Genomic DNA, 128,115 nt, shown 5'->3' with positions numbered 1-128,115 from the left:
GCAAATGCAGTAGCTTGAAAATGAAAATGAAATAAAGCAGTTAGAATTATGATTGAAAACAGTAGAAAAGCAGAAATAGAGAATGGCTGTAGCAGAGGAGAAGGAAAAGGAATGAATAGCCCTGGCAGAACAAAAAGGAAGACCCTAGGAGAAGAAAGGGAGAAAGACAGAGTATTTGAACTTTCAAAGTTGGAACTGAAAACTTAAAATAGAGGAGCCTAATTGCTGAAAACCTTACTGCAAAGCCTCTTCCAAGGATGCCCACCTTGAAGAAGTTCTCCTCCTCCCTCCATAAGGATCTCAGTGACTGTATCTCCCACTGCAACCCCTGTCCCAGGTCATCTCCTCTGCTCTGAAGTTCTTCAACCACATCCTGAAGCAGACCTGCTACTACCTGTCCATCTTCCCACCTATCTGCTGCACCCTCCCATCAACCTAATACTATTACCCTCCATCTGCACCTACCTATTGCCTTCCCAGCTATCTTTGCCCCCCAGCCCAACCTCACCTTTCTGTTTATCTCTCAGCCCGCTTCCCACCCCACATTCCTGATGAAGGGCTTATGCCCGAAACGTTGTCTGTCCTGCTCCTCAGACGCTGCCTAACCTGCTGGGCTTTTCCAGTGCCACACTTTTCAACTCTGACTCTGTAGCATCTGCAGTCCTCATTTTCTCCTAAAAAGGGAGAGGTAGAGGTGACAGGTCAGAGTAGTAATGAGGACAATAATAGAGAGCAATCTTATCCTTCCATATGCCTGGTGGGGATCCATTTAAATATGTCCAAGCATTGTCTAAGTTCAAAGAAAAAGATGTAGAAGCCTTTTTCATTTCATTTGAAAAAGTAGCTAAACAAATAAATGGCCAGTGACCATGTGGATATTGTTGATCCAAATGAAGTTGGTAGGTAGTGTTAGTGAGGTATTTGCCTCACTGTCAGAGGAGGAATCTGGGAGTATGATGAGGTGAAAAAAGCCATCTTAAGGACATATGAGCTAGTACCAGAAGCCTCCTGGCAGCATTTGAGGAATCTAAGAAGGGACACTGGTCAAACGTGCATAGAATTTAAAAGGATCAAACAAAGTAATTTTGATAGGTGGATAAGGGCATTGAAAATACATCAAATAAATGATGCTCTGACAGAGATGATTACTTTGGAGGAATTCAAAAATTTACTTTCTGAAGTAGTGAAAACTCCTGTGGGAGAGCAGAGAGTTAAGATTGCAAGATTACCAATGAAAATGGCAGATGATTATGAGTTGGTTCATAAATCAAAATTTGGTTTCCAACATCAATTTCAATCTGAGGAATAGAAATTAGGGAAAAGAGAAATCCTCAGGTGGTAAGGGAAAAGGAGATCTCGCTGCAGATAGTAAAAATAGTTTACCACAGAGTAAAACGGAAACCCATGAGGGGAAAAGAGATATAAAAAAGGCCTGGGTGTTTTCACCATAACGAAGTGGGTCACATGAAGTCACTGTGTTGATGGTTTAGAAAAAGCACTAGAGAAGATGGATGTGAGAAAGCTGGAGTGAGTTTTGCTGAAGTGGTTACAGAAAAAAAGCACAATGGAAATAAAAATCTGCAAAAGAATGTGCAACCTGATCAGGGATTGATTGAGAAGAAATGCCAGATCTCTTCAAAGAATTTACTTGCATGGGTATGGTTTAGTCAGGAGAAGTGAGAAAAGAAATTAAGATTTTAAGAGCTATGGCAACAAGTCAACCTTTGGTGACTGATGAGGAGATATGTAATTCAGAAGAAGTTTTGGCCGCAAAGGTGATAATATGTGGAATTCATGGTGAGAAGAGCAGTGTTCCGTGATATAAAGTGAGTTGGAGAGTCTGATGAGAAGTGATGAAGTGGTGGTAGGAGTAATAGAAAAATTCTCAGTTCTGGAAATACAGTTTATCCTTGATAATGACACAGCTGGATCAAAAGTAGGAGTGGTGCCTATTGTGGCTGAAAGGCCAGTGGAAAATCAGACAACTGAGGTCTTACAGGGATTTTTCCTTACTGTGTGGCAACAAGGTCACAAAACCACAAGTGGAAACAGGAGCAGAAATCAAAGAAATTGAAGTTCAATTATCAGAAACTATATTTGATCAAATGGTTGAGAAAAAAAGAACAAAGGTAAGTGGAGGACAAAGTGGATATTTTTAGTTCAGGAAAATTAACTTAATTGCATCAGGAAGATGAAAAATTAAAGTAGTTGTATCAAAGAGCATACACAGAAGAATCTGTGTGTATCCCAGAATGGCATTATCTTAAATAATGGAGACCATCAGACGAGGAAATGGAGACCATCACATGCTCAGGCAGATGAGAAATGGGCAGAAATTCATCAGGTTGTATTACAGGATGACTATAGAAATGAGGTGTTGTGGGTAGCACATGAATTACGAGTAGGAGGTCTTGGGGAATAAGGAAAACTCAAATTAAAAAAAAGATAATTTTTATTGGTCTAAATTGCATAAGGATGTAGTTAATTTTGCCAGACGTGTCATGCGTGTCAGTTAATTTTGATAGGTGGATAAGGGTAGTGATAAAGCCAGCACTCTTAATACCCATTCTTGCATTTGAGGAACCATTTACAAGAGTCTTCATTGGTTATGTAGGACCCCCACCGAAAGCACAAAGTGGGAATCAGTATTTATTGACCATAATGTATGTGTCCACTAGATTACCAGAGGCCATTCCACTATGCAGTATCACAGCTAAAAGGATTGTAAACGAGTTAATCCTTTTTTTTAATAGATACGGACTACCGACAGAAATACAATCAGATGATGGGTCAAATTTTACATCAAAATTATTAATGTAAGTTGTGGATATCTTAGGAATAAAACAATTCAAATATATTGTGTACCATCCAGACTTGCAGGGACCATTAGAATGGTGGCATCAAACTTTAAAGACTATGTTGAGGGCTTATAGTCAAGACTATCTAGAGGGTTGTGACAAAGGAACTCCGTATGTACGTTTTGCAATTAATCAACTAAATTCAGTCTATTTGAATTAGTTTTTGGGTATGAGGTGAGAGGACCACTGAAATTAATTAAGGAGAAGTTGATGAATCAGAGTTCAGAGACCACATATTTAGAATATGTGTCAAATTTTAGAGAAAGGTTATTTAGAATGGATGAGTTGACCAGATAGCATTTGAAGGTAGCACAGCATATAATGAAACAGGAACCAGATGAGAAATCAAAAATGTGTAATTTTGCTAGTGGAGTTAAAGTTCAGTGTTACTCCCAGTGGTAGGTAAACTTTTAAAGGCAAGCTTTAGTGGGCCTTATCAAATTGAAAAGAAAGTGAGTGAGGTCAATTATTTGATAAGAACACCAGATAGAAAGAAACCTCACAGAGATTTCTAAATATGCTGAAAAGGTATTTTGATAGGGAAGGAAGGCAGAAGGATAATGTATTAGTGGTTTCAAAGCAGAGTGAAGAACCAAGTTTAGATTATACTGAATTGAACATTTCTCAAATTAAATTGGACAATGAGGAAGTTCTCAAAAATTGGGATAAAATATTGAATTACCTTGTAGAAGAAAATCAAAATGACCCAAAAAGGTTATTATAATCACATGAGATATGTGGGAATAAGTTGGGAATTCCTAGTCTGCTTATACATGATGTAGATATAGGAAATGCTGTTCCAATTAAGCAACATCAGTATAGACTTAATCTCTAAAGTTGGTACAGGTTCACACAGAAATTGAACACATGTTCAAAAATAATATAATCAAAGTGAGTTGCAGCGAATGGAGCTCACCCATTGTAATGATGACAAAACCAGATGGTACCCAATAATTATTTGTGGACTATTGCAGAGCCAATCCAGTTGCAAAACCTGATTCATATCCTGCTCCACATTAGGAAAACTGTATTGAGAAGGTGGGACAAGCAACTTTCAAAGTTGGACTTACTCAGAGGATACTGGCAGGTACCTTTATCCAAACGAATGAAGACAATTTCAGCTTTTGTACCACTGAGTGGACTGTACCAGTTTAAAACCACGCCATTCAGTACAAAAAGTGCACATTTCAAAGACCACCCAAAAAGTCATTTCATGATTGCCAAATTGTGTGTGTACATCTGGTGAATTTTAGTCATGCATGGGAGAAACATTTGGAGCGACTATCAGAATTGTTCAATCGCCTTTGGAAGGTGGTCTTAGGATAACCCTGGCTAAGAGAGAGTTTGCAAAATCCCAAGTCACATTCCTGGGCCATGTGATCAGTCCTGGACAAATGGCTCCACAGGATGTGACCACAAAGGTCATTGGGGAGTTTCCCAAACCATTGACAAAGAGCGAGTTGCTCCATCAATGGACTTGTACGAGTATAGAAAATTTCAGTGGATGCTGGGCTGTCAAGGTATTTGTCAGCCTGAAAGCTGTGTTAACTACTACCCTAGTGTTAGCTAAACCTAATTACGTAAAACCATTTGAGGTGTATTGATGCAAGTAGCATGGGTGTCAATGCTGTACTCTTGCAAGAAGATGAAAATAAAAAGACCTATTGGGTACTTTTCCAGAAAATTGAATAATTACCACCAGAAGGATTAAGAAGGAGACCTTAAGTTTAGCATTGGTGTTGCAACATTCCAACACTTATGTTGCAAGTAATGTGTTTGAGACAATTTTATATTCTGACCATAGCCCCTTCCAAGTTTTTGAGAACATTTAAGGATAAAAATTCCAGACTGTTCAGGTGGAGCTTTTTATTTTAGCCAGTCAACTTGAAGATGATACACTTGGGAGGACAAGAGAATGCAATTGCCGATGCGTTGTTGCAACTTTGATAAAGAAAGACGGAGCTGTTAGGTGGAGAGTAAAAAACCAAACTAAAATGGACTGTTGAAAATGTGTTGCTGGAAAAGAGCAACAGGTCAGGCAGCATCCAAGGAGCAGGAGAATCGACGTTTTGGACATGAGCCCTTCTTCAGGACCTGCTGCGCTTTTCCAGCAACACATTTTCAGCTCTGATTTCCAGCATCTGCAGTCCTCACTTTCTCCTAAAATGGACTGTTGTAGTGAATGCTTGCATGCCTAGAATCATGTTGATATAGTGTACTAATAGCATTAGGCTAAAGGTTTTAAAAAATGAAGCCATCTTTCTACATTGATGGTTCATGTTTTTAAGCATGGAGGTGTGACAATACTATAGTATTTTGTCCTGGGTTTTTGTAATGAAGAAAGGTTGAGACAGAGGTGTCGAGCAGTCTGCTCAAAGCGAATAAAGTAAACAGCTTTTGAGGCCTTGGGTTACGTTTTTTATGACTAGGGGAAAGTGAGGACAATAGATGCTGGAAATCAGAGTTGAAATGTGTGGTGCAGGAAACGCATAGCAGGTCAGGCAGCATCCAAGAAACAGGAGAATCAACATTTCAGGCATAAGCCCTTCATCAGGAATGTGGGGGTGGGAAGGGGCCTGAGAGATAAATGGGAGGGGGTGGGCTTAGGGGAAGGTAGTTTGGGGGAAGGCGATCCAAGCTTAACCTAACTCGATGGAATAAGAAATATAAAAAAGTAGGGTCCAGTTAGGCCTTCCAAGCTACCTTGCCCCACCTCCTCCCTCCTCCCCCACCCCCAGCATCAGACCTCTCTCTCAGCCCCAACACATTCCTGAAGGGCTTATGCCTGAAATGTTGACTCTCCTGCTCCTCAGATGCTGCCTGACCTACTGTGCTTTTCCAGCGCCACACTTTTCAACTTTTTTTTACATTGGAACAATAGAAGCAGCCTGAATGTGTCAATCAAGCTCCCGTAGAATGAGGATTTTTTAGTTTTAACTTTCAGCAGTTGCTGGGACCTTGAAACTGGATATAGAAGCTCTTATTCCCCTCTCTGTTACAGCTAAAAGTTGAGATTCTCTTCCTGCTGTTAGAATTGCTTCTGAACCAATCTATTTTACTGAATATGCCTTTGCCAAAGCTGCATTTATACGATGTTACGATATTGTTAAGTGCTTCGATAGAATTACAGTTAAGCCAATTTTTTTCTTTTTTTTAAATTTTGTATTTTAACTGTAGAAATAAAGTGTGTTTTGCTTAAAGTCAAGTAGTTTGACCAATCAAATTGTATCTGGAATGCAACGCCTTGCACTTACCTTTAAAATAAGAAAATGTTAGGGTCTAGACTATCTTCTTAATATTAGTGAGTTTTGAGAAGATTTGTAGCTCAGATTGAGGTCCTGGATGTAAGTTTGCTCGCAGAGCTAGAAGGTTCGTTTTCAGATATTTTGTCACCGTACTAAGTAACATCATCAGCGAGCCTCCAGTGAAGCTCAGTGAGCAAACTTACATCCAGATCTTCTTAATTTATTTTAAGGGAGTTTGATCTGGTCCATAACACAACAGAAAGTATAACTTACTTCAGATTCAGAGTTCACTTCTATTTTACTCCAATGGTCTCAACTTCTAATGATGTGGAGGTGCCGGTGTTGGACTGGGGTGGGCAAAGTTAAAAATCGCACAACACCAGGTTATAGTCCAACAGGTGTATTTGGAAGAACTGGCTTTCAGAGCACTGCTCCTTCATCAGGTAACTACTGGGACAGAATCATAAGACACAGAATTTCTCGTAAAAGGTCACAGTATCATGCAATTAAAACAATTACATTCAATTTATCATTTTAATTGCATGACACTGTGATCTTTTGGCAGAAATTCTGTGCCTTATGATCCTGCCCCACTAGTTACCTGAGTGCTCTGAAAGCTCGTACTTCCAAATAAATCTTTTGGATTATACCCTGGTGTTGTGTGAGTTTTAACTTTGTCAACTTCTAATGTCACCCTTGACTAACATTGACTGTCTTCAAAACATAAAATCATTGCTTTCTGTTTGAATTATCATGGAGCGCTTATCAAAATGAGGTGCTTTATCTCACAGGGAGGGTCAAAAACATCTTTATGCAGAGCTATCCAATCTCCTTAATGTGAAGCTTCCTTTTAGTGCAATGCAGCAATTTTCGCTGATTAAATGGAGTTAGTGCATTTGTAAAATTAGCACTTAAGTCATGTCAATTTATATTCTTTATCGCAAATTTAATGCAAAATGAAGTGCGGTAAAAGGACATTATGATATTCGTCCTGTTTGCTGATTTTCACAAAAAGTAAGTTGATGCAAGTACAAAGTTATTAAGAGTGAAAAGGTAGCTTGAATGCATGGATATGAGGGTAGTCACGTGTTGACTCACCAAAGTAGAAATGACAAATGCTGAAGAATGGATGGCCAAATCTACATGTAAGAGTCAAAGGAACAACTGATGAGGAATTATTCACAACAGAGTGTCATGCAAAACTTGTATTATAATTTCCTTAGTGCAAGGAACTTTGATAATTTTAGTATTCTTGCAGTTGTTGCTTACATAGTGTTGTTTACATTTCAATCTTTCAGCTGTCACATCTGCTTATGTCCAGCTGTTAATCAATTTTCTTTTTCCTCATTAGTTAAGTACCAAAAATCCATTTTCTCCTTACCAGTTGATTACTTTAAAATTTCATTATGTACCTGCCCTTATCACAGTCATCTTTTTTATTAACCCATAGCTAACATTTGAGAACACAAAGTGAGGTTCAGCCACAAAAGTCCCTCCAAACTGAAATTCATCACAGACTGCAGGATTTTTTTTATAAGCTAGTACAGAAACTTTAAAATGAAACATGTCTGTTTCCCACAACTATAAACAGTTCACTACCTGGACTCAGATTATACCATGCCCCATTTTTACACACTCTTTCTGGTTTTAGAATTCTATCAGGCTTTATCCACACTTTTAGAGGCCTGATGTAAACAAAATTCCTTTGGTGTAAAATCCTGCAGTTTCTAGAATCATTGCATGATCAAGATATTGTCAAAGGGTTGTGGAGCTCACTATTTTCTGATGGCCAAACTTTGATCCAGCAGAGCTGATAAGATTTTTAAGAAAGGAATGATTTTTCATGCCAGAATTAGTTTTACTTCAGGAAATGTTTTGAAACAGCGAGTTAAATATTAAAAGGATGCACTTTAATGTGATTTTCCTTGAAGAGGAGAAGGCTAAGGGGCATGGTCTGATTCCTTGTTGCTGAGGATGGTCATTGCCTGGCACTTACGTAGCGTGAATATTACTTACCACTTTGCAGCTGAGGCATGGATATTGACTAGAAATGCACATGTGCAGATGAACTGCTTCAGTATCTGAGGAGTTGTGAATAGTGGGGAACATTGTGCAATCATTATTGAATGCTTTGAAGAAATACCTCTACAGTGTACATGACATTATGATAGAGATTAAATCATTGATAAAGCAACTGAACATAGGTGGACCAGGCACTACCCAAGAAACATCAGCAATGGAAGTCTCCTGGGACTGAGGTCATTGACCTCCAACACCACAACCAGCTTCCTTTCTAAGAGGTATGATACAATGCACAAAGAGTCTTCTGCCTTATTCTGATTAACTTTGGCTTTGGAATGTCTTCTTGATGCTATTCATGGTCACATGATATAAAATGAAGTTATTCCCTTCTCACCTCTGGAGTTCAGAGCTTTTGTCCATATTTTTACCAAGGTTACAATGAGATCAGGAGTTGAGTAGCGTTCCAGAACTCAAACTGAGTGTCAGTGAGCAGTTTATTCTGATCAAACGCAGTTGAATAGCATATGAACAGGAGTAAGCTATTCAGCCTATTAAGACTGCTCTGTCATTCAATATAATCATAGCTGATCAAACACTTCAATGCCTTTTGCCCACATTATCACCATAACTATCTACACCATTGGTAATCATAAAAAATAACTGTAATATTAAATATAATCTCAGACTGAACTTCTATTGTCTTCTGGGATAAAAAGTTCACAGCCTTCTGAGTCAAAGATTTTTCTTCAACTTGGTGCTTGAAGCTATCACCCTTATTTTTAAATTGTGTGCTCTGGTTCTAGACTCCCCAGCTGGGGAAACACTTTGCCTGTAGATAATCTGTGTCCAAATATTTTGTAGGTTTCAGTGCGATCACCTCTCATTTTCAATACTCCTGAGAATAAAGACCCAGTTTGTCTGATTTCTCTTAATAGGACAGTCCCAGCATCCAGAGAACAAACCTGGCAAACGTTCATTACACTCACTGTACAGCAGTGATATTGTTCCTGGAAAGGATGCACACTGTATTCTCAGTGCAGTATTGCCAAGCTGTGATTCACTGTCAGGTCACAATCCCATTCCTTCCACAGGCAACACACATTCCAATTCATCCTGGATTCTTTCTGACCTAATCTGATTCTGTTGCAATTTGTTTTTCCCTGGCCAATGAAGTTCACTGAGCAACACTTAGTATTGTCTACCTATTTGAACATGGTTAAAAATCACACAACACCAGGTTATAGTCCAGCAGGTTTAATTGGAAGCGCGAGCTTTCGGAGCACCACTCCTTCATCAGGTCATTTGAACATGTGCCTCATTGAAATATTTACTTATGTATTTACACTTGCCTGAGCCTTATTTTGTAATATTTCTCCTAATATGTCTACTTGTAAGATACTTAAGCTGTATCTTATTTATGTTGAATGTATAAAGAGTCTTAACTTTAGTCCACTTGAATATTTTATTAAAAAGAGCTTGAAGGCCTGCAGTGGAATGACACATTTCCCATTCAAAAAAGACCTTTGCAGATGAAAGGTAAATGATCTATTAAGCTAGTCTTTTGTGCAAAGTCCTAACACTTCAGTCAATAGCTTAGCACTCCAGGGCTCACAAATCAGCAGTGATGTTTCTAAGTGGTTTGATATCTGAGTTCAATTTTACTGTTACGGATGAATCAAAGCAGCAAAAAGGAAAGTCTGAAATTGATGTGTCTGTCAAATTTGCACTGAGCTTAACTTTTCTTATTTGGATACTTCTGCTGCAGACTAGAAACTCTTCTTTGTAGTACCCTCCTTTGTCTAATTATCAGGGTGCGAGTTGAAGAAAATAAAGGCATACGTGTCAAACAATTGAGCCCCAGCACGGAAGCTAAAATGCCAGAGTGAAGTCTATTTCAGATCAGTAAATGACCATTTTTTAATGTTTTTAGAATCATTATGTTATGTCTGCTGCACCTTCCTAATGGTCATTAGCCAAGTTAATCAACAAATGAATTCAGAAATAAATGTTTTATAACTCTACTCTGAAATATTGCAGCACTCAAATGAAACAATCCCTTCAAAGCCAGACAATGAAATAATTGGAGTTGAATTTACATACATTTTGAACTTTTATTTAAAGACACACTTTATCTATAATGTACTCCCAAAACAACAGCCACTAATTCAGTTTTAATACTTTAAATATCAACAAACCATACTCTAATGCAGATGGACTTGAACCATGACTTTCCAGCTGAGATCTAGGGACACTGACATAGTGCCACAAGTACATTTGCCTTTATATATGAGCAAAGATGAACTTCCAACTAATGTCTACCAGTTGAATACAACTAAATGCCTAAACATTAGCAAGTGGTATGACAAAATTTTTCAACTAAACAAACAAGCAATCTGTCAAATCCACTAATAGTTCGGTCGAGTAAAAGAAAAATAGCCATTATGAAACTTGAAAGTCAAGCAACAATATCACACAACATTATGTAAAAATATGTGTAAATATACAAATGTTATAAAGAGAATTTATAGTCAATTGCTTCGAAGGGCTTAAGTTTTGAAAGTTTTTGTAAAAAGGAATTTACTTCAAGTTTTATGGACATAACTGGAATGTTTTCTTCAAAAGATATCATTGGAAGTTCACAGTGAAAATTAGAATTTTTATTAACAAGTCTTCCTAGAAATGGCAGACTGTCATTCACAGCTTGCTCTGCTGCTGAGATTGTTTTTGAACAGTGGCCTGCCTTGGTTCATCTGCTTCAATTGGATGAAAATCTGCTAAGAACAAGCTGAGTTGGAGGAAAGCCTGCTTAGAACAAGCTGCCCAGTTGATCTGCCTCTCTGTACCAGTTCAGGGTAAGACCTCCTTGTTGTTTTGGAAGAATGATTGGAAGAACATCTGAAGACTATTTTCCCTGAGCAGATTTTGGCTACAAGAGTTCAGAGATTGCTATGCATGGTTAGTGATGTAAACACGTATGCCACAACAAAGCAACAGACTCCAGAATATCCCATGCTTTATCCTTCTATCATTAAAAAATAGCCTGTTGGCCCAAATTTGTTTTTCAGACTTTGCATAGAATTTTAAAGAAGTTCCTGAATACTGTCTTTGTTTTTTGATAATAGTTGGAAGGATAAGCATTTAGGCTTCTATGTTACTGACTGTGTTTGTCAACCAATTGTTGCATCATTATTGAATAAGTTTTGTTTTGATAATAAACCCATAATTGTATTTATATAGAAATATGGTTGATAGATCTTATTACTTACTACCCCCCGGACATAGATAAAGCATTTTGTTGGTCATCTTAGTAACTAGAAACTTTTTTTATTTTTTCTGTTGCAACTTTTGGAACAGTAAGTCTGAGTGATTGTGCACTCTTCCAGCCTCGGTTGTCATCCAAATTAATGAGTGTTTTCTTTTTCAAGATCTTAAGGTACATCCATTCGGATATGATTTTGTTACATGAGGAAAGAATCTCCATTGTAACTGGGTTAACACACAATATCATATGTAGCATTTTGTAATAACATTAAATTTTGTCAGAAGTTAGTTTTATATTTTATTCACCTTTGAGGAGTTTTATTTATATATGACAAGGCCTTTTTAGTGTTATGTGCTCCTGGGCCCTTAAGTATTATTTCTTTATTGTGATTTATATATATTCATAGTTCTTCAAGAATTCATCAGTCATAGTTATCTAGATACATACGTGTGTAAATGTTGCAACTGTAGACTTGCATCTTAAACAATTGTAAATACATCTCATTTTTTACATAACCTCATTATTTGTTGCTTCTTCCATTCCTGTGCTATAAGCCATCTCTACATGACATCAAAGTAAATAAATATTCACATGAACACACATCAGACATTGTGTGACCAATGTGACCAATGGATCTGTATCTATTCAAATGACAATAATGGTGTCCAAATAAAGAAGAAGGGGCCAGCGCCCAAATTTGGTTGTTGAACCTAGATTAAATATTAGAATAATTGAGGTTTAACAGTTGCAACAGAGTTGCTAACAAGGTGGTGAATTACTACTTTGGAATTTGAGTTTTTGAAGAAGTAACAAAGAGGATTAGTGAGGGCAGAGCAGTAGATGTGATCTATATGGACTTCAATAAGGTATTCGACAAGGTTCCCCATGGGAGACTGGTTAGCAAGGTTAGATCTCACGGAATAAAGGGAGAACTAACCATTTGGATACAGAACTGGCTCAAAGGTAGAAGACAGAGGGTGGTGGAGGGTTGTTTTTCAGACTGGAGGCCTGTGACCAGTGGAGTGCCACAAGGATCAGTGCTGGATCCTCTACGTTTTGTCATTTACATAAATGATTTGGATGTGAGCATAAGAGGTACAGTTAGTAAGTTTGCAGATGACACCAAAATTGGAGGTGTAGTGGACAGTGAAGGAGGTTACCACAGATTACAACAGAATCTTGATCAGATAGGCCAATGGGCTGGGAAGTGGCAGATGGAGTTTAATTCAGATAAATGTGAGATGCTGCATTTTGGGAAAGCAAATCTTAGCAGGACTTATACACTTAATGGTAAGGTCCTAGGGAGTGTTGCTGAACAAAAGAGACCTTGGAGTGCAGTTCATAGCTCCTTGAAAGTGGAGTCACAAGTAGATAGGATAGTGAAGAAGGCATTTGGTATGCTTTCTTTTGTTGGTCAGAGTATTGAGTACAGGAGTTGGGAGGTCATGTTGCGGCTGTACAGGACATCGGTTAGGCCACTGTTGGAATATTGCATGCATTTCTGGTTTCCTTCCTATTGGAAAGATGTTGTGAAACTTGAAAGGGTTCAGAAAAGCTTTACAAAGATGTTGCCAGGGTTGGAGGATTTGAGCTATGGGGAGAGGCTGAACAGGTTGGGGCTGTTTTCCCTGGAGCATCAGAGGCTGAGGGGTGATCTTATGTAGGTTTACAAAATATGAGGGGCATGGATAGGATAAATAGACAAAGTCTTTTCCCTAGGGTAGGGGAGTCCAGAACTAGAGGGCATAGGTTTAGGGTGAGAGGGGAAAGATATAAAAAGGACCTAATGGGAAACTTTTTCACACAGAGGGTGGTATGTGTATGGAATGAGCTGCCAGAGGATGTGGTGGAGGCTAGTACAATTGCAACATTTAAAAGGCATTTGGATGAGTATATAAATAAGAAGGGTTTGGAGGGATATGGGCTCAGTGCTGGCAGGTGGTACTAGATTAGGTTGGGACATCTGGTCGGCATGGACGAGTTGGACCGAAGGGTCTGTTTCCATGCTGTACCTCTCTTTGACTCCATGACTCTAATTGCCAAACCTAATGTTAATAAAGCACAGAATTATTGACAGTAGGTGAAGATGTTCAAGCACAAGAACTTGAATGATTTAAAATGAATGAGTATTTATAGAGTCCATTTAGAGTTCTAAACTCTAACAGAATCATAGAATTGTTATAGTGCAGAAGGAGGCCATTCAGCCCATTGTGTCTGCCCCAGTTCTATGACCTAGTGCCAACTTCCTACCTTTTCCCATATTCCTGTACATCATTTCTTTCCAAATAATCATCCAATGCCCTTTTGAATACCTTGATTGAACCTGCCTTCACCACATTTACAAGCAGTGCATTCCAAACCTAACTATTCACCGTGTGAAAAAGTTTATTTCTCATGTCACCCTTGTTTTGTGTGCATATCACTTTAAATCGAGGTACAAGTTAATGAAAATATTGCATGACTGGAAAAATGGTTGACAATTTACTGAGTGAAGATAATCCAATGAAACCAAAGAGTTGGAAATGTTCAGTAGATCAACATTTTCTGTTTACCTTCTGCCTAAAGTGGAAATCCTGTTGTTTTTCAGGATGGTGTTTGTTTATATTTAAGTTATAGCAAAGAAATGGTATAAACTTCAAGTAAACCTGTGAAAATCTCACTGCATCGAGTAAAGTTCAATACCTTGGACCTCAGTCCTATTTTACTACAAAGAATGTGAATGAGATATTATCACTGCACTTCAGTTATCCAGTTAAGTAATAACAAGCATTCTTCAACTAATGAGATTGCATACGTACACTAATCTACATTGAGTTGTCAAGTTTATTTGCAAGTTTTTCAAGTTGAATTGGCGAAACATTCTTTTAAGAACTGTCTTGGTCAGCTTTGAGGTGTGGGAGAAAGTAAGGACTGCAGATGCTGGAGATCAGAGTCAAGAGTTGTTGCTGGAAAAGCACAGCAGGCCAGGCAGCATCCGAGGAGCAGAAGAATTGATGTTTCGGGCATAAGCCCTTCATGAGGAAAGAGTTGATTCTCCTGCTCCTCGGATGCTGCCTGATCTGCTGTGCCTTTCCAGCAACACACTCTCAACTTCGTTTTGAGATGTGCATGAAATGTAATTCTGTTGAAGGAAGAACTTAACGAGCCTAAATGTGATTTTGGGCAGTACGTTCCCAGTTGTGATCTGGGATGCTAAATATGAAAATGTGAATAAGGATAAAAAGCAAGCAATTTAGCCTGCTCTGCCATTCAGTAAGGTCATGTCTGCTCTGAGTCCAGTTTCCAGCCGAACCCAATCACTTTTGACTCCTTTTTTAGTCAAGAATCTATCCAGCTCTGCTTTAAAAATATAAAGTTTCTTTGCCACCACCACTCTCTGGGATCCACTGAGAAAAAAAATTCCTTCTGATCTCCATCTTAGACTGTGCCCCCTGATTCTAATTTTTCCCACACAAGGAGATGTACCTCCAGCATCCACACTGACAGGATCCCTCAGGATGTCACATGTTTCAAAAGGATCACCTCACATTCCTTTGTACTTCTGATGAATGCATGTCCAATTTGTCCAACCTTCCCTCAAAAGATAACATCCTGAGAATAAGGCAAATGAACCTTTGAATTGCTTCTAATGTATTTACCTGTTTTTTAAATTAAGGAGCTCAAAACTGTGGACAGCATTACAGATATAGCCTCATCAAACTCCACACAACTATGGCAAACCTTCCCTACTATTTATTTTCCAATTCCCTTGGGAAAGGTGTTCAAAAATGGCTATCTTGATGCCAAAGTTCATTGATGAAGAAATTCAATTGCTTGCATCTTTCTAGTTGGAGGATGACTGGGTAGTAATAATCAGTGAGAAGAATAGAAGAGACTGCTAGTTGTCACTGACTCTATACGTCTTGTAAGGTTTGACAGCTGTGTCTAGACAGTCACTTTCACAGATCCAGTTTAATGACTTGCATAGTGGTCATGTGGTCAAATGGTATTAGATTGAATTCATTCAGCAGGAATTTCGGATTTTACTGCCTCTAAAATATTAATCCAAGTCACCACACTTCAATCTTAGTGTATCCCTGTTGACTTCAATGTTGTTTTTATTGTAAATTACAATAGCATTCAGTAATTATTGTTTTAAAATGTGATTGATGTAATCTGTTGAACATGTAAAGAGAATGTGGATCAAGTCTTTGTATAATGCATAGGAGAGTAAAACCGAGAATGATAATTTTAGTGCAACACTTTCTATTAATTCAGTTAAAACCTATCATTATCCTAACATCATTATCCTAGTCAATAATAAATACCTTTCCTTGCTGTGTGACATGAGCCAAGCAAAAAAATTATCATAAACACTGACATTAAAAATTAAGGTATGAGGGGAGAGAAATATCGCATTTACTTGCATAAAAACAAAAGCTGCGAGTTCAACTGATGCAATAAACACTGATTCAAATGAGAGTAAACTATTCTAGTTTTGTTGCCCTTTTTAATGTCATTATATATCCCCAAAAGCATGCAACAACCTTGTAATAAACTCCTAACCATCTGTCATTCTCCATGTATTAAATATATCATGTTGCAATTAAACGGATGAAGATTAAATATTCAAGATCCATTTTTTGTTGAAAAGAGCCATGAAAGAGAATGGATAATTTAATGAATAAATCTGTTACCTCTTTGCCCTTGTAGAAAAACAATACACTATATCAGTGGAAAAGTTATTCTATATTCCAATCACCTAGGGGAAAGAAAGAGGTTATGCACCAGTGTTCTGAATGCTAATATCTGAGGATAGTTGAAATTGAGGACACAATAGTTGTTTGAATTTTTAAGAATAAGTTGTGTTCATCAAAACCTTTATGAATTTGAAGAAAAATATTACTTGTTGCCATGGAGTTTGACATACTGACAGTGTATTTGTTAACCTTTAATGTTGAGCATTTAAGATTGATGGTGGTTATTAAAGTATAACATAAAGTGATGCTGAAGAAATACGATTAACTTTAATCGTCTATTGGTCCTTGAACCCAAGACAAAGATAAACTTGAATATCAGTCTAATGTTTTGGTCAGGTTTTGGAAGTGTGTTTCACTTTGCAAATGGCCACTAGTAGGGACATAGGAACTAGATTAGGCCATTCAGTCTCTCAAGCCTGCTTCACCATTGAATAAGATCCTGGCTGATCTGTGGTCTAACTCCACCTTAGACACATACCCATTGATACTTTTGCATAATAAAAAATGTCTTAGATTTAAATTTAACAATTTAATTAGCATGGACTGCCAGTTGAGGAAAAGTGTTCCAAACCTCCATTACTCTTTGTGTGCAGAAGTGCTATCCAACATTTCTCCTGAATGGCCTGGCCCTAATTCCTAGACAAAACCCCTCATTCTAGAATCTTCAACCAATGGAAATGCTTTATCTTTATCTACTCAGTATTTCCCTATTAATATCCTGAAGATCTTGATTAGATCAACCTTTACCTTCTATATTCCACAGAATAAAGGCCTAATTTGTCTAATATCTCCTCATAACTTAACCCCTGAAATCCAGGTATCATCTTTGTAAATCTTCATTGAACTCCCTCCAGGGCCAAAGCATCCTTCCAAAGTTGTAGTGCCCAGATCTGCTGTTAGTACTCTGAGGGTCTAAGTAGGCTTTATGTTTACAGCTCTATACTCCAGCCCTTTAGAAATGAAGGTCAGCATTCCATTAACTTTCTTGACTATTTTCTGCACCTTTTTGTGGCGTTTTAAAGGGCTATCCACCTGAAACCCCAAACTTTGTTGGACAGCCACTATATTTAACTTTGTCCGTTCGAAAAGAATACCCTGTCTATCCTTTATCAGTCAAAGACTGATATTTTCACACTTGTTTATATTAAAATACATGTTCCATAGCTTTGCCCACTCACCTTATTTATCAATAATCTGTTGTAATTTTATACTGCCAATACTGTCCACCATACTGCCCAGTTTTGCATCATTAGCAAATTTGGATATTTGACTTTTTAATGCCATTATCCAAGTCATTAATGAATATTATGAATAATTGAGGCCCTAACACAGATCCCTGTGGAAAACCACTATACACATTCAGCTTAAAATCATAGAATCCCTACAGTGCAGAAAGAGGCCATTCAGCCCATTGAATCTGCACCAGTGCATCAAAGGGCATTCCACCCAGAATCAACCCCCACCCTAACTACGTTAATCCACATTTACCATGACCAACCCACCTTACCTGTACATCATTGGAAAATTTGGCATGACCATTTCACTTAACCTGTATATCTTTGCACTGTGAGAGGAAACCAGAGTACCAATGGAAACCCACGCAGACACAGGGAGAATGTGGAATTTCCACACGGACACATGAATAATGTGCATACTCACCACATACTGGAATTGAAGCAGAGAATCTGGTGCTGAGGCAGTACTGAGTCACTGTGCTGCCCACAGTTTCTGGAGGGAAATTTGATATTGATACAAATGCAGTGCTCACATGCCATGTAAGTGATAAAAGAGATGAGTGAACTCTCAAGTTTTGCTTTGACATCTAGTTAATCTAGTAACTATAGAATATTAATTTAATGGATCTTTGAATCTCAAATTTCACAACTAGCAGAGGGAACTGGCGTGCTTCTGTGGATATATTCTACTTTTTTTTGTAAGTTATAAGAGAGATAAATTTATGACTTGTTCATTATTTAACCTTTAAATTACAATTTTGATTCTGAAAAATGTATGAGATTAGCACAAATTTCAATTAGTAACTGAAAATATAAAGAATTTACCTTCACACAAGGGAATAATATTGAGCTGATATTATCTCATATTGACAACTCAGTAAAGGATTTTGCGCTACTGTTATGGAGTCATAGAGATGTACAGCACGGAGACAGATCCTTTAGTCCAACTCGTCCATACCAACCAGATATCCTAACCTAATCAATCCCATTTGCCAGCACTTGGCCCATATCCCTGTAAACCTTTCCTATTCATATACCCATCCAGATACCTTTTAAATGTTGTAACTGTGCCTTTCTCCACCACTTCCTCAGGCAGCTCATTCCATACATGCATCACCCTCTGCGTGAATGTGTTGCCCCTTAGGTCCCTTTTAATTTTTTTCCCTCTCACTCTAAACCTATGCCTTCTAGTTCTGGACTCCCTCACCCCAGGGAAAAGACCTTGTCTACTTACCCTATCCATGCCCCTCATGATTTTATATATCTCTATAAGGTCACCCTTCAGCATCTGACGCTTCAGGGAAAACAGCTCCAGCCTGTTCAGCCTCTCCCTGTTGCTCAAATCCTCCAATTCTGGCAACATCCTTGTGAATCTTTTCTGAACCCTTTCAAGTTTCTCAACATCCTTCCAATAGAAGGGAGATCAGAATTGCACGCAATATTCCAAAAGTGGCCTAACCAATGTCCTGTACAGCCACAACATGACCTCCTAACTCCTATACTCAATGTTCTGTCCAATAAAGGAAAGCATATCAAGCGCCTTCTTCACTATCCTATCTACCTGCGACTCCACTTTTAAGGAACCATGAACATGCACTCCAAGGTCTCTTTGTTCAGCAACACTCCCCAGGACCTTCCCATTAAGTGTATAAGTCCTACCTTGATTTGTCTTTCCAAAATGCAGCAACTCACATTTATCTAAATGAAACTCTATCTGCCCATCCTCAGCCCATTGGCCTATAGGATCAACATCCCATTATACTCTGAGATAATCTTTTCTTCACTGTCCACTACACCTCCAATTTTGGTGTCATCTGCAAACTTACTAAATATACCTCCCATGTTCACATCCAAATTGTTTATATAAATTACTATATTAGAACATTTAATGTTTTTCAAATGTAGTAATAATAATCAGTAGAACAGTAAGGTACACAACACCTCTTAACAGCTGATGGAACAATGCAAATGTTTTCATGTCAATTCATAATCATTTCTATGATGTCTAAATATTATAGCAGACAGAATCATAGAATCTCTACAGTATGGAAACAGGCCTTTAGGCCATCGAGTCCATACCAACTCTCTGAAGAGCATTCCACTCAGATCCACCCCCTACTATATTCCATGGCTAATCTACCCATCTTACAAATCCCTGGACACTGGGCAATTTAGAATGGCCAATCCACCTAAACTGCACATTTTGGACTGTGGGAGGAAAGCAAAGCACCGAGAGGAATCCCACACAGATGCAGGGGGAACGTGCAAACTTCACAGAGACAGTTGCCTGAGGGTGGAATTGAACCTAGGTCTCTGGCATTGTGAAGAAGCAGTCCTAACCACTAAGCCACCTTTACAAATCATCCTTACTTGTTTGCAAGTTTGTCCAGCCCCTTGTGTGTGTCACAAAACTTTCCAATAGACTGCCATCTGCAAAATCCAATATCCATATTAGTTATAGGCACGTGCACTTAAGTTCCTGCCAGTGTGTTAGATCTTATCATAGCTTACCTGCATAGTTGGCCCTGATATCTAGTTACATGTATTGCCATTTGAATTTCTGCTGTATTCTCAGGGGCTGTGTCAATTTAATTTCAGTGGTTTATTCTTGATGTTGGAATGACTGATTCTATAAAATCAAAGTAGCAGAAGTGGGTATCAGTGACAAGGGAAATCGATGAAGGCCTTTCAGGGTGGGTTAATGACCATCTGCACTGCTTGAACTTATGGTACCACAGATCCTGAGCCAAGTTAAGTCTCCAATGTAATCACAGCTCAGATTAACATCTGCTACTTCCATTAGTAGATTACAACGAATGAATATCTGGTAATTCCAGAGAAGAACAAGTATATTCCAAAATTGTGCTACATATTCTGTGTAAATCAAAGGAGCATAGAAACAGGAGTGTCCATTTTGCCCCTCAAGCTTATCCCATCATAACTAGGAAAAACAAACAAATAAATAATCTGAATTATTGTGAGAAGTCACTCTTCAAAGTAGAACTACTCAGCAGAATAACTGATAGGGTGAAAGAGATATTGGATGTATTTAATTGTATTCTAGTGTTTTCACCTTCTGTATTTTGTATTTAAAATGGAATTCTCATAATGACTGGCATTTTGTAAACATTGAAAACTGTTATATTCTCACCCCTTCAAATTTCGAGTTCTCTGATTAATTTTCAATAATTTTTGGCTGAGGCTGAAACTCAGCCACTCAATGAACCAGGTCTTGTCACACGGTGAGCAACTTGACAACATATGCCTCCTTCAAACTCCATCGCAGTACAGAAGGAACCTAGTGGGATTCTGTTTGTTTATGAACCGCAATGCTTCAGCTCTTCCCTTTCCCTGCAGTAGAAGCAGATTATCTCACTCACTATGCAGATGTTTAATAATACAGGTAGCCACAGGAGGTTTCAGATCTACAACTGGTACACACCATGTCCCTAGCCTTTCAAAATTTTTGAACTGAAAGAATATCTTCCCAACAGAAAGTTAGGAACACTTTGCACTACTGCAATGGTTATGCTTTCCATTTCATTGAAACTTCCTTCATGTTTTCTCGCCACTGTATAATCCAAGGTGGCTGGTTCTAAAACTTGGAATTCTCTCATTAAAACAGTTGTGTGTCTCTCTCTCTCTCTCTGGGTTGTGAAGAAGAGTCATTGGAGTTCTTTTATTCTTATTTGGGATACTTTTTCACTGCAAGATTGGTATTAGTTACCCATCCCTAGTTTTCTTGCGACTGAGGAGCTTCAGAGGGCGCTTACTCATTACTGACGGTCTGGAGTCACATGTAGGGCTAGACCAGGTAAGGATGGCAGATTTCCTGCCCTAAGGGACATTTATGAAACAGATGGATTTCAATGATAGTCTGCAATGGTTGGGCTTTTAATTCCAGGTTTTGTGGAATTCACATTTCACCATCTGTGTTGGAGGGTTTTGAGCCCATTATCCCCAGAACTGCCACCCCCACCGAATCCCAGAGTTCTGGATTACCAGTCCAGTGACATTACCACTACTTCAAGAATTTCCCTCTCTCTACAGATGCTACCAGATCTGTGGAGTTTCTCTGGTACTTTCTGTTTTTATTTTACATTTCTGTCTCTCTGTCCTCCTATAAGATATTCCTTAAAACCTAACTTTGACCAAGGTTATCTGCCGTAATTTATCCTTATGTGAATTGGTGTCAAAACCTATTTGAAAATGCTACTGTGAGGTGCAATGAGATCTTTAACTTCATTGAAGGTGCCACATAAATGCAAGGTTTGTTAATACCAAACAGAGTTGGTGCCTTTGTAATTATTTGTGAATGCAGCCAGCTTAGGTACACAGATGGGATTTCACGGGGGAGGTAGAAGAATAATGTGACAACAGTGTATGCATGAATTGGTTTTATTTAATTCTGCTAAGATTTCTAAACAATAAATGCAGAACTATTGAATTGGGCTCAGCTGTAGAATACTGCTAGATCCCGTAAATCCCTGGAGGACTATCCACATTATCTACAGAAGTCAGAAATTGAGACAAAGCAATGAAACAACTTAGCAGCAACATGTTTAGGGAGTGAGGATATAAATGACAGTACAATTTCAATGCTGGTCAATAAGCATCGTTCACTGCCTTCACTGCTTTCTTGCAAATTGGGTCCAATTTCCCATCACCTCCTAAAAACATAAAGTCAGAAAAAAAATTAAACTCAAAAAGTACATTTAGAACCTCTCACACACTAAAAAGCTGCCTTAAATAATCTTCAACAAACTCAAGCATTGAAGATGGTAGAAATCTGAAATTTAAAATCGAAAATGTCAGTAATACTCAACAAGTCAGGCATCATCTATGGAGAGAAACATAAGATGGAGGCTTCCATTATGGAATCCAGCATCAGGAACTTAGAGTTCCTTGAGTTCAGAGCAGGGAGGGCTGTCTCACATAATTACACAGCTCTCAGCCCATTACTGACTGAGGGCTGTCACACAGGAAGATGTTCTGTTAGAAGCTGCACAAGGTCTAAATGTGTGAGGATCATTATTGGTGTGGGTGCTGCATTACTTGATGACATTGGGAGTGTGTCTCATATCTGTGCTGGAGATCGAAATAAAAACAAGAACTGCTGCAGAAGACACAGCTGGTCAGGCCCCATTGGGTCTGTGACATTGCATCAGAACCTGGGCTGGATTTTCAGTAAAAGGATGCATGGGTCAAGGACAAAAGCTGAAAAGATGGCTTAGCTCTCAACAACTCAGAGGTATCTCAGCCACACAAATGATATAATGCTTGAATTTCTCTCAGGTAATGTAACTCTTTGACAGAATGAGGGCAGCAACATTCACTCAGCAGCTTTAACCATTCAAATGCCCCATAGCAGTTTCTTCTCAGCCTGGAGGCAGACATAGGGATTGACAGCTCGGGGGACTATCATCGAAATCTGTAATTGTGAATGGTAGGTAAGTCCCCAAGTGCCTCCATGCTTCTCCCTATTTGCAGGAGATGAACATGAATAATGGGGGCAAACATGCACAAATGGTGAGGGAGATGACATCAGGATCCTAACCCCATTCACAAAAGGAGCTGTGGTGCTGCCAGGAGAAGGTGGTGACTGGGCCTGTGCTGAAGAGGATGTTGCACTTATTCAGCCACCTTCAGGCTTCTACTCCCAACTGCACATGAAGCAGCAACACCTACACACAGCACCAGCAGAATGTGACACTAATAAATCTTCACGTTCTTCAAAGCAAAGCCCATTCTAACCCTAAGAGGAGAAGACCTTTGTTCCCCAAGCACACATCTTCCAAAACCTTGGAGAACCCTCAGAAGCCGAGTTGTTAAGATGTTTCTTCGCACAGTCCAGCTGTGCAGAGATATTCACCTTGGTGGGGAATCATTTGTCTAGAGAGTGACATTCTGGTGACACTGACACAGGCACATAGCCAGTGGAGGAAGATAGGGCTGATATCTCTGATACTTGAAGGAATGCTGGAGAACGGTAGAGAGGAATTTCTGGACTCAGCTTTTAGTTACATAAAGAAAAAGGCTGGAATAAGTAAGAAGCCAGTGATTATACACAGACTGAAATAGAGGGTGAGATGTCTGTCCAGATGTCATAGAACCGACATGGAATGGGAAGCGGGCATTCTGGAGAGCTAGGTCCAGAAGAATTGTCATTATGTGCAGAGGAAACCTCACTCCAGCTATGGATACATTGGCGAGGCGAGAGAGGGCTAAGGGACACTCACATCGCTCCAGGTGCCCTATCTGAGGAAGGTACCACTTCACATGGTTAGGGAAAAGAATTGACAGCCAAATGCTGAGATTTATATCCCTGAACCTCCAATAGAGCATTTTACCACTGTTGAGGATCTGTCTGGGGTTCTGGATTTGCCTCACCCATCTTCTGGGGCTAATCCTTGTCAGCCATGAGCTAGTTCTGGAGACAATGTAGGACAGTGAACACTTGCCACATTTGGGAGTTTGTTTGGTAATTGTTCATGGTATGTAGGCATCACTGGCTTGGTCAGCATTTATTACCCATCACTACTTGTTCACCTGGAGAAAGTGATGGTGAGATGCCTTCTTAAACCACTGTAATACAGTTGGCCTACTGACAGCACCCACAGTGCTTTAAGACATAAGCGCTTCAAATGTTGTTTCCCTCTGACTCTAAACTAACACCATAGACAACAGCTCGGCAATAAAACAAAAACAAGGGGTCACAGCACAACTGGTCATGCATTTAGTTCCTCAAAAAGTACAGGCCAGACCGAATCACATCTGAACCATTGCAGTTGTAGCATAATTTGCATCCAAACTTACACAATCATTTCCCTATGTTTAGTGATTTTTTTTTCCTCAACCATCTGGTGCAGCCTGATTAATACAGTAGTTACAGAATCAGTAAATGGTTAGTAATTTGGAAGACCAGTGAGTGCATGAGTGCATTTGCACATTCAAAAATAAAGTCCACTCTTAATTCAAAGTTGTAAATTCAGCTATTTTATATTTTAGCACTATTTTCCTATGCTACATTTAATTTTACTGTACAGTTCACAGTACTGATTCAACTTTTTTTTAATGCAAAAAGAATTATTTGAGGTAGCCAGACTTTACTGGAAAAGAACATCATAAATAATGGGCTGAGCTGAAATCTGCAGCCAAAACAATCTGAGCTCCTGGGATTAACTTCCAGTTCTAAGAAATTGTTTGATCTAGAAACAGGCTATGTTCAGTCATCTTCCTCTAAGGACAGTAACTTCACTGTGGCATGTCCTTAGTCAAAGCCAGTTAGGAATCGACATATCTGAAACCAACTGCATTAGGGTGGATTAGAGTGACAGTCACTCAGATGGGATTCTCTAACTGCACAATTCCTTCCTTGACAGAAAATTGGGAATGAACTTGAGTTGAAACATTTGCAAATAATTTGACAATGAAGCTTTCCAGGCAGTAGCATTATGCAAGTGATTGGAAAACCTGGAAGAAGAAAACTGTGTCTCATGCAAACAGGATCTGGTACTTGTGCTGAAATTTAGTATTTTTGTGTTCAGAATCCATATGATTTTCAATCCAGATACATTACACATCAGATTTGAAATCAAGTAACAACTTGCAAAGATTGGTCATCACGTTTTTGTGCATCAAGTACCGCTGTGTATTGAATGTGATATGTATTGTGTGCTGGCAAGATCTGCTCCATCCGTAAGTGAACTATGAATCATCGTGTATCAGCATTGTTCCAATACTGCTGTCCTTCAATGTGTAGCCTGAACTTGTGGCAGAACCAAAAAATATAGTTGTAAGGTCATACCTTGTAATATCTGAATGACACTCAGGGGGTAGAGTTTACTGCCATTCCTCATGATGAGTGGGATTATTTAATCAGATGGGTGCGAGATGATCACTTCCAGTCACAAACTTGATAAAGTTCAGGGGCTTGAAAACCTATGAATAGCCTCCACACTGGCTGATAATTGAGGTCCTGAATTGGAGAATTCATATCCAGAAAGAAACTAGCATGAATTTTGGTCTTTGGCTTCAGGGTTGGGCAGGGGAGCTTGTTCAAACACACCATGAAGAATTGAGGAACCCGGCATTGGGTAGTTGGGCTGTGGACGAGGCGTAATGGTCACTGAGAGACTTACTGCCCTTGCTGCCAAACATCCCCTTCCACCAACAATACCCTGTGACCTGGTTGTGGCAACACCTCAGGTGGGTATCGTATTGGCAGCAGCCAGCCCTGCCTCAAAGGCAATGTCGATCGATTGAGCTGCCAACATCTGTCTGGCCAACAGCTCTTGGTAGGTGGAATTTCAATTCCCTTCCTTGCCCCACTCCACCGCCACAATAGATCGCCAGGTTCTCCATCACAAAGAAGGTCTGCTGCTGTCCAGTGTTGCTGGCACTTATTAAAGCAAATTTTGCCTAGTAGAGGTGCCACAGGGTTAAAACCCATGAGCTAAGTGTGACATTGAATCATTTAAAAAGGAGGCTCCTTTGTTCACATTAATATTTTCCATGTTCCTTCATTTACAATGATCATTTGTTTGTTACCCAGCTACTGATTGCTTTATTCAATCAAGTTTTGTTTGAGACAAGCTTACTGTTGGCATCTTGAAGTTTTATATGTCTGACTGCCCTCACCATGCACAGTTTGTGACAAAAATCAGGAATCCAGGTAAACATTGGAAACCAGACCTGGGAACCATATCAATGACCAGGACAACTCACTGCCTCATTGAGATTTTACATTCCTCAGGTGTTATGGGAAACTGCTGTCAATTCGGCCAACCTGCAACATATATGCACATTGCTGATAACGTTACTTGATCTTGTCTCTTAATTGGGTTCTCCATGCTCCAGACAGCAGTACAAAGCTTGAAGGAGTCTTCCACTCGGACTGTCAGACACAACACCCCAGAATGCTACTGTTGCCAATATGCACTTGGACCACATTATCAGTCTGTCCAATTTCATTGCTGTACATTTTGTCTCTTCCATTTATATTAATTCTTTCAATACTTCTGTACAGGTCAATGAGAGGTTTCAGTGTTTTTTAAGGGGCTGTATCTGACTATCTAAGAGAGCTGAATCAATACATGTTGTTGAAATGACAGTCACTATAACTCCCAATACCATCAATGGTATTGATTCCATTCAATAATCATCAAAATCAATGATTCTCTCAGATTCTCTCTTGATTAAATCTTCAACATAAAATGACCACCCAAAAGTCAAACTGAAGTGATGTTGAGCCTTGTGTTGGGACTCAGTGTAGAATTGTGGCACACAGGCCAGGGACAGTACAGGGTTGCTCCCAAGAATTGGTCTGTGCTGGGTTTATTGCAACTCATTAGCCAAATCATATAAGTGAATGTTCTCTTCAGTGGTGTATTGATATTATCACTGGACTAGAGAATCCAAAGGCCCAGTCTGACAACTTTGAGGATATGGGTTCAAATCCCAACACTGCAACTGGTGAAATTTAAATTTGAATTAGTAATATGAAGCTAGTGTCAATAATGGCAACCAAGAGAACTGCTAATTGCACTCCCTCCATGAGATAACGAGATCCTAACCATTCACAATGCTCAAGAGGTTGACTCACTGAAGCCCTGTACACTTTCAGCAAGATATCCCTGCTCCTGTACTCAAAACCTCTCACTCTGAAGGCCAAAGTTGCCCATTTCCTCATTATCTCCAGTTATTACTGTTCCATCTATTCACAATGGAGGATTCCAATTAATCTGAACTGAACCAAGGTGCTATGAACATATGATTATGAATATGATTGTGAAATGTGGAGCATTTATTATTAAATGATCCTATAGCCAAGATTATTGCATTAAAATATGATTATTTTTGTAGTATCCATAGAGCTCATCATATCCATAGGCTGCTGATCAGAGGTCAAAGAATTGTCGGTGAATGTGTAAACATTTGATTCAGGAAGAAGGGGAATGAGAGATAATGTCAAATTTCACCTATTGGCTTAAAATAATTCACCTTCTGAACTTATACCTAGGCTACAGTGTTGGTAAAATGGAACAAAACTACTCCTTCATACAAGCAGAATACATTCCACTTGTGAATAATGTTAATTAAACTGAAATACTGATATTGGATTAATATTAAAATGTCATGAGGAGATGGTTGGAAAGGTATATCAGACAAATATGCTCAAATGCTTTGTCATTTCATGTTATCCCACGAATTGAAAAGTGAGCAGTTTGAATTAGTTTTATTGCATTCTAACGGTCCCTTCAAATACAGCAGAGGAATTGCAGCGTCAAATTACCATCACTGTGCCCATATTCAAAAGATACCAGTGCCTGATCAGAGCGAGCTGTTTGAAAGGTTTGGTTCAATTATAATGACGAGATGTTAAAGTGGCAAGGCACAGTTGCCTCTGGTCTGATCATGTTCATTTGCATAATTGCTGCTTGACTGATGAGGGAAAGGCACTTCAGGATTTAGCTAAAATCTTATTTGGCTGAAAATGATTTTGGTTTATTGCTATTAATTACAACATTCCTGCCGACACACTGCCTAGTAAATAAAGATATCATGTTTCTTAAAGCTTGAAGTTTGACTTATTGAAATGCAAGTCAATAGTTGCAGGAGAAACGATGGCAAAAGTCAAATGATAAGAAGTCAAGTTGTGAGGAAGGGTTAGCGGACCTGAAACATTAACTTTGATTTCTCTTCACACATGCTGCCAGGCTTGCTGAGCTTTTTCAGCAACTTCTGTGTTTGTTTCTGATTTACAGCATCCATAGTTCTTTTATTTGATAAGAAAGCAAATTTCCTTTAAAGAGTATTTATTGTTGTACAGGTGTTTGTAAGGTGCAAGGTTATATGACAGTGGCAATGTTAATTATTAAACAATGGAATAGTATGGCTGCTCCAATCTCGAGACAGCTAGTCCTGCACAATGTGAGCACTACAGGGTGTTTCCCGTGTTTGGATTTCTGTAGGAAGCACCACCAATTACAGCAGCTTGAGCTCCTGGTTCCAGAGCTTGAGTGGTTCCTGGTGTCACTGCAATGTGTCCATGAGGCTAGAGACGTGTGGATAGCACTTTATAAATGTGGTCACCCCACAGCTCAAGAGTATGTAGGGACAGAAGGAATGGATACCACCAGTCAGGTAATACAGGACCCTGCTAGGCATGACTACTAGTCAGTAGTCAGTCCTGAATACTCCTAAAAGCGATTGCAGCCAAGACCAAGTCTGTGGCACCATAGGTATCTTGGCTACATGACCAGATGCAGGGGTGGGGGGAAAGGAGAGAGAGAGAGAGAGAGAGAGATGGCATGTGTAGAAGTGCAATATTGATGGGTAAACAGATAGTTAAGGGAACAGACCAATGTTGCTGTGGCTATAGATGTAAGTGCAGGGTGGTGTGTTGAGTCCCTGGTGCCAGGATCCAGGATGTCACTGCTGCAGAGTAAAGTTGAACAACCAGAAATCATGGTCCACATGGAAACCAATGACATAAAAATAAAAATAATGATGTGGTCCTGTAGTCAGAATTTAGGAACCTTGGTAGAAAATTGGCAAACAGGATCTCAAAATTAAGAATGTATTGATTACTCCTAGTGAAACATGCAAGTGTTGAAACTGGCAGATAAGACAGGTGAATCTGTGACTTGGTGAAAACTGGGAAGTTTTAGGTTCCTGGAACTGATTCTGGGAAGATGGGATCTGTACAGATGTGGTCATAGTATCTGTACAGGAAATGGCAGTTAGCTTTCCAAGACTGCGTTCAGGAGAAATTTCTGTAGCAGTATGACTCACATCCAACAAGAAAGGAAGCACTGCTACACCTGGTTCTTGGAAATCAGGCAAGTCAAGTTGATCAAGTATCACTGGGAAAACATTTGGGGGAATAGTGGTCACAATATAATCAGGTTTAGGAATGAATAAGAAAATGATAATGAACAATCCAAAGTAAGAGTAATTAATGCGCCGCCTGAGAGTGTAGTGGAGGCAGGTTCAATTAAAGTATTCATAAAGGGAATTAAATGGTTATATGAAATGGAATAATAGAAATAATTACATGAAGCAGGCGGAAGGATGGAACTAAGTGCGTATCTTATGTGGAGAGCACAATGCCTCAATGGCTTCCTTCTACACCATATCAATGCTGTGATTCATTGTTAAAATGGTACACCAATATTGCACAAATCAAAAAACCTTATGACTATGTCTAACAATCAAATATCTGAGTTAAAATTAAGCCAATTAGCAGCAGCATAAAGCTGCACAAGTGAAGACAGAAGCTATTGTCATAAATCTTGACAAAGTTAAGCTGAAGAGAACCTTAAGAGGCCTTCAGGTCTAATATTGACAAAATGTGCAGCACATAACAAGCATGCTTATGCTCAGAATGTAATGATTACAAATTATCCTTTATTCAATGGCCCACTGTTTCCATAATTGAGATACAGCTGTTGAATGACCATCTAATCCAAAATTCATAGTTAACTTTTTGAAAACAGAAAATGTTAAGCAATTTTACTTGTTTTTTTTCTCACTGTAGTGTTACGTGTACAATCATTTTCAGAAGTGCTTACCAAAATCAAGATCTGTTATTTTGAATGTGAAGACAGACTCTCCTTTTACGATAAGCTCCACCATGTTCCAGTCAAGGAATTGTTCGAGAATGCAATGATGTCCATTGGCCTCCAGCATTGCTTCAAAATAGAGAAAACTTCCCAAATGTTATTTACTTATTTAGTAATTTGAGAACATTCACTATAAAGCACCTGAAATGGTTCATTTAAAAACCTTAATAAAAAAGAGAATTCACTGCAATTGTGTAACATTGACTCAGCATGCTGTGAACTTAAAAAAGAAATAAAGCAAATGGCTGTTAATCTCTGAATATTGTGGAAGGGAAGAAATACTTAAGCCTTAATTAGACCAAGAACTATTTTTATCCAACACCTCCCTATGCCGTAACACCAATAGAAATAGAATATGGGCCATTTGCCCCATAAGGAGAAAGTGAGGATTGCAGACGCTGGAGATCAGAGTCGAAGAGTGTGATGCTGAAAAAGCACAGCAGGTCAGGCAGCATCCGAGGAGCAGGAGAATTGATGTTTTCAGCATAGGCCCATAAGACAGTAAGATATAACAGAGGAATTAGGTTATTCGTCCAAGTGAATATGGTCCACCATTCAATCGTGGCTGATACGTTTCTCAATCCCATCTCCTGCCTTCTCCCCATAACACTTGATCCCCTTACAAAGCCCTCAAGCTTCCTCTGCCATTCAAGGGGATCATAGCCGGTATGGCATTCCTCACATCCATTTTCCTGCCATTAATAACCCCACAGATCAAAATCTATCTATCTCAGCTTTAAGTATACACAAGGACTCTCCCCTCACAGCTCTCTGAGGCAAGGAGCTCCAATGACACTGACCCATCTGCCAGAAGAAATTTGTCTTCATCTCAGTCTTAAATTAGTGCCCATTTCTTCTGAAACTATGTCCTATGGTCGTAGACTCTCCCACAAGGAGAAACATCTTTTCAGCATTGACCCTGTCAAGCCCCTTTAAAGTTCTATATGGTTCAATGAGATCACTTTTCATTCTTCAAACCTCCATGCCTTCATGAGATTCGTGAGCAGCAAAATTTGAAAACTTCAATTCAGACTCAAGGCCACGAGTCAATAGCAACATTTAGAATAGTCATAGTCATAGAGATGTATGGTATGGAAACAGGCCCTTTGGTCCAACCTATCCATGCCGACCAGATATCCCACCCCAATCTAGTCCCACCTGCCAGCATCTGACCCATATCGCTCCAAACCCCTCCTATTCATCCAAATGCCTCTTAAATGTTGCAACTGTACCAGCCTCCACTACTTCCTCTGGCAGCTCATTCCATACACGTACTACCCTCTGTGTGAAAATGTTGCCCCTTAGGTCTCTTTTATCTCTTTCCACTCTCACCCTAAAACTATGCCCTCTAGTTCTAGACTCTCCAACCCCAGGGAAAAGACTTTGTCTATCTACCCTATCTATGCCCCTCGTAATTTTATAAACCTCTATAAGGTCACCCCTCAGCCTCCGATGCTCCAGGGAAAACAGCCCCAGTCTGTTTGGCCTTCCCTATAGCTCAAATCCTCCAACCCTGGCAACATCCTTGTAAATCTTTTCTGAACCCTTTCAAGTTTCACACAGAATTGCACACAATATTCCAACTGTGGCCTAACCAATGCCCTGTACAGGCGCAACATGATCTCCCAACTCCTGTACCCAATACTCTGACCAATGAACAAAAAAATTCCAAATGCCTTCTTCACTATCCTATCTACCTGCGACTCCACTTTCAAGGAGCTATGAACCTGCACTCCAAGGTCTTGTTCTTCAGCAACACTCCCTAGGACCTTATCATTAAGCGTATACGTCCTGCTAAGATTTGCTTTCCCAAAATGCAGCACCTCGCATTTATCTGAATTAAACTCCATCTGCCACTTCTCAGCCCATTAGCCCATCTGATCAAGATCCTGTTGTAATGTGAGGTAACCCTCTTCACTGTCCACTACACCTCCAATTTTGGTGTCATCTGCAAACTTACTAACTGTACCTCTTATGCTCGCATCCAAATAATTTATGTAAATGACAAAAAGTCCAGGAACCAGCACCGATCCTTGTGGCACTCCACTGGTCTCAGGCCTCCAATCTGAAAAACTACCCTCCACCACCACTTTCTGTTTTCTACCTTTGAGCCAGTTCTCTATCCAAATGGCCAGTTCTTCCTGTATTCTGTGAGATCTAACCTTGCTCATCAGTCTCCCATGGGGAACCTTGTTGAAAACCTTACTGAAATCCATATAGATCACATCTACTGCTCTGCCCTCATCAAGCCTCTTTGTTACTTCCTCAAAAAAAACTCAATCAAGTTTGTGAGACATGATTTCCCATGCACAAAGCCATGTTGACTATCCCTAATCCGTCCTTGCCTTTCTAAATACATGTACATCCTGTCCCTCAGGATTCCCTCCAACAACTTGCCCACCACCGAGGTCAGGCTCACTGGTCTATAGTTCCCTGGCTTGTCCTTACCACCCTTCTTCAACAGTGGCACCACGTTTGCCAACCTCCAGTCTTCAGGCACCTCACCTGTGACTATCGATGATACAAATATCTCAGCAAGAGGCTCAGCAATCACTTCTCTAGCTTCCCACAGAGTTCTAGGGTACACCTGATCAGGTCCTGGGGATCTATCCACCTTTTTGCGTTTCAAGACATCCAGCACTTCCTCCTCTGTAATTTGGACATTTTGCAAGGTGTCACCATCTATTTCCCTACAGTCTATATCTTCCATATCCTTTTCCACAGTAAATACTGTTGCAAAATATTCATTTAGTATCTCCCCCATTTTCTGCAGCTCCACACAAAGGCCGCCTTGCTGATCTTTGAGGGGCCCTATTTTCTCCCTAGTTACACTTTTGTCCTTAACGTATTTGTAAAAGCCCTTTGGATTCTACCTAATTCCATTTGCCAAAGCTATCTCATGTCCCCTTTTTGCCCTCCTGATTTCCCTCTTAAGTATACTTCTACTGCCTTTATACTCTTCTAAGGATTTACTTGATCTATCCTGCCTACACTTGACATACGCTTCCTTCTTTTTCTTAACCAAACCCTCAATTTCTTTAGTCATCCAGCATTCCCTATACCTACCAGCCTTTCGTTTCATCCTAACAGGAATATACTTTCTCTGGATTCTCATTATCTCATTTCTGAAGGCTTCCCTTTTTCCAGCCATACCTTTACCTGCAAACATCTGCCTCCAATCAGCTTTTGAAAATTCTTGCTTAATACCATCAAAATTGACCTTTCTCCAATTTAGAACTTCAACTTTTAGATCTGGTCTATCCTTTTCCATCACTATTTCAAATCTAATAGAATTATAGTCGCTGGCCCCAAAGTGCTCTCCCACTGACACATCAGTCACCTGCCCAGCCTTATTTCCCAAGAATCAGTCAAGTTTTGCACCTTCTCTCATAGATACATCCACATACTGAATCAGAAAATTGTCTTGTAAACACTTAACAAATTCCTCTCCATCTAAACCCTTAACACTATGGCAGTCCCAGTCTATGTTAGGAAAGTTAAGATCCCCTACCATAATCACCCTATTATTCTTACAGATAGCTGAGATCTCCTTCCAAGTTTGTTTCTCAATTTCCCTCTGACTATTGGGGGGTCAATAATACAATCCCAATAAGGTGATCATCCCTTTCTTATTTCTCAGTTCCACCCAAATAACTTCCCTGGATGTATTTCCAGGAATATCCTCCCTCAGCAATGCTATCCCTTATCAAAAATGCCACTCCCCCTCCTCTCTTGCCTCCCTTTCTCTCCTTCCTGTAGCATTTGTATCCTGGAACATTAAGCTGCCAGTCCTGCCCATCCCTGAGCCATGTTTCTGTAATTGCTATTATATCCCATGCCCTGAGTTCATCTGCCTTCCCTCTTAGACCCCCTTGCATTGAAATAGATGCAGTTTAATTTATTAGTCCTACCTTGTCCCTGCCTGCCCTGACTGTTTGGCTCACTTCTGTTCTCAACTGTACCAGTCTCAGATTGACCTCTTTCCTCATCATCTCCCTAGGTTCCCCCCACCCACCTTACTAGTTTAAATCCTCCTGATCAGCTCGAGCAAATTTCCCTGCCAGTACATTAGTCCCCTTCCAATTTAGATGCAATCCATCCTTCTTGTACAGGTCACTTCTCCCCCGAGATTCCAATGATCCAAAAATGTGAATCCTTCTTCCATACACCAGCTCCTCAACCATGCATTCATCTGCTCTATCCTCCTATTCCTGCCCTACTAGCTCATAGCGCGATGATAATCCAGATATTACTACTCTCAAGGACCTCCTTTTTAAGATTCCTGCCTAACTCTCTGTCATCTCCCTTCAGAATTTCAACCCTTTTCCCTTCCTATATCGTTGGTTCCAATGTGGACAATGACCTCTTGCTGGCCCCTCTCCCCCATGAGAACATTCGGCATCCTCTCTGAGACATCCTTGATCCTGGCACCAGGGAAACAACACCCCATTCTGCTTTTTCACTGCTGGCCACAGAAATGTCTGTCTATACCTCGGACTAGAGAATCCCCGAACAAAATTTATCTCTTAGAAGCCAACATATCCCTCGTTGCAATAGAGCCAGTCTCAACACCAGAAACTTAGCTGTTCATACTACATTCCCCTGAGAATCCATCAGCCCCTACATTTTCCAAAACAGCACACTTGTTTGAAATGGGTATATCCACAAAAGACTCCTGCACTGGCTGCCTACCTCTCTTACTTTTCCTGGAGTTAACCCATTAATGTGACTGTATCTGAGACTTCCCCCCCCCCCCCCCCACTTCATATAACTGCCATCCATCATGTACTGTTGTTGTTGCAAATTCCTCATTGCTTCTAACTGTCTCTCCAATTGATCCATTCAATCTGATAAGATTCGCAACCAACAGCATTTATGGCAGATATAATCTGCTGTAATCCTTAAACTCTTTAAACTCCCACATCTGACAAGAAGCGCATATCACTCTACTAAAGGCCATTTTTACTTCTTCACAATGTACAGACCCAGAAAATAACACCATCTTATTTCTCTACAAACACTGCTCCAGGTTATATTTTAAGTTTAATCAAGAGACATATCTCCAAAACATATAATCAAGGAAGAACCCACTCTACTCACTACTGTAGCCTTTCTGTAGGTCACACTTAAAACAACAATACACTTATCTGCTTCTGTGCTGTGAACTTCAGCCAACAATTCCTCCAAGATCAATTGTGATTAGTTGATAAATGTTGGTCATTGAATATGATATGCTCTTAACGATGTAACTTTTCCCTTTAAAAAAAGAATATTTTAATATGACTGGGAATAAAATGAACTGACTTCAATGGAGAGTAAAAGTGGATCAGTTTAAACCCAGCTTTTTACCGATTCCATAGTCTTTAAGTGGGTTGGGTTAAAATAGCTCCCGTTACCTCTTTATTCCATAAATATTAAGGAATTTTGACAAAAGTATTATCTCAGCAAATTCCCAATTGTCCTTTTCTGAGGAAGAGGAAGGCCATTCAGTCCATCAGCCCACTCAACCATTCATTAAACATTATCCTGTGAAATTAATATCCCAAGATTTCAAATCAAAATGAGAGAACAAACTATAGTCAGACAAGATTCTGGTAGAGGAATGAAAGTCCTGGGGTAGAGAGAGCTTGAGAATTTTGGCACTGATATTTCTTCTCACTGACGTAACTACGAATTGAGCTTCGGTGTTCTTGTGCTGTATTTTGATGTACAAGACAGCTGGACAAGTTTAAGGGGTAAGGATGAAAGGAATACATTTAAAGTTAAAGCAGTAATCATTAACGTAACAGGAGAGTCCAGCTCAGAACTTAATTTGCTTATAGTTAGATCCTGAAAACAGCAATATGATGTGGTAGCTGACCAGCGAATTGATATAGTAGAAGCAAAATATTGTCAGTCTGGAATAAAAACAGACAATGGTGGAGAAACTTTGCAGGTCTGGCACTATCAATAGATCCATCTCGAGGACAAGGGCAGCAGATACATAGGAACGTCACCTGCAATTTCCCTTCCTAACCTGACTTGGAAATATATCACCATTCCTTAGTCGGTCAAAAATCCTGGTACTCTCCCTCACAACATTGTGGTCTACTTACACCAAATATATCTGTAGCAATTCAAGAAAGCAACTCACTACCACCTTTTCAAAGCAAATTAGTTGCAAACAATAAGAGCTGGCCTAGCCAACAATGCCCAAATCCCAGGAATGAATAAACAAAGTAGACAGAGGAGCACAGTTAATATGTTTGAATCCAATATGACTGCTTCAGAAGTCAGTTCTCCAACACTTTCTGTTTCTATATTAGCTGTTGTAGTAGTGTTAGTTAACAGATAAATATTGGCTCAGACACAAGGGAAAACACATCTGGAATATGTTATATCCAGAGACAGGACATTGACCCTCAATTTAATACCTCATTCAAAGGAACACTTTCCAAAGTGGAGTGCATCTTCATAGTTACATTGAATTGTTGCGATAGATGATATGACATGAGTCTTATTTGACCCACAGCAAGAATACTTCATCTAACCAAGGTTATGGATTTACTTGTAATATGGTGACTTAATGGTGATGATATAGAACTGGTAAGGCAAATGTTATGAATTTAAATTACAAAATTGAATTTAATAAATTGAGTGGTCAACCAGTAACCATGAAAGCTGATTGTTTTGTTGTCATGACAAGCGCTAATCTAATGGATAACATTCTGGATTAGCAACTATATTACTGATAAATCTATAACCGCTGATGGAAAATTGCGAATATGGAAATAATAAATATGTCACAAAGAGAAAAAAAACCAAGAGATTTCTAAATGCAAGAGAATTTGCTGTTCTGGCTTTCTTAAGTCCTCAGAGTGACTAGTTACACCCTGATGTGGAGGTGCCAGTGTAGGACTGGGGTGGACAAAATTAAAATCACACCAAGTTTATTTGGAAGTACAACATTTTGGAGCACTTCATTTGGTAGTTAGTCGGGCAGGATCATAGACACAGAATTTATAGTCAAAGATCAAATTGTCATACAACTGATGCAATGTATTGGACAAATATTAGCATATTTACATATTAATGAATCGAAACCTGTGACCCCGTTTTAAGTGATTAATGACTTAACAGCAATCTAGGTTGGTCAATACATTGCATCAGTTGTATTAGACTTTGATCTTTTCCTGTAAATTCTGTGTCCTATGATCCTGCCCCACCAGCTACCTGCTGAAGGAGTAGCACTCCAAAAGCTTGTACTTTCCAATAAACCTGTTGAATTATAATCTGGTGTTGTGTGATTTTTAACCTAGTTACATCTCACCTGGGTAGAGTTGAAAGTCAAGTCCCGCTCTTCCCTTAGTCATCACCAATGTTAAAACACAGAGCTCCCCAATTTAATTATCATTTAGACCCAGAGTGGCAGAAAATGCAGACTAGGTTTCTATACTTAACAAAAAGTACAATTCATTGCAAATACATTGATTCCAACAGAAACAATGATGAACCATTGACATATAACTATACTAATAAAAACTCCAACATTTATAGGACTCCCCTCTATACACACACACAGACACAAAAATGCATGTTCTGGGTGGAGTGAAAGACTGGGAAGACAGTTCCCAGTCTCTGTTCACAGGGCTTGCTGGGGTAATTTTTCTTCTGATCAGAATGCTGTTTCTTGATCTTCCTTCTGCAGGAAGTTTTATCGGTTTGTAGCAGGCACAGGGTGACTGGTTTGCAACTTAGAAAAGTTTCTGACTTATTCATTTAAAGTCACAGCTTATTGCAAGTGATGAGCAGCAATAAACTGCTATCTTTGGACTTGAGATTTTTTTTACTGCAGAAGCAAAACAGCTCCTTCCCTTTTTTGGAGATTCAATCTCCCTCAAGCATTCACATTCATAAGCTGTTCAGCCAACTCGGAGTCAATAGCATAGTCATTGGCAGACAGGAGAGCTTTGTCATTGATAACTAGTCTCTCCCTTCCCCTTTACGTTGTTCACTTAAGCATTGTCCTTATCCAGCTTTGCTTGTTAATGGTTCACTGGCTACATGGGTGTTTTCCTGGTGGTGGAAAGCATGGAATAAAGCTTTTGCACAATGGTGTCTTTTTTTTTACTGACTTACTGCACATACACACAAAGAAACAAAGAAGAAAAATAAGTGGTCTCTCATCTCCAGATCATTCAGCTACCTGAACCTCCATTTATGCACAGGTCCCCTGGCACCAGCTCATCTTTAACTTGACTTCAAAATAAACAATGACTTGAGATAGCTTGCTTCTTGAAAAATCAGAAAAAAAAACAGCTGGCAAGAGAGCAAATCGAGTGGTGTGCAGCCCATCATTATGTTGAGTGCATCCTAACTGACTGTCTATGGCCAAGCCTCTGGTCTGGTGGCAGAGACCACCCTTGACTTGCTCGGCTGGAACCCCCTGAATGGAGGCTACACCCCTGTGTTGGCTGAAGATTGCTGACACCCATAACACACTCCCTGGCTCTGTGCCTGTGCTAAATGGCGTGGCTAGACAGCGGGACTGTGACAGAGACAGAAATTGTTGGACAAACCCAGCATCGGGAGAGAGAGAAACACAGTTAAGTTTTGAGTCGTGACCAGAACTTCATCCGGTTACTCTAGTTATTAGTCAGTCAGTATCCAAGGAGCAGGAGAATCCACCTTTCAGGTCTAAGCCTTTATCTGATATCCAGCATCTGCAGTCCTCACTTTCTCCTAGTAATCTAGTAGTAAAGACTCCATGCAGAAATAATTTCTCCAGTTCCCAAATCATTCCAGGCAGATATACAACTGGGGACAGCGAATTTATTTTGGGGTTTTTTTTGTCCAATGGAGGTTTACAAATAATTCCCCTCATCGGGTTGCCATTCTTTCAGAGTGAATAGCGCTGCAGGTAGCGTGCTGGGAGCTTTAGTCTAGATCAGTGAGCTGCTGGAAAAGCACAGCAGGTCAGGCAGCATCCGAGGAGCAGGAGACTCGACGTTTCGGGCAAAAGCCCTTGATCAGGCAGAGGTGAGCTTGCGGCCTTTGCCTTACCTTGCAAGCCCTGCAGGCGGCAGGTCCTGTAATCCACCACCCCACAGGACTCATACGGCCCGTAACGAATTGTCACTAGCGTTGCCTGTGGCATTCCACCTCCCGATGTGACCAAATGCAGCACCACCAGCCCACCCCCTCGCCACCCGACCTGACAACAATACAAAACGTTGCTAAGGAAGTGAAATCATTATTGGAGGAAGCATTGAGTGATTTTTTTTTATAAACTTCCGTGGATCCCTTCTGAGTTTTGAACTCGGTAAAAGAACAGTCGCTAACTTTTCCAGATTTCGCTGTGACAAATCTTTCTGTTCTCCTTCGGCGCTGTCTAAAGGTTTAGTTTTAGTCGGATCTGACTTGTTTTGCTTCAATACCCCAGCCCTTTCTGCTGTGACCGTGCATACATTCCCAGTTAGTGTGATTGGGTTACTGTCAAACAATGCATTATGCAAAAAAAGCTGGTGTGCATCAGACAAGAAACAAAGGTCCACTTTCTTTAAAAAGAAATAACAGAAATCCTGGGGAAACTCAGCAAGTCTGGTGGCCTCTGGGGAGAGAGAAATACAATAAAATGTTTCTGGATGGATCAGATGGGACTGGAATCGTTGCCTGTTTCTCTCATCCGAGACACTTGTCAGATCTGCTCAGTTTCCCCATCATTTCCTGGTTTGGTTCCTGGTTTCTAGCATCCGCAGTATTTTGCCTCTAATCCTCTTTCGTTTCAGATTTGCAGATTTTCAGAGTTGGTGTAACTTTTTAATGTTTTGTCAGTGTTTTTTTTCAGGTTATATGTCGGCGGTTGTTGAAACTCGGTCAATGATGTAAAGTAATTTTTTTCATGTTGGCGTCCAACAATGTGAAACTCTGAAAGTTGGTGTATTTCAGCACCTTGATAGCTGCATTAGAGGCATTAATGGCTCTTGTTTCACATTAATGATTCCTTTGTGGCTTAGAGTGGTTTATGGTACTCTGTTTATTATAGAGTCATAGAGATGTACAGCATGGAAACAGACCCTTCAGTCCAGCCCGTCCATGCCGACCAGATCCCAACCCAATCTAGTCCCAGCTGCCAGCACCTGGCCCATATCCCTCCAAATCCTTCCTATTCATATACCCATCCAAATGCCTCTTAAATGTTGCAATTGTACCAGCCTCCACCACTTCCTCTGGCAGCTCATTCCATACATGTACCACCATCTGTGTGAAAAAGTTGCCCTGTAGGTCTCTTTGATATCTTTCCCCTCTCACCCTAAACCTATGCCCTCTAGTTCTGGACTCCCTGACCCCAGGGAAAAGACTTTGTCTATTTCCCTATCCATGCCCCTCATAATTTTGTAAATCTCTATAAGGTCACCCCTCAGCCTCCGACGCTCCAGGGAAAACAGCCCCAGCCTGTTCAGCGTTTCCCTGTAGCTCAAATCCTCCAACCCTGGCAACATCCTTGTAAATCTTTTCGAACCCTTTCAAGTTTCACAACATCTTTCCGATAGGAAGGAGACCAGAATTGCACGCAATATTCCAACAGTGTTATTGAGGGACATGTTGTAGTTTCTCTAGCTTTTGGTGGTATACTGAAGTTGTTCATATTAATAGCCACCCAACTTCCCTTCCTGGTTCCCCTGTTAGCTGATAATGTTAACCTGCTGTCTTTAGTATTGTCTCCCTGTCATTTGGATCTGTCAATATACATGCTATGATCTGTAGGTCCTTGATTGCTATGATCTGTCTGTACTTCTTGTAAAAAACATTTAACTGTATTTAGACACACGTGACTACAATAAATCAAATCGAAACTCCAACCCTTTCCTCCTTTCAATCTCCTGCCTGCTCTGAAACCCCCCTTCCTTCTCCAAAGTCTTTGAACATGTTGCCACTTTGTCAGTCTCCCCTGCCTTTTCTGGAACTCCAGGTCTGAATCTCTCTATGTAGGCTTCTAGCCTGGTCACAGTACTGAAAGGGCTCTGATCTCACTCATAACTGATGACTGTTGATCCCCTTCTCATCTTGTTTACAGCGTTAGAAGCCTCTGACCAAACCATTCCTTTCCAACAGCTCTCTGACGTTATTCAGGTGAGTCGTGCTACACTCAACTGTTGGCAATCATATCTAATTATCACGAGAGAATTTAATCAATATTGTTTCTTCCAACTCCCACATTGTTAGCTCTGCAAAGGATCTAGCCTTAGCCCTTCATTCAAGAAATGTAAATCTCCTATATACAATCCCTTCTAAATTACATTTATATTCATAGCACCACATCAAAGTCAACTCTAATAACCTCGTGTAACTGTAAAGCAATTGTTAATTTACAGCCAACCTCCCACCCCCGTTATAATGAAAGGTTGTGGAATCAGTCAAGCTGTAATTATGTCTTTGTTATAGCACTTAGGAATATGTCAACAAACATCTATTGAAACTGATTCTTTCAGCTCACATTTTCAAATAAATCCAAAATTTAATGGGTAGGGGGTTATATTGATCAGATTTATTTGATTAACTGACAAATTGACAGTTCCACAGACCTTATTGAAGCTAGAAATTCCTACCTCTCATTAAAGATATGGTCAGAAATGGTGCTGGGACTTGAGGCTCTGGGTTCCTCGTGCTGCTTTGGATGAGTAGTTGTGTTTCCATGACACTAAAAGAGTCTAGACCAATGTTTCAGGTCAGTAACCCTTTGTCAGTAACCCTTTGTCTGAAAATACATAATTGCTGGATAAATGCGAGATGCTGCATTTTGGGGAGGCAAATCTTAGCAGGACTTATACACTTAATGGTAAGGTCCTAGGGATTGTTGCTGAACAAAGAGACCTTGGAGTGCAGGTTCATAGCTCCTTGAAAGTGGAGTCGCCGGTAGATAAGATTGTGAAGAAGGCATTTGGTATGCTTTCCTTTATTGGTTAGAGTATTGGTTAGGAGTTGGGAGGTCATGTTGTGGTGGTACAGGACATTGGTTAGGCCACTGTTGGAAAGATGTTGTGAAGCTTGAAAGGGTTCAGAAAAGATTTACAAGGATGTTGCCAGAATTGGAGGATTTGAGTTATAGGGAAAGATTGAATAGGCTAGGGCTGTTTTCCCTGAAGCATCAAAGGCTGAGGGGTGACCTTATAGAGGTTGACAAAATTATGAGGTGCATGGATAGGATAAATAGACAGAGTCTGGGGTTGGGGAGTCCAGAACTAGAGGGCATAGGTTTAGGGTGAGAGGGAAAAGATATCAAAGAGACCTAAGGGACAACTTTTTCACTCAGAGGTTGGTATGTGTATGGAATGAGCTGCCAGAGGAAGTGGTGGAGGCTAGTACAATTGCAACATTTGAAAGGCATCTGGATGGGTATATGAATAGGAAGGGTTTGGAGGGATATGGGCTGGGTGTTGGCAGGTGGGACTAGATTGGGTTGGGATATCTGCCTGGCATGGACGAGTTGGACTGAAGGGTTTGTTTCTGTGCTGTACATCTCTATGACTCTATGACTGGAAACAGCTTTCCTTGTTTCAATATTTAGATTTTTCATATTCACAATTTTAGCTCCTGTGGCAATGTTAACATGGTTTCAAAGTGTTTTGTTGTCCAGGTCATTTGAGGTTCAGTAGGCTTCCTGTACTATTTAGACCGCAATCTGTTTCCATCCATTTGTTTAAAATGGTCTTTTATGGCTTATGTAAGTTGGAAAAAGTTATAAGGTCTGAACAGGATGCATGCAAGATAGTATTGAGCAGAAAAAGTTGTCTTATCCTCTCAAAATATTAAAATGCTTGGCTGTAATTCCTCAGTTCATCAATCAGTTTACTGCAAAATAATTTATCAAATTTATTGAACAATTTAACTGCTTTGATTTGAAGTAACTTGCTAGCTGGAAGAGGCAATGAGGGTCATCAGAATATAACGATGGGATGACGTAGCTGTCACAGTCTTTCACAAAGTCTGGTTGTTCATGCTGATGATGGTGCAAGATGCTATTGTTGGGGAAATGAAAGTCTTTCTTCCCCATTTTTACACACATTATCCATTTTATTAATTCTTCAGGAATAAATCTTATGGGGTAGACACAATTTAAAGATACATTTGTAACCCTAAATTATGTACAGTATTTTAACTCCACTATCAGATTTACAAACATTAATTAAAAGAGTGTGGCATTGAAAACTGTTGAGTTAAATGTTTGATGTACATTTATATTTTCCTATAAAAAATGGACATAAAACCACAAAATCATTCCTGACAAATGATATAAGAATATAGATTTTGTCCTAATTTTATTTTGTACTAAGGTTATATGCAAATGATAAAATATTTTCATGTTTGCACAATACCTATTGTGAGTCATTGCAATTTTTTGTGCAGATTTGTTTATAGCCTGGCAAGGATCAGGAATGTAGACTTGAAACTGGAACAGAATTATGGCTGGTTGGGAGTGAATAATAAGGCTGTAATTTTGTCACAGTTTTAGGTGACAAGTCTTGAGAGCAAAACTCAAATTGTTTATGGTGTCATCTGAATACAGAAATTCAATCACAGCCCCACTTTCTATCATCTGTATTATTTTTATCACATATTTTATATTCATAAAACAAAAACTGTCCCATGAAGGCAGCTGAAGTTCATGCTGAAATTCACAGGCAGGTGATAGTAATATGAATAAATTCCAAATCTAAGGTTGAATACAAAGAATTAAGAGCATAATATGAGTGTACAATTGTTTACATAACATATTTGTCACAGAATAAATTCATTAAAAATCAATGCATTTTCCTCTCTATTCTACATTTTTATGCTATGATTTGCAAAAATGGAGCTTGTTAGTTCAGAATAGCTCTGTTCAGTGATATGACTGTAGAATCTGACCTCTCTAAACTCCTGATATTTTAACTGGCTTTAACAATGCTCCTAGCAGACTAAAGTGTCAGAATTTTCTGACTGTAATTCCCTTCCTGACAGTGATTCTCACCTACTTCAGATTTACTTCTGCTAAAAACCCTATGAAAGCTTTTCAGCTTGGCTTTTGCAATGGCATATGTACCCTATTTAAATAAATGCCCAGTTACTAATGAATGCGATGGCATGAGAAGTTAAAGAATTTCTGTGGCAGCAAATGAAGAAATGCTAACTGCTATTTTGCCTTTCCCAGGCCTGTCGTATAAGGTTTGCTGTTAGGAATTTACAGGAAAATAATTTTTCTAACACTTCATTCTAATCAATCAGGAGTGACATTTAATCTCAGAACCTGCCACATAAATTTGTTCATATTTGTTCTGAAGCTGTGCTGTTTCGCAAAAAAATCAAATTAAGTAATAGACAACTCATCAGAAATGCAGCAGTGAAGTTTCTGATTATTTTGACGATAAATGGATTTGTTGAAATTACACCACTGTAGGAGATCATTATAGTCATGCAACTCCCACTATCATTTGCCTGTATTTTCCTAGTCATCTTTTTCAAATACTCATCCAGTTCCTTTGCCGGTAATAATTTATTACAATTCAATTTCAATGGATAATTTTAACCCTTTATCTTTCCAATGATAACATTTTTTTTGGCTGCATAAGCAACTGCTTTGAATACTCTTACGAAAGTCTCTCTTAAGTGGTTTACTGATCTTTTTCTCTTTCAATTACAGGAAAAGGTCTAAATTTTCAAGTCTTTTTCCAAGTAAAATGCTTCTTTTCCAAAATTCTAAATCCATAATCTGTAGCAAAGCTAAATAGCAAAGATCAGGACTGTAATGTACTTTTGTAATATTATCATTTTAAAGTGTTTGTTATTGAAATGAGAGGAAATATTCTCGGTATTGCTTTTGGCTTGGGATACAGCAAACTGATAATGGCATCTTCTGAGATGGAGGCACTCTGGTGGAATTAGCAATCAGCACGGGTCATGGAGAAAAGTCATGCAGCATAGAAACACACCCTTCAGTTAACAAGTCCATGTTAACCATAATCCCAAACTTGAGTAGTCCCACCTGTCTATGTTTGGTCTATATCCCTCCAATATTTCTTATTCACATCCTTATCTAAATGTCTTTTAAATGTTGTAACTGTATATGCATCCACCTTCCTCTGTAAATTCATTCCACACACTGTAAAAAAAAAAATTACCTCTACTGTCTTTTTAAAATCTTTCTTCTCACACATTAAGAATATGCCCCCCGGTCTTGAAATCCCCCACTAGGGAAAAGACACCTGCTGTTTACCTTATCCATACCCCTCATGATTTTATAAACCTCTATAATGTCACCCTTCAAGCTCCTACACTCCAGTGAAAAATGTTCTAGCATATCCAGGTGGCATGGTAGCTCAGTGGTTAACACTGCTGCCTCACAGTGCCAGGGACCTGGGTTCATATTCCCGCCTTGGGTGACTTTCTGTGTGTCATGCTTGCACATGCTCCCTGAGTCTGTTTGGGTTTCCTCCCACAATCCAAAGATGTGCAAGTCAGGTGAATTGGCCATGCTAAATTGTTAGGTGCATTAGTTAGGGGTAAATATAGAGTAAGGGGGGTGGGTTCCTCTTCGAAGGGTTGGTGTAGACTTGTTGGGCTGTTTCCGCACTTATAGGGAATCTAATCTAATCATCCAGCATCTCCTTATAACTCAAATCCTCCATTCCTGGCAACATTCTAGTAAATCTCTGGTCAGTGTTTGTGGACTTATAATGATCATTCACTGTTTTCACAATAAGCAATTTATTGAACAGTATTGCACAATTGTCTGGTTTTTTTTTCCCTTTCGCTTGTTCAAATGCACCAACTCTTCAGCAATCTGCCTCTATAGGCAGTGTTAGAGGATAAAATTTGTCATTGTACAGTGAACATAAAATTAATAACACTCCACTCACATACACTGATTTTACATTTCAACAAGAAATACACATTTTGAAAGTAAAATATAGTGAAAAATACAGAGAACTTTTGTTAGTTTCCAGCATGAATTATGAGAATTTCCTCTGCACGTGTTCTCCAACAAATGTATTATGTACAATATACGTTTACTGATTAAACATATATATTTGACTTTTCTATAATTAATTTTCTAAAATATGTTTCTTTTGTTGCATAATTATAATTTATATAAATAAAAGCAGGACTCCAACAATCCTGACATTTAAATAAAAATAGTTTCATCTGATTGGCATTTAGAGAGGCAATGAGGCAATTATTAATCACCATAATTATTTACAGAACAAAGCACACCACATGTCTTCACCCTGGAAGGATACAGCCAGAACTATGACTGCACCAGCGCTCATTTCAGGGCTATATTTTACATTCTATTGCTACGATAAGTGATACAAGAGTACTTCCAGTAAGACTCACATGTGAAACAGTTACAGATAGACTCATATTCTCCAATTAAAGCACATTTTTTTAGCACAACAATTTTGTAATTTACTTAAAAACAAATGACCAAAAAGAAACTTTACTGTTCAACTTGATTCAAATGATATGGTTAACAAAATTATTTAATTCTCTAGCTTTCATGACGTTTTTACCACAATATCACAAAACAAGTTCTTCAATAAGCAAAATACATTATCTTCTTGTGTTGCATAAACAATACAGACATGAGTTGTATGTTTTGGATTAAATTGCATTGCTGATTATCATCAAAACATTTGGCAGACCAATCTATCCTGAACTGATGTGCAACATAAATGTATCATTATAGAGAGAGAGAGTTTTTTTTTTCTTATTTTTCATGGTAAAAACATTAGAGTTAATTCTATAATTTAACAAACTTGTGACTTCTTTGTTCATAGTGCATGAACAGTGGCAAGTAAATGTTTTTTCAGATTCTATACAGCTACCAAATGGATTAATACTGATAACAGTATGCTATTCTTTTGCATAGAGAAATGACCATTTATGCATTTCACAGTACAACAGTCTGAGAACTTTAATGATACAACTTCCTTCCATTTTGAACCTTCTGTGTTATATTCCCCATGAAGCTTTGCTTTGCTTTGGTATTGTACTTAGCGCACAGCTCCTTCATCTGTATAAAACTCTTTTCCACAGCTTTTGCAAACATGGTAGAAGAGGTCTCCTTGCAATCATTGAAGCAAGAAATGCAGAAGATGATATGGTCTAAGTGTGGATTGTAGGAAGCACCATAACCATCTGGAACTACAGGCCCATAAAACAGAAAGCCCTCCGTTGTAGTTGGTACCTGTGGAGTAATGGAACACTTAATGATCTTGAGCTATGAGCTTGATTGAGTAGACAGCTACTTTACATTTACCTGTTCCACTTTGCTGAAATATGGGTAAATCTTAAGTGTTTCCCATTCACTTGTTAAACAACAATCTTTTGTCTGCATTTACATAGTTGTGCATACAGAATGGTGACATTATCTGAACAATGCTGCTATGACAAATGTTCAACATGTCATAGATTTAATATTTTGCATAGTTTTAAATAGTTGATAATATTCTTCCCAATATAGTCTGTGTCCATACTTGTCTAGAACCTTCAGATCTTAACTAATTTGAGAATCTAGTCAGATGTAGGCTGGTTAATGCTTTGATGGGAGATCACGTAGGTATACCAGGCGCAACCGACTTTAATCTCTCTACTTCTGAGGACTTTGCCAACTTCTACCCAACATAAGCCTGGAGTAGAAACATCATGTGGAGATTTGTGGTCTATCACTCCATGGTATAGGATATGGATGTCTCATCTGCAGTTGTTTATTTGAATTGGTTAAGTGAGAATCTAATTAATAATCATAGTTTAATGGAGTTTTGACACTGACCTGGCTGGTGGAGAGGGTAAAATGGTTACTTATTAGGTATGTTTCATCAGTGAATAATTTCGGTAAATCCATTTGCAGTTCCTTTGCCATCTCCCGCAGTCCAAGTAAATGATTATCAATTGCCATCCCAGTAATAGCCTAGATGTGGGAAGATAAACTAAATTATTATTATCTGATATTAACTATAGCCTTGTGGCACTCACTTTTCAGGAGTGATGCAGCCTCTAAGTCAACAAAATGGCAAGTCAGAAATGTAAACCGTACTTTTCATTGAAAATATAACAACCATTATTTTCAATGTACACAAACAAAAAGCATCTTTCAGCCACACCTTTTAGGGATGGCACAGTGGTTCAGTGGTTAGCACAGCTGCCTCACAGTGCCAGGAACCCAGGTTCAAATCCAGCCTCGGGCGAGTGCCTATGTGGAGTTTGCATGTTCTTCCCACGCCTATGCGGGTTTCCGCCGGGTGCTTGTTTCCTCCCATAATACATAGATTTGAAGGTTAGGTGGATTGTCCATGCTAAATCACAGTGTCCAGGGATATGTAGGTTAGGTGGGCTCACCATGGGAAATGCAGGGTGATAGGAAGGTGGGGAGGAGGGGAGGGGAGGGGGGCAGTGGTGAGTCTGGATGAGATGCTCTTCAAAGAGTCAGTGTTGGATTAAATAGCTTGTTTCCACACCATAGGGATTGTATTCTACCTTAAGCAGTGTATACTTTGCAAATAAGAGACAGGAAACCAGCCTTACTTAATGTCTGTAGCAACAAAATAAGTTATATTATTTCACGTTGATATTGGAACTGGTTGGAAAATGGACACACCCAAATTCCTAGGGTTTTGTAGTAATGAAGGATTACACGATTTTATCATCAATGAGTATTTGCATTTTTCCCATTTAGTATCATGCTCTCTCATTACTGAAATAGTAGGTTACCACAATATCACAAAACAAGTTCTTCAATAATCAAAATACATCACCTCTTCAAGGGAGCAAGTTTTTAGTAAATGCCAGTGTCAAATTTTAACCAGCTGCCGAGGCGCGAATGAGTTTGGCAGAGTGGAAAGTGTATTCTTCTCCCATCCCATCTGTACAGGAACATCTGACCCCTCACTGATTCACTCCGAATACACCCCTCCCAATTCACAACACAGACTGCATTTTACTAGTTTCTGAATTGTCTGTTATAAATTTAATGAAGGAATTTACTGTGTTCTCAAATATTGTTAAATAATTTGAAAATGAAATGGTTCCATGTGTTTTAAAATTTGGGCTGCACTGAAGATTATTGCTGCCAAAAAATTAGGTGTAGACCAATGGTTTGCAGACAGGGTAGACATTGTGGACTGAATATTAAGTGTAAAAACTACAATATTTTGTGACAAGAAACCAGGTTATTCAACTGAGGTGTAGCAAACTGAAATGGCTGAACAGAGAATCCAATCATCACCCCCTTGACATTCATTGGCATCACCATCATTGAATTCCCCCATTATCAACATTCTGGGAGTTACTGTTGACCAGAAGCTTAACTGGACCAGCTGTGCAAATACCATGGCTATGACAACAGGTCAGAGGTTGGGAATTCTGCAGTGAGTAACTCACTCACTGACTCCCCAAAGCCCATCCACCATCTACAGACACAAGACAAGACTGTGGTGTTTTACTTGCCATTTCCCCGAGTGAGTGTAGCTTCAAAAACACTCATGAAGCTTGACACTATTCAGGAGAAAGCAGCAAGTAACTTTCCATGTATTCACATTATATTCCACCTGCCATGTCTTGTCCATTTAATTAAGTGATCTAGTCCATTTGAAGCTTCCTTGCATCTTCTTTACAACTTACATTCTCACCTCGCTTTGTGTCACTAGTAAATTTGAAAATATTACTTTTGGCCCTTGAATCATTTATGTACATTTTGAGCTGCTGCAGGCCTAGCACTGGTACTCCACTCTGTGTATCAACCTATTTTCAATTCATACTGATATGTTTCCAGTAATCACATATTCTAATGCTGTTTACTAATCTGTGGTGGGACCTTTCCTAAAGATCTTCTTCCAATACTTCCATTGGTTCTCCTCATAGTAACTCTAATAGTTTGTCAAACATGATTTCCCTTCCAAAAATCCATGAATGAATAGCTAAATACATTTTTGCCTAATTCTACCATTATTTTCAAAGTATCCAGTCGTCATGTCCTTTAAAATAGATTTTGGGAATCCAAGATGGCGGCAACCCAGTAGGTCTGCTTTGCTGCACCAGAACCCAAAGTGGGGCACCCACTCTCTCTTTACTACTTAATGTGCTGGAAATAACCATTTCTTGACCCCTGGAACCATCTGGTATCAGTTTTAAATTGTCAAGAAAATAACCCAAGGGAATGTAGCATGAGGATCGCATCAGGCAGGATCAACGGACACACCTGTGGCTGCACCCCCGTCTCTGTGACTACCTCAGGGGACTCACCTATGGGGCAGAGCCTGGTCTCGGAGTTCATGAGACTCTGAAAGGAGATCGATTCATCGACAGAGGAGACCCGGGCCAGACTTGAATCGACCTCAGTCATGCTGCAGAGGCATGACCAGGAGATCCAGCACCTCGGACGTCATGTTGGGGAGGCAGAGCAACAGGCCATGGCTTCTGAGACCGCAGCGGAATCCTTGGCGGTTGGATACAGGCCCTGGACTGCCGAGTGCAGGCCTTGGAGGAGCAGGTCGACAACCTAGAAAATCAAGGTCATCGGAAGAACATCCGTTTGGTGGGGCTTCCTGAATGGGAGGAGGAAGGTCAGCTCATCAGCTTCTTGGAGCAATGGCTCCCACAGTCTCTGAGGCTGAAAGTCGAGGTAGGCCATGCGAGGCTCGAGCAGGCCCACCGGGTCACAGTGCGCAGGCCCGGATCAGACCAGCAACCCCGCCCGGTCCTAGTGCGACTCCAGCATTATAGAGATAAGCAAATGATGCTGGAAATCTCTAGAGCAGTAGGGAAGGATCCTCAGGCTCTGATATATAAAGGATCACGAAATATGCTTTTCCAGGACTTCTCTCTGGTTATGATTCACAAGAGGAACGCCTTTGATGAGGTAAAAAGGCGGCTGAGGGACTTGACTATCCAGTATTCTGTTAGATATCTGGCAATACCGCATTTCAGCCACGAACGGTCCGTGTTCAATTTTGATTCACCGGTAAAAGCAAAGGATTTCTTGGATACTTTAAAATAGACTGACTGGCTTTATTAATATAGTCAATTATGTTTATTTTGTCTTTTCTCTGCAATTTGCCAGGTTTACCTGATTGTTGGAGGGTGGTTTTTTTTTAAATATGTGTTGGGGTCATAATTATTTTCCTTTTTTTTCTTTCCTCTCTCCGTTCCCATCGTCCTTTATTTTCCTGAGTTTTCTTTTCTTATTATTTCCTTTTATTCTTCTTCTCCATTTTGAGATGGGGGAGGGTAGGCAGTGGGAGGAAGCGGGGAGTTTGTTCTATCAGGAGTGCTAGGATTACAGTATGGAGGGGATGGGCTGAGTGCCCACTTTTAACTTTCTTGTTACAAGATATTTGTATTTTTGTTCTTACTTTGTATTGTCTGGGCAGGACTATGGCTTCAGCCAGGAGGAGTCATGGTGGGGCTAATGGGTGGTATGAGCGCACCCTTGTAGACAAGGAGGAAAGTCTCCTCTCATTTGTTATATGTTGGTGTGTTGTAGAAATAGCTGTTAGAAGTTTTGATTTGGTAGTTTTGGAAGTTGCATTTTATACGAACTGCTTGTGGTTTTCACTCGGTGTGCTATGAGTGGAGTTCTTCCTCCCAGAGGATTTGATTAGATTATCTTACAGTGGGGAAACAGGCCCTTCGGCCCAACAAGTCCACACCGACCCGCCGAAGCGCAACCCACCCATACCCCTACATTTACCCCTTACCTAACACTACGGGCAATTTAGCATGGCCAATTCACCTGACCCGCACATCTTTGGACTGTGGGAGGAAACCGGAGCACCCGGAGGAAACCCACGCAGACACGGGGAGAACGTGCAAACTCCACACAGTCAGTCGCCTGAGTCGGGAATTGAACCCGGGTCTCAGGCGCTGTGAGGCAGCAGTGCTAACCACTGTGCCACCGTGCCGCCCATAAACAACACACCAACATATAACAAATGAGAGGGCGGCACGGTGGCATAGTGGTTAGCACTGCTGCCTCACAGCGCCAGGGACCCGGGTTCAATTCCCGACTCAGGCGACTGACTGTGTGGAGTTTGCACGTTCTCCCCGTGTCTGCGTGGGTTTTCTCCGGGTGCTCTGGTTTCCTCCCACAATCACAAAGATGTGCGGGTCAGGTGAATTGGCCATGCTAAATTGCCCGTAGTGTTAGCTAAGGGGTAAATGTACGGGTATGGGTGGGTTGCGCTTCGGCGGGTCGGTGTGGACTTGTTGGGCTGAAGGGCCTGTTTCCACACTGTAAGTAATCTAATCTAACCTACACCGAGGATTACGGACTGTTTTGGACGATCATAGCTAGCCATTCTTTTAAATGGTGCACCTGGAATATTAAGGGGAGTCATTCACAAATTAAGAGAAAAAAGATACTGTCAAGCCTTAGAAAAGAGATGGTCGATGTAGCCTTGTTGCAAGAAACACAATTAACCGATAAGGAGCGTTTGAAGTTGCAATAGGGAGGATTCGGCTAGGTATTTTTCAAATTCTTTAATTCGAAAATTAGAGGAGCTGCTATTCTCATCCCGAAAAACCTCCCATTTCAAGTTTTAGGCTAAACTAAGAATGAGAATGAGTGTGGGCAATTCACAATTCTTAAAGCTTTAATACATGGAGAGGAATATAGGATTCTGAATGTATATTGCCCACCGCCACCTCCCCTGGCACATCCCCCTAAATTCTTAACGGATGCGGTTTCTAGATTGATGGCCCTTGGGGCGCGTCATACAATTATAGGGGGAGACTTTAATCGTATTATTGACCCCAAAGTGGACAGGATGCCTAGGGGCCTTGCAGGCATGTCTCCACAATCCATGCAGTTGGTGGACCTGAACAGGGAGCTGGGGTTGGTGGACGTGTGGAGATGTCTTCACCTCGAGGGTAAGGATTTTACCTGTTTTTCTGATCCACATAAGTGTTATACTAGATGTGACATTTTTTTGTCTGATCGACCTTTTCGAACTCGGTGCAGTCTTGCAGAATAGGGAACATAGCCGTTTCTGATCATGTGGCAGTGTAAATGGAGGTCAAGACCAACAGTAAGGGGATAGGCTCCCGGCATTGGCACATAGACCCTTTCCTCCTGAAAGATAACAATCTTGTAGAGTATTTTTCACGGGATTTTAAAATCTTTTGAGATATTAATTTAGGTATGGCTATTAATCCATCGGTGCTCTGGGAGACTGCCAAGGCCAGGCACGGGGTTTGATTATTTCTTACTCTGTGACCCAGAAGCGACAGAGGGAGAACAGCAAGGTTTGCTCAAGGCTTGCCTGGAGGCAGCCGAGTTAGTATACTGTGACAGAACATCTGTAACTAAATTGCAGCGGATTACAGCCCTTAGGGCTACTTTGAATGCTGCACTTACCCAGACAGCAAAGAGGGAAATCTCTTTTGCGGAACAGAGATTGTTTGAGTATGTGATGAACTGGGTAGATATCTAGCATTCTTGGCCAGAAAGAAGAATGCTCCCCAATCTATTACATCCATCAGAGAGAGTGCTGCTACTCTTACTTGCAATGTAGCATTTAGGAAGTTTTACTGTGAGCTGAACCGGCCAGAAGTCTGTGAGGACAGAATGATGAAGATGAAATCCTTTTTTAAGACCCTGGACCTTACGGGTGTAACCTCAGAGCAGCGTCCTTTTTGAATGTCCCCCTGACAATTCAGGAAATACAGGAGGTGGTGAGGCTGCTCCAGAGTGGTAAAGCACCAGACCAAATGGATTTCAAAGTGAGTTGTATAAGGAGTTTATAGACAAGCTGGCCGTGCTAGCTCATTCAGTCAGGGCTGCCTCCCATCTCCTTTAAGAGAAGCAAATATTTCTTTTATTCTTAAGAAAGGAAAAGCGCCAGAAGATTGCACTTTGTACAGGTCCATATTGTTAGTGTTGAAAATGCCGACGTAAAGGTTGGAGAGGGTATTGCCTTTCATTGTAAAGGAGGACCAGACGGGGTTTTATTAAGAGTTGTAGGTCTACCAACAATATTAGAAGAGTACAAAATATGGTCCAAATATGCCAGCAAAGATTGATCCTGGGTTTAGTAGAGACGCAGAGAAAGCATTTGATTGGGTGGAGTGGCTGTACCTCTTTTATGTCTTGGAATGGTTTGGTCTTGGAGGGGTTTTTGCTAAATGGGTGGCAGTGTTGTATAATGATCCGAAAGCAACTGTTCGTACTAATGGTATAAGGTCAGATAGTTTTAGTGTCAGCAGAGGTTGCCCACAAGGGTGCCGTCTCTTGCCACTACTGATTGAGATGCTGGTAGAAGCCATTTGGACTGATCCAATACAACTGCCCCAAAGATAGGATAAGGCGGGCAGAAAATCACACTCTATGTGGATAACGTTCTTCTCTTTTTAACGGATCCAATGACATCCTTGTCCCGCTTAATACAAGTGATTAATCTATTTGGTTTGTTTTCATGGTATAAAATTCATTTCATGGAATTGGAGGCCATGCCTGTTGGGGGGATCTTACCAGTATATCCAACTTTGGGGATGGAACCCGTTTCCCTTTCTGGTGGTCAAGGGAGGTTTTCTGTATTTGGGCGTTTTTACCACCCTGGTCTTTGATCCATTATATAAAGCAACTATATACAGTTGTCAGGGAAGATAAGGCAGGACCTTCGGCACTGGGAAGATCTTCCAATATCTTGGTTGGGCAGGATAGCTTTGGTTAAAATGAATGTTCTTCCTTGCTTATTAGATCCCATTGATATAATGCTCCCTTTGATGCTACACTACGCAGGCTTTACAGCTGGCTTGGATCTTTTATTTGGCATCATAGGCGGCCTCTTATTAAGCTTGATGAACAGGCTGAGGCTGTTTCCCTGGACCGTTGGAGGCTGAGGGGCGACTTACACAGGTTTACAAAATTATGAGGGGCATGGATAGGGTAAATAGGCAAAGTCTTTTCCCAGGAGTCAGGGCGTCCAGAACTATAGGGCATAGGTTTGGGGTGAGAGTGAAATGAGCTGCCATAGGAAATGGTGAAGGCTGGTACAATTGCAACATTTAAGAGGCAGTAGGAAGGGTTTGGAGGGATATGGGCCGGGTGCTGGCAGGTGGGACTAGATTGGGTTGGGATATCTGGTCGGCATGGATGGGTTGGACCATGTTTCCATGCTATACAGTTTGTTTCCTATTATTGTTATTATATCATAAAGTTGTCACACTATTTTGTACTGGTTTTTGTAAAAAAAAACAAGTTTTTTTTCAATAAGAATATTTATTTAAAAAAAGATTCTAACATTTTCCTTAATGCTGATATCAAACTAATAGGTCTTTAGTTCTCCACTTTCCCCTCTCCCTCCCTATTTGTGGAATGGAATTGCATTTGCCACTTTTCAGACGATGAGAATCTCTTACATAATCTACAGAATTTTAAAAGATAATTGACAGCACATCCACTGCAACACAGCCCTTGAGTTGGCTGAGGACAGCTGACATTCATGACAAGCTTCCTGACTTTGTGTCTGTACTAAATGGCACAGCCGGACAGCTGTACAATGAAAGGAACAGAAAACTTTGAAAAAACTCAGCAGGTCTAGCAGCATCAGTGAAGTCAAAGCAGATTTAAGGTTTGTCTAATAATGCTCTTTCCCATTCTGAAGAAGAGTCACTAGATTTGAAATGTCAACTCTGCTTTCTTTGTACAGATGCTGGCAGAACTGCTGAGCTTTTCCAGCAATTCATACTTTAATATCTCTTGCTGGCCATTTTCATTCACCTTTCCCAGTGGGTGTTTGTGTGTTGGAAGTAACGTCTATCTGCTATCATATGTTGCTTCTTTAAATGCTAGCCATTGCTTATCTATTATCAAATCATTTTGTGTATTTCCTAATCCATCATAACCAACTTTCTCCAGGCATCTTCATGCGTTCCCTTGTTCAGTTTTAAGACTCTGGTTTCCTGACCTTATTTGATACATTTGCTTCATCGGTCTCTTGTCTACTATCTCTTTACTTCCATTGTGGTTCTGTCAAAGTGACGGTCAAAAAAGCAAAACAATGCCTCTATTTCTCCAGGAGACTAAGTCATTTCAGCATATCCACAAAGACTCTTACCAATTTTTATTGATGCCTCATAGAAAGCATCCTATCTGGATGCCTCACAGTGTGCTATGGCAACTGCACTTCCCAAGACCACATGGAACTACAGAGACATGAACACAGCTCAGTCCATCACTCAAACCAGCCCTCCATCCATTGACTCCATCTACCTCAGAAAGCAATCAACATAATCAAAGACCCCCCTCACACCCCAGTTATACTCTTTTCCGACGGGCAAAAGATATAAAAATTGAAAACACGTGCAAACAGATTCAAGAACAGCTTCTTCCCCACTGTTATCAGACTTTTGAACAGATCTATCAAATTTTTATGTTTATCTCTCTCTCTGCACTTTCTCTGTGGTTGTAACACTGTAGTCTACACTCTGTTCTGTTACCTGATGTATTTTGTTTGGTACAATGTGCTTGTAGAGCACACAAAACACTTTTCACTGTATTTTTGGTACATGTGACAACAATAAATGAAATCAAATCAAAGTCATTTGTCAATGATTGATTTCATCACCCCATGTGATTTGACAAACCTTTAGTTTTCAAACATTATTTTGTGAAAGTGTACTCCTTTTAATTTTCAATTTCGGTGGTTTGCAGGAGAACAGATCAGTGCATTTTACCAAAACATTTAGTTATCTATTTTACAATTAGATTAAAATTAGTCATCCTGGTTAAAAAGTGCATGTCACAGTGACTTAAATCATAGTTGATTAAAAGAAATCACATTGTCTGTCCCTAAATCAAATCTGTTTTAAGATAGATTGCATCATAGAGAATGATCTTGGTGGGTCTGTATAGATTGAAACATCACAGTGAAGTGAGTACATTTATACTGAGCCATGAAGATGTAATTTTAAAATATGGATCTTTTTTCCTTGTCGAGAGATAATAAATTACACAATCTTAACTTTCCTGTTACAGAACAGGACAGTATGAAACTGGAAGATTTATTGAAGAGCTAATGAAAACAGCAGAAGCTGTAAGTGCATTCTGTTACCAAGAGCACCACTTACTGCTTCCCTTTTATTAAGTAATTAATTAATTAGCCTATGAATGTTGGAATCGATAAAACTTTTACTTGGCTAGCACAGCATTTGAAATGGAAATTATTTTCACTTACCAGGATGGTGTAATTCGTCTGTGCATTGATTGCTTCCCAGAGAAGCTCCATCTTCTTTGAATCCTAATATTAAAAGTCAAGTATCATCATACATTAGGTCGTTGGCAGTGTACAGGTGTGTCTGACAACTGGTTATTTACACACACACACACAGACACACACACACACACACACACACACACACACCATTCATCTGTATGTTTGCACTCGCACATAACATCCCTCCACCTACCACCCCTTGTGCTTGGTGACATATGTTAGCTCCAGTTAAGCAATGCCTTCAATTTAAAACTCCCATCTTGGATTCAAGTCTCTCCATGGCAAATAGTGGACTTTGAATTCAATAAAAATCTGGAATTTAGAGCTTAATGATGACTATGAAGTCATTGTTGGAAAACCCCATCTGGTTCACTAATGTCACATGCTGCTGTGTCCTCCTGAGTATGTCTGACTATTCAAAACTGTTTATTATTCATAACATTTATGGTATACAACAAAACATTTGGACTCAAAAATTATGAAAAGAGCAATAAAATTTAACACGTCTCCAAACTTATACTGAGCCATGAAGCTGCCATTTTTCTGTGCCTGTATAGGATAGAAATAGTCTTAAATCATTCTGTATAGAGCATCTGCCCCAGAAGGCAGTGGAGGCCAAGTCTCTGGATACTTTCAAGAAAGAGATGGATAGAGCTCTTAAGGATAGTGGAATCAAGGGTTATGGGGATAAGGCAGGAACAGGATACTGATTGTGGATGATCAGCCATGATCATAATGAATGGTGGTGCTGGCTTGAAGGGCCGAATGGCCTACTCCTGCACCTATTGTCTATTGTCCTGAGGACAAAATACTTCAAATTGAAAATTATAGAAGCTGCAATAAGCTTTTCTCCATGTACTGTGTTCCATTTGAAGTGCCCCAATATAATTTCAACACTGTTGATGTTCGCTATGTATGTTCAACATCAGACATATAGCCTGAGGGGTTTGGCAGTTTCCAGCCTCTCAGTGCATTTGACTGAAAGGCCAGAGACAGCAGCCCCAATTTTAATTATCATCTCATTGGTGGCCATCCTTGCTAAGGTTCCAAATTCTGGATCCCATTCTTAAACTTCTCCACCTTCAAGATGTCCTTTAAAATCTACCTCTTCATACAAACTTTGGGTAATTTGCTTGAAATTATCCTTACATGCTCACTGTCAAATTTTGGATTATACTGCTCCAGTGTAACACCTTGGGACATTTATTTCTGTTAGAAATACATGTATACAAATTATTGTTGGTGCACATATTCATTCATCTGTACATACACATGGGTGCATCCCATTAATCATTCAGCTTTACATTTGCATGTGTTCATTCAGTGTATCCTTCACGTACACTCAGATTCACCATATATTCACTTACACTCCTTAAGGTAACAAATACTTTGTTACACATGTGAAAAACCCATCAATTGAGGTTAAATATAAAGCTAACTTCAGCAAAGAAAGGGCAAAATAGGAAACCAGGTGCTAGAGAGCAGAAGGAAATAAAAGCTGTGTATGACTGGCATGCACTATCTCAGACTATCCAGCACATTGTTATAGACTTAGACTAAGTGCAACAAATTACTAAGCTACCACTACAAAAGCACAAGAAAATTCAGGAGAATAAAACTACAGCTGGGACAAAGTATAGAAGAAATATTCATTTCATGTGGAAAAAAAGAGGAGGATTTCTACCCGAACCTGGGATGGGTCTTAGTAATAATTGAGCACTATCAGCATTTAACTGATGTTCGGTTCTCTCTTATTTTAGCAGAGATGTTAATCCATTTAAAACATCTCTGCTAAAATGAGGCAAAAGGAATGTCAGATGAATGTGGCAAGTCTTTGTTTGGAAACATGCAACACTGAAGGTGACCAGTCATTCTATTGTACCTATGCTCGTTGGAAGAGTTGTTCAAATAGTCCCATTCCTCTGTCATTTTGTCACTTTTTTTCTATAATGTTTTCAAATTCAGTTTTGGAAGTTATGACATTTCTATCCTAAGCAGTCCTAACGTAGTGGTGATGAATGAGGATAGAGGGAGAAGTCAAGATTAGACAAAAAGAAAACAGATTCAAAAATGAGAGTAAATCAAACTGAAGGATGGAGAAAGATTAAGAGAAGGACGCACCGATATAGACGGTCCCCCATCTATCATTGCTTTTACAAAATCGAATGCCTCTTTCGTTGCTGATCGAATATTATCAACTCTTCCTTCCTGAAAGCGACGTGTTGAAGCACTTTCATAAGTGGGGACAAGCCTCCCATGGCATCTGGATTAGAAGCAACAACAGCAATTTTTAATGATGTGAGAAGTCCTCAAGAACGAGGGAGATTCAAGCAGACCAAAAATAAATGTGAAAGATGAACAGAACAATTTGAAAAGTAAGGAAACAAACACTTTATTAGCAATGTGAAAAATACAGCAAACCATAAATATAGAACTAACACCAGAAAAGAAAGGAGATAATAGAAAACCAGGTCCTGGATAGCAGAAAGAAAGAAAAATAAGACATTTTATATAAGATTAACGAACAGAAATATCAATTAAAGATTAAATATGATTGGAATAATATGGAGGATCAGTAAATATCAGGTATACGATAATTTTTTTTCTCAACAAATCTTAATATATATGAAATTTTAGATGCAGTAATTTTAACTTGGAGTGTACACTCTATTTAGACATAACTAATACATGCATTATGAAGAACCTCGAGTTAATTAAATGTGTCCAGGGAATCAGATGGCTTGCATTCAATAATCTTTAAGGAGATGAGAGAGGAATTGTGTGAGAGATACAAATGATTTGTGTTCAACATTGAGGAAGCGATAGTAAGGAGTCTGACAAATGCAGTGAATTGAACTACATGTGAATTATTCCATTCAGAGCATAATTTTTTTAAAATTGAGATTTAGCAATTTTGATAATCTAGCTTAAATCATTCCATATCTATTTCCTGTATAAGTTGTGTTTGGTGTATGCTCACTACTCAAGGGCAACTAAAGTCTAGCCAGCCAGCAACAGCCACATCCCATAAAAATGTTTTTAAAAAATCAAACATTCTGGTCTTTCTAGAATCATAAGCTACAACTTCTTGCTCAGGACTCTAAAAGAATATTGATGAGGGCAATAATCTTTGTTGCTAGAACCGTCTTTCCCTTTCTTCATGCAAATATGAATGACTGGTCTCAGAGTCCAGACAGTAGAATACAAGAAATAGACGTAGACCATACAACCCACTGACCCTGCTCAATCTTTCAAGGTAATCTTGGCTAATCTTCAACATCAACAGTGATGATTATGTACCTCCTGCAATGCAGTTTCATATATAGTTGCCTACCACACTGACAGTGAATGAATGAAGTAGGGACAGAGATGTTGGAGATTTTTTGCTCTCAAGAGGGTAGTGAATCTGTGGAAGTCTTTACGCCAGTTGAGTGTAGAGGCTGGATTATGAAGTATATTGAAGGCTAAGAGAAACAGATTTTTGGTCAGTAAGGGAATTAAAGGTTATAGGGAAAAGATAGGAAAGTATAGTTTAAGATTATCAGATCAACCATGACCTCATTTAACGGTGGACTGGATTCAATGGGCCAAATGGCCTACTCCTGTCCTGTGTCTTATGATGTTGCCTCAGGTTACATGTTTTTTTTGAGATCTAAGTGGCATTCTGCCAATCTTGTTGATGCTCCAAGGTAGAACAAAGACTTAGATTTCTAAATTCAGACAGGTAACCAAAGTCAACTGGTAACAGCAATCCAGAGGGGATGGTCCACTTATGCTTTCAGAAATCACTTTATTGCATGACAGAACATTTGATGGTGCAGAAGCTTTAATTACATTTGGAAACATCATGACATTACTGGGATATTAGTTAATTGGATTGCATACAGTATTAGCATTAAAAAGTGGCAGATCATGATAAATTTATAAGTATCTACTGGAGGGGAATAACTAGCCAAGTTCTTTGAGGCATTTTTTGCTAGTCTCCTGTTTTTCACATAAATCAGAAATTATTCTAAAAAAGATGCTTGCAACATTAGATGAAAAGGCAAACTTTTTGGCTGGATGTCAAGCATGCAAGACTGATCACATTGCAAGAGATCAAGATCAATTGAGTGCTTTAGATTAGGAATGGCAGGAGGGATTTAAATTAAATAATTTAAGATTTAAATTCAAATAGATGTAAACTGAAACAGGAATTCTGATACTTGATGTCCTATGAAAACTTTCTTATAAACATATCGAAGGAACATGATTTTGCAGCAATATGACTTAACCCTGGAGAAGATCTTGCTAAGGTCTTACGAGTAGATTTTTATTTTTTTTTGATAGGGAAATCTCACCCTCAATGCAGGACACGGTAAACTCTCCAAACATTTGGGCTTGCATTAAAATTGGTACTCTGTAGGCTAAAATGAAGGTTTTGTAGACTTATTGGAAGTTTAGGAAACAGAATTTGATACTGCTTAAACTATGCTCTTTGAGTACCTTGGAGTCAGCTGAGGCAAAAGTAAGACATAACACAGGGATATCCACTCATGTAATGAAAAAAAAATACAACTTATTATTGCTCAATCACTGAGGCTGTCCTGTCAAGTTGAAAATGTTAGAGACCGTCCCACTGCAGTATAAGAAGAACATTTGACTTGTAAAGGGGATGTTTTCACTTTCAGGGGAGACCAGAATTCGAGGTCATAAACTCAAAACAGTCTCATGAAGAATCATCTAGACTGGGAACATAAGCTTGCTGTCTCTCCATGGATGCTTCCTGTTCCACTGGGATTTCCAGCATTTTTAGTTTTCAGTAGATTCTGACGTCCGCAGTAAATTGTTCCCGTAGTCATTAATAAATCCAAATTGGAATGCAGGAGGAACTTTAACCTGAATCTGAACTTTAATTAGAATCTGAAACAAAGCGTAATTGAGGTGATGATTGTAGATGTGCTTAAAGGGAAGTTATATTAAATTAGGGAGAAAGGAATTGAAAAATGTGTTATTGGAGTTAGGTGAAGAAAGTTAGAAGGAATGTTGCGGAAGCATGGATTCAGCGGGGCCAGAATCTGTGCTATAAATGCAATATAAACCAGACCTTTCTTTAATTTGATTTTAAGAAATCAAGAAGGATGATGAAAAAGGTGATTAAAATGCTATGACATTGCGCCATGCACATGCAAATAAGTTGCTTAACTTGAATGTTTGACATGAAACACAAGACCATGAAAGTAAGAACCTCAAGCAAATTGGAAGAGTGTTCCCTACAGAATTATTTCCGAACCTGGTTAGAATGGATTCCGTAACCTAGTAATGGTTGTTACCAAGTTAAGCAGCAATGGAGACAGTTGAATGATATATACATCACTTCAGTTGTTAAGTTGGCAGGGACTTGAAGTTTCATCTCAAGGAAGGAAACCATTCATGGTAAAGTAAAGCTTTTGAGGCTATAAATTTATAATGGAGGATGATTTTTAGTTTTGCTTTATGAGATGGGGAAAATATTTTGAATTCCTTAATTTGATAAGTCAAATGATTCAACTAGAAAGAACTGTGACAGGAGATCAAGTTTTGATTAGTCTGCAAAAAGAAGAAGCTCAACTGGTCAAACAGCTTAGGCCATTTCTATACAATCCTACACTCTTCAAAGCTAGATTGGAGATCATTGTAAATTGCTGAACTTCAAGGCAACTTCAGAGACTTACCTGTAATAAGACAGCTGCAATCCAACCTGGATAAAAGCATCAGGACTCATCTTCTGTTTTTTAATGAAGTCTTTGCCAAAAGTCTTAAACCAGTACACATTTAAATCAATGTTGTCTATCAACCTGGAAAAAACATATTACCAAAATTACAAGATACACGTAATATCATAATTTGCACTATTTACATTTCGGGTTTTAGCCAAGAATACTAGGGAGACAGAAGGAGTTCTACAATAATCCAATAGTTTTGTGGTCACCAAATCTGATATTAGCGTTTTATTCCATATTTTTATTTAATTAATCAAACTTAAATTCCCCAATTTGTATGGTATGATTTAAACTAATTCCTTCAGATTACTATATGTCATCTTTGTGTATTATTCCAAGGCGTAACAAATACTGCAGTGAAAGCTGAAACCCATTTATAGATGATTCACTGTAATTATTTTCATATCTTATGCACAAATAAACTCTCATGACACATTACTTATCATTTGGCTGTACCTCTGAAGTTTATCAGCTGCTGAAGTTAAATATCTTTGTATTTCCGAGTCACATTTCCACCTCAGTCTTCTTGGAGCAGGCAGCTCACAGACAGAATCAGCTCGTACTAACTTTTTTGAAGTCTCTTTACTGTTAAAGAAACGGATACACCAATATGTGTACATTACTCAACACTTGGGTCAGAACTATAGAACTAGAAATGGCTTTGTGCAGACATGCCAATGAATTTGTATTGAATGCACTGCCAAGTGAAGTCTGACCACACTTTATTTTTTTGCAAAAAAGAACTTGAGCTCTTCAATCTCTTAACATTTGTCAATTTGTCAGGGGAGCAGGTGAACGATAAGGATAGTGGAATACTCAGAATAATTCTTCAATTATTTTCATGCTTCACAACAGCTCAGAACAACCTCAACAATTCGACCAGTTCATGTCCTATTTATAGCAGGGCCATGTACAAATGTGTTCCCAGCAAGTGCAGAGTTCCAAATAGTGGTGTGACTTGTACACAGGGCTTTTCCTAAATAATATATTTGTTTTCCACCTGTTGTGAATATATGTTGTACGTAAAGCTCAATGGTGGCTTTTCCACGACTTTCCAACATGCCAGCCCATTTAATAATTCACTTCTGCATTAAGACAACAGACAAACTAACTTCATATGAAGGTGTTAGGCACTCGAAAGCTAATATTGCATTGTTATTTTTAGGGTATAGGCTTATTTGCTGTTAGTTTTGTTTTGTGAAATTGAGAAAAAACTGTCTTTTTAGCTGTTCTTTGTATGGGCCTCCCACCCTTGTGAGTTTAGTCAGTCAAGAGTGCTAAGGGAATTTTCTCTGTAATGACATGCCTCTTGCCTAAAAAGGAATATAATCGAGAATCACTGGTACACCTTTTACATTACATCCTTTCACTGTTACGGTAAACTGGGTTAAAAACCTTTTGTAACATTTTAATTCCATCTGAGAATTCCACTACCCTTATTATTCACTTAACCCTCTGATTAAATTACTGATAAATAAAGGTTTTCCCAAATTGATTTCTGCAACATAACAGTCAGTGAAGTGAGAACATTAACAAGAAAACAATGACGTACATGTAACATAGTAGGTGTTCAACACATTGTATAACTGCGATGCCTTCTGCAGGTGAGTGTTCATAAACCAGTCCACAGATTCCATCTTTTCCAACAACAAACTGCATGAAAAATGGAAATCTGTCAGTTTTTCTTCACTTAAATTGTGAGATCAAACCAAATGTATCATGAAAATAATTGTTAATACATCTTCTGATGACCGCTCATTTTGCCATTTTTTTCTTTAGATATTTGTACAGACAACACTGCTGCTTCATTAAAATATAGAAACATAGAAGATAGAACAGGAGTAGGCCATTTTACTCCTCAAACCTACTCCATCGTTCAATAAGATCATAGCTGATCACTCTAATCCCTCCCTCCCCTCCAACATCCGTTGATCCTTTTAGCCTCAAGAATTACATCCATCTTCTTCTTGAAAACACAATGTTTTGGTCTCGACTACTTTCCATGGTAGTAAATTTCACAGGTTCAGACGAAAACATTTCTCCTCATCTCAGTCCAGAAGGTAAAACTATCCCTATCCTCAAACCCTGGTTCTGGACTCCCCTATCATTGAGAGTGTCCTTCCTGTATTTAGCCTATCCAGTCGTGTTAGAGTTTTCTAGGTTTCTGTCAGATAGCATTCTCCTAAATTTCAGTGAAATTCCAACTGACTCAATCTCTCCTTAACTGTCAGTCCTACCATCCATGGAATCCACAGGAATCGGTGCTGGATCCACTTTTCTTTGTCATTTATATAAATCATTCAGATGAAAATATAAAAGGAATGGTTAGTACGTTTGCAGATGACACCAAAATTGAAGATGGTTATCTAAGATTACAAAGAAATCTTGATCAATTGGGTCAGTGGGCTGAATAGGATGGATGGAATATAATTTGGATAAATGAGAAGTGTTACATTTTGGTAAAACAAATAAGGGCAGGACTTGTACAATTAAAAGTAGGGCTTTGGATAGTGTTGTAGAAAAGAGAGACCCAGGGCTTCCAGTACATAATTCTTTGAAGTTTGCATCACATATAGATAGGGAGGTTAAGAAAGTGTTTAACACTGTTGCCTTCATCGCTTATATTTTTGAGTATAGGAGTTGGGACATCATGTTGAGGTTGTACGGGTGAGGCCTGTTCTAGAGTTCTAGTCACCCTGTAATAGCAAGGATATTATTTAGTAGGAGATGGTTCAGAAGAGATTTACCAGGATGTTACTGGGAATGGAGTGTTTGAGTAACAGGGAGAGGCTGGTGAGGGTAGAGCCTTTTTCACTGGAGTGTAGGAGGTTGAGAGGTGACCGTACAGAGATTCATAAAATCAAGAGTGGTATACAGAAGGTGAATGGCAGATATCTTTTCCCTAGTGGGGAGGATTTCAAGATTATGGGGGTATATTTTTAAGGAAAGAGGAGAAAGATTTAAAAAGACATAAGGGGCATTTTTTTTTACACAGAGTGGTGCATGTATGGAATGAACTTCCAGAGGAAATGATGGATGTGGGAACAGTTCTAATGTTTAAAATACATTTGGATAAATACATGAATTAATAATTTTTGGGGGTATATGGGCCAAGCACAGGCAGGTGTGATTAGTTTAGTTCGGGATCATGTTTGGCATGGACTGGTTGGATCGACAGGTCTGTTTCTGTGCTGTATGACTCTATAACTCTATGAATCAGTTTGGTAAAAACCTTCGTTGCAATCCCTGCATAGCAAGAACATTCTTCCTCAGATAAGGAGACCAAAACTGCCCACAGTATTCAAGATGTAGTCTCACCAATGCTCAGGGATCCTTTACCATTAATGGGATAGCAGCATGCAAATGGAAAGAACTTCAACAAGGGCTGCTACCTCATGAAATTGCAAGAAAATGAATAAAGCCTGTACAATCTTGGTCAAAAAGCATCAAATTCCTAATGTCCAATTCATACGTCAGCAATCCGGATTTAATGACTGCTGCTTTAATATTGGATTTCAAGTTTTATGGTCAAGGGAGAAAGTTCTGGTTAGCAACACCATCTGAATTACACATGAAGCTTTTCATTTCTTGTAACTAAAATTTCAAGTGTAATAGCTCGTGGCAGGAATATGGAGAAAAGACTATAAAACCATAAAACATAGGAGCACAAATTAGGCCACTTAGCCCATCAAGTCTGCTCCACCACTCAATCATGGCTGATATAGTTCTCAACCCCATTCTCTGGCTTTCTCCCCGTAATCCTTAATATCCATGACAACCAAGAACCTATCTATCTCTGTCATATTCTAGATTAGAATAGTGCTGGAAAAGCACAGCAGTTCAGGCAGCATCCGGACGTCACGGCGTGTATTAAATTCATTGGCGCGTGGGCAGAGGGGGATGAAGGTGAGTCCTTTGCTGAGGACTGATTGTTCGTCCTCAGTGAGGTGGAGGTCTGGGGGAATGGTGAAAACTCGGCAGAGCTGGGAGCTGGGACCCGGTGTGGGGGCGGAGCCTGTAACTGGAGTGGGTGTGGTGGTTGGAGGGAATGGGGGTGGAGTCATGAGCAGGGGTGGTGTTCCCCTCAGGGTTCTGGGGGTCGGGGATGGTGACAGTGGGATCTGTGGGGGGCATGTCAGCAGAATGCAGGTGAGTGACGTTGGTGGGGGCGGAAGTGGTGGCACACACGGCAGTGGGGGGAGGGGAGCGGAAGCCACTGAGCATATGACATCGACGATGATGTGAGGGGCGAAAGTGATGTCACGTGTGGTATGAGGAATTGTGAGGGGCAGAAGTGGCTGTGGAAGTGGCCATGATGGGGGCGGAAGTGACATCATTGATCACCATAGGGATGGTAGCTGCACCAGCCGCATGGCTATCTCTGTCTTATGTTTACTTAATGACCTGGCCTCTACAGCCTTCAGTGGCAATGAATTCCATAGACTTGCCAATCTCTGGCTGAAGACATTTCTCATTTCCAATCTGAAGGGTTTTTCCTTTATTCTGAGGCTGTGTGCTTGGGTCCTAGTCTCTTCTGCTAATGTCCACTCTGTCCAAGCCCTTCAGCATTCTTTAACTTTCAATTAGATCCCCTGTCATCCTTCTAAATCCCATCGAGAATAGACATGGAGTCCTCAAACGTTCCTCATATGTTAAGCCTTTCAATCTTGAAACCATTCTCATGGAAGTCCTCTGGACCTGCCCCAGGGTCAGTCCATCCTTCCTGAGATATGGGACTCAAAGCTGTGCACAATACTCCAAATGTGGTCTGACCAGAAACTATAAAGCCTCAGAAATACATCCCTGATTTTATATTCTAATCCTTTTGAAATAAATGTCAACATTATATTTACCCTCCTAACCACAGACTCGACCTGCAAGTTTACCAGAAGGGAAACCGGGGCTAGGACTCCCAAGACTCTTTGCACTTCAAATTTCTGAATTTTCTCCTCATTTAGAAAATAGTCCATGTCTCTATTCTTCTTACCAAAGTGCACAACCTCACTTTCCCATGTTGTATTTCATCACCACTTCTTTGCCCGCTCTCCTAACCTGTCAAATCCTTCCTCAATACTACTAGTGCCTCTACCTATCCTTGTATCATCTGCAAACTTAGTCAGAATGCCCTCAGTTCCTTCATCTAATTATTAGTGTATAAAGTGAAAAGTTGTGGTTCCTAACTTTGTGAGCCTTGTGGAACCCCACTAGTCACCGGTTGCCATCCTGAAAAGGACCCTTTTATCCCCACTCTCTGCTTTCTGCCAGACAGCTATGCTCCTACCCATGCTAGCACCTTGCCTCTAATACTCCAGGCCCTTATCTTACTCAGTAGCCTCCTGTGTGGCACCTTGTCAAAGCCTTCTGAAAATCCAAGTAATTAATATCGAATGGCTCTCTTTGATATAACCTGCTTGCTACCTCCTCAAAGAATTCCAACAGATTTGTCAGGCATGACCTCTCCTTGATGAAACAATGCTGACTTTGCCCTATTTTACCATGCACCTCCAAGTATTCAGGAATATCCTCCTCCAGAATGAACTCCAAAATCTAACCAATGACCGAGGTTAGGCTAATCGGCCTGTAATTTCCCAACTTTTGCCTCACTCCTTTCTTAAAAAAGGGGGTTACATTAGCAATTTTCCAGACCTCTGAGACCCTCCCTCACTCCAGTGATTCCTGAAAGAGATCTGGCTTAAACATGAGCATCTCTCACCTCAGTCAAATCTCAAAGGAGATTGACAATGTAGCCATATCTATCTGACTTCGTGAATAGTCAACTGTTCCATTGAGTATTTCACTTTTGTTAAGCCCACTGATCTTTGTGAATTTAGATGTCAGCACTGATATGAATACCACTTAAATAAATGGTTTAATAACTCAAAATAAATTAGAAACTAAGAAAGCATTCATCCACTATTATAATGAATAGAATTTTCTATGATTTTGAAACATATGCAATGATTTGATCTTTGTCTATAGGAAAGAAACAGTCCCCTAAAGAAACTTCCTTGAGAGGTCATTTAATGTTGTACATGAGAGCCCTGCATCCATTACCTGCATGGTTTTGTCATACCAGCGATTTGCTCTATTTTTGTGACAGTCACCTCCATGCATTATCTGCAGTGCCAGGTTTATATCTGTCTGCTCAACACCACTTGGGGAATCTAAGCACAGCAGAAATATGCAGCGTTCAATCGCATCCAGAGAGTCTCGGTTAGTAGAGTCTGCAAAGAGAAAATTCAGAACTCATTAACCAAGCAAACAGATTTTAGATACCCATTGTAATTAGGGTGCCACAGTTAGAACAAAATGGCTGTTGGGCACCAGTTGTATAGACTGTTAAAATAATACTTGCGAAAATATTCCTATTACAGCTGCCATTTATCAGATAAGACACAGATCTAATAACTATATAACTTTCCTTAATGTTTAGACCACTTGTATTGCACAAATTCTGTTAATTCAAAAGTGAATTTGCCAAACTATTTCATGTAATTTGTGTGAGACTAGTACATTAACTGTAATTGTTGGTATTAAGCCTTCTTGGAAAGCAGTTCTTTATCAGATATTGCCTCATTTCAGAACAATTGCACTGTGATTGCATCTAATAAAATACAAAGTGTAAGATATGTGAGATGGTTTGAATCATTTTAATGCCACCAGAGCCATTCAGCCTATCACACTGAGTTCTTGCTTGTATTATCTAATTGGCATATGGAACACGATAACTTCTTTCAGAGAGAGTGGTGCACACTGGGAGCACAGATAGGTTTTACATTGTGTTTAACAGGTGTTGATTTCAAAACAGCGCTTACAGAATACTGATGTCCAGATCCAGACAATAACTGAAAGGTTGAGGCATTAGCTTTATTATAGATACATTTCTGATTTGGATTTAATGAAAGTAAGTTGTCATTATCCCTGTACTGTTGGGCAAAATGCCTGTGGTCTCAAAGGTTTTAAAGAAGTTCCAGTTTATAAAGCAAATAAAAGGTTAAATGAATCTTCTAAACATTTTTAAAATTAAATTTGACACTGCACTAAAGTTATATTCCATAGAATACTGCATGCAATGCACTTCATTTTTTAAAAAATTGTGTGAGATGTGATCATCATGAACTCTGCAGCATTTATTGCACCCCTAATTGCCCTGGAGAAGGTGAGCTGCCTCCTTGAACTACTATTACTTGGCCTACTGACCTTAGGGTGCAGGCATATCCACAGTGCTTTAAGGAAGGGTGTTCTAGGATTTTGACCCATGGCAGTAAAGGAATATTGATATAGTTCAGAATGGCCTATGGCATGGAGAGTAACTTGCACGTGATACACTTTCCCCTACTTCCACTGCAACATTCATAGGTCTGAATTGGATTGGCTCCAGACTTTATTGTCATACTTGAGTTACTACAAAATGGAAAATACAACGCAACAATGAAACAATGACATTGTAACCAAACCCATGGATATATTCATCATTGTGCTCCATTACAAGTTTGGACAATGATGCACAACTCATTTGGTTTTGTGTTCAACCTTGTGGGCGGCACAGTGGCACAGTGGTTAGCACTGCTGCCTCACAGCACCAGAGACCGGGTTCAATTCCCGCCTCAGGCGACTGACTGTGTGGAGTTTGCACATTCTCCCCGTGTCTGCATGGGTTTCCTCCAGGTGCTCCGGTTTCCTCCCACAGTCCAAAGATGTGCAGGTCAGGTGAATTGGCCATGCTAAATTTCCCTTAGTGTTAGGTAAAGAGGGGAATGGGTGGGCTGCGCTGCGGTGGACTTGTTGGGCTGAAGGGCCTGTTTCCACACTGTAAGTAATCTAATACATGTTTCTAAAGCATACAGTGTCAATTGAATATATAGAGTATTAGCCCTTACAGCTGACTGTAGGCATTGTGCAGACAAAACCGGAATATCTGCATAAACAAATTTCTATCTCTTAATAGCAAATCATATTTACCCTGTCCCAAAAGGTCTACCGGAATTCATAAGGTATGAAATGTAAACAGCATATGTACTGAATTCAGCTTGAGCTACATTTCTTATAAGTTATAAGTGATTGCCACGACCATGAGAAACATGTTGCTTTTTTAAATTTGGTATTATTTTGTTTGAGATAATGAGTAAAATACATTCAATGCCATATGTTTTCACTGAACAACTTATCACATTTATCATCTGTAACTATTGATTTTGTTTGATACTTCTAGAGGTTTGTGCTCTTTGTTGTGAAGTACTCAACACTATAAGGGAAAGTATGAACTAACCAAAATACACATTCAGAAACAATAACACAAGTTGCTAGAAAAGCTCAGCAGGTCTGGCAGCATCTGTGAAGAAAAATCAAAGTTGAAGTTTCGGGTCCTGTGACCCTTCTGCAGAATCTGAGAAAAGGTCACCCACCCAAAACATTGACTTTGATTTCTCTGCATAGATGCTACAAGACCTGCTGAGCTTTTTTGCAAACTTCTCTTTTTGTTTCTGATTTACAGCATACGCAGTTCTTCTGGATTTTATAAAGTACACGTTCACTTTTATGTATCACATACATCATTGAAACACAAAAACGTCTTTTTAAATGTGTGCAAACATAGTTACTTGTTGTCCCTCTGAAAGAAGCCAATGTACTTGTACTCAATATTGACTTTTGTAATCAGTAGGTCGGGAGCACTGCAAATCTAACAGGAAGCTTTCATATTTGCATATGGACTGGAGTAGCAAAACAAGTCCAAAAGAAACAATGACACTTGTACACAATAAACAAGGGGAATTGTCTTCCACATTGTATGTTTCATGCACAATTTGTTCAAAAAGTATTGATTTTAGTCAAATATATTTTCCACTTTTTCTAACTCACCTTCTATTACAAATTCATGGAATTTTACAGCTGGATCAAATCTATTGCTTGCAGGAAGTTAGATTTAACTGTCCCAATTATTATCACCATCATTAGTTAGTAGTAATGCTACTTTTTAATGTTATGCAGTGTTAAACATTATAAATATTGATCGGTGACTTAATTTTGCATGGTGGTAATAACAATTTCACCAAAGCACCTTTCAAATCATGACCGCTGCTGTCTAAAGGACCATGACAGCAAATACGTGAGAACGCCACCAACTGCAAATTTCCCTCCAAGCCACACACCTACCTGACTTGGAAATATATTGCTGTTCCTCATGTGTCACTGGGTCAAACTCCCTCCTTAACAGCATTGCAGATCTATGTAAACCAAATGGACTGCAGCATTCAGGAAGGCTGATCGCCACCACCTTCTCAAGTGATTTTGGAATTGGCAGCAAAGCCCACAATAAAAAAGTCAATTGTGCATGAGCAATCTTTGATGGTGCATCCAGATGTACTGAGTAATGTCTGAGGGTATGAGTAATCCAGTATATCCCATTAGTTTAACCAGATCTTTAAAGGCAATCTGGTTTAAGATGACTGTATGAATTATATTCACATTTTATTCAATAGGATTCCAGGATATTTTCCAAATATTTGGTGCTTGTATTTTATTATTTTTCTTTTTTGATTTCATGGTATTTAGTTATCAATAGCATACTCTGTCAAGCAACTTACTTGCCTCATCATTTAATTGTAAATTAATTCAGATCAATTGATTCACAGGCCTATACTTAACAAGTGAACAGTATAAGGTTATGTCTGGTAGAGTCCAATGATCAAAGGACACTGAAATAACTCATGGAAAGAAATGTGTTTGGTGCATTTGCAATACCAAATTTCATTCTAAGACCATTCTCTAATTCAACTAATACATTGTACATGGTCTTTAACATTGATCTAGATGTAGGTTTGCTCGCTGAGCTAGAAGGTTTGTTCCAGATGTTTCGTCAACCTACTAGGTAACATCTTCAGTGAGCTTCTGAATGAAGCACTGGTGGCATAGCCCGCTTTCTCTTTATATGTTTGGCTTTCCTTGGATTGGTGATGTCATTTCTTGTGGTGACATAATTTCCTATGGTGGTTTCATTTCCTGTTCTTTTTCTCAGAGTGTGGTAAATGGGATCCAAGTCAATGTGTTTGTTGATAGAGTTCCGGTTGGATTGCCACACTTTTAGGACTTTTCATGCGTGTCTCTGCTTGGCTTGTCCTAGGATGGATGTGTTGTCCCATTTGAAGTGGTGTCCTTCCTCATCCATATATAAGGAAACTAGTGTGAGCGGGTCATGCCTTTTTGTGGCTAATTGATGTTCATGTATCTTGGTGGCTAGTTTTCTGCCTGTTTGTCCAATGTAGTGGTTGCTACAATTCTTGCAAGGTATTTTGTAAATGACATTAGTTTTGCTTGTTGTCTGTATACACAACAAACAACAAACTGCCATTCCTAGATGTTGCAGTTGAGCGAACAGCCAATGGGGAACTTCAAACCAGCATCTACAGGAAAACCACACATACAGACCAAATATTGAACTACAGAGCAATCATCCAACCATCCACAAACAAAGCTGCATTAGAATATTATTTCAAAGAGCACCACTCACTGAAGCACAGAGGAACTACAAAGAGCAGAAGAAAATCACTGAAACAGTGTATTAAAAAAGAATGGATTTCTTAGCAACGATCCCAAATAAGCAGACAAAATGCATCCAGAAACCCTAGCCACACTCCCCTATATTGAAGACATCTCGGAAATGACTGCCAGACTACTCTGTTTGTGGGTGGCACGGTTAGCACTGCTGCCTCACAGCGTCAGAGATCCGGGTTCAATTCCCGCCTCAGGCAACTGACTGTGTGGAGTTTGCACATTCTCCCCGTGTCTGAATGGGTTTCCTATGGGTGCTCCAGTTTCCTCCCACAGGCCAAAAATGTGCAGATTAAGTGAATTAGCCATGATAAATTGCCCATAGTGTTTGGTGCAGGGGTAAACATAGGGAAATGGGTCTGAGTGGGTGTGCTTTAGTGGGTCAGTGTGGACTTGTTGGGCCGAAGGGCCTGTTTCCACAATGTAAGTAATCTAGTCTACTCAGACCTCTTGGCATCATAGTAGCCCACAAACCCACCAACACACTAAAACAGCAGCAGCTAATGAAAAATCCAATACAGACAACAAGCAAAACTAATGCCATTTATAAAATACCTTGCAAGAACTGTTACAAACACTACATTGGACAAACAGGCAGAAAACTAGCCACCAAGATACATGAACAACAATTAGCCACAAAAAGACACTGTCACTAGTATCCTTACATATGGATGAGGAAGGACACCACTTCGACTGGGACAACACATCCATCCTAGAACAAGCCAAACAGAGACACACATGAGAGTTCCTAGAAGCATGGCATTCCAACCAAAACTGTATCAACAAACACATTCAGTTGGATCCCATTTACCACCTCCTGAGAAAAGGAACAGGAAATGACATAACCATAGGAAATGATATCACCAACTGAAAGAAACCCAAACATATAAATAGGAAGGGGGCTACACAACCAGTGCTTCATCCGGAGGCACACTGAAGATTTTACCTAGTATGGTAATGGAACATCTGGAAACGAACCTTCCAGTTCAGCGAGCAAGCCTACATCCAGAACCTCAACTTAAGCTTCAAATCTGTTCAAAACTCACTAACATGGATCTATAATATCTACAATACAAAACAACTTTGAATCTGATTTTGGTAAGTAGTCAACAACAAAAAAATCAGCCTCTATCAAGGGACTGTGAGCAGTCCTTTTGTTGGATCTATTAACAGTGATTAGATCTTTCGCCATGGGAAGATAGAATCCGCCTGTTGGGACAAAGTACTACAAAATGTTTATTCCATGGGCAATGTATATATTCTATCCTTAGAGCTGGATTTCTCTTCAAAATAACATCAGGAATGCCAACAAAGCACTGTTAATGTTTGAAAAATTAAAATATATTCTTGAAGTAAGGTAATGGTAGCAATGAATCCATTACAAAGCTTTCCATGGATTTGAAGGTGTTATAGTTCTAGATGCAGATGAAATTAAACTCAGGCTTCTATTCTTTAAAAAAAGATAGAATTTGTGTAAATATAAGAAAAGTTTCTCTAATGTCAATGAGATATGCATTCTAATTTCCTGTAATGGTAATGAGCTGGCAGGTCTACATAATGTCCATGATACAATGAAATGCAAGACTGGAAAGTGCTTCTTACAGACAAATTATTTTAAGACACACTAATATGAATTTGTGGTCTGAAATGAAACTGATGTGGGAGTTCACTGGTACCTATGACTACCATCCAAGTAATCCGCTTGCTAGATTTATGTAATACATCAATTTGTGACTTTGATTGGACAGCCGTCATTTTAGTTAAATCGGCATTAAATTTCCCATCATAAAATTAAATTAAATTGAGAGAAAATTAGAACATCCAACTGTAATTGAATTTCTATTTGGACAGTTTGCATCTGGTGAAACTGAAATTAATGGAAAACATTGGCATTCTCAAATTAATGGAAAACATTGTCCCATTTGTATTTTTGTGGTACAGGGAACAGATAGAATCCCATATCATTTGCATTCAAAGCAAAACCAGGCCCAAAGCATTTGACTACCTGGTTTCATGTTACTGAACAATGGGAATACTTTGCATGCTTTGCTGGATTGTATCTCACCTCTCATGACCACTCTCCTCGCCTCTGCCCATTCAGTCCTACTGTCTGATGTGAGCAGCCCAATTGGAGCTGTATGTTCCTCTTGGTCCTCCGCCATTTTCACAATCTTTCTCAACTGAGTGAATAAGTCAGTTTCATTCAAACGTCTGAAGTTTATGACAACATCCAAAACAAAGAACTGGAAACAAATGGAACTGACGTTAATGTTCAGAGATTGTGTAAAGTATTAAAAGATATGGGTTATGTTTTTGAAGACCTATTTAATTTGTGTTTTTGGTTACTTGATGCGAATAAAGTCCATTATTTATATCTTGTTTGATAACTTTAAAAGATAATGATCAGATGAGCTGTCTGAAGTTATGATCTCATTTGATCTCATTCCGACATCGACTTACTGATGTTCACTCCAATTTCGGCCACTCTGACATAAATTTCCAATTCTTCTGCAATCTATTTGTGTTCTGTCCCATGTAGAAATTGGGATAAGCCTTCTTACCTGGTTCTGACAAGCCACTATAACATGCTCTGGTTCAGGCATGACGGTGCTTTTCTGGACTGCCAGTGTATCTTTTTGGTGACCTGGGAGACGATAGGATGAGAATAGCTTGTAGTACTGCTCCATACACAAGGGTTGCCCAGCCAATTGACCGCGGGCATAATCAACAGGTAAAGCACGGCTGAAAAACAGATGTAAAGAGAAATGTTTCCAGCTACTCCCGTGATACCCAGCATCATACAATTTGAGTTTTCAGCCAAATCAGTTCACTCCACATGATATCAAGAAATGGCTGAAAGCACAGTATGCAGCAAAGGCTGTGTAGCCTGGCAATAGTTCAGCAATATTATTCAAGACACATTCCAGTTGTAACCATGTTCTTAGTCATATTATTCCATTAGAGCTACACTGCTGCTATTTACTTGACAATGTGGAAAGTTGCCCAAGTATATCCTGTACACATAAAAGAGGACTAATATATCAGTGTACTCTCAGTCATTAGCACAGTGATGGGAACTTTATCAACAGGGCTATCAAGGGGCACTGACTCAGTAATGATCTGCTCACTCATATCCAGTTTGAGTTCTACCACAGTCATGTGGCTCCGGGCCTCATTATAACCTTGGTTCAAACATAATTGAAAATGTTGAATTCAAGAAGTGAGGTGAGAAGTTGACATCAAGGCAAGATTTGACCAAATATAGCAACAGCAAAACTAAAGTAAATGGTAATGAGGGAAAGCCTTCCTCCTGACTGACTGGAGCAATATCGAGCACAAGGACGATGGTTGTCTTTGTTGGAGGTCTGTCATCTTAGACCCAGACATCACTGCAGCTGTTTTCAAGAAGTTAGATATAGTTCTTACGCCAAAAGGCATCAAGGGATAGAGGGAGAGGGCATGATTGATGAGCTCAATGATCAGCCACAATCACAAAAAATGGTTGAGCAGTCTAGTGGCCTATTCTGCTCTCATCTTCTATGTTTCTATCTTGCTCAGGTGAGTGTCCTAGGTCATCTTCATCCGCTTTATCAATGACTTTCTCGATATACTTTCAGAAATGCAGATGTACACTATAGATCGCACAATGTTCAGTACCATTCACAACTCCTCAAATGTTCAATACCATTCGCAAATCCTCAGTCATACACCTATCTAACAAGATAAGCACAACATTCAGGCTTTCCCTAACAGCACCATGAGTATGCCTACATCACATGACTATAGTTATTCAAGAAAACTGCCCAGTATCACATTCACAACATCAATTAAAAGTGAGCAACAAATATTGGTCTTGGCAGCAGTTTTCACATCCCATGAAATAATTTTTATAAAACCATAGTTTCTCTCTGATTGTAACAGCTGCTACTTAATTTAAAAATTAGCTTAGGGAAGCATTTTCTGATTGCATAAAAGCAAAGATCCAGATTTTTACTCTGCTCAACTTGGTAAGAGGTCTGAAAAACTAGAAGTAATATTAATTATGTTAGGAGCCACTGCATTTTAAAAAATCTAAAATACAATGTATATGGTTAGCTGTCAACAACCACCAGAAAATATATGAATGCAATGTGGAAACTATAGATAGATAGTGACCATCAAAGTCCATAGCTGAAACCATAAACAGTAGTTTCGAGCAATGCAGAAGGGCAGATGATTCATTATTATCAACAGATATCCTTCACTTCAAGGCTGACATCTGCTCAGGTTGTTTGAACAGACCAATTCCCATCCACAGTTATGTGGTAATGTGAGGCAGAATGTGCCATGAAGTAGCAGGATCTAGAACACATAGTTTGCTTCCTTTCTCTTTCCTTTTCTGGGCATGCAACCTCGTCATTAAGATGTTGTGACTCAGAGCATGATGCAGATTGATAGACTAGCTGTCACGAGTTTGAATGATTGGTGACAATTTAGACTCAGTCATTAATTTCAAGGAGAGATTCTGAGTGTATTTGAATTGTTTTATTTGTCCTCCTCTAGAACATCAGGCATATGAGTGTTGTGTTAGTCTGGCATGGAAGTTGTTTTTCACCTGCCCAGAGTACAGTGCATCACTGCGGATTTTCTGGGAGTTTTGCCTGAACGCTGCAGAACTGCTTTCCAGAAGGACGTTAGTGTGACTCTCCTTATGAATCCCAGTGAAGGTGCATTGAAGGTTTGCTGATAGAGTTTCTCTTATGTGTCAGTAGTACATGTACACAGTCTAGCATTCATTGTAATGGCAATGACAATGACAAGATGTAATGACAACAAGTATTCTGTACATAAGGACTTTAGTTGACTTGCAGAGATCTGTGCTGTCCCCACTGCTGTTGTTTGTGGCATTCCTGAGATGCTGCCTAACCTGCTGTGCTTTGACCAGCAACACATTTGAAAGCTAAATGGACCAAAGTGGATGATAGACAGCAGACAATAGGTGCAGTCAGTGGTAGGCCATTCGGCCCTTCGAGCCAGGACCGCCATTCATTATGATCATGGCTGATCATCCATAATCAATATCCTTTCCTGCCTTATCCCCATAGCCCTTGATTCCACTATCTTTAAGATTCTAAATCCTTTAGATCCTTTAGATTCTAAATCCTTACATTGCCATGAAGACAAAATCCTTGACATGCCTGACTTGGGTCATTGCAATGCCCTAATACTGTCTAACCCCATAACTCCTTCAATCATTCCACACAATCTCTAGAGTTTGAAATGACCTCCAACCACCTAAGCATTGCATTCTCTGGTCTTTCTGAACTCTGGTCCATTGATCAAAGGTTACAGGCTTCCCAACGTCAGCAAAAGGAATCCACGGCACATATCTGTCTCCCGCTCTTTTTCAAGATCCAAAGTTACCGAAGGAGTATTTTAAAATCGAAGTCAAGTGATTTACAGGAGGCGTTTTCACGCAATAACCTTAGGTTTAGTGGAGAAACAAAGGGAACATAGTATTCAGGGGGTTACTGCGTTTATTGCTATGACCGATATTATTCCATGTGAGGTTGATATCTATATTATAACTTACGCATCTATTACAACTTTGTAATCCAGTATTCCCGCAATCAGGCGGGCAGCGAACCTGTAAAGGATAAAAATAAATACTGGTAATAATAGCACCATAGTGAGATTTTTGCCAAGTACGAGCTAATACTAAGAGAATCGTGAAGCTCCACTTATTATTCAGAGAATTATGTTGTAACGCCCATACCTCATACTCAACACTAAAGAGAAGCTCAGCTCCTAACTAAGACTGTTTGACCAAGTCCCTATTAGTTACAATCTTAAGCCTCCCAATGTCGATAGGGGGACAATGTGACCTCGCAGCGGCCCTATGCCATTCTTGTAGGAAATGACGCTGTCATTTCTCCCATTGCACTGAATACTCAGCCAATATACCCGACGGAGTATACTTAACAAAATAAAATTGCAATAAAACAAAGAACTGTGAGTCTTGGAGTCACTGCTCTCGAAAATCTGACTGCTCTCCCTCCACAGACCTGCCGAGTTTCTCCAACGTTTTGGGATTTTATTACTGCAAAATAAAAGCTACCGTTGGAAACTGCTTCTGTGGGGGGAAAAAAACCCCAGCAGCAACGAACTTGTGCACATGGATTGGGGCCAACATTGGAAAACATCACCCTGAAAAGTTACCGAGGTGATATTTTAACTTGCAGTGCCCTGGGGTACATTGTAGACACCGAGTGATGCGCGGTCTAGTGTTTTTGGACAGATAAGGGTGGGATCGTACCTGAGTTGATCATTTTGATCGCGGAAGATCTGACGGGGGAACACCATCCCAGGGCTGGAGTTTACTGTCAGGGGCACTGGATTGCGTAGGTACATGTCATCCAGCCACCACTGGTACACCTCAGGAAGAAATGGAAAGGTTACCCTAATGTCATATTTAATCCTGGAAATGTCCTTGTTTTATATACACGGTTATCTGATTCATTAAAATAAAATGAAGAACTGCGGAGATCTGAAACAGAAATTGCTGGAGAAACTCAGGAAGTGTGCCAGCACTTGTGGAGAGACAAAGCAGAATTAATGTTTCGGGTCCTATTCTGTGGCAGAGTCACTGGACTCGAAAAGGCTGCCTCTGTTGTTACCTGATTCGTTGCTCAGTTTCGACTTCAATGTTAAAGATATTTCTGAAGCAGGAAATGGTTTCTTGTTATAAACATGAATGATTTGTTCATGACGCTTCAGTCACGAGTTTATAAAACATGGAACAATACAGCACAGAACAGGCCCTTCGGCCCACGATGTTGTGCCGAACATTAGTCCCAGCTTAAGCACCTATCCATGTACCTATCCAATTGCCGCTTAAAGGTCACCAATGATTCTGACTCTGCCACTCCCACAGGCAGCGCATTCCATGCCCCCACAACTCTCTGGGTAAAGAACCTACCCCTGACATCCCCCCTACACCTTCCACCCTTCACCTTAAATTTATGTCCCCTTGTAACACTCTGTTGTACCCAGGGGAAAAGTCTCTGACTGTCTACTCTATCTATTCCCCTGATCATCTTATAAACCTCTATCAAGTCACCCCTCATCCTTCTCCGTTCCAATGAGAAAAGGCCTAGCACTCTCAACCTATCCTCGTACGACCTACTCTCCATTCCAGGCAACGTCCTGGTAAATCTCCTCTGCACCCTCTCCAAAGCTTCCACGTCTTTCTTAAAATGAGGCGACCAGAACTGCACACAGTACTCCAAACTGTTCAAACGTTCGTGTCAAAGCTCTATCAGATGATTCGGAAAACTGACGCAAAACTAATTGCAGGGGTCTGTGGTTTAATTAGCAAGACACCGCATGGGAAAATCGTCGTGAGCATGAGGATATGACTTTGTTTTCGGAAGGAATCAAGGCTACTGCCTCAGAAATTGACGCTTACGAAAATCCCTCTGAAACTAGTAAACAAACATAATCTGTAAAACGAGTCCGGAAGATTTGTATAAAGAATTTATTGTGGACTGGGTTGGAGAGTTTTAGTTGTAAAGAGAAATTGGACAGGCCGGGTTGTTTCATTAGAGCAGAGAGAGACTCAGCACAGTGTCCAGTTCTGGTCTCCCTGTTAGCGGGAGGATCTGATTGAGCTGCAGAGAGAGTTCAGAAGACATTTAGCAGGATGTTGCCGAGAATGGAGGGGTTGGGTTATAAGGAGAGGCTGGATAGGTTTTTTTTCACAGAAGATTAGGAGGTGAATTTATAGAAGTTTATAAATTGAAGGGTATAGGTAAGGTGAATGTCAGGTGTCTTTTCCCGAGGGTGGTGAATTTCAAGATCAGGGGGCATATTTTTAGTGTGAGAGGTGAAAGATTTTGAAAAGGCATGAGGGACTTTTTTTTAACACAGAGTGGTCTGTGTGAGATGATCTTACAAAGAAAGTGGTGAATACAGATACGATTACAATGTTTATAAAGACATTTAGATAAGTGCACGATTCAGAAAAGTTTGGAGGGCTATGGGACAAGTGCAGGCAGGTGGGACTGGTTTAGATGGGATTCTGGTCGGCATGGGTAGTTGGACTGAAGGATTTGTTTCCGTGATGTATGCCTCTATGACTCATTGATTGAAGGGTATAAAGTTATGAGGGTCATAGACCGAGTAGATGGGAAGAATGTTTCCCCATCATTCGGCCTATGGAGTCCACACCGACCCTCCGAAGAGCCCCACCCAGAGCCACCCCCCCCCCCCCCACCTCCCTTTATCCTGCATTTCCCGTGGCCAATCCACCTAATCTGCACATGGTTGGACTGTGGGAAGAAACCGGAGCACCTGCAGGAAACGCAGGCAGACACACGGGGAGAATGTGCCAACTCCACACAGACAGCTGCCCCAGGCTGGAATCGAACCTGGCGCTGTGAGGCAGCAGTGATGGAGGGATGGGGGTGGGATAAGGGGCAGGAAGCTTAGAGGGGATGTGAGGAAGACGTTTTTCACCCAGAGAGTGGTGGGAATCTAGAACTCGCCATCTATCATTTAGATAACATTTAATGTGTATTTAGACGTGCACTTTCCATTCTAACGTAGCCAAGTGCTGGAAAATCTGATTAGAATTGTACGGTCGGTATTTTTAATGGGTACCGGCGCGATGGACTATAAATGGCCCTTTCTCTGGGCTATCGGACTTACGACTCTATGAACATCTCATAGCAGTTCAAAGGACGTGTGTACTTTGGTGAAATTTACTCCAAGGTAATAAGCTAGGACAACGTTATCTTTTGAAGGTTCCGTGGCTCCATTTACCCAGTTAGCTTCTCTTTCCTGTCGCTTTATCAATTGTTGCTGCAAAAACTCGCCAATCTCGCCACGGGCACCGAACTTCTGCACAATGCCCTCAGTGGTTCTGTACTGCTCCTCGGTGACCAGGTGTCTCATAGACTTCAGGTACATGTTCAAGGTCTCTTGCAGAGGCGGCACTGGCAACTTGGGCAAGACCTGCAACACAGACGGTTCCAGGAGCAATGAGATGACATGCAACCCTCGTTTTGGCTCCTCAACTAAATGTAAATAAAAATCAAATGAAACGGGAAGGCGAGAAAATGTCAGCAGTCTGATGCTTCGTTTACGCTTCTTACTGACTTGGTCTCGGGCAGCAACTTGCCTTTATAAACAGTACCGGTGTGCCTTTTGCCTTATGGCTTTATTATTTCTGCAAACGTTCAGCAATTTTGAGATGGGCCACCTCCTGCATGTCATTTGCCTGGTTTCTTTTCTAGTTCCCAGAGGGAAAGGACAGTTCAATCAGTTACACCCTGCTTTCTGCATCGTGTGTTATTATCGTTCATGATAGCACTAAACCTAATTCTTTCCATCGAAAATAAAACGACTGGATTTATCTATTTCACGTCCCGAAGGATGCTGTAAAAGCTACATGTTGTTATTTGGGTTTAATTATGAACTGTTCCTGGTTGTAATTTTAATATAGGACTCAGTCTGTTACCAAGCATGGAACAGGCACATATGAAAGGACATGGCATCAAAGTGTGTAGAAAAGTTGAAGTACATAGCTGTTCCGGCGAGTTTTGGGTCTGGCCGCATCCTGGCTGGAGTTTTTGAGGATGGGCATGGTCTCAGTTTGATCTCAGACGACCGAAATAGGGAGGCACCGAGCTAGGGGATCAGCCAACTCCTGGTGTGAAAAACCACAGTTAGATGTACGTTTAACTCCGTATCAATGGATAAAGGATTAAGATCCACACACACACACACACACACACGAAGACCCAGTACATGTTTTCCTCCATCTCTCCGCTTGCCTTTCTGTATTTTATTTACTCACACACGAAAACTCATCAGAATACCGGGTCACTTATTAATGGTTCTCGAAAATCAAATTGAAAACGAAAAGGATAATAAAATGCATGGAAGAGATAACGCGCAAGGCGACACTTCCTCTTAAAAAAATTAAAGCAATCCCAGCAATCTTAAACCCGCCTAATATTCCAAATAGCCTTTCCGATTCTGTGTAAATAAATTGCGAAAATGTATTTGTTATCCTACTTGAGATAAGGCCATTGAAAAAGCACCCACAGGAGAATTCAGATCTGACAACTTCTGAACTCCCCACCTGCCCGGTAACACGCAAATCAAGTTCGCTTCGGGAATCTAATCCAACCTGTTCTGGCAGAAAGCGAGCACTTCTAACATTCCTAAGAATCAATCCGTGCCCGCCGTTCGGTTGCTACTTACCGAGCTGCCCTCCGTTTCATGGAAAGCGAGGGCAATGCTGACTTTCACTCAAACGCCCCTCGCCAAGCGCATGGCGGCAAACTAGGTCTGAGCTACATCGAAAACTTTCTCACTCTGCTGGCATTTTCTACCCATTCTGACTTCTTCGCGCTCAGAGCGATGGAGCCGGAACGGACAGAGACACAGAGAGAGAGAGAGAGAAGTGCGCAGACCTCCGCTTGACTTTGTCTTGATGGATCAGAACCCTCCCCTTTTCCCGATTCGCCAAGCCTCAATAGCGACAGATTCATACGTAGCACCAGAATCAGTCACCGGACATTGGTGGGGCCATACTTCAGGGAAGGGGGACGGTGGGGGTGTATTACCTTGGAGGGGTCTCCCTAAGTGTTGATCGATGCCTTGTAACATTTGAGCTATAAGGGTGTATCTATTCACATATCATACCATTTCAGCAATGAACATTCAGATGGTAATCTTGACAGAATCTAACGCTCTTAACAGATTTTTAATAGGTGCAGTGCCATTGAAGCGTCCTCCGAATTCAGAGAAGAATAAAATTAGAGTATAGCTCACATCCTTCTCGAATACCTTGGGAGTTATTTAAACAGGGACTGTGCGTTGTACTCGACCGACATGTGAGTTTTCGTCACTGTAATCTTATTTTTGACGATCAGAAACATGCAAACATTCTTAAAGTGAGCTAGAGTGGTATAGGCCAAAATAATGTGAAGATTTTAATGGGTATACCGAGCAAAATTTATAGAGCAACCTACTTGTTGCCTTCCATCGACTATTTTGGAAAAAGTGGCCGGAATATTTCCTCCTGAAAGTTTGGTACAGTATGGGGATATGGGGAGCGTAGTGATTTAACTGTTCTGACATATAAACACATTCTCACTTGTGTGCATTCACAGATACAAACACATGTCTCACTTGAACACATTTACATATACAGACACGCATACACACCTGCACACATTTACATATAGAAACACGCATACACGCCTGCACACATTTACATATACAGACATACACACCTGTATATATTCACATATACAAATACACATACACACCTATACACATTTACTTATACAAACACACATACAACTTGTATATATATATATATATATACAAACTAACATACAAACCTGTGCATACTTACATATGCAAACACACATTCTCACCTGTGCACATTTACATTTCCAAGCATTTGGTCTACCTAATATACGTTTACACATGCAAACACACAAATACCTATGTATGCATTTGCAAATAATCTTATCAGCGCAATTTACATATACCCACATTCTCTATTGCACACCTTTGCATATACAAATAGATATTCTTCCATGTACACATATTAATATTTACAAATACATATTGTCAGTTCCACCCAGACTTCATTCTTGGTATTAAATTCCAGAGTCAAATTTGACGATTTGTATGTTTGTGTGAAAGATAGGTCGCAAAACCTGGTCGAAAGCGGGGATGATTTCTATCTGTGGCTGGGAGGATGCGGAATGAGTATTGCAATGTGTGTAATGAATGATTTCGCGATGAAGGATTACTGATGTGCTGTTGTAGGTCTTAATCGAGTGTTCTGTTAGATTTCACCCTGAGATGACATAACCGAGGGCACAGTTAGCGCCTAACTCCACCAGTCATTGTACGATGTATAAACTATTGACTTACATTATTGAAATATTCCAACACAAATAGAAACCTTCTTTCAAATTAAAGTCACTCATTAGTTACCTCTTTCCCCATTAATCATGTTCTTCAACAAAAAAGCACCACGTTTATTGCAATTTATTAGATGCATTTGAATTAAAACTGCTCATCGATTTTTCAAAAATATATTAAAAATGTTATTTACTCCCAACCAAACTTGGGAAAGATGACCTCCAGATTATCAGACCGAATTTCTTGGCAAGTTCTACTGATGAATTTATCATGTGCGTCAGTTGTCTATGAGTTTTTTTTCTATGCCGTCTGTGTATCTGTTTATTTTTTCGGTGAATTGTGATACTCAATGTCAGCCGAGACAGTAATTAAGCTTTCTGTGCAGCATGCGCCGACTCTAGACAAAGCTGACAATGGTTTCGGATCGATTTTCAAGAGTTAGTTTGCTATTTAGTCATTCTAATGTCTGGACGCACGTGGAAGTCGAGGATTCCGATAACCTGCTTATACGGGGATTTTCTCTATTTTTATTCAAGTTGCAACAGGTTGCACTTCATGCCTCTCACTCGGAGTTGGCCCGTTTTGTTTTAGATATTTCAGAAACTCGTTGTTTTATTTTCCAGGCATCGAATATATTCACAGATGCGGCAGCCCGTGCAGACTGTAATGTTGTAGGGAGCAAATTCCTTTGATGCTGGAATCTGTGCTGAAAACAACAAATACTGGAGATCACAACAGGTCAGACAACATCCTTGGATGTGACCTCCAGCATTTGTAGTTTTCAATGTGGACTGTAACGTTCCTTAACCTTAAATCTACACCATACACTTCAACTTGTAAGAGTGCCTACCCACTGATTAACCGGCCTTTTGATTTTTTATAACTATGATTGCTAATATGTGAACTAAAGAGAATTCTCGGATGCGCTCTGATTCCCTCCTTTTCACTGAATTACAGAATGGTGCGATGATTCGGGCCATTGGGCCCATCGGGTGCGTGTCAGCTGTTCGGAGGACCGATCCGGTTAACATCTCCGCTCGGTTCTTTATCCGCATTCATGCCCACCCACCCAACCACCTCCCCCCCACCTCCCCCCCCCCCCCCCACACACACACTCCAATGTTTTTTTACAACTTCCAATGAATCAGTTTCTACTATTTTGTCAGAGTGCATCCTAAATCATAAACGCTGAATGCTCTTTTTAGAAAAGGATTTTCATCCCACTCATCTGCCTCTGTTTCACATGTAACCAACCCCTTCTAATTGTATGTCCTGGTTTTATAATTCTGATGATTTAGTACCGAAAACAATTTTCACGTTGAGTGCCGTGGAGTAAGCGTGCTCCACCTTATTAAAACGCGGAGCTAAGACAACCTGCGTTTTGTAACCAAATAACGGTTAAGTGATTCATCGCGGAGAACATGATAGTATTCACCTGAATTTGTTCGGACTGGAGCTCCGAGCAGATCTCGAATTCATTCCAGTAAGACACAGAGAATATTTTAATTATTCCGTGTTGGAGATGAAGCCAGCACTTTAACCACATTATTCCAATGTGTGCATTCACTAAATTGCCAGCAATTACATTCTAAGTGCCGTTAAGGTTTCCTGACACCGGAATGTGTAGCGCTCGAAAAGTGAAAATACAGCTATTTTTAAAGGAAGTACACATTGGAACGTGCCAAACCTGACACTTTTCACTCAGTGCAGTTGCAGTGTGTGTATCCAGCTGTGATATGATTGGAACACCGATTTATTCAAACTCATTCACCGTGTCTTGATCCAGGCTTTAATCAGACATTGTATTTATAATATAGCAGCACACAATGGTCGGAATAGTCCCATACAGAGATTAATTCTCCCAGAAAATTACACAATCGCCTCTGCTTCGATTCAAAGGGTTGGGGAGAACAATTCAAGGAACATACAATATATACAATTATTCACTTCCTGTCAGATCCCTGAATGTATCCATGAATTTTGTTTAAATACATACAACGATTTACTCCTCACGAAAATTTACAAACTAAAACTGGCACACAGCGATACAATACAGCAATGGGGCACTGGACATCAGTTAAGTAGGATGGTGATAAATGGATGTTGGGTTCTGACAGAATGCAGCTTATAATCTCTCCAACTTTATCCCATTCTCCATCCGCTTAAAACAAGTGGAAAAAGCGATTACATAAACTATACAAAATTAATTCACGAGCAATGGGTAATGCTTATATTAGACACCAAGTACATCACAGACGGGCAATGGGATGTTACATCTCGTTAGTGTTATTGTCCTTGGAAGATGTGACTGTGGAAGAGTGCCGGAGTTAGCTGTAATCACTGCCCGATGAGTCATCTTCAGACAGAACCTGGTTCCTCCTGGAGATCTCGAACCCGGTGTTATCTAGGCCCCCGGCAGTGGAGTAGTTCCCGGCCGAACTGCCGTACCTTTTCTTCCCGGTGCTACGTTCTTCCATTTTGATGGTGTCGTAGAGCCCTTTGGGTCCCTCCTCCAGGAGGATATTCCTCTCGGAGAGCGAGGGTTTCATTTGGCACACGTTTCTGAGCAGCAACAGGGCGGGGGCGTACAAGACGTTGACACAGCCCATGCCCAGGTTGAGCTGCACAAAGCCCAGAGTGTGAACAATCTGGCCGGCCACAATAGGTCCCAGGGCATAAGCCACCGAGTAGGAGATGTCAGCGATGGCATAGACACTGCCATACACCGACACATGGCGAACATCGACCAAGAAGGCAAGGGTCGGCAACAGGGCAGTGTCCACCAGCGCTATCCCAAAACACAGGGAACACAGCGGGATAATGAGTTCTTCAAAGTTCCTGCAAGCTGGGACTGTACAGGAGCTAGCACCGATTATAACCAAGCCAATGGCTCCGTAGAACCACTGGTAGTTGGGATACTTGGCAGCCAGTCTGACCGTCACATATACCCCCAGGATGTGCGGGAAAAACGCGGGCAGCCACGTTAGCCCAATTTGCCACTCACTCGCGTTCATGGTCTGCTTCATCCAGTTGGAGATGGTGGGTTCCAGGAACGCCAGGGGGATGTTGCAGGTGGTCAGAGCGCCGGCCACCACCGCGATGTATGGGTCGATCATGAGCTTGTAGATGGGGCTGCCCTGCGGCATGTTCTCGCGGGTCCTGCCGCCCAGGGGGGACACCACGGTCAGCAGCAGGATCCCGTCCAGCAGCGAGACGAACGACAGCACCAGGAAGGGCACCCGCTTGCCCGCGAAGTCGTACAGGACCCCTCCGAAAGGGGGCGCCGCCAAGCTGCCGAAGGAGATGAACGCCAGGGCGATGCCCAGGGCGGTGCTTCTCTCGGACTCCTCCGTGTACCTGTCGGCGATCATCGCGATGCCCGAGGTGTCCGCGAAGGCCGATCCCAAGCCCTGCATGCTCCTGGCCACGAACAGCATGGCGTAGCTTTCGCCGAAGGCAAAGGTGAGGGTGGACAGGAAGATGATGATCAGCCCTATGAACAGAGGGATGTCGCAGCCCACACGGTCAATGAAAGTGCCAGTCAAGGGGTTGGCCAGGAGCTGCAGGATGGCTTTGGAGGCGAAGAGCACCCCGATTTGGATGTCTTCGTTTGCATTGGGATTGGTGTAGCGCACAACTCTCTGGCTGGAGTTCAGAGATGAGCCATTGGTTCCATTGGCAGCTGAACTGACATAGACCAGCTTGTAAGTTCGCAGAGTTTCCAGGTAGTTCGGTATAATCGGGACAATGACCATGTACAGCATGTTGTCCAACAGCAGGGCAGTGCACACGATCACCAGCATGACTCTTCGCTGCCTCCGCGGTTCTTGTATCGCTTTGCTTATCTGCTTGGTCCTCTCGCCGATCATTTCGGAGAGTTTCACCACCCCCGCTTTGGCCAGTCCGATGGTCATCTCTGCAGCCATGACTAACGCACCCCCCCCCACTCTCTGTGAAACCGAGCGGCGTAGCACGGGCTCTCTCCCTCCCCCAACCACCGTCCCCAGCCCCTAACCCAACAACACCGAGCTGTTATCGCAGGCGGACACCGTGTCTGTTACCTCGACATCGCGGAGTGTCAGGCTGCAGCGGGCTGGTGGGGAGCATGCTCCCGGCTCGGTCTTTTTTTTGGAGGGGGGGGGAGGGAGCTCACAAAGTGGGTGGGGGGGGGGTGGCTCAGTAGAGATCACCGCCTGAACTCCTGCCTGCTTACCCCTCCCCTCCCCTTCGGCCAGTCTAGCTAAAACAAAACAAAATGCAGGGACCCCACAGTGTGGTGACTAGCGGCTGGATGAGGGGGGAGCGAATCTGAAGAGGTCATCCCCCCCCTGCTCCCACCTGTAACGTCCAGGGCTCGGGAACTGCTCCTCACTCCCACCGAGTGAATGGCATCCTCTCCAGCTCCTCCTCGGGTTTTCTAAAGCTCATGACGTGCCCCTCGCTCTCCCCCCCCCCCCCCCCCCCCACCCTCGTCTGCTTCCATCTGAACACGCCCCTTTATGTTAATGTTCAATTTCCCCAGTTACACTACCCGGACTGCTTCCCCCGGCCTGCACTCTCCTGGCGACAGCGGGAGGCGGAGGGAGGGGAGTGGGACAGCGCACTCAGTCAATCCAAACCCATCCCCAGGATTTCTCTGACAGGCTTATCGGTGCTTCGTCAGGACTGGGAACAAACTTCCACGACTCTTAAGATCAACAGAAACGATTTCAGAACTAAAATGGGGTGGGGGGCGGTGGGGAAGATGAAATATTTGTGAGTAGAATATTGAAGATTTGGAGAGCGTTTTTGGAGACGTTTTTAATACTCTTCATTTACCCCGTTTTGTACATTTCTTTCTGGGTGGGAGACCCCCGTTAGTGGGACTCAAATGGGCTCTCCTGTCTCAGAGGTAGGGAGTCAACCATTGCCCTTCGTTTTCGCTGGCAAATATTTTCCAGTCAACAAGTAGAAAAGCACACAGCAGGTCAGGAAGCATCCGAGGAACGGGAGAGTCGACGATTTCGGGCATAAGCCCTTTATCAGGAATGGGCGATGGCATTGCTCAGCCCTGGAGCTGGTGGGATTTGAACCCGGTTTTTTTTCCGGTTCAGCAGCAGAATCATTGAAACCCTGCAGTGTGGCTATTCGAGTCCACACCGACCCTCTCTTGCAGAGCATCCGACCCAGAGCCACTCCCTTCTCCTAGCCCTGTAACCCTGCATTTCCCATGACTCATCCACCTAGCCTGCACGTCCCTGAACACTATGGGGGTAATTTAGCATGGCCAATCCACCTAACCTGCATATCTTTGAACTCAGAGATAGGGACACTCCCCACCGTGCTACAAATGCGCTGTTTTAATGGATCTTGAACTAAAGTCATTGGCCAATGCGGTTGAGACTGCTTTATTGCCAATCGTCCCCAATTTAATCAAACCCAACAGTCCATTGCTCAGTTCAAGCAAGCCGCATTTCTTGCCCCCTCCCGTGCGGCGCATTCCATAAATGAAGACTCCAAGATCTCTAACATTGCGAACTGTAAACAGACATGGTGGAGGGAGACATGACAGTCCAGGAGCAGGTAACATCACTGGGCGGTTAGAACTGTTTTGAGATTCTGGACCCAAATCGTTAACTCTGATTTCTCTCCACAGATATTGCCAGACCTGCTGAGCTTTTTCAGCAAAGTCTGTTTTTTGGGGAGTTTGAGATCAAGGTTGGGTTTGTTTAAGGGGCAGTGACTGGCAAGCACATACTCAACGCTGTGTGTTCAGCACTGCACTGAAACTCTTCCCTGAGATTGTTTCCTGATTTTAAGCAAAAGCTTAGTTAAGCAACCAGTTTTGTTCAGCTTGTGTAGACTGTGTCATCGGACTGGGGCTGGAGCATATTCTGAACAATGAGCAGACAGCACAGTGATCTCACATCAATGTGATCAAACTGCTGTTTGTCATTGCGGACTAACCTTCAGGAGTATTTTTACATCAACTGACTCAGACATGTTACCACACACCTCTGGATTCGAGCCCAGGCCCTTCAGCTCAGAGGTAGGGACACTGCCAGTGCGTCACAAGAGACCCCCGCCCCCAGAACTGCGGTAAAGTTGTTTTACTCATGTCAGTGGTAGTCATCAGAGATGAACTATTCTCAACTGTTCTGTGAATTAATTAGGAACATCAGTTTGGTTTTAGTTTGACTTGCTCACATACGTTGTTGCAAACCTGTACAACAGGTAAGATTTGAACTCAGACCTCGTGGCTCAGAGGTAGGGGCACTACCACTGCACCACAAGAGCACCCCTCTTCCCTCCTGCACGCCCCCTCCCCTTTCCAAATGTAATGATCGTTCCAGTCCACATCAGTCGCACTCACTGTCGCGTTCCTGACCGCAGCAGGGAGAGCTGTTTCCTGAAGCCCTGTTATTCTAGTCGCAGGGATTGGGGGTAATAGTGGAGCTGGTTTGGTTTTGAAGGCTACGTTTGACTCTACAGCCGGGATTGTAGCTGGAACCCTAGATGTGGTAGATCATTTGAAATCCCGAGGTCAGAGAATTTCACTACCCTCGGGGTTTGATGTAGAATCATAAGGGAAATGGGGATTATTATTTATTCCATAGGCAGAAACTTTGATGATAGTAACAGGAAGCGTTTTAATTGGTGGTTCCAATGAACCGAGTCCACTACAGTGACCTAGAGACACACCTCTGGCTGCAGTTCCATACTTTACATTAGACTCACCAGGGTTTAGCAATGGCGAGGCGTCATTAATTCTTTGCGTCAGCATTTTGGGGAGAAAGTAAGACCGAAGATGCAGATTGAAATATCTTCAAACTCTTCCATACTTCGACTGAAATAGGTCACCATAATCGTACTAGACCACCGGGTTACTCTGTCATTATGGAGAGACACTGGGGATAGTTTAAGGTGAGACTGAGAAGGAGAGTAACCTCAGACGGTTCAGGAATTGAACCCACGCTGTTGACATCTCACTGTGCCACAAACCAGCCGTCCAGCACCCACAGAAAACACTGGATAATGGTGAAAGCAGCTGGGGCTGACTGACACACCAATGAGGACGAGCTCAAAGATTCGGATCAATATTCATATGTCAACTTAAACAATATCAATGAACGGTCACATGGAAAACAAATTGCTGGAGAAACTCTGCAGGACTTGTAACATCAGTGGAGAGAAAAGTGGAGTTCACGTTTCTTCAGAACTTCAGAATTGAATTTTAATTAATAGTGGGAACTCTCCCTTTCCACCTCTCAGGGAACCTCGGGAGGGAGGTGTTGTAAAACAAAGGCTGTGGTGGGTTACAGTGTCTGTCCGGAGACCTGAGCAAGCTCCCAGGATGCCAATCCACTGCAGCACTGGGCAGGAGGACGCAGTCTTGCTGGAGCTGCTCTCCTTTCACCCAAATATTAGAACAGTCCCCCGCCCCCCCCCCCCCCCCCCCTTGGGGTGGAGGTTAAACGAACCCATAGCACTAGCTCAGAAAGAGCCGAGGTATTCTTTCCGCCATCCCTCATCCAGCCAATGGCCGAGCCCACCCATTCTCCCAACCAACTCCGCTACATGGATAGAAATGCATTGCTATTGGTGGGATCTTGCTGCCCGGAAATTGGCTGCCTTGTTCCCTAGATTCCCGCAGGGCCCACTCTGCAAAGCATATTTAAGTGACTGTAATTCAGACAATTGGAGGTCGGGAGCTATCAAAGTATGGCTTTTGTTTTCAGAAGTGAGTGGAAAAACAACTTGGTGATCAGAGCGAGGTGATTAGACCATGAGAGAGTGATTGGCGGCCGTGCTAACTCAATGGGACTGTTCAGACTCGAGATTTCCAATTCCTTGGGAGCGACCTCTGATCAGGAACTGAAACTGAAGCATCTTTGGTATGTCAGGCTTTGAATGACGAGCAAACTGAATATTGCCAACCTGGCTATGTTTATATATTAATGCAATAACTATGGGCAGAGCACATGTTAGAAGCACATGGTTAGAAACGCAGGAAGTCGCAAGTAGGAAGATATAGCTTTGAGCTACCACGAATAGACGAATACAGGAGTGCACACACTTCAAGGAAAATCGCTCTAATCACGCGTAAACTGAAGTAGCTAGATCAATGTACTGAGCTGGACATCCCGTTTCGAGATATAAAACCGGATCTGGCCCTCGGTTTTATTTTTCCCCAGGTGTAATTTGCATTGTGCAGTTTGTTCGGATCAATGTCATTCAGTTTGCTTTGATTTGCAGCCTGACTCAATAAAAGCACCCAATTTATTTAAGTTGCGTATCAATTTTAATCAACTATTATGGCCAATTCACTTTCCAAAGTGGACTGGATTGGCATCACAGCTTGCCAGAATTCAAGTATCTAAAAGCGTTTGCACTTTTTGTGGTACTGGCAAATCACTCCAGCGGTCACATCAGACAAGTCAACTCTGTGCATAAGTAATCGAAATGTTTCAGGCGCTTATCAAACTGCGTCCTTTCATTGGCAAGATTGAACACTGAAAGGACTTGGCATTATGTAAGGCAGGATATGACTCATAATAAATGGATCTCTTTTCCTTAAGCCATTGATAACTGAAGATTCAATTATGCCAAAATGTCTTCTCACTTTTATGTTTCAATACAGATGTCCTTCTGTGGCTGGAATCGGCCAAAGTATGGGGCAAACAATTGGCAGAACTCACCTCATGGAGGAATCATCTTTAAGGTTTCATCTCCCAGATAAGATTTGAGCTTCGAATCCGTTCAAAATTACCTGTCCCTGAAATATAACAAGCTGCCAAGACCCATAACAAATGATTTTAATAAACCTATAAGTGAAATTAAGGAAAAGGTTTAATGTCAATTTTAAATTTATATTTGAAAATATTTTAGACACATTAGTTCAGAGTTTTGTTTTGCTAATTTCTCAGCATCTTATCCTACACTATTACTGATTAAATATTTCAGCAATTTTCAGTCAAGATTTTGATCAGGCATTTGACCCATGTATCCAATAATTAATATTACTGTGACAAATCTCCCTCTTACTGTAATAATTAATTTTGTACACTAATGAGGTAATTCTTCATTTAATTCTAGTTTCCTGCACTTTCAATTGCAGCATACGTTTTTCCAATTTTATGAACTATTAATGCATCCTGAAAAATCAACGACATTTTGGCAAAGTTTTTTAAGTTGTACTCATCAGGACAATTAGCAAGAAATGTCAAAGTAAGGGGGGAACAACATTATATGTATGTTTATGGAGTGTATGATAAGATAAAAATAAGGAGGACATAATAATTTCATAGACCTCCAGACATGATGCATTCTAGCTGAGGGAAGTAAGAGTGAAAACTATATGGGTTACCTGGTCATGATCTTCCAGACCTCTTTCAATATAGTGGGAGGACTGAAGATGTTATATCTGTTGTTAGAAGTTGGGAAGGTGGTGGGGGTAGGGGAGGTGATGTAGGCAATGCACAAATTCAGAATGAAAAGTCAGTCAGCCTAACATTAATAGTAAGGAAATTATTCAAGACAATAATTCAGTACAAAGTGTACCTGAATTTGGAACAGCATGGTTAAATGAAAGGCAACATGGCCTTTTTAAAATCATATTTGACTAACTTGATTCAGTTCTTTGATGTAGCCAGTGAAAGAGGTGCAGTTGATATTATGAATATGGAAATATGGAAGATGTTTGACAAGGTATTCAATGGACTTGTTAATAAAAATAAAGCCCATGGGATTTTTAAAAAAGAAGCCAGCAGAATGGATTCAAAATAAAGGACAGAAAGTAGGGAGTAGCAGTGAATACTGATGTTTCAGAGTGGAGGAAAGTGCAGCATGAGGCCCCCCAGGATTGTTATGAGGACTATTGCTCTTTTCGATGTGTATTAATGACTGGGACGTGGGTAGATGGGGCATAATTTTAAGATTTGTGCACGATAATAAACTAAAATATGTACTAAGTAATGAGGAAGATAATTACAGGCTTCAGAAGGACATAAACTAATAAAATGCACAGACACTTGGCAGAAAATATTTAGTGCACAGAGCACAAAGTAATATGTTTTGGTAGAAAGAATGAAGAGAGGTGGTGATACAGTTTTAAAGGTGTCAAAGCAGGGAGACATAGGGCTGCATAAGGTTAAGAAGGCAGATGAATTAAAGCTGATGAGATCCTTGGCTTTATTTGTACAGAAATAGAATAAAAAAGGACATTATACTAAACTTTTATAAAACGCTAATCACACCTCCATTAAAGTTTTGTGTTCATGTCTGGACATCACACTTTCAAAACGATGTCAAGGCAGAGGCAAGGGTTGAGAAATGCTTACTGGTGTGATACCAAGGATGACAGCCTTCAATTACAGGGAGAGACGACAGAAGCTGGGGTTGTTCTCCTTACAGCAGAGAAAGGTAAGAGGAAATCTGATAAAATATTCAAAATTATGAATGATTCTAACCAAACAAATGAAAAGAAGTTATTTCCAGCGGCATACAGGTCAATCACCTAACAGACAATTAGAAATAATATGAAGGAATTATTGCTTTTGTTCAGCATGTTATGATTCGAAATGCGGAAAGAGTAATGGAAGTAATTAGTAGAGTCATTCAAAAAACAATTTGATAAAAATGTGGAAGAGAAAAGCAGGGCTAACAGGCCAGAAATGGGATGTGGGATGAATTGAATTGATCTACCAAAAAGCTAGCAGATGTATAGTGGACCGAATATTCTGTGTTGCTATGTCAGTTTTTGATACAAAATCCATCATTTAGGGAGTTTTAAAGGACTTGATGACATTTATTATAGTAACAAATGAAACTACAAGTTAAACCGCAAAGTTTACAAATTCATATAAAAGCTACACAAGTAGGTATGTATAAAAATGAAATGTCTTGTTGAAAAAGTCTGTCACTTCCGTGCAAGTGATTGGTATCTGCTTGAAAAGATTATAGAAAAGACTTGAAAAGACTTTTGATGGTCTGCTGGGCAGTAAATTTTGACAAAGTCTGGACCTGGAGCATTAACTCTACTCCTCTTTCTACAGCTGCTGCCTGACCTGCTAAGTAATTCCAATATTTAGTTCAGATTTTTAGCATTTCAATGTTCTCCTTTTGCATTTGAATTTAAAGCATTTTTTTTGCCAACACACAGTAACAATATAACAGTGACCATATTCTTCCATGGTTCATGATAACAGAAGCTACCCTGCCACCATGCCATTTCTAATCATTTGAAACATTAAAGCAGCTACTGTTAGGTATTCTGTACTTAGGCAGCACAATGGGCCCATTCCATGAAGTTAAATGAGGTATCTAAACTCATGTTATATAATTATCTTGAAAGTTGTGCTTTTGTACAAAGTATCTTGGTAAGTTATTTGAAAAGAATGTACTGAAGCCATATTGTCATCACTCCTTTGCCTGACACTAGTCCTTAGATACAGAACTCTGACACAGAAATCAGGAATCATGCTTTGTACTGTACTCAGTAAATAATTTCCACAATCTTCTGGCCATGACCAAAAGCCTCAACAAACAACAACTTATTTTTCAGTAGGTATGCTAATGAAATGATATGACTAATGCTTTACAGCAAAATAATGGTATTCAGCAGTAACTCCAAAGAAAACTGCTCAATAACCTTGGGCAATCCTTGTGGATAAATCCAGAGATAATTGTGCAAAGTTGACTCCCACTGATCTGTCAAGTGTTAAGATTATTGGAAGTCACACAATCATAGTAACCTAGAATTGCTACAGCATAGGAGAAGGCTATCAAAGCTGTGCCAATTGTCTACAATAGCAACTCACCTATTCCCTCACTGATAACTCTTCCAATGGCCCTATCATTGTTTTATCTTGAGATAAGTATCTAATTTTCTTTTCAAATCTTCAACTGAATCTGTTTCCAGCACTCTTTCAGGTAGTGCGTTCCAGACCCTAACTCATTGTGTGAAAATGGTTTTTCCTCATGTTGCCTTTACCTCTTTGCCAAACACTTTATATCATCCTACACTCTCAAAAAGTGGCTAGCAAGATTGTTGATGCTTAAGTTTCCTAAATCCCTTAAATTCAGGAGACATGTGATTGGAAAATTGCAAATGTATCTCCTTTATTAAAATGTGGGAGTCACAAAGCAGTAAATGCAGACCAGTTAACTTAATAACTTCCATAAGGAAGATATTAGTACTTCGATACAGAACTCTGAAACAGGAATCATGCTTTGTACTGTATTATTATTAAAGGCATGATGGCAGGCTACTTAGATAGGTTCAAGGTAATCTGGCAGAGTCAGTATGGTTTTGTGAATAGTAAAATATATGTAATCACTTCAAAAGAGCTCTGTGTGGAAGTAGCATGTACAGAGGATAAAAGGGAACCAATAGATGTGCTGTACTTAAATTTCTAGAAAGTATTGGATAAGTTGCTGCTTCAAAAGTCATTATGGAAAATAAAAGTTCTTGGCATAGGGTTAATATATTGGTATCTATAGAAGATTGGCTAGCTAACAGGAAACAGAATAAGTATGAATGGATCATTTTCTTTCTTTCAAGATGTAACACATTAGATTAGGTTCCCTTCAGTATGGAAACTGATCCTTCAGCCCGATGAGTCCACATCAACCCTCCGAAGAGTAACCCACCCAGACCCATTCCCCTATGCTGTATTTATCCCTGACTAATGCACCTCACACTATGGTCAATCTAGCATGGCAAATCTACCTGACATGCACATCTTTGGATTGTGGGAGGAAACCAGAACACCTGGAGAAAGCCCACACAGAAATGGGGAGAATGTATAAACTCCATGCAGCCGAGGAGTGAATTGAACTTGGGTCCCTGGCACTGTGAGGCAGCAGTGCTAGCCACTGGATCACCATGTTGCCCATATGGTGTGTCACAGGGATCAGTACTGGCACCTCAACTTTTACAATTCATCTAAATGACCTGGATGAAGGTATTGAAGGCAAGGTTATGACATTTGCTGATAACATAAAGATAGCTAGGAAAGTGAGTTGTGAAGAGGACATAAGGATGCCCCAAAAGGATATAAATAGTTTGAGTCAATGGCCAAAGGTGTGGCAAATGGAGTACAATGTGGAAAAATGTGAAACTGTATATTTTGGTAGAAAGAACAGAAAGGACACATAATATCTAAATTGTGAGAGGGTGCAAAACTCTGAGGTCATTTTTCTCATTCAGGGGATTTTGGCATCATTGGCGAGACTAGTATTTATTTTCCATTGCCAATTGCCCTGCAGAACATGTTGGTGAGCTGTATTTTAGGACTACTGCAGTCTTTGGAGTGTAGGGATACCCACAGTGCTTTAAGAAGGAAGTTCCAGGCTGATTCAGTGCAAGTCTCAGGATAAAAAGGATGCCAATTTAAGTCTGACATATGGAAGAATTTCTTCTTTCAGAGGGTTTATGAATTTATGGAACTACCTTGCCACATAGAGGTGTGGGGGCAGAGTTCTTGTGTATGTTTAAAGCCGAGTGATATCGATTCTTGATCCGCTAGTGAATCAAAGGTTAAAAGGCACTAAAGTGAATATGAGGAATGTCAGAACAGACATGATCCAACTGGATTACAAAGCAGGCTTGAGGGGCCAAATGGCTGATGCATGTTCTGAGTTCTTATGGTTTTATGGTGAGTGAGGGAACAGTATGCTCGACTCTCAATTCAAAATGACCTGTGGCTTGGATGCAGCAGGATCTGTGTGTTCCAGTGCATGACAACCAAAACGTTAGTGCACAAGTACAGCAAGTAACTAGGAAAACTAGTAGAATGTTATCATTCATCATCAGGGAACTGAATACAAAAATAAAGAGATTATGCTTCAGTTATACAAGGCTTTAGGGAGACCATATCAAGAGTACTATATACTGTATTGGTCACCTTATTTAACGGCAGATGTAAATGCATTGGAAGCATTTCAGAGGTTTATTAGAGTAGTATCTGGAAGATGTGGGTAGGAGGAAAATTTGGATAGGCTAGGTTTGTACCTGTTATAGGTTAGAAGAATAGGAGGCAACTTGATCGAAACATATAAGACTCCAGAAAAATTTCGATGTGGTGCACATGGAAAGGATACTTCTCTTGTGGAAGAATCTGGAAAGGGGGAGGGGGGCATTTAAAACAGTGAAAAGGTGAATAATATTTTCACAGAGAGTTGTAACACTCCTGTAGAACAGACAATGGCAGCAGAGTCTTGAACAGTTTTACGGCAGTGGGAGATAAGCGAATGGGTGAAAGATTATTGGAGATTGGCAGGAACGTGGAGTAATCAGTTCAGGAAGGCTGGTGGAGCAGGGTGAAGGAGCTGAGACCTGTAGCAAATTGATACATGTGTATGCTAAATCACTCCTTTCTGGTTCTCAGTTCTTTCACCAACAAGACCAGTCTCTCCCTATCCACTCTTTTCAGATCCCTCAATGTCTTGAAAATCTCTTTCAAGTCTTCTATTTTTTCAAGGAGAACTTCACTAGTTTCTCCAGTCTAGCATTGTATTTGTTGGTTCTCAATTTGGAACCATTCTTGGGTTTTTAAAAAAAAAATGTAGCCCCTACAATGCCATCCTTCCGACAGGATGTTGCCTAGAACTGAATGCAGTCGCTAAAGCCAAGCCAGTGGCTTGTACAGGTTTATCATTACTTTCTGGATATTGTACTCCATGCCCTATTTCTTAGGCTCCAGATTTAGAATGGGTTTTTAAAGTCAAAGTGGTTTTGCCGCATGAACATTATTCATTGCATACAGAGTTCATTAATTGCATGCCAACACGTTATAAATTAATTGGTGGCACTAAAATGAGACCATTTCAGCCGAATAGAAAGAAGGAAGTACAATTAAAATAATTGACCCAAGTCGATCTGAATGATGCAATGCTACTTAGCCGATGGTTTGTTATGATATGACACTATCAATCTTATTAATCTAACAGGAACTGACAACAGACTTTGAAAGTGGAGTCTAATTTATTTATTTCAATGCTGCCCCGTCCTCCAAAAGCATTAAGAACTTCCTTAATGCAGTTAGCAGAACAGATGCCGCTAAATTCAGCGAGACGCAATGAGGCGTGACCTTTTGATGGATCAACAAAAATTAACAAGATTTTAAAACAAAGCAACAGTGGGACTCTTGGGTAGATCCAATTAAAACCCCTCGGTTCACGATGATTAAACAATGCACTCGGCCTGGGGATTTCTGCTTGTTTTTGGCTTTGTTCACAGCGTGGTGAATCCTGCCCAATTATCAAACAAATGTCTGCGATAAAAGATATCAGTGAGACATATTCCCCACTTGTTGCTGGAGTAGAAATTCAGGTTTTACCCAATCAACCAAATGCAAAAACCCTTTCTATCTTTTGCGATACTTTTGGGAAAATAAGTCATTTCGAAATAAAATCTGCCATGCACTTCGTAAGATCTTAAAAATTGACCCGTGTTATTTTAGGTCATCAGATTGTTAAGAAACTACACTTAAAACGTTATATCTTCAGATGCAAGCATTACATAAAATCTGCAGGACGGAAACAGGCCATTCGGTCCAACTGATCCATGCTGGTGTTTTCGCTCCTGGCCGGCTTCGTCCAACAACCGCTTGCGCCCCCAACGCATTTGTCAGTACAGCCTCATGTTCCTTTCTCCTTGTGTACTTGTCTATATTTCATTTAAAGTATGATAGAACTGGATGAAATTAATAATTGGATTTACAATATAAATTTCTGCCTCTGCCTCTGGTTTTTTTGTGGGACTAGGTACCACGAAAGTTTGTTCGCTCTAAAAAAAACATGATGAATAAGTTGCGAATTTAAGTGAATTGCACAGATGAAATAAAAACAGAAAATGCTGGAGAAAACCTAGCAGGTCTGAATTTCTCCAGTATGTTCAGTTTTTATTTAAGCTTTCCAACATGTGCACCCGTTTGCTTTAATTTGTTGTATTGGTGAAAATAATGTGTAGTCAAAGAGGTCTGTTTTCATTGGAGAAAAGAAGGTTTAGGGGTGACTTGATAGAGGTGTACAAGATGATTAGGGGTTTAGATAGGGTTGACCAAGAGAACCTTTTTCCACGTATGGAGTCAGCTATTACGAGGGGGCATTAAGGGATGGTAGGTAAAGGACTGATGTTAGGGGTAGATTCTTTACTCAGCGAGTCGTGAGTTCATGGAATGCCCTGCCAGTAACAGTGGTGGACTCTCCCTCTTTATGGGCATTTAAACGGACATTGGATAGGCATATGGAGGAAAGTGTAGGTTAGGTGGGCTTGGATAGGCGCAACATCGAGGGCTGAAGGGCCTGTACTGCGCTGTATTTTTTCTATGTTCTATGTTCTATGTCTCAATTTGAAATGGGGGAAAAATTGCCCCATTTGTGTGAAATTCGACTGGAGAAGTAAAGCAAATTATTTTGTTATTTTTAAGTGAAAGTATAATCGCGGACATTAAACAGTGTTGTAGATCTCCGACTCGGATTTTTCGTTGTTGCACGGTGGCTGAAGAGAGCTGCAGCTTTATCAACATTACATGTCCATTTATTCCTTGAGCAGATTCAGCACCACGGAGAGCACCAGACGCGGCTGGACAGCTCTATGGGGTTTGAGCGCCACCAGATGGTGAAAGGGCATAACTGAACTCTTACTCAGTTGACAACAACGGACCGACGAATATTTTCCATTGCAACAGTTTCTTAGCATTTGAAACAATGGTTGACAATATAAAATGAATGCACCGCATCTATAAGCATTCACTCCCTCCAACACCAATGCTCAGTGGCAGTAATGTGTACCTTCTAACGACAATCACTGCAAAAAAATCCACCAAGTCTCGTAAAACAGCACCTTCCAATCGCTCCACCACTATCATCTTGAAGGACAAGGGCAGCAGATGTTTGGGAATGGCACCACCTACAAGTTCCTCTCGAAGGGATTCACCAGCCTGACTTAGAAATATATTCATCATTCCTTCAGTGCTGCTGTTTCAAAAACCTGAAACTCCCTCTCTAATAGCATTGGGGGAATATTGATATTGTACCTAAACAAAAGGGGCTATAATAGTTCAAGAAGGCAGTTCAGCACAGCTTCTCAAGTGCAACTAGGGATGGGAAATAAAAAGAATCCTACCACTCACACCTACATTGCATGAATAAATAATATTAAATATAAAGGTCTTATTTGGCTTTTCAGCCCTCTATTTTCTATGTGAGACAATTGAAAAACCGAACAACTCTATTTACATAGAACATAGAAAGATACAGCGCAGTACAGGCCCTTCGGCCCTCGATGTTGCGCCGACCGAATCCTATCTAACCTACACTAGCCCAATAACTTCCAAATGCCTATCCAATGCCCGCTTAAATGACCATAAAGAAGGAGAGTTCACCACTGCTACTGGCAGGGCATTCCATGAACTCACAACCATGAACTCTACCCCTAACATCTGTCCTATACCTACCACCCCTTAATTTAAAGCTGTGTCCCCTAGTAACAGCTGACTCCATTAGCGGTAAAAGGTTCTCAGTGTTGACCCTATCTAAACCCCTAATTATCTTATACACCTCTATCAAATCTCCCCTAAACCTTCTCTTCTCCAATGAGAACAGCCCCAAGTGCCTCAGCCTTTCCTCATAAGATTTTCCTACCATTCCAGGCAACATCCTGGTAAACCTCCTCTGCACTCGTTCCAATGCCTCCACATCCTTCCTATAGTATGGCGACCAAAACTGCACACAATACTCCAGATGAGGCCGCACCAGAGTCTTATACAGTTGCAACATGACCTCAGGACTCCGGAACTCAATTCCTCTACCAATAAAGCCCAGTACACCATATGCCTTCCTCACAGCACTATTTACCTGGGTGGCAACTTTCAGAGATCTGTGTACATGGACACCAAGATCCCTCTGCTCATCCACACTACCAAGTAGCCTACCATTAGTCCAGTAATCCATCTTCTTGTTACTCCTACCAAAGTGAATGGCTTCACACTTGCCACATTTCTGCCCAGCTCTGCAACTTATCTATATCCCGCTGTAACCTACCACTTCCTTCCTCACTATCCACAACTCCACCGACTTTTGTATCATCCGCAAACTTGCTTACCCAGCTTTCAAGCCCTTCCTCTAGATCATTTATAAAGATAACAAAAAGCAATGGTCCCAAAACAGATCCTTGTGGTACACCGCTAGTAACTGCACTCCAAGATGAACATAGTCCATCAACTACTACCCTCTGTCTCCTTCCAGCCAGCCAATTCCTAATCCAAACCTCTAATGTATCCTCAATGCCATACCTCTGTAGTTTTAGCGTTAGCCTACCATGGGGAACCTTATCGAACGCCTTACTAAAATCCATATACACAACATCTACTGCTTTACCCTCGTCCACTTCCTTAGTCACCTTCTCAAAGAACTCAATAAGGTTTGTGAGGCACGACCTGCCCTTCACAAAACCATGCTGGCTATCCTTGATCACGTTATTCCTATCCAGATGTTCATAAATCTTATCCCTTACCATTCTCTCTAAGACTTTGCCCACCACTGAAGTCAGACTCACTGGCCTATAGTTACTAGGGCTATCCCTACTCCCTTTCTTGAACAAGGGGACCACGTTCGCTATCCTCCAGTCCTCTGGTACTATTCCCGTTGACAATAACGACATAAAAATCCAGGCCAATGGCTCTGCTATCTCCTCCCTAGCTTCCCATAGGATCCTAGGGTAAATGCCATCAGGCCCAGGAGACTTATCTATTTTAATCCTCTCCAATATTCCCAGAACCTCTTCCCTGCATATTTCCAGGCCATCCATTCTAATCATTTGTGACTCCATATTCACATCAGCAACAGTGTCCTGTTCCTGAGTGAATACTGATGAAAAGTATTGATTTAGTGTCTCTCCAATCTCCTCCGCCTCCACACACAACTTCCCACTACTATCCTTGACTGGACCGATACCTACCCTAGTCATCCTTTTATTCCTGACATACCTATAGAAAGCCTTTGGGTTTTCCCTAATCCTACCAGCTAAAGACTTTTCATGTCCCCTTCTCGCTTCTCTTAGCTCTCTCTTTAGATCCTTCCTGGCTACCTTATAACTCTCTATCGCCCCAACTGAACCTTCACGCCTCATCTTTACATATGCCGCCTTCTTCCCTTTCACAAGGGATTCCAATTCCTTACTAAACCACGGCTGCCTCACAAGGCCCTTTACACCATGCCTGACTGGTACATACTTATCGAGATCTAATCGAGGGCTATTTGTCTTGTTTCAGTTCAGAATGTGCTTTTACATCACATTGACTTTTAGATGAAGTATACTGTCATATGACCAAATTTAAAAAATGACAGAAACATAGAAACATAAAAGATCGGAGCAGGAGGATACCATTTGGCCCTTCAAGCCTACTCCACCATTCATCGCCATCATGGCTGACCATCCAACTCAATAGCCTAATCCTGCTTTCTCCCCATAACCTTTGGTCTCATTCATTCCAAGTGCTATCCCTTGCTGCCCCTTGAATACATTCAATGTTTTGGCATAAACTATTTCCTGTGGTAATGAATTCTACAGGCTCACCACTCTTTAATGAAGAAATACCTCCTCATCTCTGTCCTACATGGTTCAACCTGAATCCACATATTGTGACCCCTGGTTCTGGATGCACCTACCATCGGGAACATCCTCTCTCTAAATCTACCCTGTCTAGTCCTATCAGAATTTTATAAGTCTCTATGAGATCCCCCCTCACTCATCTGAACTCCAGGGAAAACAACCCTCAGCTAGTCAATCTCCCCTCATATGTCAGTCCTGCCATCCCCAGAATCAGCCTGGTAAAACTTTGCTGCACTCTCTCATGAGTGAGAGCATCCTTCCTCGAAAAGGAAAACAAACCTGCGCACAATATTTTAGGTGTGGCCTCACCAAGGCCTTGTATAACTGTACGAACACATCCTTGCCCTAGTACTCAGAAACTCTCACAATGGAGACCAATATACCATTTGCCTTCACTACCGCCTGCACCTCCATACCTACCTTCAGCAACTGGTGCACAAGGGCACCCAGGTCCCACTGTACAGTCCCGTCTCCCAATTTGTAGGATGATGTCATGTCTGCAGTCGGTAGGTAGCCTGATTGGGGATGAGGAATTGCATGGTCTATTGGTCCTGGTCACTAGTTAAAGAGCATTCTCAGTGTAATGCTGTAATGAAGGACTGGAGTGTACCCAATTGAGTTAAGTGTAATGATCCATACCCAGTGAACTTGAATAGGAATGGGGATAAAGACAAACAGGAAAAAAAAAGTTTGGAGACTTACCATGAAAGAAATCACATAACAGCACTATTTTTCTTGCGCTCTTCCAAATACAACAATAAGGTTTTCAAGTTTTGAATAGGCTTTGTTGTACTCAGATAAATAAATTCATACTAGAAATACTGATTATAGTTTGCAAGCTACAGATTTCGGGACACAGTGATGGCAATTTTTATCTTACAAAATCAAATTTTTATTTTTATGATTTCATGAGATATGGGCTTCATTCCAAAGCTGACATTCTTTACCCATCCTTAATTGCCTTGGAAAACTTCTCAAAACACTGCAGTACTTGGGTGTAGGTACAGTCGTGTTAAGGAGGGAGTTGCAGAATTTTACCCAGCAATTATTAAGAGTCAGTGGTGGTGTGTGATTTGGAGGGGAACTTGCAAGTGCTAGTATTCCCACATATCTGCTGTCCTTGTCATTATAGCTGGTAAAAATTGCATGGGTTTGGAAGGTGTTGCTAAAAGAGTCTTTTTGAATTACTGTTGTGAATCTCGATATAGCACACACTACTGCCATTGCTATCAGTGGTGGATGTTTAAGTTGGTGGATGGGGTGGAGTGAACTGATTTTTCCTGGATCATGTTGAGCTCCTTAAGTGTTGCTGAAGCTGCACTCATCCAGGCAAGTGGAGATTATTCCATCAAACTCTTGACTTATGCCTGGTTGACTAAGGACAGACATTAGGGAGTCAGGATTGAGTTACTCACATCAGGATTCTTATCCTCTGAGTAGCTCTAGTAGACACAATATTTATATGGCTCCTGTAGTTTAGTCACTGGTTAATGGTAACTCTCAACTTGCTGCATCTGGATGTAAGTTGCTTCAATATCTATGGAATTGTGAATGGTGCTAAACATTGTGCAATCATGAGCAAACAGTACCACTCTGATCTTAAGATGGAGGGAATGCCATTGATGGAGGGATGAAGAATGAAATGAAATTGAATATCATGTGAATATATTTTCCTTATGAAGTATTGTGAATACTTCCTTAAAAGTACATCTATTGTATTTTGCACAACGGAGATTATTAGCCTCAAGAGTATCATTACTCATGGTGGTTAGATATTGGAGCTCAGAGCAATGAAAAATCTTTTATGCTATTCCTAACCTTTATAAAGTATGCCTACATACATTATATAAAATAAAATACAAGTCTTGACCATATATTTCTGTCTTTATATGTAAACACACAGAAAAATTTAAAATGTAAAATAGTTTCTGATAAATTTGAAATCCCACATTTAGTTTATACTCACCTACATAGTATGTACAGAACTGAAACAGGCATTTCAGCTTAACCAGTCTATGACAATAATTACGCTCTACGTTAACCTCTTCTCATCCTTCCTTATCTAACTCTATCAGTGCATCCTTCTACTCTCATGTCCTTATCTAGCTTCCCCTTATGTGTATTTATTAACCTCAACTACTCGTTATGACAGCCATCTTCCATTTATACATAACATTTTTTATGAATCACAACCTTTTGTATTTAAATGCACAGTAATGCAAGAAGGCAATGAATAATTCATCACAATAAATAGCAAATTTGTGGGAAATATGATTTAAATTTTCCCTTGGTACAAAGGTGATATGGAAAACCTTTTTTTTTAATGCTATGGGTTGTTGTGGCTTGGAATGCACTGCCTGAAAGCAGACTCAATAGTCACAGTCAAAGGGAACTAAATAGCTCCTTGAAGGGAATTATTCACAAGGCTATGCAGAAAGAGCAGGGGACAGGGTTAATTGAATAGTTCCACTGAAGAGCAATTATAGGTATGATGGATTGAATGAGCTGTGTCCTTCGATGATTTACAGCTCTAGAAACAAAATGTGGGGACTGGAAGTACAGCACAGTTTTACGGATTTTGGCAGCAGTGAGGAAGTGAGATTTAAATATTCTACATGGTGTTGGGTTAGGTTAAACTGGAACAGCACAAACAGATCATGTCCCCTTCATGGGTAAGAGAGAAGCATTGGATACTTAGACTACAAACAAAATGTTACTAATTGATGGCAATTGTAGAACAGCAGTCCATGTTGTCTTAGATTGATTCTGAAACTGCTACTGTATTTCCAATGAAAATAAATTGACTTTTCCACATCCTGTTATGGTTAATCAGTGACCTGCTAACTCATCTGGTATAAAGCTGTGCATTTCCAATATTTTATAAGCAATGATACAACAAATCTCAAAATAAAATAATATAATCATTTCATATAATGGCTGTTTCCATGGACTAGGTCACATACTTCCTGATATTGTGATTGGTCTGTGGGCATCAGTCCTGAATTTGTCCCAGTTTTGGTCAGAATGTCTTCATATGATTACGTTCTCAGGTGAGCTTGTATAACCCAGTTTTCTTCCTTAATTGAACTCCTCTCTGGATTGGTTGCAACAAGGTTAATCAAAAATGATCCTTTCCCTTTGTTATGGATCAGACTAAACCCCTTCAAGATGTTCAGTAACAATTAGTAATTAACTGTTCCAATATAACAACATCCCATAAGCACACCCTGGAAGATAGCCTAGACCCTGAATTTTTCTTATTTTAAATGTAAATGTAAGGGGTTTCATTTTAAATGCAATTTGATTTGGTCGAATTACTGGATTTAAAGCAAAATGCACTTTATTCATCCACTGTAGTGTTATGGATCAGACCAGATTCCCTCACAACTTTTTTCAGAAGGTTTCATAGACCCTAGTTTTTTCTTATTTTAAAGGTGAAGTGCATGATCCAGATATGATTACTTTAGATTACTTACAGTGTGGAAACAGGCCCTTCGGCCCAACAAGTCCACACCGACCCGCCGAAGCGCAACCCACCCATACCCCTACATATACCCCTTACCTAACACTACGGGCAATTTAGCATGGCCGATTCACCTGACCCGCACATCTTTGGACTGTGGGAGGAAACCAGAGCACCCGGAGGAAACCCACGCAGACACGGGGAGAATGTGCAAACTCCACACAGTCAGTCGCCTGAGGCGGGAATTGAACCCAGGTCCCTGGCGCTGTGAGGCAGCAGTGCTAACCACTGTGCCACCGTGCTGCCCTTAATGTGACTGGTCAAACGACTTGATGTTAAGCAAAACACAATTTATTTAAATATAATAATTAAAATACAAACAAAATAAAGAAACAAGTTGGAATAACATAACTATTGTGACAAGTTAACCAAATAATATATAATGTATCTATTATTAATTAAATGTTCCAATATCGTAACATTCCATAAACACACCTGTTGCCAAAAAGTTAAAATCTGACACAGATTTTCACATGCAGTTTTCCAATCCAGGAGGAAACAGCATCAAGAGAGATTTCAGAGAGATTAGCAGAGGGGTATCCTTTCCTAAATCTTCCAACCCCTCTGGGACCCAAACAGCTTCTGGCTGCTAAAGCTAGAAAAATGAGAAAGCCTGGTCTGTCAGAGTTGGCCACTCCCCTTCCACTGTTACAACTGTTAAAAAAAACTGAAAAGCATCCTAAGTTATTGCCTTAAGCAATCTTCAGTAGCCACTTCAGCACCTCTGCTTTTACAACCTCTCTTAAAAAAATGAGGATAAAAATAACCTTTTAAAACCACTGCATTGTCACACATATCCCCTTAAAAAAAGAATCATTAATGTACAAAGATGGCTTCATTTTTTAAAATCCTCATCTTACACTATTAGTAGACACTACAGATATGTTACACTGACTCTAAGCATGCAAACATTCACTACTACAGTCTATTTCAGTCCGTCTTATTTTCTGCCACTGAACCCCTCTGTCTTCCTTCATTCCATTCTCTTGTCCGGCAACATGTATAATTTTCAAATTGAATGGCTGCAATAATAAGCCCCAACTAAACAGTCTGGAATTTATATCCCTAAAGTTCTCTGCAAACTTTAATGGGTTTTGATCAGTATATACAATTGTCTCAGACAAAGTACTGGCAATATATGTAGAAATGTTGTAACGCCAATACCAATTTCAAGGTCTCCTTCTCGATTGTGGATTATTTCTATTGATGACTATTCAATTTTCTCGAAAAATACCTAATAAGTCTTTCCATCTTCTTAACATCTTTCTTCAAGTGTACAGCACCAACACTCACACCACTCAAATCAATAGCCACTCTGAACGGCTTTGAGTAATTAGATGTGGCTAGCACTGGGGCAATGTTTTAACACAGCTTTCAGCTTTTAAATGCCTTCTGACAGTCTGCCATGCACCGAAGCTTTCTGCTCTTCCTCAATAAGGCAGTGAGTGGAGCAACCAAACTGCTAAAATTTGGTACGAATTTCTGATAAAAAACCATTCAATCCCAGGAATTGTGGTACTGCCCTCTTCATTGATGGTAAGGGAAACTCCTCAACAACCTTTATTTTCACGTCCCATGGAGCCATCTGTCCATGTCCAAAAATGGCCCAGGAATATGACTTGGGCTTTTGCAAAATCACTTTTAGCCAGGTTTATCATCAAGCTTACCTTCCAAAGTTGATCGAATAATTCCAATGAATGCTGCAAATGTTCCTTCTATGTGTGACTAAAAATCATCAGATTGTTGACATACACCACACAATTGGATAGTCTAGAATGGCTGTATTGGTTAGTATTGGAAATGTGGCTGGTACATTTTTCATACAAAATGGCATGATTTTAAACTGAAAGAGTCCATTTGGTGTCACAAAAACTGAAATTGCCTTCTCTCTTTTGGATAAAGGTATGTGGCAAAGTCCTCTGAGTAATTTTAACTTAGAAATGTAAGTTGCTTGCTCCCTCTTCTCATTACAGTTTTCCAAACGTGGAATAGGATATGAATCAGATTTTGTAACTGCATTGACTTTGCGATAGTCTACACATAATCATTGGGTACCATCTAGTTATGGCACCATTACTATAGGTGAGCTCGAGTTGCTGCAACTCATTTCAATTATATTATCTCTGAGCAAGTGTTCAATCTCTTTTTGAATCTGTGCCAACTTTAAAGGGTTAAGTCTATAAGGATGTTGTTTAATTGGAACAGTATTTCCTATGTCTTCTTCATGCATAATTAGATTAGTAATTCCTAGCTTCTTCCCACATTTTTCCCCATGTGATTATAACAACACTTTCAGGTCATTTCTATTTTCCTCGAGAAGGTAACTCAATAATTTATCCCAATTTTTGAGAACTTCCTCATTGCCAATTTAATTTGAGGAATGTCCAATTCATTTGAACTTGGTGCTTCACTTAGTGTTGTAACGAGTAACACATTCTCCTTTTGCTTTCCTTCCTTGTCAAAATACCTTTTGAGCATATTCACAAAAAACACTCTAAGTTTTTTTTAATCTGGCATTCTTATTAAATAATCCATCTCACTCAGTTTCCTTTCAATTTGGTAAGTCCCACTAAACGGCACCTTTAAAGGTTCACCTACTATTGGGAGTAACACTAACACATGACCTCCACAAGCAAAATTGCAACTTTTTTGATTTCTTGTTCCCTCTCTATTTCATCACATACTATGCTACTTTTAAATATTATCTAGCCAACTCACCTGTTCTATTTAATCTTTCCCTAAAATTTGACATAGAGTCCAATGGTCTCTGAACTCTGACTCACCAATTTCTCCTTAATTAATTTCAGTGGTCCTCTGACTTCATGCCCCAAATAAAAGTTCAATTGGACAGAATTTGGTAGATTCATTAGGTGCATCCCCAGTTGCAAAAGGTACAAATGAAATTCCTTTTTCCCAATCTGGATAGTTTTGACCATAAGCCCTTAACATGGTCTTTAATGTATGATGCCACTGTTCTAATTGTCCCTAGATTCTCTATGGTAAGCAGGGTATTTCAACTGTTTTATTCCTAAGCATTCCATAACCATCTTAACTAGGTTTGATATAAAATTTGACCTTTGATCTGATGTATCTGTGTGGGTAGTCCATATCTAGTAAAAAATTGGAGTAACTCTTCTACAATCCTTTTAGTCATAACAAAATAATCGCCTAAAGCCATAACATCGTCACACCTTGTGGATTTCTTTTTTCCAATCTGAATGTATTTATGTTTTAAAATGAGCCAAATTAACCAAAAACAGAAACAGAAGTTGCCGGAAAAGCTCAGCAGGTCTGGCAGCATCAGTAAAGACAAATCAGAATTAACATTTCGGATCTAGTGTCCCTTCCTCAGAACGGAGGCACGACATTCTGAGAAAAGGTCACTGGATACGAAATGTTAACTCTAATTTCTCTTCACAGATATGCTGCCAGACCTACTGAGCTTTCCCAGCAACTTCTGTTTCTGTTTCTGATTTACGATATCTGCAGTTCTTTTGGCTTTTATTTGCCATGATAACCAAGCTTTCTTGAGGTATTCAAATGGGAGTTTATTCATTCCCAAATACAAGATAAGATTAAAAAAAACACATTACCCATACAGACAGTTTACAAACGTGAATTGAATAAAATGATAACAGTAAAAAAGATATATGAATCAGTCATTAGGGTCTGTGAAGAATACATGATGGAATGTTGCAGCCATTAAGTTCGGATGATACTGATGTTGGAAATTGAGCAATTGATTTTGAGATTCTTTGCCCTGCAGGTTAGTTGACAGGCTTTGTCCTGGCTCCTTTTTTATGATGATTTCATTGGCTGGCCTAGTTTCCAGAACACAGATTGAGAGAGGTTCTTTCTTTAACTGAAGTACAAGTTGGACTAATGGCTGTCCTTAAGCTATGACCTTCATATTAGCACATTTGACCACACTGGCACATCAGCCAACTAACAGAGTGAGACTAGGGCTGCAGGCATTTTTAAACCCCTGTTCTTGTGTATTGCTGAGAAGGTTAAACATAGTATGTTTTTGACTCATGTCCACAGTGTGGGATACAACCCATCGGAGGTGACTTTACTGCTGAGAGAGGTAATCATTTTGCTTTGCATCGCCTCCTCTGTTTGAAGTTTCCCTGATGCTATAAGGATGTCACATTCCATGGATTTGCACATAGATTTCCAGTGGTCAGTGAATCCCATTTACTTTATCATCCATTCTTGGCATGTCAGTTTGAAAATACATGTCTTATTTTAAAATTTCAATATGTTTATAAGTAATTTGGGATTATGATCCATTGTCATGACACTGTCACACTTCAAATATCATGTGAGCAATGCCATGGGGACCTACTAATCTTTATTAAAAATTACAACTAATGTTAAAAAGGAAGGTGAAATTTGAAAGTTCATGAAATCTTGCAGTAATAGTCTTGTGGACATTAAAAATAATTCATGTGATTTGATTTGCTCTTTGTAAAGATTTTTAGAAACAGAAACTAAAAGAAACATTTACACTTTCAACACAGTGGAGGGCAGCATTCATAATTTTTTTCAAATGTCTGTGATACAAACAAAACTCTCTCCAGAATAAAACATTCTCTTTGTTTAATATCCTCCCTTACAGCTAATGCTGATTTTATACCTTTCTCTGAAAACAAATTACTTGCATTTATTTTTTCAAGGTGTGGTTGAAGCAATAGCATAAGTTCATTTTGGGGGAAACCTGATAAAGATATGAAGGAGAAAGAAAGAGAAAGATATATTGATGAGTTAGAGGGAGATGGGTGGGATAAAGTTGGTATGGGTCATAAAAGCTTCTTAGAACATATGGACCGAAAGTTCTGTTTCTGTGCTATAGATTCCAAATGAATTTCTGTCTTTAAATTGTAACTGGCCTTCCTGCCATAGTAAAGATGTTGTGCAAGTTGAAAGGATTCAGAAAAGATTTAGAAGGATGTTGCTTGGATTGGAGAGTTTGAGCTATAGGGAGAGGCTGATTAGGCTGGGGCTATTTTCCCTGGAATGTTGGAGTTCATAAAATATGTATAGAAGTTTGCAAAGAATATTTATAGAACTTCATGAGGGGCAATGGATAGGATGAGTAACCAGGGTCATTTTCCCAGGGTAAGGGAATCCAAAATTAGAGGGGATAGGTTTAAGGTGAGAGGGGAAAGATTTTAAAGGGACCTAATGGTCAACTTTTTCACGCAGAGGGTGGTGCGTGTATGGAATGAGTTGTCAGAGGAAATGGTGGAGGCTGGTACAATGACAACATTTAAAAGGCACCTGGATGGATATATGAATAGGAAGGATTTGGAGAGATATAGGCCAAGTGCTGACAAATGGGACTAGATTAATTTAAGATATCTGGCTGGCATGGATAAGTTGGGCCAAAGGGTCTTTTTCCATACCGTACATCTCAATGACTCTATGCTGAAAATATTTCATAGCTATCTACTATCACTCCAGATGAGGGGTCTTGTGGTGTAGTGATAGTGTCACCACCTCCAGTGGTATGGTATAACATTGCTGAGTAGGTTGTTTGGGAATTATCTATTGCTCCAGCTGGCATAACTGCAAAGCACTGACTGAATGATTCTCAAGGCTCAGGAAGGCTTCATACCAAAAGTGTGGAGTGTTTTTAATGAGGTATTCTCAGGCAGTCATTGTGTCATTCAACAGATCCATTTTCATGTTTAGTTTAGCACCTGACGTATTCACTTTTAACAATCACATCCAAAAACAACCTTGAAGGATCAGATTTGGTGTCAATATTTGGTGCACAGCTCTCTCTCAAACCCATTCAACTCAATCAAAAATGCTCACCCAGTAATGCCACTGCTTGCTGCCTCAGAGAACATTGGTGCCAGTGGAATTAGAAAATGGCTCACAGGTTTAATGGTCCTATTTACAAAGGCACTTCCAATGTTTGTTGATATTCCTATGATGGTGATAGCAAGCTGTAATGCTGAATAATGAAGTTGTTTGATATTTTAGCTTACTGCTGACCTCGTATTACATTGGCACCTTCAATTGCTAGAACCTTAATCCAGTAACAGCATAGCAAAGTCAATGCGTCATCTGGGATCATGTGAATTTCATGGCCAATGACTCATTAACTTAATTTATGAAAGTAGAGAATAGAGAAAGGAGCAGAATGAGTTCCAGGGAAATAAATTTTAAAATAAATAAAAGTTAAATTTGAGATTGAAAGAGAAAAAAGGCAAATAGTTAATTAGATGCATAAAGAACATGACAGACAACAAAAGAATTATTTTTAAAGGAACACAAAGAAAAATGTTAAGGCATTGTTGTACAAGTCCTTGAGATATTCTTGAATGAATGACCAGGCAGATGAGACAAACATACAAACATACTAATTTTCATGAATTATAGAATCAGCAGCCCCATCCACCAAGATCAGGAACAGTAACAACATAATTTATGGGTTAAAGTCACATTTTCCAAGACATTTCTTAAAACCTCTTTCACCGGACAATAATTTTTTTTTAAAATTAGAAGTAGGAGAGTATTCAATAGTGTCCATTCTGCAACAATTGTAATTTCCACAAATTGCACTCTGCAGAGTTGTAATGCTGTGTTCTAAATTAATATTTTGTTGTTATTAATGATATTCTGTCTTGAGTTTTCTAATACAAGTCTAATTCTCCCCTAAACCTGACTGTAAAGTAACAAAACATTTAAAGTACTCTTTTTCAACTTAGGTGAACAAAAGAAATTGTGCTAATAAAATTGTTTTGCAAAATAAATCCCAAGGCTTTGCCCTTTCCACTTGCACTGATTAGTCTGACATTGCGCCAGGGATAAAGGATTACAATGGTTTACCACTAGATTGGCAGTCAAATAACACTTTTTCAGCCTCAGCAATCAGAATATATTAGCATTAATTCTAGAATATGGAAACAGACTGATTTTGTTATTCTCTATAACAATGTGCACTGTTAAATGTTGAGCCCAAATGCAGACATAGGTAGAACAGTCAGTATGTGTAGGCATTTAAACTTAAAAAGAATGTTGAAGGTTAACAATTTAGAGTGAAACTTCCAATTGTTTTGAGATTAAAATAAGCATTCAGTTTTTTTTCTGAATTGAAACACACATAGATCACTTCAAAGTGGGATTTCTGTGATCTTGTCAATGTCTAAATTACATCCAATATTAAACCCCCTTGAGTTCATATGCATAAAATTGAAAAGATAAACACTGTCAAAATTCATGGCCATCCAGTTAGTGCTCTAACACAAAAACTAATTATGTATCTGCAGCCTGTAAGAAAAATACACCATGCTAATTGTTTTTTCAATGCAATGGCTGATCATTATGTCATGTCTATAATATTTACGTATATTGTTAACAATTTCTCAAAACAACAGCTCCATCTTCAGACTCATTTGCAATCTTTCTCCAATTTTCACAAATGGCAGGTTGCTGAGAATGTACAGTCGGTTCGGATAAAATGTGTGTTTCTTCAACGTGAATTGGCTATAATGCAACTGAAGAATTTAGACCATTATCTGTAGAAAGCGAACTTTATTTACCTGTATTGGCTGTAACGCAATTCTGGCCCCATCAGTTTAAATGGCACTGCTATTATACAATTTTCCTATAACATGTGATTGCTTGGGAATAGATCTATTGCGTCATGTCAGAACCAACTGTAATTTTGAAAATGTAGTCATATTCTGCATTAAGACATTGCCATAGAGGAAGGAGTGAATCCATTCATGTTACAACCTTCACCTTCTTTTTCAACCAAGCTGTGCATTTCTAATTGCTCATTGCTCCAGTTCAACAAATAACAAATTTTCCATAGCTATTCATCATCTATAGATCAGCTGAAGTGCAAATATCAAAGGGACTACAAAAAATAGAATATAGAATATAATTTATTTGCAACCAACTGAGCAGTCATAAACAACATGGGATTAAAATAAAAACAAAAGAGCTGTGGTTGCTGGAAATCAGAAACAAAATCTCAGCAGGTCTGGGAGCTCTCTGGAGAGAAATCTGTTCTGAAGAAGGGTCACTGGACCCAAAATGTTAATTCTGATTTGTCTCCACAGATGCTGCCAGACAGGTTGAGACGTTCCAGCAATTTCTGTTTTTGTTTGTGTGTGTAAATAACATGGATTTACGGTTTTTTGGAGCCAATAGCTGTGCATGCTTATTCAAGTGTTGTTATAAACTACCAGTATATTCATTCTAACTCCTTGATTTGTGAAGGGTACAAAGTGCTTCTACTGTGAAAGCAACTTGATATAAAGGTTGGGTCAAAAGTTTCTGTTGGCACTTCAGTTTATGTCCCAGTGATTGTTCTGTAAGTGGTTGTATTTCACTTATTTAAGCTTCCCATCCATTTCAATGGATCCAGTTTTCTCTCCTGTTAAGAAGGACCAGATTCCTCCTCTGTAGTTTGGATTTCCAAGAGCATAGACAAAAGCATTGGCTATAGGTGATGTTTTTGCAAGAATGGCAGGAAGCTGTCAAGACAAGGGTAAGCGGAAAGCATAAACAGTGACTTTAGTTTTGAAAATTTATAAAACTCAATAATAGAAACAAAATATATGAAACAAGAATCATTTCTCTATATCAACAAAATGCTTCTCTAAATTTGTAGCTAATTTACTATTCTTTCTATTTGTTTATCTCCAATCAGTATAATATTTGAAAAATAGAGTGAAAAATCAAAAGAATCATTCTGGTTTATCCTTTAGTAAAATAGCACTATCTGTGTAACTCCCACCCCACACCAATTTGTAATCATGTGTTTTTGATGTAATACCAACTATTACTACTCACCATTCTTAGTTTTGGAGACAATACAGTAACATTTTCCATGACAGCATACATGCACAGCAGGCTATATGGTCCCCAGCATATTAAAAGAGTCTTAAAAGGTAATCCAGTATTAAACTGAGGAAACAAAACAAATTGAGTGAGAATGGCTCAAGTCGTGCAATGGTCATATTACTATAATGCTAAACCATCAGGTTCCACGAGAATTATGTCTACCTTGTGTCAATGATATTACCCAATCTCTCTATAGCCTCCACTTCCTTATTTCTCAGACTTGTCAGTCCATATGTTAACCCAGTATCCTTAGCTAGCTGTAGAGAATTTATCACTGGTTTAGCTTGTTCTATCTTTTCCCCATTCTTTGATAATATTAAACCCTCACTGGATTATAATTCCATCCCTTGTGGTTCCTCTCTAGATTAATTTTCTAAGATACCTAACATCCATTCTAGGTCCCCCTAAACAGTTCACCTCATCTACTTTGCGCACAGCTGAACCCTCTATAGACAAGAAATTTCCGAATCAGATTTGCATTCAGATGCTAATCTCAGAAAGAGCAGCAACAATGTGAGAAGTCAAAATAATTCTTTTCTTGAGGACTACTTCTTTTTCAATTTGACTAATCCCTTCATGTTGTAATACTATCGTTTGTAGTTGTGCTGACAAATGGACTATTTGGACTGTCAGCAGCAGAATTAGAAGAATTTTAATTAAATTAGCTTTATTGACACGTACTCAAATGAGTACAGTGCAGAGTTGACAAGTTGCCACTTAAAGCACCATTTTAGGTCCAAAGATACCTTGGTACAGCTTCTTCAGTTACAGTGCAACAATGTCACCAAAACATGGTGCTATCTTACATACGCATTACCCAGGCGCAATCAGATACAGAATAGAGAAATGACAAAAAAAATTACATTACGGCCAGACAGAGTATAAGTATAAGGCAGATAAATAAAAAGTTAAAAAGTTAAGCATCCCAGCCTCTCACCAAGGGCTCTCCGCAGCAGAGCAGCATGGGGGGGTGGGGGGGGGGGGGGGGGGTGGGGGGGGGGAGCGGGGCGGGATTCCACTTGGCCTGATTGATGGCTGCCACCATGTTCTGCCCTGGGCAGCTGACCCCGCTTTGCACTGGGCTGCGGGTCTGGTGTCCCCACTTGGGGCCGCCAACCGCTGTCCCTGCTTTGGAACCCAGGAATCAGCAGCTGAGGCTGGGTGTCCAAGGCCAAGAGAAGGAAGACTAGAGGGGGAAAGAGGGAGAGAAAAAGAAAAAGGAAGAAAAGAACAGGCGTGGCTGATGGGCTCCGGTGTCACCATTTTACGATAAATTCGGTGATATCCTCACTAATTATCAACCCTCCATTAAGATTAACAGTTTGCAAAGAAAGGCCTGGCCTGGCAGATGTACACCAGGAATAATTGGTTAGGATTTGGAACGCACTGGCTGCTAGTGTGTTGGAAACAAGTTCAATTGAATACCTCAAAAGGGAACAGGAGTAATAACTAAAGGACAAGAATTGCTTGGATTTGGAGAAAGGTTGGGCTAATTGAGTTGCTGCTGGAAAGATCCAACAAAAATCTAGTGATCTCTTTCTGTGCTGTTCCTCTTTTGATTCTATAGTAACAGCCATCTTCCATTTTGACCCTGAAGCAATACAAGAAAGAGCACCTGGGCATTCACAGAAGCAGAAAAAGAAAATTCTAAATATAATAACAGAAATTACACATCCAAAAATCTGCCAGTTCTTGTTCTCTTCCTGGTTCATTGTATATATTCCTCTACAAATAGTCATCAAATTGTTGTTTGAGGGTGTTCCACTCAGCCATAATGGGAATTGAAATGAGCGTGTTCTGTCCAAGTAAGTCATCATGCGAAAAATATTTTCTAAATTATTCCTTCATTCTTCATCAGGGTTTTCCCTCTTGTTACCATTTCATAGAACGGTTTTCAACACTTGGCACTTCTTGAATATCTCTGTCGGTTTGCCACATTAAAAAGTGCCCTCATTAAGATTTTCTTCATAGCTGCATTTTGCATTCCTGCTATCACTGTATTGAAGATTCACAATACCTATTTGGATGGGAAATGCTGTTAATGGCTTGGGATGTACACAAAGTGGAGCTTTACAACAAAACTTTCAGAATGGAGTCAATCATTGAATTGAATGCTTGGACATTGATACTGAGCAGGAACCATCAAGTCATACTCTTTGTAGCTAGCATGAGTTCTTAATTAAACAGCATTAGGGGGTGGGGGACTTGGTGGCTCAGTGGTTAGCACTGCTACCTCACAGCGCCAGGGACCCGGGTTCGATTCCCACCTTGGATGACTGTCTGTGTAGGTTTCCTCTGGGTGCTCCGATTTCCTCCCACAATCCAAAGATGTGTAGGTCAGGTGAGTTGGCCATGCTAAGTTGCCCATAGTTCTAGGTGCATTAGTTAGGGTAAATATAGAGTAGGGGAATGTGTCTGGGTGGGTTACTCTTCAGATGGTCATTATGGACGGGTTGGGCCAAAGGGCCTGTTTCTATACTGTAGGTAATCTAATCTAAACTATAAATATTCAAAATTAGTTGCAGCATGAATGCTTGTCTCTACAAATAACCATTCCCTACTGGTAACATTATTGAGGTTGTTTGGGATAGTGAGTTCTTGTTCTTGACCCAGAAGTTCAAAGTTCAAGTCTTACTTTTTGATGGCCTTGATGGACAAAGACAGTGCATTCATAATGTGACCAAAAAGACATGCCAAACACCCAATTGGCCATGCATGTGATGATAAGAAAATTGAAGTCCCTAACATCACCATCTGTAGTTCCAAACTACAGTATTTATGTTAATGTGCAATCAGATTCCCATGACTCATCTTTCACATCACATTGGCGTCTTTAGTTATTTCAAAATCAAAAATCAGAGCCAAGGGCAATATTTCACAAAACATTAAATTCTTAAAAATATGTGGACAATCTGAGAATAGGAACAATACATTTAGTTTCAAAATCCCAAGAATCCAGGTTTGACCAATTTAAAGGCAGCCCAAGGACTTAAGGGTGGGACTCCAAGATGTTATGAGATTTATGGGAACATTAGTTTTTAACAAGAAAACCAGTCAACAGGAAAATGGGATGTGAACATCTCTTTGATGCAAATGCATAAAAATAAAGCATGATGGCTCTCCAGATATTCTTAGTCTGGCGTATATCCCAGTCAATTTCTATCTGTAAATGTAGAAATAGGAATAGATCCACTCTCTTCACCACTCTTCATTAGAAAAACACTCTTTTTGTTTTCTCCAAGCTCTTTCTGTCAGTAGTTTCTTCATCTACCAGAAGTAGAAAGGGAACTTACACAAGTACAGCTATAGCAACATAGGGAATATGACTTTTTTTTAGCATGCTTCAGCAAGAAGTTACAATGATATAAATGTATAGTTATTGCAGGATTTGGAGGGATGAGAAATGGTCAAACTAGCTCGGATAGCACCCATGTGGAAAGTGGGTACGGCACTAGGGAAGATCCAAGTGAGACAGGTGAGCCTTCTTGGAAAGGTGCTCATTGGCACGACACTCTTGAAACTAACACTTGTAATCTAGGAAAGACTGGAGATGCACTCAACAGGATATGGTCATACAAGTTTGGGAACATTGTCACTCGTGGATGGGGTGAGTGAAATCTATTTTACAGAATGCATGATAGGAGTTAACATTTCTGCCCAATTCCCTTTTCCAGTTTAGTCAATCTGACATCCCCAGATGTGCGATAGAAAGATAATCTAATGATGTCAGACTACCAACCATCTAGAGATGTATCCCTGATAACTTCACCAATTGTGACAATGTCTCAGTATTTGCTCATACTAATTTACAGAGACACACTCTTCCACTGTATTTGTTAAACAACTTGCTCCATTAATAACTTGCTTCGACTAACACTTGGCAAATATTATTGCCCCATATAATGAATTAGAAGGAGTTTTGCACAGTTGTTTTTTTCATGCACTATCCCCTTTTAATGCATTTAGAACAAAAGTCTGTACAGTAAGATCATAAAGCAATCAAGAAAATTATGTTTAAACTGCAAGTGTACTGTCATGGCAATGAAAATATCGAAGACATTTTGTTGCAGGCTTAATAAGGTAACATAACTTATTTTTACCTTGACTTGTCCAGTTTTCTTGAATTTATTGGCACAAGATTGGTAAGAAGTTACCAAGATGAAAAGTGGGAAGACAAATTCAAAAAATGCCACCGAGATGAAGAATGAGACAAATGTTCTGGTGGGAAAATAAATCAAGGCACAGACAATGTTATGTGTCAGACTCCAATTCATGTTTCACAGAGGAGAATGACGTGACTATTTTTACAGCATCTGCAGTTTATATTATACAGACAGTGGACATGGTTGAGCTTTGACTTGCTGCAGGCAATGTAGCTACAAGAATATTCCCAAAGGGATCCTCAGGCCTCATTGAAGACATCTGCTCAGGATTAATTTCTCAAAAGGAACAGAATGTCTTTCTTTATTTAAACTGAATTAATCTAAGGTGCTTCATACTGTTAGCTTTGCAGCTCCTACTTCACATGGAGTGCATGTCTGGAATCAGAGCTGATGTGATTCAGTTTGATGCTGCATAGACTTTAGATCCAACATAGTGTCAAATTTTGTTTGTAACATTCTCCTGGATCCCAATGGACACCCATTAGCACTTCATGAATTTACCTGCATTTTGAGAGCAGTAATTCTCCTTTCCTGCATAATGATTTAAATTTGTAAGTGCTCTTCTGCCAAGATACAACTTGCATTTACGTAGTGCCTTTTATTCAGAGTGAGATTCCAAGGAGCTTCACAGAGGTGTGATGGAAGGTGGATGTCAAGCCACAGAAGAAAAGATCAGATGTGATGAGCGAAAGGGTGAATGGACCAGGTATATGGAGGGTCTTAAAGAAGAATTTAGAGATTGCCAGTGGGAGCTTACGCTTCTGAAGGCATGATTGCCAAAGATGGGGCAAAGCAAGTGGGGGTAATGTACAAGAGGGTAATTGGCAGAGGGATGCAGAGTTTAAAGAAATGATAGAGCTGGAGGAGGATGCAGAGATAGGATCGTGAGGTCATGAGGAATTTAAAAGCGAAATCAAGGATTTTAAAATTTAACTGTTGAGTGACTGGGAGCTAATATTGATGTATGAGATAGGGTTGAAGAGTCATCAGGACTTTTGTGTTCAAAAAAATTTCCCTTTGGGTTTTGGGACCCTGACTTCAGGGTCAAATGAGGATTAGAGGCCTGTAGAGCATGGGAAACTGTCAGTCATCTGCCCACTTGAATTAGCCATTTAGTGGCCAGAAGGTGAAACTATCATCCTGTTCCATGTCATAGAGTCATAGAGTCATAGGGATGTACAGCATGGAAACAGACTCTTCGGTCCAACCCGCCCATGCTGACCAGATATCTCAACCCAATCTAGTCCCACCTGCCAGCACCCGGCTCATATCCCTCCAAACCCTTCCTATTCATATACCCATCCAAATGTCTCTTAAATGTTGTAATTGTACCAGCCTCCACCACTTCCTCTGGCAGCTCATTCCATACATGTACTACCACGTGAAAGAGTTGCCCCTTACGTCTCTTTTATATCTTTACCCTCTGACCCTAAACCCATGTCCTCTAGTTCTGGATTCCCCAACCCCAGGGAAAAGACTTTGCCTATTTACCCTATTCATGCCCCTCAAAATTTTGTAAACCTCTATAAGATCACCCCTCAGCCTCTGACACTCCAGGGGAAACAGTTCCAGCTTGTTCAGCTTCTCCCTATAGCTCAAATCCTCCAACCCTGGCAACATTCTAATAAATCTTTTCTGAACTCTTTCAAGTTTCACAACATCTTTCCAATAAGAAGGAGACCAGAATTGTGCACAATATTCCAACAGTGGCCTAACCAATGTCCTGTATAGCTGCAACATGACTTCACAACTCCTGTACTCAATACTCTGACCAATAAAGGAAAACATACCAAATGCTTCTTCACTATCCTATCTACCTGCAACTCCACTTTCAAGGAGCTATGAACCTGCATTCCAAGGTCTCTTTGTTCAGCAACACTCCCTAGGACCTTACCATTAAGTATATAAGTCCTGCTAAGATTTGCTTTCCCAAAATGCAGCACCTTGCATTTACCTGAATTAAACTCCATTTGCCCCTACTCAGCCCATTGGCCCATCTGCTCAAGATTCTGTTGTAATTTGTCCACTACACCTCCAATTTTGGTGTCATCTGCAAACGAACTAACTGTGTCTCTTGATTAATCCTTAGCATCTCTATCCAACAGCTTTGCAAAACTATTTGTTTGTGCTAACCAAGAACAAAGAAAGTCCACTACACTTTCTCACCACAACTATGGATTTCAATAAATGCTACTCTTGCCAGCATGACCTACATCCTGAGGATGAATTGCATTAATATGAAATTCATCGACATACCTGTCACCTTTAGAGTAGTCCAGGGTGCAGCAAGTTCTTAATGGTTCGTAATCATATTCACCCCATCCAAATAAGGGCATAGAAGCCCAGAATCCAGCAAATCCCCAGATAATTGCCAAAATAGTCACGGTACTGCTCCATTGTAATCTTGATCCTATAAATAGGATTTAATGCATGGATGGATGTCAATCCATACGTAAACAGTATTTGATCAGTGGAAATCTAAGTCAAGCTAACTCAACGTTAAGTTCACCAACCAGCATTTTTGCAATTAATTTGCAGAAAAGAAAACAACTTTAATATCATAGCTTGCTTAGTTTTCTGGACATGTACAAACTATTGCCAACATTCAGATATGTCAGGGTATACTGTGATTTGAATCACCAATCAGCTGAGCATCACTCTAAAATGATCCCAAGTTTGATCTGTGATATATGGGGTTAGGTAAATGGAAGTTATCCAGGATTCTTACCTCTAACAGTTCTCGAGTGACCTTTTCTAACAAAAGTGTGGACAGTTTGAAGGTTGACCATGATGCTTCCCTATAATTAAGCAGCTTGTAAAGGCTTTACTGCCACAGCTTACATTGGAATTACAGTCCAGTAATGCATCACCATCCTCTGGTTAGAAGAGAATGTGGAAATTTAAAAAAAATTAAATCAGCTTTAGTGCATTTCCAGTTCAAGAAAAGGGGATTATTTCCACAGCTCCTTATATAACTGACCAGCACTGTGACTATTTGGAATCACGACACTTAAATGCTTTGTTAAAGGAGAAACTGGAATAAGTTGAAGCTCCACTTAGCTAGAATTGGCCAACAGACTGCTTAAAGAAAGATCAACTACACAATGAGTCTTTCACTAATTGTTAATTTGTTCACAAGGGATGAATCCTAATAAGCTTCACAATGACTGCTGTTTTAATAAGAAGCCGGACACAACTTTATCAGGCATCAAATGGATTTGGAATTTTTTGTCCTGCTTCCAATTTTACAGTTGTTCACATCTCTGACACTCAGATGAATAAACTTGTTTTTCTAAGGCTCCAGAGAGGCAGATTAGACTGTTATACAAGTCGATCCCAGAAAAGGTTTCAACCATGTCTTCATTACAAATTTAAAGTTTCCTATGCTTCTTTTATAACCTAATTATCTTGGGGAAAAAATATAACACTTCTTTCAAAATTTCCTGACCGTTTTCTTCTCAGAATTACTTTGTAAACTGTGAAGAGGATAAACTAAAACAAAACATTATTGTCAGAAGGCAATTCAGTCTGTGTCAGTTGTGTTTCAGAGTTAGCTTGGAATGACTTACTGCTGCAATTTAGGTGGTACCTGTCCCAAGCAATGGCAGCACATGCATTAATACTGGCGAGGGATGTCAAAAATCCTTGGAAACCGTGAGTCTGGCAACCTTCAGATCCATAAGGCCAATACCTGTGAGGGAAGCAGGCAACAAACATATACTGTACATACATGAGTAAAAGTCAATCTCATGTAACAGTCGATTCCCTATTTTTGTCCAAAAAATCTGGCATTTTCCATTTATCTCATGTAAAAGTCAACCCGAGTTCTTCACAGACAACAGATCAACATTTTTTCTTTCTTTATTTAGTGATCAATTGGGCTTCTGCTAATGATACAATATTTTGGAATGTAGCATGAATTTCAGCCCCTCAAAAGTAGTATCATGTAACAATAATTTTAACCTTTAAGACTAGTCTAAAAAATTCAACAATATAGGGTAAGTGTCCAAGTATGGGAGTCCAAAATTAGGTACTATAAATATAAGGCAGCAACTAATAAATCCAGTTGCAAATTCAGGAGAACTCTTTAATTAGAATGTGAAACATATATTTAGCATTTAAGAGGCAGCTAGATAAATATAATGTTACAATGGTGGTTAATATGAATGTTAATTTCCATCATCTGATTTTTATACCTTACACCTTTTATTGACTAAAATTGTTTTAAAAGAAGAATAAAAACTGTTCTACAATGATTTCCATGATTACCTGACCACAAACCAATGTGGAATAAACAAAACCACCTGCATTGAAATTGTCATTTTATCTAAACATTTTGAAACTTGACAATTGAAATAAGCATCTCAGATTCACATCTTCTGTTTTAATTCACAATTGTGTGATAATTGCATATTTTGACAGATGAGAGACGTGACTGCAAAGACAGTTTGTGAGACAATGAAATCAAACACAGGAATATATACTAAGCCATATTTCACTAGGTGGTTTTTAACCAGCAGAGCAGAAAGAAAGAATCGGGATTGGTAATAGCAGGACATTTTCTTCCTCACTGTGTTTCTCATCATCTGAGGAAGACAGCATCAAATGATAAAACAAATTATGAAAAAACAAATTGTAGAAAGAACAGTTCACTGGGTTTTGTTCTTAAAGTCGAAAGTCACACAACACCAGGTTATAGTCCAACAGGTTTATTTGAAATCACAAGGTTTTGAATCGCTGCTCCTTTGTCAAGTGATAAAGGTGCAGCACTCTGAAAGCTTGCGATTTCAAATAAACTTGTTAAACTATAACACGGTGTTGTGTGACTTTTGATCTTGCCCACCCCAGTCCAAGGCACCTCCACCTCCAAGGTATCTACAACTTTTACCACTGCTGAGGTTACCAATTGACAATTAAGCAACTGTGGTGTCAGGTTAGAAGTCTTACACCTGAAGAATTCTAAGGATTTTGTATGTAGCCTTTATTCTTACTGTCTATACAAGGCACTTATCCTTTTAAAGTTATCAGCTGTGTTGTGTAGTTTGATGTTGTGTTTTTATTATGTTACTCGGGGTTAATAAGTAATAGAATTCTTCTTTTACTTAAGAAACCCTGGTAATTGGTTCCTTTATTTTGGTCTACTACCCATATCTTTAAATAATGTGTGGTACAACTACATGCTAAAGAAGTTAAGAGTACTTCTTGCAATTGACTGAAGGGGAATTGAGAAAAACAGAACTCATTCCCTCTTGCCATTTGATTGTTACAACCTGAAGGAGGGAGGAATAGAAAGTAACATTGATTGGATGTGATGAAGGATGAGAGGAGGCTGCTGTAATACTGGAATAGACCAATTGAGCCAAATTACCTTCTTCTGTGCTGTACACCTTATGTAATTTTCTGAAACCAAACCGAGAAATTGATAACCGTGTCTACCTTAGAAAGCTTGAGAAAGCAGCTACAAATGCATTCAAGCAGATGCCAGTGTCTGATACAGCCAAGCTGGCTATTAAGAGATTGCTTGGTGTCTGGATTTCCTTTATCTTGTAAAAGGATAAAATCGTTATCACATTCAGGAGTAGTCCAAGGAGAGCTGTGAAAGAGAACAGAAATCAAGGGATGGGTCCAAATGATGAGACATAACATATTGCTTTTCATTTGGGCTGCATCACACACTTACAATGTTTTCATTTGCTTTTTTCTTGAGAAGTAACACCATGTCAACAAAGTACCCCTTTATTCATTAATGTTGAAGCAGGTTGTAGTTAAATCATTACCAAACCAGCTCACATATAATCACACTTACAATGTAGCCTGGAGTTTATTAAATTTGCTGTGTTCAGTTTTTCTAATAGCTGAAATAACCATGCAAAGTAATCCCAGACATGCGCTTTGGAAATCTCATTAGAATTCTAAGATTTTCTTGGCTAATGCAAATGTGAAAGGTAAAATATTGTCTTGCTAGACTATCATAGCATTCACACATATATTTGATATTGACTCACATAAACCTAGAGTTTTCCCACTTATTCATATGCTACAAGGAGGCAAAATTATTATAACAAATTGGTGTTCAAGCATATTGCACTGTCACTCTGAGGGAATATTGTATTTATGGCAGAAACTGAGGATAAATTAATCTAATGTATACTGATATACATCAATTTTACAAGTTTCTGTGAAATCAAACAAGCCCATCTTTACCTTCAAGTAATAGAGCAGTCCCGAGTGCAAATACTTCCAGCTCACTGAATCCCTCAATGATAGGTTTGGTAGATACCATTTTTACACCCTGGTACAGCAAAAACCTGACTTGTTCCCTTAAATATTGTGATCAAATCAAGGCATTAAACAAGCAGTGATACACGTCAGTTGTTTATGTAATTTCTGGGACAGAGAGGAGGGCAGGGGGAAGGTTTAACAATCTTGAAGAGTGTCTCATGACTGCAGTACAGTCAAGCCTATTAAATCGCATTTGCAGACTTTGAAATGCATTCATTAAATCACAGCAAGGCCTTTGTGACGGA

At 40.0% G+C, this 128,115-nt stretch overlaps 4 protein-coding genes across 5 annotated transcripts; all 4 read right to left on the bottom strand.

Moving 5' to 3' along the window:
* Positions 1-21,966: 21,966 nt before the first annotated feature.
* On the bottom strand, positions 21,967-39,123 carry c43h10orf53 (chromosome 43 C10orf53 homolog). Its single transcript, XM_060854391.1, has 3 exons — positions 39,030-39,123; positions 29,937-30,056; positions 21,967-22,031 (listed from the first exon to the last, which is right to left on the bottom strand). Exons 1-3 carry the CDS (start codon positions 39,121-39,123, stop codon positions 21,967-21,969), a joined length of 279 nt encoding a protein of 92 aa, XP_060710374.1.
* A 7,676-nt stretch (positions 39,124-46,799) lies between these two features.
* Positions 46,800-83,911, bottom strand: chata (choline O-acetyltransferase a). Of its 2 annotated transcripts, none has more exons than XM_060854072.1 (15): positions 83,755-83,911; positions 83,069-83,194; positions 82,309-82,500; positions 79,802-79,920; positions 79,079-79,132; positions 76,068-76,248; positions 75,572-75,749; positions 69,013-69,182; positions 64,511-64,611; positions 63,415-63,543; positions 62,911-63,033; positions 59,339-59,480; positions 57,179-57,241; positions 47,779-47,916; positions 46,800-47,193 (listed from the first exon to the last, which is right to left on the bottom strand). In XM_060854072.1, the coding sequence occupies exons 2-15, from the start codon at positions 83,129-83,131 to the stop codon at positions 46,921-46,923; spliced, it is 1,926 nt and encodes a 641-aa protein (XP_060710055.1). In that variant the 5' UTR covers positions 83,132-83,194; positions 83,755-83,911; the 3' UTR covers positions 46,800-46,920. The 2 variants fall into 2 exon arrangements, with proteins under 2 accessions (XP_060710055.1, XP_060710056.1); XM_060854073.1 differs by having other exon boundaries at positions 79,802-79,911.
* A 3,357-nt stretch (positions 83,912-87,268) lies between these two features.
* On the bottom strand, positions 87,269-89,363 carry slc18a3a (solute carrier family 18 member 3a). Its single transcript, XM_060854261.1, has one exon. It carries the CDS (start codon positions 89,361-89,363, stop codon positions 87,765-87,767), a length of 1,599 nt encoding a protein of 532 aa, XP_060710244.1. The 3' UTR covers positions 87,269-87,764.
* Positions 89,364-116,911: 27,548 nt separating this feature from the next.
* On the bottom strand, positions 116,912-127,871 carry rgra (retinal G protein coupled receptor a). The gene is made up of 7 exons (XM_060854132.1): positions 127,793-127,871; positions 127,025-127,181; positions 125,158-125,279; positions 123,845-123,998; positions 121,526-121,643; positions 117,375-117,488; positions 116,912-117,055 (listed from the first exon to the last, which is right to left on the bottom strand). The coding sequence occupies exons 1-7, from the start codon at positions 127,869-127,871 to the stop codon at positions 116,912-116,914; spliced, it is 888 nt and encodes a 295-aa protein (XP_060710115.1).
* Between the last annotated feature and the right edge of the window lie 244 nt (positions 127,872-128,115).

This window comes from Hemiscyllium ocellatum, chromosome 43 (assembly GCF_020745735.1).
Source record: "Hemiscyllium ocellatum isolate sHemOce1 chromosome 43, sHemOce1.pat.X.cur, whole genome shotgun sequence".
In the NCBI taxonomy this organism is placed as follows: Eukaryota; Metazoa; Chordata; class Chondrichthyes; order Orectolobiformes; family Hemiscylliidae; genus Hemiscyllium; species Hemiscyllium ocellatum.
Note: the sequence above shows the minus strand (reverse complement) of the source record. Positions and strands in the feature narration are given on the sequence as shown.

What these genes read in the sequence shown, in the direction of transcription:
- c43h10orf53 (XM_060854391.1), bottom strand. Translation starts at nt 39,123, where the DNA reads ATGCCACAGGCAACGCTAGTGACAATTCGTTACGGGCCGTATGAGTCC. An exon ending in CCGCCTGCAGGGCTTGCAAG is followed by an intron (nt 30,057 to 39,029) that starts GTAAGGCAAAGG and finishes TCTATTTTGAAG; the next exon opens with CAATGCTGGAGGCCAATGGA. An exon ending in AATAACAGATCTTGATTTTG is followed by an intron (nt 22,032 to 29,936) that starts GTAAGCACTTCT and finishes TTATGTTTTTAG; the next exon opens with GAGGTGATGGGAAATTGGAC.
- chata (XM_060854072.1), bottom strand. Translation starts at nt 83,131, where the DNA reads ATGCCCATCCTCAAAAACTCCAGCCAGGATGCGGCCAGACCCAAAACT. An exon ending in GATCAAAATGATCAACTCAG is followed by an intron (nt 79,133 to 79,801) that starts GTACGATCCCAC and finishes TATCCTTTACAG; the next exon opens with GTTCGCTGCCCGCCTGATTG. An exon ending in ATGGGGGACCGTCTATATCG is followed by an intron (nt 57,242 to 59,338) that starts GTGCGTCCTTCT and finishes TTTTAATATTAG; the next exon opens with GATTCAAAGAAGATGGAGCT.
- slc18a3a (XM_060854261.1), bottom strand. Translation starts at nt 89,363, where the DNA reads ATGGCTGCAGAGATGACCATCGGACTGGCCAAAGCGGGGGTGGTGAAA.
- rgra (XM_060854132.1), bottom strand. Translation starts at nt 127,871, where the DNA reads ATGGTATCTACCAAACCTATCATTGAGGGATTCAGTGAGCTGGAAGTA. An exon ending in GACTACTCTAAAGGTGACAG is followed by an intron (nt 121,644 to 123,844) that starts GTATGTCGATGA and finishes TTTTCCCACCAG; the next exon opens with AACATTTGTCTCATTCTTCA. An exon ending in TGTCTCCAAAACTAAGAATG is followed by an intron (nt 117,056 to 117,374) that starts GTGAGTAGTAAT and finishes TTGTCTTGACAG; the next exon opens with CTTCCTGCCATTCTTGCAAA.